This window comes from Miniopterus schreibersii, assembly GCF_964146895.1.
Source record: "Miniopterus schreibersii genome assembly, chromosome: 4".
NCBI classification, from domain to species: domain Eukaryota; kingdom Metazoa; phylum Chordata; class Mammalia; order Chiroptera; family Miniopteridae; genus Miniopterus; species Miniopterus schreibersii.
In genome coordinates, this window is record NC_138105.1 from 69,305,723 (window position 1) to 69,439,431 (window position 133,709).

At 48.4% G+C, this 133,709-nt stretch overlaps 7 protein-coding genes and 1 pseudogene across 22 annotated transcripts; 5 read left to right on the forward strand and 3 right to left on the reverse strand.

Annotated features, from left to right (window-relative positions):
• The first annotated feature begins 15,723 nt into the window (after positions 1-15,723).
• ATG4D (autophagy related 4D cysteine peptidase) lies at positions 15,724-22,427 on the forward strand. Of its 2 annotated transcripts, none has more exons than XM_081137269.1 (10): positions 15,724-16,409; positions 16,919-17,002; positions 17,083-17,256; positions 17,529-17,805; positions 17,879-17,943; positions 19,614-19,744; positions 20,622-20,700; positions 20,780-20,856; positions 20,939-21,058; positions 22,352-22,427. In XM_081137269.1, the coding sequence occupies exons 1-10, from the start codon at positions 16,178-16,180 to the stop codon at positions 22,403-22,405; spliced, it is 1,293 nt and encodes a 430-aa protein (XP_080993395.1). In that variant the 5' UTR covers positions 15,724-16,177; the 3' UTR covers positions 22,406-22,427. The 2 variants fall into 2 exon arrangements, with proteins under 2 accessions (XP_080993395.1, XP_080993394.1); XM_081137268.1 differs by lacking the exon at positions 22,352-22,427 and adding an exon at positions 21,651-22,215.
• On the reverse strand, positions 21,854-30,959 carry KRI1 (KRI1 homolog). Of its 2 annotated transcripts, none has more exons than XM_081137267.1 (19): positions 30,843-30,959; positions 30,658-30,731; positions 29,925-30,030; positions 29,459-29,564; positions 29,148-29,202; positions 29,023-29,069; positions 28,649-28,745; positions 28,481-28,558; positions 28,067-28,191; positions 27,620-27,746; positions 27,441-27,536; positions 27,180-27,350; positions 26,112-26,187; positions 25,921-26,009; positions 25,709-25,835; positions 25,494-25,624; positions 23,621-23,685; positions 23,417-23,515; positions 21,854-22,784 (listed from the first exon to the last, which is right to left on the reverse strand). In XM_081137267.1, exons 1-19 carry the CDS (start codon positions 30,934-30,936, stop codon positions 22,445-22,447), a joined length of 2,103 nt encoding a protein of 700 aa, XP_080993393.1. In that variant the 5' UTR covers positions 30,937-30,959; the 3' UTR covers positions 21,854-22,444. The 2 variants fall into 2 exon arrangements, with proteins under 2 accessions (XP_080993393.1, XP_080993392.1); XM_081137266.1 differs by having other exon boundaries at positions 29,023-29,072.
• A 446-nt stretch (positions 30,960-31,405) lies between these two features.
• CDKN2D (cyclin dependent kinase inhibitor 2D) lies at positions 31,406-34,018 on the reverse strand. The gene is made up of 3 exons (XM_081134726.1): positions 33,834-34,018; positions 33,426-33,581; positions 31,406-32,358 (listed from the first exon to the last, which is right to left on the reverse strand). The coding sequence occupies exons 2-3, from the start codon at positions 33,564-33,566 to the stop codon at positions 31,999-32,001; spliced, it is 501 nt and encodes a 166-aa protein (XP_080990852.1). The 5' UTR covers positions 33,567-33,581; positions 33,834-34,018; the 3' UTR covers positions 31,406-31,998.
• A 1,417-nt stretch (positions 34,019-35,435) lies between these two features.
• On the reverse strand, positions 35,436-45,577 carry AP1M2 (adaptor related protein complex 1 subunit mu 2). 2 transcript variants are annotated; one of them, XM_081134772.1, is made up of 12 exons: positions 45,198-45,577; positions 43,101-43,257; positions 42,805-42,872; positions 41,242-41,372; positions 40,991-41,138; positions 40,769-40,895; positions 39,919-40,061; positions 39,766-39,837; positions 37,477-37,635; positions 36,786-36,911; positions 36,210-36,285; positions 35,436-35,855 (listed from the first exon to the last, which is right to left on the reverse strand). In XM_081134772.1, the coding sequence occupies exons 1-12, from the start codon at positions 45,546-45,548 to the stop codon at positions 35,833-35,835; spliced, it is 1,581 nt and encodes a 526-aa protein (XP_080990898.1). In that variant the 5' UTR covers positions 45,549-45,577; the 3' UTR covers positions 35,436-35,832. The 2 variants fall into 2 exon arrangements, with proteins under 2 accessions (XP_080990898.1, XP_080990897.1); XM_081134771.1 differs by having other exon boundaries at positions 39,919-40,067; positions 45,198-45,343.
• Positions 45,578-51,425: 5,848 nt separating this feature from the next.
• Positions 51,426-76,339, forward strand: SLC44A2 (solute carrier family 44 member 2 (CTL2 blood group)). 4 transcript variants are annotated; one of them, XM_081136635.1, is made up of 22 exons: positions 51,426-51,544; positions 64,823-64,871; positions 66,361-66,434; positions 66,560-66,644; positions 67,229-67,313; positions 67,502-67,612; positions 67,684-67,744; positions 67,834-67,957; positions 68,075-68,158; positions 68,252-68,364; positions 69,928-70,059; positions 70,156-70,255; positions 70,332-70,424; positions 70,573-70,660; positions 71,219-71,481; positions 71,567-71,661; positions 72,274-72,377; positions 72,483-72,556; positions 72,645-72,715; positions 72,869-72,957; positions 74,133-74,217; positions 74,652-76,339. In XM_081136635.1, the coding sequence occupies exons 1-22, from the start codon at positions 51,514-51,516 to the stop codon at positions 74,771-74,773; spliced, it is 2,133 nt and encodes a 710-aa protein (XP_080992761.1). In that variant the 5' UTR covers positions 51,426-51,513; the 3' UTR covers positions 74,774-76,339. The 4 variants fall into 4 exon arrangements, with proteins under 4 accessions (XP_080992761.1, XP_080992763.1, XP_080992760.1 ...); XM_081136637.1 differs by having other exon boundaries at positions 75,048-76,339; XM_081136634.1 differs by lacking the exon at positions 51,426-51,544 and adding an exon at positions 64,188-64,320.
• Positions 76,340-83,726: 7,387 nt separating this feature from the next.
• ILF3 (interleukin enhancer binding factor 3) lies at positions 83,727-116,675 on the forward strand. 9 transcript variants are annotated; one of them, XM_081135653.1, is made up of 21 exons: positions 83,730-83,943; positions 96,518-96,614; positions 97,098-97,136; positions 97,507-97,736; positions 97,892-98,069; positions 101,417-101,564; positions 102,983-103,074; positions 103,466-103,561; positions 104,196-104,307; positions 104,730-104,827; positions 105,406-105,517; positions 105,609-105,719; positions 106,040-106,239; positions 106,608-106,775; positions 107,168-107,293; positions 107,401-107,577; positions 107,674-107,827; positions 107,962-108,015; positions 111,487-111,849; positions 112,459-112,584; positions 112,980-116,675. In XM_081135653.1, the coding sequence occupies exons 2-21, from the start codon at positions 96,612-96,614 to the stop codon at positions 113,114-113,116; spliced, it is 2,724 nt and encodes a 907-aa protein (XP_080991779.1). In that variant the 5' UTR covers positions 83,730-83,943; positions 96,518-96,611; the 3' UTR covers positions 113,117-116,675. The 9 variants fall into 9 exon arrangements, with proteins under 9 accessions (XP_080991780.1, XP_080991781.1, XP_080991786.1 ...); XM_081135652.1 differs by having other exon boundaries at positions 83,748-83,943; positions 107,156-107,293; XM_081135654.1 differs by lacking the exon at positions 97,098-97,136 and having other exon boundaries at positions 83,727-83,943; positions 107,156-107,293.
• Positions 116,676-121,579: 4,904 nt separating this feature from the next.
• On the forward strand, positions 121,580-122,666 carry LOC308556391 (inorganic pyrophosphatase pseudogene; annotated as a pseudogene). The gene has a single exon. The product of its transcript is annotated as an inorganic pyrophosphatase pseudogene (transcript).
• A 3,929-nt stretch (positions 122,667-126,595) lies between these two features.
• Positions 126,596-132,947, forward strand: QTRT1 (queuine tRNA-ribosyltransferase catalytic subunit 1). Its single transcript, XM_081137174.1, has 10 exons — positions 126,596-126,866; positions 127,108-127,176; positions 127,259-127,397; positions 130,166-130,244; positions 130,348-130,463; positions 131,655-131,793; positions 132,051-132,126; positions 132,246-132,355; positions 132,442-132,529; positions 132,617-132,947. The coding sequence occupies exons 1-10, from the start codon at positions 126,624-126,626 to the stop codon at positions 132,767-132,769; spliced, it is 1,212 nt and encodes a 403-aa protein (XP_080993300.1). The 5' UTR covers positions 126,596-126,623; the 3' UTR covers positions 132,770-132,947.
• Positions 132,948-133,709: the final 762 nt, after the last annotated feature.

A 133,709-nucleotide genomic window follows, 5' to 3' on the forward strand; every position in this document is an offset into this window, starting at 1 on the left:
GGAGGGACCCCGGCCAGGCGGGTTAGGAAGGGTCTTCCGCAGGGTCTGCGGTAGCCTCTCCCCTGCCCCCAGCGGGAGGGTCCGGGCTGTTCCCTCCGTCCTCGCTCTCACCCTGGGCTCGGGGCGACGAGGGGAGGGCAGGCGCAGGAAGGATTGTGATGAGTACCTCCGCCCCCGCCCCAGATAAGGACGACCTGGGTCGTGCGCCCCCTTGGCTACTCCATTCCTCCACGCTGTCGCACCCAAGAATGGGATTTACTTATCTATGGTTCGTCTGGGCTGAGTCCACACCAAACTGCCAGCCCCAGGGAGGCAGGGATTTGAATCTGTCGCGGGCACTGTCGGGACAAAGCTGGAGCCAGTCAGTATCCGCTGAGTGAGAGAGTGAATGTCTCCCACACTTTCTCTGTGCATCTCTCATCGCTTCTCTCTCAGTTTCCGTCTCTGTTTCTCCGTGCGCGCGGGTGCGCTTGCGTGTCTGTCTGTCTGTGTCGCTTTCCCATGCCTCTTCTAGGCCTCTGCTCCTCCAGCCGGCCAGTCCCAAGTGGCCCGGCATCCCCCAACCCCCAGTTTGCAGGAGCTCCCAGGCGGGGCCGAGCTCCCTCACCCTAAGACCAGAGGCCACAGCCCAGAAGGGGAGCTGGGCCTGGCTGCTGCGACCTTCCCCAGAACCGGCCCTTTGCCTCGGCTGCGGTGGCCTCTGCCTGTCGCTGGTAGGATGAGGGAGCCACGGGGGCAATGAACGTGGGAGTCCCGAGGGAGGGACTGAGAGGGACACCCAGGCCAAGTGGAGTCCCCAGGTAGTGCCTGGCAGACCCCCGAGGCTCCTGTCCCCGCTTTTCTTCGAGGAGACAGAAACACTCCTGCCTGCTCTGACGGATCAAAGCCGCCTGCGAGGCAGCACAGCCAGTGGGGCCCATGGAGGGTGCGGGTGACGCTGAGCATAGCGACTGCCCCACAGCTCTGAGAGGACCAAGCCAGCTGGAATGAACCTGGAAGAATCCCCAAAAGCGGCAGAACCACGCCCAGCACACAGCCGGTACTCCGTAAATGACCCCTCTCTGCAAGGGGAAGCCGCACCCCTGAGTGGGTGCACAGCAGCTTCACACCTCCCATGCAGCAGTATCACCTCCTATGGTGCCCTAAGCAGCAGAGGGAGGCTCTTCCTGCCTGGGTCCCGGCCCAGCACCTCCCACTCCAGCCTCCTCCAGGGGCCTCTTTCCCACCGGGACCCTAGGGACTAAGGCTCTGGAGACTGGGGCAGATGTCAGGAACCTCCTGGGGGACCCTGTGCTTCCATCCCTAACGACCATTCCACACTGCTGCCACAGTTCTTAAAACTCAGATCACACCCTTCTCCTGCTCCAAACTCTGCCATGGTTTCTTATGTCTCTGAGTAAACAGTCAAGTCCTCATGAGGGCCCACAAGGCCTGGCACCGTCTCTCCTCCTTACTTCTCTCCTCTCCCCTCGGCTTACTCCCTTCTAGCTCCTTGTTCCTCACATACTTCAAGACCTTGGCACTTGGGAATTAGTCTGCCTGAAACACCCTTCTTCCAGACCTTCCCAGCTGGTCACCTCCTTTAGAGAGGCCTTCCTTGATCTGTCCCCCCTCCCCAATCTCACATGACAGCACCATCTGAAATTACACTGATTATTTATTTATTCTTCTGGCCTATTGTATATTTGTGCCCTAGATCCCCAACCCCAGGAAGTCAGGGTCCTTGTTTGTCCCTCTGCCCAGCCCTTGTGTAAATGTTAAAAGGTGGGAATCTGGAGCCAGACTCAGCTGAATTAATGCCCCTCTGAGTCTCGGCGGCCTCATCTATAAAAGAAATAATAACAGTGCCCACTATACGGGATGTTGTTGAGGATGAAAGCAACAATTGGAACAGAGCTGGGACGTGCAGTGAGAGCCCAGTGTTAGCTTGGGTACTATTGGTCACCCCTGTATCCCTGCAGAAGCATTAGGAGGGGACTCAGCTCAGGCCCCATCAAGGGCTCCAGGCAACACCAGCTCCCCAACCTACACCCAGCCCAGGCACGCCTGGTCTCTTCTCAGGGGAAAGGCACCCCTGGCCTCTGAAATCCTGCCACAACCCACTTGTCTAATGCATGCCTGGGCCGGCACACCAGCCCTGCAGGTTCTGCCGCCAGGGCCCTTGCCTAGAGAGGCCAACTCACCCAGTCTTTGCCCACTCTCACCGAGCCGTGTCTGCACCTATGAAAGGGAAAATGCCTCTCACAGTTCCCTCAGACCCTACCCATCAAGTGAAGCAGAGGACTGCAGCAGAGGCTCCCATCCCCCTTCTCCACCCTCCACCAACCAGCCCTGAGGCCAGTGAATATGGCTGCACATGCGTGTGCACTGACAACTCTCATGGCCACCAACCAGAGCAGTCGTGAGGCTCCAGCTCACAACCACAGGTTTGTCTGGTTAGTTCAGAGGTTTCCTCTTCAAACCTCTGTCTAAATTATACAGAAACGCTGTATTGTACTACGGTTAGTAACTTTATTTTTCAGGGGATTCGGGCTAGCAATTCTGGATCTACTTATATGCCAGCATTGAACAATAAGTACACATGCGATAGACATTGACAGCCAGGTGTCATGCTGTTGGAGAAAGAAGTCGTTACAAATAAGCAATGTGGTACTAGACTGGGGTTATCAGTATGACATATTTTCAATAGATATGAAAATAAATATAGATATGCATGCATACATGGGTTAGGACACACACACGTATTTCCTAGCTCTGTCTGCCCTCAGAAGCAGTGACATCCAAGTAGCAATGAGTAAACTTAGCACCCAGATCTGGGTTTCTAGAACCAAGGCTCCTTAGAGAAATGGCTGATTCTAGGGTTGGGTCAGAGAAAATGCAAAATGATCTCAGAGGATCTTCCAATGCCAGAAAGTGCTTTAAAAAAAAAAAAAAAGCCAAAAGGACATAGGAGCCAGCCTAAAAGAACCCCCACTGGCCACAGCTGGAACAATTTGAACAACAAAATAAATAACAATAGTCTTGAATTATAACCCAAAGAATAAAATAAATGAGTGCAGTCTATACTGATTTAAAGACATTATTGAATCAATTTAAAAATGGAAGAGAAGTGCAAATTATCCTAAGATATGATTTCTAATTAATAAATGTAAAATTAATGATGAAAATAGAAAATTAACATCAAAGCACCACGGTAATAATCACTGCACACAGAATCTACCGATTAATGGAAAAGTTAATGCGCAAAACTGTAAGGAGAAACAGGACATTTGCATAGCATCAAAGTTTCTCCCCCAGAATATTATTAATCACCTTGGTGGCCTTAATCTTTGTCCACAAATTTTTGATACTCCTCCCTTTAAGGGATGGAGCTAAGCTCCCCTCTCCTGCAGAGGGGTTGGACTTGGTGCCTAGCTTCTAAGGAATAAATTATGGTCCACACAAAGCCCTGCACATGATGTGCTAGCAGCTTTATTCATAATTGCCAAAACTTGGAAGAAACCAAGATGTCCTTCAGCAGGTAAATGGATAATTAAATTCTGGTACATCCATCCAGACAATGGAATATTTATTTAGTCAGCACGAAATAAAAAAAAAAAATTAAAAACAAAAAAGAAAAAGAGCTTTGCCCTGACAGGGTAGCTCAGTTGGTTAGAGCGTTGTCCAGATACATCAAGGTTGTGGGTTCAATCCCCAGTTAGGGCACATACAAGAATCAACCGATGAATGCATAAATAAGTGCAACAGCAAATCAATCTCTCTAAAATCAATTTTTTAAAAATTAAATTAATAAATTAAAAAAGAACACTTTAAAAAGAAATGAGCTTTCAAGCCATGAAAAGACATGGAGAGACCTAGCTGGTTTGGATCAGTGGCTAGAGCGTCGGCCCATGTGGACTGAAGGGTCCCGGGTTCGATTCCGGCCAAGGGCACATGCCTCGGTTGCTGGCTCGATCCCAGTTAGGGCTCATTCGGCAAGCAACCAATCAATGTGTCTCTCTCACATTGATGTTTCCCTCTCTCTCTCTCTCTCCCTCCCTCTACCCCCTTCCACTCTCCCTGAAAAGACATGGAGGAAACTTAACCATATGATTCCAACTCGTGACATTCTGGAAATGGCAAACTTTGGAGACAGTAAAAAGATCAGGGGTTGGTGAGGTTGGGATGTGGAGAGGGATGAACAGGCAGAGCACATGGGATTTTTAAGGCAGGGAAACTACTCTGTGTGATACTGTGATGTTGGATACATGTCATTACACATTTGTCCAAAACCGCAGAATGTATAACACCAAGAGAGAACCCTAAGTGGACTATGGACTCTGGGTGATGATGATGTGCCAATGTAGGTTCATCAGTTGTACCAAATGCACCACCGTGACGTGGGATGTCCATAGAGGGGATAGTTGGGGGGACAGGTATATGGAAAATCTCTGTACCTTCCACTCAATTTTACTGAACCTAAAACTGCTCTAAAAATAAAGTTTATTAATTTTTTAAAAAAGGTAAAAATGTCTTCTTGAGAGGTCCTCAAGTGGGCAGATACTCCCAGGCCATGCCGCCTGGTAGCTTTGGACATTTGTATTGCCAGCCTGGCTCCTGAAGATTGAGTTTCAGACCCCTGGTCGAGATGCCGGGAGCATGGGTCCTCAAGCAGACAGATGGCAGGGCAAGTCAGTTTTCTAAACTGCCCTAAGCTTCAGTTTCCTTATCTGAAAATGGGAACACGTCTGTCCCCTGCCTATAAGTGGCTCACATTTTTGTGGGAGATAAAAGAAATCCATAGACAAGTTAAGAAGATAATTCCCTGGGCCTGGCTGGGTAGCTCAGTTGGTTAGAGTGTTGACCCGATATGTCAAGGTTGCAGGTTCAATCCCCAGTCAGGGCACATACAAGAATCAACCAATGGCCCTGGCTGGCTGATGTGGCTCAGTTGGTTAGGTATTGTCCCATGCACCAAAAGGTGGCCAGTTCAATTCCCAGTCAGGGCACATGCCTGGGTTGCGGTTGAGGGCTCGATTCCCAGTAGGGGGTGTGCAAGAGGCAGCCAATTTATGTTTCCCTCTCACATCGATGTTTCTCTCTTCTCCTTTCCTCTCTCTAAAAATCTTTTTTAAAAGCTAAAAAAAAAAAAAAATCAACCATAAGTAAGTGGAACAACAAATTGATGTTTCTCTCTCTCTCCCCCCCCTTCTCTCTCTCTCAAACCAATAAATAAAAAAAGAAGATAATTCCACATAGTGATGTGTGCTATAAACAAATAAAATATCATAATGTGATATGTCAGTGACTGAGGATTATTTTTGATCCAGGGAGGAAGGACGGCCTCTTTGAGAGGTGACTTGAGCTGAGATCAGAATAATAAGAAAGCTATAAGAAGGGTGTTCCTGGCAAAAGAATCAGCATGAGTAAAGGCCTGGTGTACTTCCCTTTATTTTAGTTTTTTGAATTGAGCTGATATTCATATAACAAAGTTAATTATTTTATTTTTTAAAATTTATTGATTGATTTGAGAGAGAGAGAAACATTGATTTACTGTTCTGCCTATTCATGCATTCGTTTGGTTGATTCTTGTATGTGTCCTGACCCGGAATCGAACCTGCAACCTTGGCGAATCAGGACAACCTCTAACCATCTGAGCTAACTGGCCAAAATTAATCATTTTAAAGGAACAATTCAGTGGCATTCAGTACATTCACAATGGTATGCAACCACTATCTCCATCTAGTTTCAAAACATTTTCATTTTCTCAAAAGGAAACCCCACATCCATTAAGCAGTCATTCCCCATCCCCCCTCCCTAGCCCCTGGCAACCTCCAATCTGCATTTGTCTCTAAGGATTTAACTATTCTGGGCACTTCATATAAATGGAATCATACAGTTTGTGGCCTTTTGTATCTGACTTCTTCCATTGAGCATGTTTTCGAAGTTCTTCCACATTGTAGGAGGCATCAGAACTTTATTTCTTTTTATGGCTGAAGGGCATTTCATTTTATTTGTGGACTTCTTATTAAAGGTTCTAAAAGACTCTAAGAAGAGATTATAAATTGGGAGGGGAAAGGGAGGAGAAGGCAGCTTGGTTGGGGAAGGGTCCCTTTGTCCTTAGGTTCTGGGCAGGCATTTGGCAGAACCAGCCTCTCTTCTCTCACCTGCTCACCCCAGGCCTGACAAACCCCCTAGGGGGGAAATCTGACCTACCCTCCCTCCAGTGTCCCCAGTTACACCTTGGGTTAAACCTAGGCCTAGGGCTCCAAATGCATGGGTCAAGGGCCAAATCCTCAGAAGGCAGGCCCTGATCTTCCCCTCAAGCAGCCCTCTAAGTGCCCCGCTCCTTGTACCCCTGACTTCCCAGGCCCTAGACTTGGCAACTTGGAGTGAGTGTCTCCTCTCTTGCCCCCTCACACATAGACATTCCTTTCACAGGTTACTTGGGGAGGGAAAAGAACAGCTGGACACAGACAGGTATTGGATCAGCACATGCAAAAAAGCCTGGAAGCTGGCCCTAGCCAGTTTGCTCAGTGGTTAGAGTCAGCCCTCAGACTAAAGGGTCCCAGGTTTGATTCCTGCCAAGGGCGCATACCTCTGTGCCTCTGGGCCCCGTGGAGGCACGTGCAGGAGGCAACCAATGGATGTGTCTCTCTCACATCCATGTTTTTCTCTCTCTCCTCCACCCCGCCCTCCTTCCACTCTCTCCAAAAAATCAACAGAAAAAATATCCTCGAGTGAGGATTAAAAAAGAAAAAAAAAAGCCTGGAGGCTGGAAAGAATGTATGTATAAAAGAAACAGAAATCAGGTCATTTGGGCAGGAGCTTGGCTTAGAGGAAGGAAAGTGGAGGGGGGGTGAAACTGGGGATGGGGAAAGGGTCAGGTCTGATGGGCCTCAAATGTCAGGCCTCTGGTGTCTGACCCCTGCCTCACTGTGTGTCTTGTTGAACCTCTCTGACCTCAGTCTCCCCACCTATAAAATTCAGTCATGAACGTCTTTTTCTTTTCCACAGCGATCTTGTCAGTATTAACGCAACCAGTGCCTGGCCCGGAGCTAACCACTCACTAAAAGTCAGGTATTATTTTTTAGCAGCTTTACAATTCACCCATTTAAAGTATACAATTCTATGGTTCTTAGTGTATTAACAGAGTTAGGTAACCATCGCCAAAATCAATTTTAGAACATTTCATACTCATTACCCCTTACCCATTGGCAATCACATTCATTTCTCCTCCCCTCAGATCCTACAAACCACTAATCTTTCTGTCTCTATGGATGTGCCTGTTCTGGACATTTCATATAAACGGAATCACACACAATGCAGCCTTTTGCGTCTGGCTTCTTTCACTCAGCATAACATTTTTACTGTTCATCCATGTCATAGCATGAATCAGTATGTTGTTATTCCTTTTTATGGCTGAATAATGTTTTATTGTATGAATTATACCATAATTTGCTTATCCATTCATTAGCTGAAGGACACTTGGCTTGTTTCTACTTTTTTGAATAGCTTTTTTTGAATAGAAATATGCTGCTGTGAACCTGTGTACAGGTTTTTGTGTGGGCATATGCTTTCATATCTATTGGGTAGATACCTAGGAGTGAAACTGCTGGGTCATATGGTAACTTTATGTTTAATATTTTGAGGAGCTGCCAGACTGTTTTCCAAAGAGATTGCACTATTTTACATTTCCACCAGCAATGTATAGCAGTTTGGATTTCCCCACGTCCTTGCTAACACTTTTTATTTTGCATTCTTTTCTATTATAGCCATCCTAGTGGCAGTGAAGTGGCATCTCATTGTGGTTTGAATAGTTACTACTTTTCATTACTATTTTTATTGATCCCACTGTCCACACAGCAATACGTTCTTCCTACTGTCTTCCCCCTGCTTACAACCCTCCATAATTCCTTGGTGTGTTTTGAAGCAAGTTCAAAGAGCTCTGGCCATTGGCATCTGGCTCTTGTTCCCTCTCCCCTCCCCCTCTCCCCATACCCTACCCCCTGCCTCTGAATCTCTAAATCTGGCAATTGCTCCCCACAGTCAAAGAGGGGCAGGTTATGGGGTCAGACAGATGTGGGTTGGAATCCTGGCTCTGATGATCTTAGGCAGATGGATTTAGCTCTGTGAGCTCCAGTTTCCTTATCAGTTAAGTAGAAATCAGCCTGGCTGGTGTGGCTCAGTGGTTGAGCATTGACCCATGCACCAAGAGGTCACTGGTTCGATTCCCACTTGGCACATGCCTGGGTTTTGGGCTTGATCCCCAGTGGGGGACATGCAGGAGGCAGCCTATTTCTCGTGGATGTTTCTCTGTCTTCTCTCTCTCCCCTGCTCTCTCTCTCAAAAAAATCAATAAAACATAAATTTAAATAGGAATCATAATTATTCCCTTTCTCATAGGATTCAATGAGACAGTTATGTCAACTCTTTAGTGCAATGCCTTTAATTGAGTGGGGGCTGTATTTATCAGGATTTGCTTAGTTGGAATTTTCACACAAAAAACAACTAAGTTTAACTAAAAAACTACTCAAACTGGTATGAGGGGAGAAAAAAGGAATGAATTGGCTCATGTAACTGAAAAGCTAGGTATCTAGAAGTTGGGTTGACTTCAGGCACAGCTGGATCAAGAAGCTCCAATGTCACCAGGAATCTAGCTCTGTCTCTTAGCTCGACTGGGCTTTCATCTCATCAAGCTCCCCTCTGAGTGGCAGAGATTCTGTGTGGCACTGTGGATTCATTATCCCCACTTAGCAGCCACTTGGAAAAAGACATCCAGCTACTCCAGAGTTTTAACAGAAGTCCCAGTACTGAATTTCATTGATCCAGCTCAGGTTACAGGTCATAACTAAACCGATCACTTGCCCTGGGGGATGGACTGCTTTGATTGGCCAGGTTGGAGAATGTGGGAGGGGGTCATCCCAAATTTAGCCTGAGCACCTTCATCTAAGCCATAGGGAGTCCCCAAACCATGATAGGTTTTGTTTCAGGCCTCTGAGACTTGAAAGCCGAAGAGCTACAGAAAAGTCAGTTCAATTTGGGAAGTTCAGTTTGGAGCACATTGGGTTTAAGATGCATCTCAGCCATCACATGGTGCCACTGAGTAATCAACTGGATATGAGACATGCATTCACCTGATGTCTTGACGGCTCATATTCTTTTTATTGTTTTTATGGAAATGTAATTTCATTTTTCTTTGAAGGATACAATTGAGAAGTATAATTATTATGATGTATAATTTCTCCACCTGGAGTTAATTGCCTTTTTTCTTTTCTTTACTTGTCTTTCTTAGAAGTTCTGACAGTGTGTCTCAATTCAACTTTCTAAATGATCAAATCTGCCAGATAATCTATATGTAGAATTCTGTTTTCCTGCTGGCTTCTTTCTGCTGAGGGATTCCTTCTCTCACCCTCCTGGGAATTCTCTTTGTATCTTATGTTGGGACCCATTTCCTCAATGTCATGTCTTTTTTCCCCCTTGCTACAACACCTTGTTTTAGTGGAGTGCATCCTGCAGTAACTTTCTGAGAATATAAGAGCATGGGACATAATATTTTTTAACTCTTCCATGTTTTAAAATGTCTTTACTTGCTCCTTACATTTGACCAGTATTTTGGCTGGAAATAGTGGTATGAATTGAAAGTCTTTTACTGTCTGAATTTTGAGTCCATAAACCCATTGTCTCTGCTTCCACTGTCTTTGAATGTGCTGTTCATTCTGCTAGGAATGCACTTTCATCCTCTCTTTTTTCTGGCTAATTTCTACTCATCTTTTAGATCCCATAATAGACATTTCTAGGGTAGAACAATATCTATTGAATGAAAAACTACATTGAATGAAGTGGCTCCCTTGACTAATTCCAGCCATTTGAATGTGAGTAGAGATGAGTATGTCACTCACTTCTGAGCAAAGGCATCAAAAAGCTTCCCCCCTGCCCACTTCTCCAGTTTCCCTTTTGTTCCTCTGTGGCAATTGAGGTGACGGTACAGCTACAAGATGGTGGGTGCCTTGTCGGCATAGACCCTGCGTGATAGTGTGGGGCTGGGTCCCTGCCAACCCATGTAGGATGAGTAAAATGAGGGGGAAATAAACTTTGGTTTTGTTAAACCACTGTACTTTGGACTTGCTTGTTACCACAGTGAAACTTTACCTATCCCAACTAATACAGAACCCATCTTAAATGTGGCTTCCTCAGAGAAATCCTCCTGGAACAAAGCCCCCAAACTGGATTACCTCCCCCCATTGTAAGCTTGTGTTTTCCTACATGACCCTTATTAAAACTATAACTATGTAATTATTTGTGTAATGAGTTCATCATCTATCTCCCACATTCCATCTCCAAGATCCCAAGAAGAGACAGCAGTGTGTGTCCCATCCGTTGCTGCGGTCCCAAATCCAGCACAGAATATGGCACATAGTCGATGCTTGGGATACATTCGCTGAATGAAAAAAATAGTTTTGCAAACTATCAGCCAAAAAGGCAGCAACGAACACAGTTCATTTCTAGAGCATTCTCTCACACAACTCTCAGTGCAATAGAGGCATGAGAGTCAGGACAGATGGCTCCAAGGAAATTGGTCAAGGAAAGGCTCATCTATCGTGAGAAAGCACCTATCTGCATATTTACGTTTTCTTTTAAAGGATGTAATTTATTCTAGCAACTGCTTAGCCTGGGAGGGATTTCTAGGCCTGATTTATTTCACTAAGGGGCATGGGGACTGGGTAGAGAGTCATGGAAACACCCTTAGAATTGCTGAGAGATCCATGATAAAATTCATGCACTGATGCCAAAATACAGTCACCAGAAAGCAATCCTACTTTATTGAGTTCCACTTCAGTGCAATTTTGCATTGGTGCCCCAATGCCACTACACTGATTTTTTTTTTTTCCCAATTTTAATGAGTTGTCACTAACCTACAATAATCTTCATGGACTCCAAATGTTTTAGTTCCTCTATATCCTCGCCAGTATTTGGTAAGGTCAGTCTTTTCATTTAGCTGTTCCAATGGGCTTGTAGTGGCATCTGATTACCATGCTATTTTGCACCTCCCTCGTGGCTAATGATGTTGAAAATGTTTTCATGTGCTGCTTGGCATCCAGTTATCTTCTTTTGTGAAGAGTCCGTTCAAATCTTTTGCCCGTGTTTTTATCGAGTTGCTTTTTGAGTTTTAAATGCATAGTGACTATGAAGATTACCACAAGGGAATAATAGTAGCTCCCCTACTGTATGAGCTCTATATCTGAGCCTCTGTTTCCTCACCTGCGAAATGGGGATCATATTTGTACCTACCCTATAGGGTTGTGCTGAGGATTAAATGACTTAAGACAGATAAAGCCAATAAAGCAAAGATTGAGGAAGCTGTTCTGGAGCCCTAGAGAAGTCAGCTGTGAAGACTCTCAGAAACAGCTGGGAGGAGGCTCTGAGGACAGCTAAGTTCTATAATCATTTACTTAGTCATTCAACAAACAGTTATTATGCATCTTGCGTGTTTCAACACAGGAGGCACTGGAGAGCAGGTGCCGCTTGTTTTCTCTCATTGTCATTGTTGGCCCTTGGTGTGTGTTGCAAGTGATTGATTATGGATGTTCTTGAAAGAATAATGGCCATAGGACAGTTATCACTCACCTTTGTGGGGCTTTGGTTCTCACAGGAGACACAGGAATTAACAAGCAATGACACAGGTGATTAGGAATTATTACACTTATGGTCAAGGGAAGCCTGAGAACACATAAAGGAGGCCGGGCCCAAGCTGGAGGTCAGGACCTCTCAGAGCAGGGCAAGCTGAGGCATGGATAACAGGAGGGGTCAACAGGCTGCATGGCTTTCCTGGGGCTGCTGTAATAAATCACCACAAACTGGGTGGCTTAAAACAGAAGTGGATTCTCACAGTTCTGGAAGCCAGAATTCCAAAATTAGGGTGTCATTGGGCCCATGCTCTCTCTGAAGGCTCCAGAGGAGAGGGGAGAACCCCTCTGTGCCTCTTACTAGCTTCTGGTGGTTATACTGGCATTCTTTGGTTCACCTGCAGCGACATAACCCCAAGCTCTGCCTCCATGGCCATGTGACCTTCTTCCTGTGAGTCTCTCTCTGTCTTCCCTTCTTTTATTTTTTTAAAATATGCTTTTATTGATTTTAGAGGAGGGGGAAGGGAGAGGGAGAGAGAGATAGAAACACTGATGAGAGAAAGATTGATTGACTGCCTCCTGCAAGCCCCCTACTGAGGATCAAGCCCGAAACCCAGGCATGTGCCCTGATCAGGAATCAAAACGGTGACCTTCTGGTTCACGGGTCAATGCTCAACCACTGAGCCACGCCAGCTGGGCTCTGTCTTCCCTTCTTTTTTCCTTTTTTAAATATGTTTTTATTCATTTTTAGAAAGAGAGGAAGGGAGAAGAAGAGAAACATCATCAATCAGCTGCCTCCTGCATGGCCCCCACTGGGGATCAAACCCAAAACCCTAGAATATGTCCTGACTGGGAATCGAACCGGTGACCCCTTGGTTCCCGGATCAACACTCAACCACTGAGCCACACTAGTCAGGCTGTCTTCCCTTCTTATAAGGGCATCAGTCATCTTGGATTCAGGGCCCACTCTAACCCAATATATCCTCATCTTAACTAATTATATTGACGAAGACCCTATTTCCAAATAAGGTCACAGCCACAGGTACCTGGGGTTAGGACTTCAATATGTCTTTTTGGAGGAGCTGAATAGACATTTTTCCAAACAAGATATGCAGACTGCCAACAGGTACATAAAAAATGCTGAACATCACTAATCATCGGGGAAATGCAAATTAAAACCACAATGAGATATCAACTCACACCTGTCAGAATGGCTATTGTCAAAAGAGCAGGAAATAATGAGTGTTGTCGAGGATGTAGAGAAAAAGGAAAACTCTTGCGCTCTTGGTGGGAATGTAAATTGGTGCAGCCACTACGGGAAACAGTATGGAGGTTCCTCAAAAAAATAAAAATAGAACTACCATATGATCCAGCAGTTCCACTACTGGGAATATATCTAGAGAAAATAAAACACTATCTCAAAAAAAATCTGCTCCCTCATATTCACAGCAGCATTATTTACAATAGCCAAGGTATGGAAACAGCCTAAATGTTCATCAGTGGATAAATAGATAAAGAAATACACATTCCAGCCCTGGCTGGCTGGCTTGGTTGGAGTGTTGTCCCATACGCCAAAAGGTTGTGGGTTCGGTCCCTGGTTGGGGGACATACTGGAGGCAACAGGTCAATGTTTCTCTCTCACATCGGTGTTTCTCTCTCTCTCTACTCCCCTTTCTCTCTCTCTAAAATCAATGAAAAAAAGCCATATCCTTAGTGAGGATTAAAAAAGAAATATACATTCTATTATATACATATAATGGAATATTATTCAGCCATAGAAAAGAAAGAAATCCTGTCACTTGTGGCAACATAGATGGAGCTTGAGGGCATTATGCTAAGTGCTAACACTTGTTATCTCTTGTCTTTTTGATGATAGTCATTCTGACAGGTATGAAGTGATATCTCAGACCTGGTAAGAAAGGCAATGGAGGCTGGGGATGGGCAAGGCCTGGGGGGAAAAGCCAGTGATGGTGAAATGCAGGATCAATTCAGGACACAGAGAACATTCCAGGGGCAACACAGGTGGTGGCTGGACTTTGGGCTGGGGATGGAGACGCAGATGAGAAGCTGATGTTGTGGCTCCACTCATGGAGGAGTGGGGAGGGACAAGGAATTCAGGGCCCTACAGTAAAACACCCTCCTCCTCAAGGGTGAACCAGCTGTGGCCACTGTGGGGGTCAGTCACCAGATCAAACAGGAGGGGGCTTATGGGCCCCACAACACATCTATCCCCTGTGAAGCAACAAGTTCTCTTTGCATTTCACAAGTTTTTTGTGGCACCTACTGTGTTGTTTGTTGAACACCTGTGACGAGCCAGGCCACAGACTGTGTGTTGAGGACCCAACAGTGACCAAGATGGAAAGAGGCCCCTGCCCTCAAGCTGTGGTGGAAACAGGTAATAAACATAGAAATTTTATATATGTGTGTGTGTATGTATATAAAGAAAATCAACATATACTGTATATATAAAATCAGTGCTGTGGCTCAGTTACTTGAGCGTCAGCCTTTGCACCAAAGGGTTGCAGGTTCAAGTCCCGGTCAATTCAGGGACTTGAATTGACCCAAGTGGCAGGCTTGATCCCCAGTGGGGGGCATGTGGGATGCAGCCGATCAATGTCATGCTCTCACATCGATGCTTCTCTTCCTTCCTCTCTCTCTAAATATCAAGAAGCTATTCTTAAATAAATAAATAAATAAATAAATAAATAAATAAATAAATAAAATCAGTGCTACTGTTTGAATGTTTGTGCCCACTCCGCAAAATTCATATGTTGAAGCCCTAACCCCCCGGTGTGATGGTATTTGGAGGAGGTTAGGGTTAGATGAGGTTATGAGGGTGGAGTCCCCATGATGGGAATAGTGACCTTATAAAAAGAGAAGAGGAAGAGACTCCAGATCTCAGTCTCTCTCTCTCTCTCTCTCTCTCTGCTAGGAGAGGCCGTGTGAGGACATAACTAGGAAGAGGCCTTCACGAACATCCCGGCTCTACTGACACCCTGATCTTGAACGTCTACCTTCCAGAACTGTGAGAAATAAATGTCTGTTGTTTAAGCCACCCAGTCTTTGGTGTTTGTTACATACAGCAGCCTGAGCTGACTTAATCAAGGCTGTGGTAATTGCGCTGGAAAAAATTATAGCAGGGAAGGAGGTAAGGAGCCCAGTGGTGGGCGTGGAGGAATTTTAAGGGGTGACATTTGAATAAAGTCCTGAAGGAGGTTCAGGGGGAGCAGTGCAGCTATCTCAGGGAAGAGCGAAAACAGCAAGTGCAAAGATCCTGAGGTGGGATAGTACCTCTTGAGTTTGAGAAAGGAGGCAGGTGTGACTGAAGGGAAGAGAGTGAAGCAAGAGCAAAGGGAAAGTCAGGAAGGTGATTGTCCTTTCCTTCTCCTTCACAGTCCAAATCCTCATCCAAATCCTCTTCTGGCTTTCTTAAACCGGCTGGGGACAGTGCCCCGGGGCTGGCCACTAGAGGCCACCCTCTCTGTGGTTCACAGGGTCACTACACTGTCATCTCGCCTTTCAGGTTGAGGCAGGGCCCTAACTGTACCTTCAAGGCCCTGCTAAGAGCTAAATACTGAGGAACTCAGCTCCTCCTTCTAACATTCCTCTGAGTTAGATGCATAGAAATTTTTTTACAGCTCTATTAAGGTATAATTGATATACAACAACCCACACAAATTTAAAGTGTACGCTCCGATGAGTTTTCACACCCTGGAAACTTTCACCACAATCCAGATACTAAACATATCCTCGACCCTATAAAGTACCCTGTGGCCCTTCTAAAATTCCTCTCTCGCGCCTCTCCCCACCCCTCCCCACCCCCAGGCGACCACTAACGGTGTCAGATTGCACTTCCTCGAGTTTGATATAAATGGGACTAGAGAGTAGTCTTTTCTTTTTTGTCTGGCTTCTTTCCCTTAGCAAAATTATTATGAATATTCATCTATGTCGTGACGTGTATTTGCGCCCCCTTTCGCTCATGGGAAACTGAGGCGCACAGAGGTGTGGTTGGGGGGGGTGAGAGGTAGGGTGCGGAGGGGTGTCACACACAGGTTTGGTCCCAGGCCCAGGAGTGCTCTGGTGCGCAACCCAAGGAGGGCGCTCCAGTCCCCGGGTCGATTCCCGCAGGTGCAGACGGCGCCGGGGCCCAGGCCAGGCGGCGGGTCCCCAGCGAGCGAGGGGCGGGGCGGGGCTTCCCGGTTCTGGGGCCTCCGATAAGGGCCTGCAGGGGCTCCGCCGCCTGGGCGCTGCGATAAGGCGGCTGGTGGGCGTAGGGGTCGTGGGGCGCCGCGGCGCCTGCCCTAGCGCGGCCACCGGGACGGGAACTGGAGACGAGGCTGGGGGCCGGGGCGGGGCGTCGGGCAGTGCCACGCCCGCCTTCCTCCCCGCCGGGGCCGCTAAAATGGCGGCGGCGGCGGTGACAGCGTCCAGCGCTGGGCCCGGGGGCCTGGTCGCTGCGTCGGGGACCGATTAGAGCCGGCCTGGGCCCTCGCATCCCAGCGGCGTCCTGGACCCTGAGGCACTGGCGCGGGGCCCCAACCGGGACCTTCGGCCCGCTCCCCGGCGCGCCCATGAACTCCGTGTCGCCGGTCGCCGCGCAGTACCGGAGCGGGAGCCCCGAGGACGCGCGCCGCCGCGAGGGCCGCAGGACGCGGGGCCCCCGCGTCCCGGACCCCAACGGCCTGGCGCCCTCCGGAGCCAGCGGCCCCGCTCTGGGCTCGTCCGGAGCCGCCCCTGGGGAGCCGGGCGAAGTGGACAAGTTTAAGGCGAAGTTCCTGACTGCTTGGAACAACGTCAAGTACGGTGAGGAGGGGGCGGGCCCGGGGGGGGGGGGTTCTGGGGTGCGAGCGGGCCCAGGGTTTGGCCAGGCAGGGGGCTTAGAGGTCGCTGGGAGTCTAGGAACCAGGCCCTGCCCTGTGTTCCGAGTATTCCACCGTACGTTCTCCTGTGAGTCACCTATAGGCGCCCCCTCCACCCCGCCCTGCCCTGCCCAGGGTGGATCTGTGGCAGGTCCAACAGGGAATGTGTTTTCAAATCCTACCCTTCCCTGTGTGACCTTGAGCAAGCTTTTTTACTTCCTTTCTGTAAAATGGGTACAATGATCAGAGCTGCCTTAATTCATCCTGAATTGATGGCAGACACTGGTGTGGCTGTTCATAGGGGCCCCACATCCATCTGTGAGGAATATGGCATGGATTCCCCATGGCCACTCTAAGAAATGGGAAGTAGGATGGTCCCCGTTATAGGGAGCACTGTTGCTGTCATAACTGTTATGTTGTTATCAGTCATCTTGCTGCTCCACGTCTCCACAGGTTGGACAGTCAAAAGCCGCACTAGCTTTAGCAAGATCTCCAGCGTCCACCTCTGTGGCCGCCGCTACTGTTTTGAGAGTGAGGGTGAGCTGGTGTCCCCAGGCCAGGGTTGGGGGAGGCCCCCAGGGGTGTTCCTGGTGGAGTTGACAAGCCTGCTCTTATAGGTGACATCCAGCGTTTCCAACAGGACTTCGTGTCCCGCCTGTGGCTCACATACCGCCGGGACTTCCCGCCCTTTGCTGGGGGCTGTCTGACTTCAGACTGTGGCTGGGGCTGCATGTTACGAAGTGGGCAGATGATGCTGGCACAAGGCCTCCTGCTGCATTTCCTGCCCAGAGGTGAGGGGTGGAAGGGGAAGGGCACACCAGGAGTATGAGCCAACCACATAGGTCAGCAGTGTTAGAATTGTTTGTAACTAAAATTTAAAGTCATGTTAGAATTGTGTATAAAGTAAGTTTTGTGAGGGAGTTAGAGTTGTTTATAAGTTTCAGGAATGTGAAAATTGTTAAGCATGGAGTCCGAAGAGCAGAATTGTGTGTAAAGCATGAGTCAATGGGAACTGTGCCCACACACACCAGCACTGGTTGACTATGTACTCCTTCCCCACCAGACTGGACATGGGCCGAGGGTGCAGGCCTGGGCCCCCCTGAACGGTCAGGGTTGTCCTCTCCCAATCGACACCATGGGCCTGCCCACCGGAAGCCCTCACGCTGGGCCCAGGGCACCCCTGAGCTGGAGCAGGAACGCAGGCATCGGCAGATTGTGTCCTGGTTCGCCGACCACCCCCAGGCCCCCTTCGGCCTGCACCAGCTAGTGGAGCTCGGACAGAGCTCGGGCAAGAAGGCAGGTGACTGGTATGGGCCATCTCTTGTGGCACATATACTCAGGTGAGGGCCACAGCAGGGGACATGGGAGTCACTGGGTACCCCAAGGAACTCAAGCCTTTCTTCTCGCCCCCAGGAAAGCTGTGGAGAGCTGCTCAGAGGTCACCCGCCTGGTGGTGTATGTTTCTCAGGATTGCACAGGTAAGGGGCTGCTAACCAGTGTCACTGGGTTCTCATCCTGAGTCAGTCACTACTTCAGCTTCCTCTTAGGACCCACCTTTCTCAGAGGCTGAAACAAGTTCTGGGTCAAAGAGATCCTTCAAAAGGATTCAAGGCCTACTCAGGGAGATGCTCAGGATTCGTCTACTCCCTCTAGATCCAGGAGAGGAAACTTCAGAGGCTTCTCCCCAAGTGATAAAGGACATAAGGACTTATTTCTCTCAGACCCAATTAACTCTTACTCTGTAAATAGTTCTGACATGTACAAAAGTCTGGTCTCCTCTGCCTTGTAGGGTTGTCATAAGAATTAAGTGAGTCAATAATACAAGTTAAACCTGTAGAGCAGTGCTTGTCACATAGCAAATGTTCACTAAATATTAGCAATTACTATTATTATCCCCTACCACCCTCCAAGTCTGCCTATGTCTTAATTAAAAGGAGCCTCCATGGATTGGTATCAGGGAATCTACAAAAACTAAATTTTTATGCAAAATTGTAGGGGTTTGGGACAAGCCTGGATTTTCACAGAGCACTATTGTCTTAGTCTTTTTGGGCTGCTATAACAAAAATAGCACAGACCAGGTGGCTTATAAACAATAGGAATTTATTTTTTATAATTCTGGAGGCTGGGATATCCAAGATCAAGGTGCAGGCAGATTCGGTGTCTGGTGGGAGCCCACTCCCTGGCTTGCTTTGCTGTGTCCTCACATGTCAGAATGGGCAAGAAAGCTCTCTGGGGTCCCATCTTTGCTTTTTTTCCTTTCAGGTATAATCAACCTATAACAATATATCAGTTTCATGTATACAATATCATGATTTGATATTTGTATAGAGGATGTGGCAAAAGCAGGCTTACAGTTTTTCATATGGAAAATAATACAATAATTAATAAATAATAAAAGAGTAAATTCCTTTTCGCGTACACATGACTATAAACCTACTCTTGCCTGACCCTGTACATTGTGAAATGATTACCACAAGAAATCTAGTTAACATCTATCACTATACATAGTTTTAAAAAATTGGGGGGTACCTCTTTTATAAGGGCACTAATCCCACTCTTGAGGGGCCCACCCTCAATGACCTAATCACCTCCCAAAAGCCCCATTCCTTTATGCTATTACCTTGGGGTTAGGATTTCAACATATGAATTTTTGGGGGACTCAAGTATTCAGATCATAGCAGCTGTGTCTCCAGAAAGGGTTGAATCCACTTCTCTGGGCACCAGCAAGGGAAGAGGGGGAGAATGAACAGCAGCAGATTGGACTTGAGGAGGAGGAACACATAGGGACATTTGGTTGAGGACTGCTCCGTGCTCCCATTTTCATATTGGCAAACCCAGATGCCGAGTCAAATGAGGACCAGTCAAGCCTCAGATCGGGGATAGGATCTAGGCTTTGGGGAAGGCTTCACCTCCTCCTGGCTGTATGTTCTTCATTCAACTCTCAGGGTGTTGGTTGCTCCCTGTAAAAGGGGGCCCCTGGGATTGTCTAGGGGAGTTTGGGGCTCTGGAAAGACTTCCTTCTCCACTGTCAATGGGAGTGTCACCCCCCAAGGGGTTGCTTGGGAAAGGTTGAGCCCCTGTGGATGGAGGGCCACACTCTGAAGCTTGAAGGGTGGCAAGAAGATGACCTTCTGCCCTATCCTTCCAGTGTACAAGGCAGATGTGGCACGCCTGGTGGCTAGGCCAGACTGCGCAGCTGAGTGGAAGTCTGTTGTCATCCTGGTGCCGGTACGGCTAGGTGGCGAGACTCTCAACCCCGTGTACGTGCCCTGCGTGAAGGTAAGTTCAGCCAGAGTCACCATGCCTCCTCCCCAAGGAGCCCTCCAGGTTTTTTCAGCTTGGGTTAAGTATATGTCCTTTCTTCATTCCTTTATCTGTTATCCAATAGTTATAGGGCATCTATTATGTGCCAAGCACTCTCCCAACTTCTGAGGATTCAGAAGTGAACAGGCAAACATTTGTGCCTTCTGGGAGTGAACATTCTAATGGCAGGCAGTGGATCTGGAACCAAATAGACAGCTTTGGCATTACAACTCAGACTGTAAAGGAACGAAAACTAGTCATGAAGGGTAGATGGGGGTGGCTGCACAACCTAGGAAAGCCCCTCTCTTGCCAGGGCACATGAAGAGCCAGAGGAGGAGTGTTCCAGGCAAAGGGAACAGCAAGGCTGGAAAGACCCTGGTGTGTTTACACTCAGAATAAAGGCCAGAGATCTTCCCACAGTCCATGGGTCCCTGTCCCTTCCTTCACCTCATCTGCTCCCACTCTCCTCACTTGCTCTGCTGCACCCACACAGGCCTCCTTACTGTTCTCAGAACACACCTGCCTCAGGGACTTTGCACTTGCTATTTCCCAAGATGCTGAAATGTCATCTTGCTGAAACATCACCTCCCAGTGAGGCCTTTCCTGACTCCCATTTATAATTTCAAAGCCCCCCTCCGCCTTTATTCTTTTCCCAGTGTAATCACCTTCCAACACATAACTCACTCATCTTGTTCCTTGTTTGTCTAATACATGTCAGCTCCATAAGACAGCACCTCTCTTGGTCACTGCTGCTCCCCAGGGTCCACATTGGGTGTTTGCTAAGTATTTATTGAGGATCTGTCTCACAGCACCTGCCATGAGTCCTCACCTTTGCCCACTCTCTTCCCTATAGGAGCTCCTGCGTTCAGAGCTGTGCCTAGGCATTATGGGGGGCAAGCCGCGGCACTCACTGTATTTCATCGGCTACCAGGGTAGGCCTGCTCCATCTCATTCCATCCTACCTCACCTTCTTCCCCACTCCCACCCCCACTTACACTTCCTCCCTTGCAGATGACTCCCTGCTCTACCTGGACCCCCACTACTGCCAGCCCACTGTGGATGTCAGCCAGGCTGACTTCCCCCTGGAGGTGAGCTGGGACCACCAGGGTGGGGTTGGGGGCATGTGGAGGAAGTTGGGGCCCCTGAGCTCCCCTCCTTTGTCTACCTCAGTCCTTCCATTGCACCTCACCCCGCAAGATGGCCTTCGCCAAGATGGACCCAAGCTGTACTGTGGGGTTCTATGCTGGAGACAGGAAGGAGTTTGAGACACTGTGCTCAGAGCTGACCAGGGTGAGCAAGAGGAATGGTGGAGGGTGGGAAAAGAGTCAGGGCTGGAGTGGGAGAACAGAGGCCTTGAGGCCAGCAGACCTGGGGAGGTTGCTTCCAAGCTGTTGTTGAGATTATCATCCAAGTTACAAAAACCCAACTCTGAATAGGCCCAAAAAGGGTGCATAATATGAAAACTTAGGGGCTTTGCTGCCTTGGAGGACAGCTGCACTTAGAAACTCAAGTGGCAGGACCCTCCCTCTCTCTTGGCTCTACTGTAGCATCAGGGCTTTACCCTCGTGGTGGCAAGAGTTGGCCGTCAGCCTCTCTGGGCACCGACCTCCCAGTTCAGTGGAAAGGGAGCCCCACTTTCTCAGCACACAGTAAAATCCCAGGGCTGCCTTTCATTGTCTGCACTGGGTTACATGCTTATCACTGAGTCAATCATGGTCCTGGGGAATAGAAGGTACTGATTGGTTGGCCTGAGTCATTGCCCTGGAGGGATGGGAGTTCAGGAAGCACCTTTTAAATATACCTGTTAGGATAACTATGTCTATAGGATAAGTAACTGTGGCTACTGCTTTTGGGGCTGAGCTGCTCTCCCTCCTTCCACCAGGTTCTCAGCTCCTCCTCAGCCACACTGCGGTACCCCATGTTCACTCTGGCTGAGGGCCATGCTCAGGACCACAACCTAGACCTCTGCTCCCAGCTCTCCCAGCCAACTCTGCAGCTCCCTCGCACTGGGCGGCTCCTCAAGGCCAAGCGCCCAAGCTCTGAGGACTTTGTGTTTTTATAAAGGGATGGGATGGGGGACAAGATAGGACAAACACTATTTATTTTTTTATTTATGTCACACTGGATGTGGGAGCTTGAACTCTGGTGGTGATGGTACTTTCGATAAGCGCAGCTGAGACCAGCCCAGGAAACCTCCAGGCTGGGGCCATTAAGCCAGAGACAGAGCCCACAGGCCTGCCTCCTGCCACTTGGGCCCTCCTCACAAGGCAGGGAGGGATGGCAGGCAGGCTCCCAGGCACCCACTCAGGGCCTGACTTAAGTACTGTAGTTTGCACTGGACTGCCCACACCCCTTACTGGTCTCTAAGCCCCTGTCCTGCCAAGGGCTGGTGGTGGTGTGGGAACTGTGGCTGCTGGGGGCCAATAAAGCCATCTGACTTGACCTCAGCAATGACTAGACCTAGCACTTGAGAGATGGGAGTCAGGGTATATTGCAAAATGAGGTGTCCAAGTCTCTTAGGGAGCTTGTTAAGTAGTCCTCAGCTTCTCCATCTGAAAAATGGGAATTCTCCTTTGCCCACAGAGAGACATGTGGGTCTATACAGTCAACAAGGGATGCATTCAGTGGCCTGATTGAAGGGAAGGAACCTGGGGGCCCATGCCTTTTCCATAGAGCTCAGGGGCAGCTCTTGGGCCCCTGCTGCTTTCTCCGTTTCCGGCCCAGCAGACGGAAGTGCAGCCTTTTTGGATTGAGGCCGAAGGCCTGCAGTCTCTGGCGGCTGAATTCCTGTCCTCCAAGCGTCACTGTGGGGCCCAGGAGACGAGCCTTCTTGCCCCTCCTCCGCCTCTGGGGGGCTGGCTTCTCAGTGGGTGACACAGGGGCCAACTCTTTCTGTGCTGTGGGGCTCTCAGGCTGGGGCTGCTTCCCGCAGGTCCCATTGGATGCCAGGAGCTGTCCCTGTGGGTCGGCTTTGTCTCTCTGTGGCTTCCCTGTGGCTTCTGTGGGTGTCTCTGTCCTGGGGGAGGAAAGTCAGCGCTCAGCCTAAGCCAGCACGATTAGGCCCCTTCCCAGGTACACATCCCCCATTTTACAGATGAGGAAAGGAGAGACTCAAAGAGATGACAATACAGTAATTCAGGTGCCTGCCTAGAATTCACACTGGGGTCTGACACCAAAACCAGGGTTTTTCTACTGAACCCTGAGGCTGGACTGTGTTGCTGATAATTCTGGTATTTGAGCCTGGGCTTACATCACATAAATTAACTCATTTCATCTTTAAATCAACTCTGGGAATTACTATCACCCCAGTTTTATAGACCAGGAAATAACATGGTAACAATAGTTAAAATCTATACAGCACTTCCTATGTTTCAAGCACTTCACATGCACTTATTCACTTAATCCTCAAAAAAACCCAACACGAAATGAGCCATCTTTACCCCCATTTTATAAATGAGGAAACAGGCTCTGAGAGGGGAAGTGACTTGCCCAAGGTCACAGCTATAGCCCAGCCAAGATTTGAACCCAGCTCTCAGAGAGGGGGAGGGCCCAATCCCAAAGTCATGAAACAAATGGCTGACAGAACGAGACTCAAATCCTGGCCTGGTGGACTCCCCAGCCCGCCCTCCCCTGGCAAGCAACACTCACTCCTCTGGGCAGAGTGATTTGAAGATCTGCCTCTTTTTCCATGAGTTCTGGGCCTTCTGGCTGTATGCCTTCTTGTCCTGCAGCTCCTCCTGTTCTGACCTTTGGGTGCCCAGTGGACACGCCTGTCATTTGGTGCTCTGGGAGATGCCCATGCATGCTTGCTGCCCCTCCTCCCAAACACCTGGCCCAGCCCCACCCCGTCACCTATACATGCAGGTTTTCTTCAGGGAGCACCACCGGTTCAGCTCCTTGTCATCAGCAGCAAGGATCTGCAGGGGAAGGGAAAGAGGTCCTGCTGCATGAACCCTGGGGTGGGGGGCAGGGCTCTGACTCAGCCTTAGTCACCTCATCAGCCAAAGCAGGGTAATGTCATAGTATCACCCAGCAAGGATGTCATGATGGTGGGAGAGAACCGATGTCTTGTGGAGGCAAATCCATGTTTCATCAGAGGGGGGAACGGGTTCAGAAAGAGGTTCCTTGCCCCAAGCCCAGGAAGTGGCTTATTTCAGATTCCAGGGCCTGTAGCCCTTACCCATGCACCACGGTCCTAGCAGCCTCAGAGCAAGGGTCTCTATGCCAATCACTGTATTTGCTAATTATAGATGAAGCCCAGGTTCTCAACCTCCAGGCTCCTGCCTCCAGGCTTCAGTTTCCTCATTTATGAGGTGGGCATCCCCTCAGAACCTATTGGAAGGTCGTCAAGAAGACTGAGTAAAATGCAGGTAGTATAAGCTCAATAAACATCAGCTATTTTTACTGACCATGAATAGTCAAGCACCCATAGCCATCATGGACAGCTAAGGAACAGGTGTCATCTAAAGAGCCATACATCGTTTCAGCTCTACAGCCATGAGGTGGAGGCTATTAGGCCTATTTCATAGATGGGAAACTGAGGCACAGAGCTAAGTTCAACGTCACATAGCTTGTGAGCTAAGGCAGGGTTTGAACCCAGGCCATCTGGTTCCAGAGCCCACCTAGTCTTTTTTTGTTAACGCTCACCTGGGGATATTTTTTCCATTGATTTTTAGGGAGAGAAGGGAGGTGGGAAGAGAGAAAGAGATATCATTGATGTGAGAGAGACACATTGATTGGTTGCCTCCCACATGTGCCCCCACCAGGGCTGGGGACTGAACCTGCAATCCAGGTATGTGCTCTTGACCTCCTGGGAACTGAACCTGCGACCCCTCTGTGCACAGGCCAACACTCTACCAATGAGCCACACCAGCCAGGGCCAGAGCCCACCTAGTCTTAGTGGCCACCCTGCTGCACATATATAGTAACAGAATAAAGGTACAGTTGACCCCTGAACAACATGGGTTTGAACTGCATGGAACCATTTGTGTGTGGAGTTTTTCAATAAATACAATATTTTCCTTATAATTTTTTAACATTTCTTCCGTTTATTGTAAGAATATAGTAAATAATATGTATAATATACAAAATATATATTAATCAACTGTTTATGGTATCAGTAAGGCTACCAATCAACAACAGTCAGCCTTCCGCATCTGCAGAGGTTGAATCCACAAATGCAAAACCCACAGCTACCAAGGGCCAACTATTAGTTGAGTTTTTGGGGAATAAAAAATTATATGCAGGCCCGGCCAGCGTGGTTCAGTGGTTGAGCACTGACCTATGATCCAGGAGATCACGATTTGATTCCCAGTCACAGCACATGCCCAGGTTTCGGGCTCCATCCCCAGTGAGGGGCTTGCAGAAGGCAACCAATCAATGACTCTCTCTCATCATTGATGTTTCTCTCTCTCCGCCTCTCTCTGAAATCAATAAAGATATATTTTTCAAAAATTATATGTGGATTTTTGACCACACAGGGGTCAGCGACCCTAACCCCCACATTGTTCAAGGGTCAATGTAATATTATTTACAAAGGGCTATTTGAATCCCCACCCACCTCATAGAAACCCTTTGAGGCAGGAAATATCAGTACTGTCATTAGCACTATTTTTCCTGTCATTTTTGATACGAGAAAACAGGTCATGTGGGAGCAATCACTGGCTCAGTGCTCCCACTTGCCTCTTGGGTGCCTCCCAGTGTCCCACGCCCAACCAGGCCCTACCTCTTCCGTGCTGAGTCCAAAGTCGCAGGGCACCACAGTGCGGTACTTGAAGCGACAGGGTAGGTCATCAATGATGTCCTCATAGTCTAGCCGGTAATACTCATCCAGATATTCCTCAAATGTCTTGTCTCCTGTGTGGTTAGAGAACTAGGCTGCTGCAGTGTGCTGGCCCAGCAGAGCCCCTCCTTGCCCACCGCATGCCCACTGGGCCTCACTGGGGTTGAACACAGGCTTCTCCTGCCCCACAGCCACAGCAAAGGGCGACTTGCGCTTCTTCTTGCCCATTAAGGGGGCCTCACGCTGCTTCTTCGGTGGCTGGCTGGGGTCATAGTCAGCATCCATCTGCCAATACATGCAGGTCAGGCCAGCCCTCGCAGTCCTTGGGACTTTCCAAGCCAGCCCCCAGCCCCCTGCCCATGGCACCTACATTGAAGTCTGGGTCCTCACAGTGCAGCTCCTGCTGGCTCCAGTCTCCACCCTGCTCCAGCCCAGTCCACATGTCCCAGTTCCAGTGGTCTGGTTCCAGAGGACAGACAGAGGACAGGTAGGGATAGGCCCGGAGGGCTCAGGATGGGACCTTAGGCTTTAGGCCTAGCACTTCTACCCCAGTGACCTCACCTTCAAACCCTTCCTCTTCCTCAAATTGTGGCTTCTCCTCCTCCATCGTGCCGTAATACTCGTCCCCGAAGCATTTCTGCAGGGCCAGGAACCAGGAGGGTGAGCAGGGCCCAATCCCTCCGAGACAGCTTTCCTCCTGCACTTTACATGGCTCCCTAGCACCCTCACAAGACCCAGCTCCTGAAGTAGGCCTGACAAAGCTGGTCAAAGGACTCTTCTAAGACCCCCACCTCCCCCTGCATGTCTCTATCACCACTCAAAACCCTGCAGATTGTGACCATAAAGTTAAATGCCTGCCATTAGACTGGAGGCTCTGAGAGGGCAGGGACCTCTATGCTGCCTGGTGCTTGGCATACAGTGGATGATCAATGAATGTTAGACTGGTTCTCACCACTCCATGAGCTCCAAGAGGGCTGAAACCCCAGTACCCAATTCAGGGCCTGACAGATAAAGGCAGATATTGCTAAACATTTATTGAGCACCTACTATATCCCCAATACTGGCTACATCTCACATTTGCACAAGCACCCCAAGACAGAAAGGAGCTCCAGTCTATGGAGAAACTGAAGCTCAAGACTGAGAAGCTTTGAGAAAGTGAAGGCTAAATGGCAATTATATAACACTCCCACTCTGGTTTTCAACTGGACTACCTATACATCCTCAGTCCCCTTCCCTGACTTCCCAGGCTTGGTTAGGGGCCTCTTTGGGGCCCCCGTGGTCCCCACTGCTCCCCACATAGCCCTCATCACATTTCTATGGCCTGGTGTTATATTCCTACAAATATAACAATAAACATTAATGGCACAATAAAGGGGTTTAAAGGAAATACAGCAACCTACTGTTCCTTGAGCACTTACCAACTAAACTTTTATGTGAATTCCTCTCAAACTATCCTTACAACAGCTCTGAGGTAGATGCTATGGTTAGACCCACTTTACAGACAGGGACAAAGGCTAAGAGAGGTCAAATCACTTCTCTGAAGCCACACAGCCAAGAAATGATGACTGATTCCAGAGCCATGCTCTTGAGATTTGGCAGCATGGATGGGCCTGGGTGTGAGTGCCACACCTGCATAAGCTGGTCATGCCGGGTGGGATCAAAGTCATCCTCGAGGTCCCGTTCCTCAAAGCCCACTGTCTCATTGCCTGTGACCTGCCGCAGCTTCTCCAGCTTGGCTAGAATCTCCTTCCTCTTTAGGTTCTTCAGCTGCTTGAGTTCCTCCTGCTTTTTCGCTTTCTCCTGTGGGTGGCAGGCAAGAGGGAGAGTGAGGGTATGGGCTCTCCCCACAGGTTAGGGGCCCTCCTGAACCCACCGCCCCCTCACACTCACCCTTCTCTTTCGCTCCCTAATCTCCTCCCTCTTCTCCTTCCTGCGCTCGTCCTTGCGGCGCACAGAGGACGCAATGCTCCGAGGATAGGTCTTGACCTGTGGGCCAAAGAGATAATTCTAGGCTCTCTGGGCCTGGGCCCTGTGGGCCAGCTCCTCCCAAACCCCAGCCCTAGCCCCACCAAGGCCGAGTCGGGCTCCTCAAAGCGGAAATTGTACTTGTGCTCAAAATCTTCCTGCTTCTTCAGAAACAGCTCCCCCTCGTCTGAGGAGTCATCTACAGACAGCTGGACCGGGGGGCCTGGGACCCTGAGGGAAAAGACAGAGCAAGGCTGTGGTCAGCCAAGCTCCTGTGTACCAGCCATATTAACACATTCAATCCTCCCAAGAACCCTACAGTAGGGTGCCACTGTTACCCCAACTGTACAGATGGGGAAACCAAGGCACAGAAATCTAGCAGCAGGATCTGGATTTGAACTAGTACCACCTGACTCCAGAGCCCACACTCCATGGCTCTTCCTCATAGACGACTAACTCCACTACCGTCTGTGTGAAAAAGTAAACACCGGTGCCCTTTGCTTTCTGGCCAGTGTTGGCTCCAGGCCCCTTGTGAGAACATGGCTGCTCACCCTTCCTCCTCCTCCTCCTCCTCCTCCTCTCCCTCTTCCTCATAACGTTTGTTGAGGATATAATCGCGCAGGAACTGCTCCCCTTCGTCCAGCTCTGGGTTGTTCCAATATTCCCTGAGGTGAGTCTGGGAGTGAAGGGGTAACAGGGCCCAGGTTAGGCACTCAGAAGCAGCGAAGGAGGGCGGACATGGACACCAAATGAATTCAAGTAACTGAACCTCAGAACCAGTCTACGAAATAGATGGGGGGCATTGTTCCCATTTCAGAGATGTAGAAACTGAGGCCCAGAGAGGGGCACACCATCTTCAGAGTATGTGCTCTTTGCTACCCCTTCATGGGGTAGTTTCTGGAAGAAGGTTGGATGAAGGCAGGACAAGGAATATAGACCCTCAGCAACTACGCATGGGAACTTACCAGTTCTCTCAGGGTCTCAGGGTTCTGAATCTCCTTCTGCCCCTTCAGCCATTCAATGTAATCAGCATCCTCCTGGGCCTGGGAGAAGGCCAGCACTGAGGGTCTGTGGGAGCCCCAGTGCCCCCTCCCTGCCACCAGCCCCGGTCCAGTGGGGTCCCCAGAACCCACCTTCTCCTCTTTGGTTTTAGTGCGTTTCTGCAGCAACCCGGAGCCACCTTCCCCGGCGCTATCTTCATCTTCACTATCCTCCACGAATGCTCGGAAGCTGCCCACACGAGAGAACAAGTCTCGGAACAGCCAGGCTAGCCCCTGTCCACTGCCCCAAGATTAACCCTGTTCACTAAGCCCTGAGTTCTCCCTGACAAGTTCAGAGTGGTGCTGAGACAGAGAGAGCATTATCAACCCCATTTAACAGATCAAGAAACTAAGGCATGGAGAGAACAAGTAATGTATCTAAGGACATACAGCCATTAGTGACATAGCTGCATTTGAACCCAGACCCTCAACTCCTATCCATTTGGCCACTTGCTGTCCCAGCTTACCTTTCTTTGAGCTGCTGCTGTTCTTCCATATAACTTTTTGACGAAACCTGCTAAAGAGAGGGTGCTGTGGGCCTCAGGCCCAGCCCTAAACCCCTCTGCCCCAACCTGGTCTCCACCCTACCCACCTGGAGTCTCTGATTGGAGGTCTCCCCGTCTGAATTCTCCTCATCAACATATTTCCTGTGCAAGGAAGGATTGGGGCTTCAAATTAGACTCCCCACAGTTTGTCTGTCCCAGTGAGGTGGGGGGCAGTTACGAATAGCAGGTCAGGGAGCCGATGGGGGTGCAGGCTGTCACAGAGAAGCCTGCTCTCTGGCATTCCCTCAATTCTGGTGAGTCACTGGCTTCTTCCCACCTCTGCCCCTAAGACCCCCAAGCATCCACCTGCTCTGGGAAGGCAGGGCAGGGGATGGTATGTGTCAGGCCTTCTCCTCACCCTTCTTTCTCCAAGATAACCTTCCTCTGGTAGTCCTTCAGGTACATGGCTTGCACCTTCTTTTGCTTCTTAGCTGCCAGCTCCTCCTTGATTTCTGAGGGTGTTGCTGGGGAGTCACCGTAAGACACCTGCCATTACCCACAACCACAACTCTCTTCCTTCCCCAGAAAGAGAACCCCACTGGGCTGGGCCAGGGCCAGGGCCACGGCCAGGGTCAGATGAAGACTTCAAATCCCTAAGCCACCAGTTCCCAGCTGTACAACAGTTATCACACTAACTAGCACCTGGCAGTACCTGCCAATCACTGAGTAACTCATGCTCTGAATAGTAAAAGCACATGATTGTTATTAACATCAACAGGTAATAAACTAAGATACTCTAAGCACTTTTGACATGAAATTATTCATTAAATAGTCACAACAGACGATAAGGCCATGAGGAACCTTGGAGAGGAGCAGCCACAGACCTGTTCTCTGGTAGAAGGTGGCATCTTCCTGATAAATGCAGGGATCCTTTTTCTTCAACAAGGAGAGTGTCCTGTAAAAGTCTCGCTCCTGCTGGGGATCGAATTCCTAGGGCAAGAAAAGGATTGGGGACAGACTTCAGAAGGGAGATGGTGAGAGCAATGGAGGCAGTAAGCAACCAGGGTAGGTGGGCTGAGAGGGTGTGGGAATTAGGGTGGAGGAACAGGCATACATTAGATGGAATGAAAGGGGATCCCACTGGGAGAGGCAGGTGCGGTGGGAGTGTCAATCGGAGAGAAGGGAGGGCGGGCCACACAAAAGTTAAGGATCTGAGACAGAGGAGGGTATCAGGCAAAGGAACGACACTTCCTGGGCACATGGGGCAGGCAGCAGGGAGGGCACATGGCGGCCAGCAGTAGGGACTGGGCTGCACAGTGAGGTGGGAAGATTATGTGGCTGATGTGGGGAGAAGCTGGATGCCCCCTGTGGCAGAGATGTTCCACTTCGGGAACAGAGTGGTCACATCAAACACATCAGGATGGGCAGGTGGATCCGTAGCGGGGGGCTGGGAGGGGTGATTTGCCACCGCCTGGGAATGGGGAGGACGCTCTGTCCCTCACGGGATGGGGGCGGGGGTTGGACACTCCGGTACAGCGCTAAGGGGTTGCGGGATCAGGATGTGGTGGAGGGCTTGAATGCCTCCCGCACGTCCGGGACCGGGATGACGAAGCTCACCACGCTCCCGTCGCTGGAGTCAGACTCGGAGCTGGAGTCCTCTCCGCTGTCTCGATCCCGGTAGCGATCTTTCACTGCGTGACACGGAAGGGAGCCCCCAGATCAGCCTGGGGGGACCAGACCAACTACCACTTCCCGATAGCCCTGCAGCGCCGGCGCCCCGCAAGCATGCGCCCCGCACTCACGCCGCTGCAGCTCCTCACGTTCCCGGTAGCGGCTGTATCGCGCCGCAAATGCCGCGTTCACTCGTAAGGGAGACGACCCGCGCGGTTCCGGCATGGCGGCTGTGTGTCCCTCTGCGCACGCGTACGTACGGCGAGGGCCCCCTCCCAGGAGGCGGGGCTGCTGTCGGTCCCGCCCGACGCGGCCTTTAAATGAGGCGGAGCCTCCGGGGCCGCGCCCAACCCCACCTCCGTCTTTTCCGGGCTTTTCCACCACGTGACCTCAGCCCCCGCCCACGGTCACGCCTCTGCGGGGAAGGCTGCAGCCACCGCCCACCCCACCCCCGGGGCTACCCGCACCCAGCTGACATCTGGGGGCCCTTTCTCCACTCGCGGTTTCCTGCCTCCCTTCCGTTCCGACAGAGCAAACCGCTGCCCCACCCAGCTCACTCACCCCTGGCGCCCTGGGAATTGCCACTCTCTCCCTCCCCCGAAGCATCCATGATCAGAGACCCCCGTGCCCACCCCCAAGAACATCCTGGACGCTTGACTCTCCATCGCAGACTCAAAAATCAGAAGCCACCAGCACTGTGATCATTCACAAGAATTAATTTAATGGGTAAAAACATTAAATTATCACACAACTTTTTTCCATAAAGCTTAATAAATAGAATCTTCTAACGCTGTACAAGAGATTAGAAAACAAGTTTCCAACAAAATATGAGTGAACTCATACTACCCTTTTATTCATTTGGAATTCCCCCCTCCCCCCATCTCAAAAGCAGTGTGCACACTTGAGGTCTCTCTCTGGGTACAGTCAGCCAAAGTTGCCAGGTTTCGGGAGCCCTGGAAGCCATGACCTCACTATGGGGCTGAGGCTTTAAACGTTCTGCCCTTGGGATTCATCTGCAGCCCCAGCAGTCTGGGGCATGAAGTAAACTGAACCGTTTATGTGGCTGTTGCCTACAGGAACCCTTCTCACCAAACACACAAAAGGGAAAAACAAAATAAGAAATGCCCCTTAAACACACACACCCCAGAAATCAATACCAACAAGCCACAAACTGGTGCTCCTCCACTTTTGGCAGTGGGGCTGCAGGAGCAAAAAGAGAGTGTTTCTTTCCTCCTCTTCTGAGATAGAACCCAGCTGGGTCCTGTGGCTGGAGTGGATGGTCCCAGGTCACAGTGGTGCCACCATGTGCCCCTGCAGTATGTCCATGAGATCCTGAGCCCCTCTTCCCTGTGCCAGCTCCAGAGGTGTGAGCCCCCTGGTATCCCTGTGATGAAGATCAGACTCAGCAGCTAGGAAGCTGACCACAGCTGTGTGGCCCTCTCGCACAGCCAGATGGATAGGGAGCGCCCCGGTGACATCAGGCGCATTGACATCAGCACCATGCTCTACCAAAACCTTCAGTGTGTCGAGGAATCCAGTGCGGGCTGCATCATGGGCTGGAGTAATGCCAGAGGCATCCTGGACATTAGGGCTGGCACCCTGCTTCAGGAGCTCCAGGGCGATAGTGGGGCTGCCAAACATCATGACCTGTGTAGAGGCAGAATTCAGGGTGGTCCTCAAGGGAAGAGTTCCAGGAAAAGGCATCACTGGAGAGAGGGATCACTCAGAAATAGGGAATACCAGAGAAGAAGTCCTCTGGAGAATGCAAAAAGCCCAGGGAACACGCCCCCAGGCAGCTGTTTGAGACGCAAGAGAATAAGGTCTCCTAGGAATAGGGCCCCCCGCCAAGAAACTGGTCACACACCCCTCCCAGGAATAGTGCTCATTCTAATAGCCGTTAAGGGAACCTAAGACCCTCCCCAAGGAACCAGAGAACACCCCCTCCTCCCCGCTCAGATGTGGGAAATCACCAGGAAATATAAACCTCCCTCCAGGAAGCTGGTCTCATAAAATGAGAACTGCCCCCAAAAGAACTTGACAGCCCTCTCAAGGGAAAGGAGATGCCCAGTGAATCTGAAATTCCTTCTCCAATGAATAGCCCCTCCCATATAATCAGAATGCTCCCCAGAGCACCTGAATCATCCCTCAAGAAATGGCGATCCCCTCTAAAATGACTTCCAGGGAACAGGGACTACCATGCAATCTGTAACTGTTCCCTCAGAGGGACCCCCAATAATATATCAAGAACCTGAAAAAAAAACAAGAACAGAGCTCACCTCCCGCCCCCAAGAAACTGGATACCTCTCGGAGAACCCCCTAGACAATAAGGACGCCCTGGAGACCTGAATCCCTCTTTCCAGTGATCGGATACCCCCATAGAAGCCCAAAGAAACCAGAGCCGTCCCCATAAAACCAGTATCCAAAGAAGCTGAACTCTCACTCATGGAAAAATGACCTCCCCAGGGAAACTGAATCCCCAGCATCCAAAGAACAAGGAATCCTCCAGAGATGGAAAGACTTCCTTTCCCCCATCCTAGCCCCATCCACCACCCACCTACGAAAGGAGACATCAGGGAGTAACGTCAGTCCAGAAATGTTGGACCGGATCCCAGTCGGCCACTACTGGGGCCGGGCGACTTTATGGGAGGGGTCTGGGTCTCAGTTCTCTCCCGGATCTGCAGCCCCGGCCTTGCTGCCGGACGGACCGGCCTCACCTGCAGCGCCGTCTTGCCGAAGCGGTTCAGGGCGTCGGGGTGCACCAGCTCGCGGTGTAGAAGGCGGCGCACCTCCGGTACGTCGCCCCGGGCCGCGGCCCCGCTTAGCCGGTCGCCGGCACGGACCTCCTCCAGCAGCATGTCGACACTGGCGGCCTGAGAAGCCCCCCGCCCCACCCCGGCACGGTCAGGGCGGGGGAAACCACCGATGCCGGCCTGAACAGCCCTCCCGCGGAGCTCCCAGCCTACGCAAGGCTCCGGGCTCGGCTCGCCGGTCCCGGCTCCGACGCGACCCCCACCACCAACCGGCGGGACTCCTCCCCTCTGTCAGCCCGCAGGTCGCGAGGGGCTGGGAACCAGGCCCAACCCTCGACAACACGCAGGGGGCCCGGTCTCCGCCCAACTCACCCTCCCTCCTCCTCTACGGGCGGGGTCTCCTCTGAGCTGACGCCGGGGACGCGGCGGAGGAGCTGTCGGCCCGGAGACGGTCTGCGCGCTCTAGGCTCCGCCCCCGAACGCGGCAGATTTGTTTTCTTATGAACTTGCTACTAGGTAGCCCAGCTGCGTCGCCCAGCGCTCGACCCTGCGACGCCCCACCCACACATTCAGGGCAGCCAATGGCTACGCGTTGCTGGGGAGGGTTTGAGCGCTAGTGGGGGCGGTGCCGCTCCTGATAGGCCGAGCGGTGGCGATTGGCGGCCGACCGGCAATGGCGGGGTTTTCGGTTTTTCAAATGTGCCTGGCGGGCGGGAGAGAGGGCCGGCTTAACTGACCCGGGAGAGAAAGGTCAGGAGTAGGGTAACGCGCCCTGCTCCGGGACCTCGGCACCTCCGAGGGGGAAGGGAGGCAGGGCTGGGGCCGCCTAGTCCGGGGTTCCACCATTCATCTACAAGATAAGCTTTTCGTCCTTACAGGGATATGTTTCCTTCATTCACAGCGTGCAGGAACCGTTCACCACCGCACATTCAAGCACCTAATTAATTTAAGATAGCGTTAAGCACCGTGAACAAAATAAAACGGGGAAATGAGGGTAGGTGAGGAAGAAATCTCGTTCTGGCTCAGATTGAGCCAACCCGTAGCACAGCAAGTGCAAGGGCGAGGAGGAACATTCACGCCGCAGCTGCCACGTGGTAGAGCCTAGGAGGTGGCTCTTACAGAGGCCTTCATTCAGACATTTACTAATTCAGTGGTTAGAGCGCGGGCCTGTGGACCAAATGGTCTCGGGTTCGATTCCGGTAAAGGGCAGGTACCTGGGTTGCAGGTTCTCCCCGTCCATCAATGTTTCTCTCTCCCTCCCTCCTTTCCCCCCTCTCTCTCTCTGAAAAATAATGAAAAAATATATATCCTCGGGTGAGGAATAAGTGTAACAAACACTTACTGAACACCTACTGTATACTAGGCACCCAACTGGAGCGAGAGCCACAGTTTGGGGCAGGAGAGGACAATAATTAAATCTTTTCAGAGTGGTAAACGCTAAGGGAGCTGATAAAACGGGATAAGTAATTCTCTACTGGGAAAGGAAGACCGTTGAAATAGAGAGGTCAGGGAGGACCACCCTGAGTTGGTGACATTGATTTGAGACCTGAAGGTACTGGAGGGAGCCGTGTGGATTTCTAATCATGCCAGGTCAAGGGCACTGCAGGTGCAAAGACCCTGAGGTGGGAGCATGCTCGGTGCATCCAGGAAGAGCGAGGTGTAGAGGGGGAGGAGGTGAGGGCAGGTAGGTGACGGGATGGGTAGCGCAGCTCAGGCTAGTTCAAGATGGAAGGGTTGAGTGGAGTCAGGATCTGACTTAGAAATTAACAGCGCCCTCTGGTGGCTATGAGGGGAACTGACTATGGTCGGTGAGGAAAGTCCCCAGTTAGGGGACCGAGGTGGAGGTAGATGGGCTGGCCCAGATAAGCTGTGACCAGGGCTGAGGAATGAATATGTTTTGCCCACTCCCATCCTCGCAATTCAGGGATGTCCCTGCATCTCCAGTCACCAGCCAAGAAGCACATACACAGTGGCTAAATTCATCTTCTTTAATTCATCCTAAAACGCAGAGGAGTGAGCCAGAGGGGCCTCTGGGCTAGCAGCTGTGAAGGAGGAGGGGGACCCAACCCCCCTAAGGCAGGTCACTGCAAGAAGGCACTTCTGAATGGGTTTTCAAGCCCCTCCTCTCTTTCTTCATATAAAAGTGGAAGTGGAAGAGCTGGGAGGCAGAGGGAGGCAGAGAGACCATTCCTCCCAGGCTATGGGTAGAGGACAAGACTGGGAGGGGGCAAGTGCTGGGAGCAGGAAGCAAGAAACTAAGTCAACTGGGGCCTGCTCACACCTTCCCCACCTTCCTTCCCTCTCTCTGAAGTCCGAAGTCAGGGCCTAGGGAGAGGGAGGCCCATGTTCAAGGCCCTACCTCATCTCCCTTCTAGCTGGTACGAAGTTGATAATCTGCAAGGAAACAATGAGCAGGGACCATCTCAGAACTGGACAAAGGGCATAGAGGGACAGCCTCCCCCAGTCCTTCCCCAGCCCCAGTGCTCATGATCAACCCTGCCAGAAAGTTACAAGGTTAAGGATGGGCCAAACACAGAGACTGCACCCATAGTAACAAGCAGGCAGCAGATGAAACTGACAACTGACCCCATTTTAAAGATGGTCTAACCAAGGCGGCATGGTGACAAACACAGGATAGGCCTGTTGAGTTTTGGAGCCCTCCGAGTGAGAGTGAGAATGTATTGAAACTCCAAGACCATCCCCACCATCTCTTTGACCCCACTGTCCCAGGGAGCCGGGATAACTTACCACCACTCTGGGTGATGTAGCGGACCCAGGGCAGGGCCTGGTAACCACTTTTCTCGATGATCTTCATGTATCGAACCTGAAAGGAAATGAAAGGAGGTGGCCCAGGCTCGGGGGAGAGGGCTTGCTGGGACCAGGGGAATATATATGACACAACTTGGGGCAATAAGATGGCACAGGCTGGGAGTAATGACATGGCATGGCTTGGGGCAACGATGTGGCATGGACAGTGGGAGTGGAGGAAAGGAAGGTGGTCCAGGACAGTGGTCCAGAAGAGAAGGCACAGTGCAAGGAAATAGACACAACACAACTTGGGGGGGATAAGGTGCCATAGGCCAAGGGAATGGTGACCAGCCTGTGGGTGGGAGAGGGACAAAGTTACAAGGCAGTGAGGAATAAGGTGGCACAGAGCAAAGTGAGAGGCAGAGGGAGAGGAGACCCAGGCTGAGGGCAGAAGAGGTAACACTGTTCTGAAAAGACAAGGCTGATTACAGAAGAGAGGTGACCTGAGAAAAGAGATGGGAGACAGGGGGACCTACTGAGGTTAAAGAAAAGAGCCACCCTGCCCACTTCCCTTACCTGAATCCCGGAGACAGTGAAATAGGGGATCTCAAACTTGACCCCAATGGGAGGCCGGCCCTCCTCCTCCTCCTTCTCCACACTGGGGAGGCCAAAGTGGGCACGCATCAGGTACTCTTTGCCCCCCTAAAGGCACATGGGGACATCAGACACACTGAGGGGTGCCTAAACACCACAGACCATCCTCACAACAGCCCCTGGAGCAGTCTCAGCTCTCAGCCCATTTCACAGACAAGAAAGGCTCCTGACTAGGACTCACAGCTGAAGCTTCTGACTGCATAGCCTGGTTGGATGGTGGATTGGGGCTTCTAATGACCATTCCCATTTTTCAGGCCCTGATGAACACCCCAGATTCCAGGGACAGATCAATTCCTCCATGGGCCCAAGGATGTGGGTAACATAACCCTGCCTATTTCAGACAGGCAAACTGAGGCTCCATGTGGGGAAGAAGGCTTCCTAAGGCCATCCAGCTCAGAGAGGCAAGAGTGGTGGGAATCTGAACCCAAGGCTGGTTTTCTCCAGACCTGGTGAGGAAGCTTAACCACCTTGCTGGCCTGATGTCCAGCTTCATTACCACCCCTCCCAATGAAAACCATGTGCAGGCAGATGTGGGTCTCTGATTGGTTCTCCGCCTGGCCCTCAAGGAGTTGGAGTGGGTCCCCACAGACCCCCACCCTTCTCCAGTGCTCACCGGGAAAGACTTAATACTCCAAATCACGATGTTCTTCTCAGGCACATACTTGGCACTGCCCACACTGGTCTTGAAGCGTGGGGAGTCGGCATCACTAGGTACTGGCACAGATATCTCCACACCATTGGCCACCGACTGCTTCTTAAATTGTCCCTTGGCCTGTTGTGGGAAAGAATGTGCAGCAGGAAGAATTTTCTCATGGATTCTGCAACCATTCACCAAACCCTTTCTTTCTTTCCTTTTTTTTTCTTTTTAATCCTCGCCGGAGGATATTTTTTCCATTGCTTTTGGGTGGGGGGCGGAGAGAGGGAGAGAGAGGGAAAAAAACAGCCTGCTGGGGATCAAGCCTGCAACCAAGGTGCATGACTACCTGACCTTAGCTGGAATCAAACCTGGGACCCTTCAGTCCCTAGGCCAACTGATCCAAACTGGCTAGGGCACCAAGCCCTTTCCATGTGCCATCTCATTGACAGCCTCCATAACCCTGAAGTGGGAACCACTGTCCTGCCCACTTTACAGATGAGGAAAACAGAGGCACAGAGAAGTTAAGGCATTTGCCTGGAGACACAGAGACAACAAGTGACAGAGCCAGGATCCCTACCCATGAGAGACTCCAGAGGCCCTACCCTTGGTGCCTTCCATTTGGAAAATGTCATACACCTTTGCCTGGCCCAAAATGGCTCCCCTGAGACCATCATAGAGGGGTTTTCATTTGATAGGTGGCACTTACTGAGCCCCTGCCGCACTCTAGGCCCTGTGCCAAGCACTTAGTCCTCTCACTGATTCTCTAAAGTATGACCCATTCCTAAGGTCCATTTTCCAGGAGACTGAGGCACAGAGAGAAAGAGTACTTTACCCAAGTCACATAGCTGGTAACTTGCATAGTAGGGATTCAAACTGAACCTGTGTCCTCAACCATTACATGTCCTCCTTACAGATAAATGAAGAAGTTACAACACTGTAATTACACCTAGAGCTGTGTGACACAGGACAAGCTTTTAACATAAGGAATCTAAGCATTCCATGTCTGGTAGCTATCATTGTGATTACTGCTATTATCTATTCACTTGGGGAGGAATATTTGAGAGGTGGGATCTGGGGCAGAGGACCTGAAGGTAAATGGTGAGGGGGGGTATATTTTTTCTGGAAGGCACCAGCTTTAATAGCCCATTTCCCTTTCCTGCCTGCAGAGGTGGGGACACTGAGGAGCATCAAGACCCTCCCTGGTGACCATCTGCTGTGCAACCCAGCTCCCCTGAGACCCCAAGACCAGGGAACAAGGTCACATCTAAGAACACAGACTCCTGAGTCAGGCAGGCCCAAGTTCAGCATGGGGGAGTCCCCTTTCTAGATGAGTGACATCTTAATCCCCTGGACCTCAGTTTCCCCATCTAAAAGTGGGCTATACTATACAATCTGGAGAATTCCTGCTTGTAGCTCCAGAACAGGTCACTGGGAACTGGAATAGCCAAGACCTGAAAACAATCCATTTGAGAAAATGGAAAGATATAGAAGATTTCCATGGTGGAATATTCTACAGCTATAGAAATGGATGCACTAAGCTATGATACCCAGAATTCATCTTAAAATCAATGTTACATGAACAAAGTAAGTTATATACAAAATTATACAGCTTGAGTCCACTGATATGAGGGTCAACTACATAATAAAAATTTGTGGTTACACATGTGGGTGGCAAGATTATAAAGAAAAGCAAAGAAGTCATTTACATAAAATTCAAGATTGTGATTACCTCTGGGCGAGGGGAGAGCAGGAATTGGGAGAGGGACATGTGGGAATTCAGAGGCACTTGTCAAGTACATCTGAATAAGCTGGGTAGTTCATTATTCTTTAAATCATATAAATATACTATATATATTTAGTAAGAAAGTAAAGTAAATATGTAAGTGAAACAGATCATAAATGGTAATAAGTAATAGGAGAAAAAATAGGGCAAAGAAGGGAGGTGGAAAATGCTGGGGGCAGGTACAATTCTCAATAGGTGAATCAGGGAAGGCCTCTTTGAGGAGGTAACATTTAAGCAAAGAATTTAAGGAGATAAGAAAAGGAGTCATATGTATACCTGGGTGAGTGGGAGCAGAGCGATCCAGGGAAAGGGAATAGCCAGTGCAAAGGCCCTGCAGGGTTGGGGGCACCCAAGCCTGGCATTTTTGGGAACCAGCCAGGGGCCCAGTGTGGCTGCAGGGAAATGAACCACCAGGGAGGTAGGAGATGAAGTTAGACTGGTGAGGGGGTGGGAGGGGCAGATCAAGCACTGTAACTGTTCACCTTGACCATGATCTCTACGCGGCTGTGGGAGAACTTCTCAATGACAGACTCAATCCAGATCAGCGGCTTGACCTGCAGACAGAGGAAGCGGGAGTTCTGGGAGGCTCTGGGGTCAACTCTCTTCCCCTGCCATGGGGCTTGATCCTGCCTCACCTGGGTGCTGAGGCGATAGGACATGAGCTCGAAGTCGCCATCAGGTGGGATAAAGGAAATGGTGCGGTCATTGTCAAAACGAGAGAGTCGCACACACTGGTGAAATTTCACATCCTCCAGTTCCACAGACTTGTTCTTGTTCCCTGAAACTCAGAGCCAAGCATGCAGGATGACCCTGGGGGCCAGGGCAGGGTCCCCATCCTTACCTTAATTGTCTACTGCTATCATCATCCCCATTTTACAGATAAGGAAACTGAGGTCCAGAGTGGATGAGTAACTTGTCCAGTCACCCAGCTAGCCAGGGGTAGAGCTAGTATCTGAACCCAGGGAATCTGATTCTCACTGTCAGGCTTTTAAGTACAATGCTATTCTGTCTCCTGGGATAGTCTAGAATGTCAGCTCTGTGCAAGCCAGTATTTGTCTTTTTTTTTTTTTTAATGTTTTTTACTTATTTCAGAGAGAAGAAGGGAAAGGGAGATAGAGATAGAAACATCAATGATGAGAAAGAATCATTGATTGGCTGCCTCCTGCAGGCCGCCTACTAGGGATCGAGCCTGAAAACTGGGCATGTGCCCTGACCGGGAATCGAACCATGACCTCTTGGTTCATGGGTCGACGCTCAACCAAGCCATGCTGGCAGGGCAACCAGGATTTGTCTTTTTCTTCACTGCCCTGTCTTTGCACCTAGCACTAAATAAAGAAGCTTGCTCAAAGAACCAGCAACTGTAATATTGGCCATGACCAGAGAGGGGGCACGAGTGCTTATTTCAGAACTGATTGCAATGCTCTGGGGCCCCAGATGCAGAGGAGTCTCCATCTCCTCCATGAGCCCCGCCCTCCAGACACCTACGGCCAGTGAGCTCGAAGAGCACGCGGTCGTTGAGGCCAAGCCGCAGCTCTGGCATTCCCGACAGAAACACCTTGAGCTTGATGGTGCCCACGATTTCGCTGAGCAGGACGCTGCCATTGGCATTGACCTAAGGATGCACACATGGGCATGGGAGGTCAGCAGGCAGAGTCCCCTCTCCTGCCCCCAGACCGTAGCAGGGGCGGGTGGAGGTATGGGCCTCACCAGCAGGTTGACAGACTCTATGACATCGATGAAGACCTCATTCTTCTTGTACTTGATGCCCTCAGAGCGCCAGGACACAGCATTGGTGACAGTGGGCGGCACCCGCGACTTGCCTGTCTCCAGCTTGTTGCCCTGCTGTGTGATGTACCTGGCAGGGAGCATGAACAGGTGGATCTAGGGACACTTCCCTGGCCCTCCTCAACTTGCTTCCACTGTGACCTGCCCTGTAGCTGCTCCCATGATCCACTCACTCCTGCAAAATCTTGCTGTCAGTGGTCTGGGGGAAGCCGAAGTCCATGAGCTCATCCAGCAGCTCGTAGACGATGACAAAGTTGTCCCTGATGCTCTCCTCCTCCAGTTCCTTGAAGTATTCAGAAAATACCTGGGGGTGCGGGAAACAGACACCCACAGAGGTGTAGCTGGTCTAGCCACAGGCTGGGTCCCCACTGATCCAGTCATCCATCCAACAAGCAATTACTGTGCCCCTACTTTATACCAGTGCCAGGACATTAACGGTGAACAAAACCCACAGGGTCCCTACACTCAGGGAAAAGTCTATGGGGGAAATGGACTGGTAAGAGAACCAATATAATCCAACATGCTGGGTGCAATGATGTGGAAAACACAAGGAAAGTAGGAGCCCAGAGGTGGGGAGGTCTGGGAGGAATTAGAACCGTTTTTGTTTGTTTGTTTGTTTGTTTTTTCTTGGACATGGATCCCTGTATATTTGGTGATGTTTATGGATCCGCCTCAGAATAAGGTTTGTAAATGCATAAAATAAAATACACAGGATGGCAAAGGAAACTTGTTATACAGAAATATGACTAAGACCATGGTTTTTCTGGATTCTATTCATAGACCTTGGAAGTTTGGGGAACCAAGTTAAGAGCCCCTGGGAATTAGCAGGCATAACCATGGAAGAGAACCTGTCAGTCATCAATATCTGAACCACTCTCCACTTGACATTCTGCTCCAACCTCATTGGCCTTTCTATTCCTACCCCAGGACTTTTGCATAGGCTGTCCCCTCTGTCTGAAACACTCTTCCTTCAGCTTGTCTCACAGAGGGCTGCTTGTCATTCAGACCTCAGCTCAAATATCACCTCCTCAGTGAAGCTGCTCCCGCCATGAGTATCATGTTATGGTGAGACTAGCATCCCAGTTGTTGATTTAATCTCCTTTTATTTAATCTCCTTTATGTCCTTTACCTCCTCAGGACAGACAGGGACCTGTCTAATAAATAGCCGTGTTTTCTCTTTCACTGGCAGAGAGGAGACAAATCCATGAATATTTCTTGTTTGTTGAAAAGTAATGACTGAGCACTTTCTCAGTCATTGAGAATGGCATATAGTAAGAGCTCAATAAGTTATGATATGATTTTATAACATTAGTGATAATATTAACAATAATATCAAGCCTTTATTGAGCACTTAGTGTATACTGAGCACTGTTTTAGGCACTTTAGAAGTATGAATTTTATTAACTTGTACAACAACACCAAGGTAGGACTTGTTGTAATCCCCAGTTTAGAGGCACAGAAAGAAGTGACTTGCTCAAGATCACACAGCCAGGAAGCAGGGAAAGCTGGGATTGGAAACAAGTTCACTCTGGCTCAGGTTTGAGCAGTTACACCCTCTCGGAGACACCCTTGGTCCCTGCCTATAGGGAGAGATGATCCCATAGCAGTCAGTGAGAACACAAAGTGATGGGGCTTTGATGGGGGCACCCCCAGGGAGGTCAGGCAGAGCCTCTTAGAGGAGTGGGCAAGACAGGTGGACAAACAGACCAGCTGGCCAATGGGAGGCCATGACCTACCTCCACTGTCTTGTAGAGGAAGGAGTACACAAGCGATGCATTGGCGTTCTTCAGCGTGGTGGCCACCACTGTGGGCAGCGAGGTTAAGGAAAAGGTGCCATTTTGGAAGGGCTCAAATGGAGCACAGACTCTGAACACCCACCCCATCCCCCACTACTGCCCCCATCTCTGTCCACCCCCACCTCCCCAGCCCAAGCCCTCACTTGTGCTGTACAACTCCTATCCTCAGGCCACCCTCTCTGGGCCTGAGATGCCACCATCCCAGTTCCCTAGGGGCCCCACCCGTGGCTGGATACAGTAGAGGTTGCTGTGTTTGATCCACAGGAAGTGGACCCTGCCGTGGCTCAGCAGTGGGGTCAGAGCGCCCTCTTCCTCCCGCTGCATGAGCAGAGGCATAAAGTGCTCTATCTCGCTCATGGCCACATCGCCCTTGTAGTTGCGACTGATCAGGGGCTAAGGGTGGGCAGAGAAGGCCCGGTCACCACTGGGATCTAGGGGCCCTCCACCCAGGAGCATTCCACTGAGAGTGCCTGGTTCTGACCCTACTTCTTGTCCCAGGGGCCTAAGCAAGGCTCTGCCTCTGCACCTCAGTTTCCTCCTCTGTGAAATGGGCACATGATAATAACAGCTAACATGTCTAGACCCTTCACTAAGGTCCAGGCCATGTTCTACTAAAGACTGGATGTTTGGCACTCTCACCTACACCTTTCTTCCTTCTCAAGCATGCATCTCCTGATCTCTAAGGGTCCCCACAAGACTTGCAACCAGGGGAGCAATGAGCAGCTGCAGCTCCTCCTGTGCTAACCTCCAAACCTGTCTTGAAGGCCCCCTTCTCTCTGACTTCTCAGTGAGCCAAAGCAGCCGGCCTAGGCTCATTTCTTTCCTATAACATTTCTAGAGAGCCAAAGTAGTTCTTCCTAGGCTCTCTCCTGTTGCTTCTTCTATCCTAAACCCTTCCTTGTTTCACTGTCCCAGCTTTAATAAATATACTCTCAAAAAAAAAAAAAAAAAAAAGTAGATGTTTGCTTGCTGACTTAGTTCTCACCACAACCCTGTGAGGTAGTGTCATTGTCACCTCCATTTTACAGATGTGGAAACTGAGGTAGGAACCAAGTTCATAGTAAGTGGGAAATCGAGAATTGGACCAAGTGTCCTGATTCCAGAAGTCCTGCTGTTGCCCAGGGCTTCATATGCACCAAATTGGCAAGGTGAGATGAAAGGTAAGAAGGAAGGATGGAAGGAAGATAGGTTATAGAAAGAGGAAGGAGGAAGGAAGGAAGGAAGGAAGGAGGGAAGGGAAGGGAAGGGAAGGGAAGGGAAGGGAAGGGAAGGGAAGGGAAGGGAAGGGAAGGGAAGGGAAGGGAAGGGAAGGGAAGGGAAGGGAAGGGAAGGGAAGGGAAGGGAAGGGAAGGGAAGAAAATCATGCCAAGAAAGAAAGGAAGAAAGAAAAGAAAAAAGAAAGATTATGCCAGCAGGGCCAGCATGGCTCAGGGGTTGAGCGTGGACCCATGAACCAGGAAGTCACAGCTCCATTCCCCGTCAGGGCACATGACCGGCGGGGGGCTGGACCCCCAGCAGGGGGCGTGCAGGAGGCAGCTGATCAATGACTCTCCCATCATTGAGGTTTCTCTCTCCCTCTTCCAGAGAGAGAGAGAGAGAGAGGGAGGGGGGGACAGAGGGAGAGAGGGAGAGAGGGAGAGAAAGAGATGATGCCAAAAGAGAAGAAAGAAAGAAGCGTACGCCCACACATCCCTCCGCGCGCAGCGCTGCCTGGCAGGAGGTACGCGGTCAGCGACAGCAGCGCCTACTTGGTCGGGTTGTTCGCCTGGTGCTGAGAACGGGGAGGGCGCACAGCAGGTCCTCAGTCACCTTAGCTCTCACTATTATCAGAAATATTACTTTCCTCGTGACTCTTATTATTGCTCCTGAACGACAAGACGAACGAGAGGGGGCTCCAGAAAGGGACAAGGCAGCCCCAAAGGGGAATTAGGGTCCCCGGCCCCTGCTGCCTTCCCCAAATATTAATGCTGTGGATGAAGATGGTGATAGAACAATTTCAATTGATCGGCCGCCTAATGTTTTCAGCGGGGCTACTGTGCTAAGTGCTTTACCACCGGCTTTGGGGTGTATTCATTGTTACGGGGTGCAGGCCTCTGTTACTCCCATCTTTACGGACAGGGAGACTAAGGCTCGGAGAGGCGAAGCCCCCTGCCCCAGGGACGCGGCTGGCGAACGGTGGCGGCGGGGCTGGACCCGGGCTCCTCGGTTGGGGGAGGGGCGTTCCCACGCCCTCCGGGACACTGGGACTTCCTCGCCGGCAAGGGGGGGCCGCCCATAGGTCCGGGGGAGTGCAACCCCACCTGTCGGGCCCCCACCCCCGCCCCCAGCTTCACCTTGCCCTTGACGTCGAGGATGAAGACGGCCGAGGCAGACATGGTGGCGGCCGGTGGGCCCGGGAGGCCGGGAGGGACGGCTGGAGACGACGGCGGCGCCGCTTCCTTCTTCCTGCGGAAGCGCCCGCGCGCAGGTGAGCGCCCAGGTGAGCGCGTCTTAAAGGGGAGGCCGCCAGGTGAGCCGCGCGCTCCGCGGGGCGGGGCGCTGGGGGCGTGGAAGGGGCGGGGCCTCGCACCCCACGGCCACCCCGCCTCACTTTCCCATCGCTCCCAGGAGGGCTGACGGGTGGAGACCCCTGACCGCCATCCATCCGTCTGTCCATCCACCCATTCTGTCTCTCCCACCCGCATGTCAGACCCAACAGGGCAGGGACTTTGTCTTGTTCATGTTTGTGTCTCCAGTGCCCAGCACTGGATGCTCAAAAATATTTGTCCAAATTATTAATTCCCTTCCTCGTTTGTACAATAAATATTTATGAATGATTCTTTCACTCAAATATTTACTCACTAGTAAACTGAGTGCCCGGAACTGTAGGTTGCGCTCTCAATACGGCGAATGTAGCTGCTTTTATCATTATTGCTAATGTTACTCTTATGCATTCAAGAAACATTTATAAGAAGTGCTCACTTCAGCAGCACATATACCAAAAATATTTATAAGCTCCTACTATGTGGCATTAAGATGTTAATAGAATGTTTAAAACATAAGTGGTTATTATTATGACTATAATTATATTATTCATTTAACAGACATTTATTGAGCATCTACAGTGTGCTAGACTGGACATATGGAAGTTGCTTTCGTTATAGTGGTGGTGATGATGATGATGATGATGATGCTGTTGATGATTCACTCAGTGAGTGAGTACTGAGCACCCTCTGGGGTGCTCTGGAAGGCAACATAGACAAAGCCATTCCACTGCTCTCATTCTAGGGAGGGCAAGAGGCACACAATAAAAAACAAGATGATCCTTGGAGGGGGTGGGAGTAATGGAGGTGTGAGTTGGGGAATAAATGGGGGGCAAGGAGATCAGAAAAGGAGCTGACATTTGAAAAATTTCCACCACAACCTAATGAATGGGGACAACCCAAGAGAAAGAATACCAGTGCAGAGCCTGGCACAAAATTGGTACTGGTATTATTTTTATTGTTGTTTATGTGTGCTTGTTGAGCACGTGGGTTCTGGAGACAGCTGCTTGGACTCAAGTGCTGGATGTGCCCCCGGCCAGCTGGGTGGCCTTGGGCACCTGGCCTTTCCTCCCTGAATCTTTGCATATTCATGAAATGTTGACTGCACATTCCTAATTAAGTTATAGTCAGATTGCGTGAGTTCTTACACACAACACAGTGCTTGGGATAGTGCTTGGATTGTAGCCAATGCTTAATAATGTTATTATTTGCTATTATTATTTTTAGAATAAAGCAAGTTTTACTGAAGTAGAGAAAAAGAAAGAGGCCAGGTCGTAGTGGATGTGAGCCAACTGGAGAGTGAATTGTGCCTTATTATTATTTACCACATGGCAGTTAAGAGCACAGGTGCTGGGTTTGAATTCTTTTTTTTTTTTAATATATCTTTATTGATTTCAGAGAGAGGAAAGGAGAGGGAGAGAGAGATAGAAACATCAATGATAAGAGAGTCATTGATCGAGCCCACAACCTGGGCATGTTCCCTGACCGGGAATCGCCTGGATCCCAGGTTGACGCTCAACCGCTGAGCCACGCCCGGCCGGGCAGTGCTGGATTTGAATTCTGACTGCACTGTTGGCTGTGTGGCTTTAGGTTAGTGATTGTACCTCTGTGCTTCAGTCTCCCCTTCTGTTAAATGGGCATAACAGCCATGCCCTGGTGCTGTTTCCACAAGGCTGTGCTCACTGACTTTCTGGGCATAACTCACGCCTGGCATAGCGCCTATGCTCCCTGCCTATCAACTACTTTGGACCAGGGTTCCACCCCATGACTGTATGTGATCTGAGCTGCAAGGAAGTTTGGGGGAGGAGGGAAAAAAAGGGAAATTTATTTTCAGCCTGGCTGGGACTGATCCTGCTCCACAGAAGGAGGGAGAGTCCTGCAGGCCTCCAGGGAGACACTCAGCTCTCTCAGGCTTCATCTGTCATTCCCCAAACCCAGCCCCAGAACTTTATCAGCCCCACGGGCTGGAGTGGGCGTCTCTGTAGGGGACTTGAGGGACAGAAGAGAAAGGGAAGCAATATCAGAACCACCCACTCCCCCTTCACTGGCATCTAACACAATCATGACCAGTAGTGCACATTTGTTGGGCACTTACATTCCAACACTTCATGTCTTTTTTTTTTTAAGATTGTTATTTTTTGCTGTGTTTGACTCTGGTCTTCCCAACTACAATTTTCCTGATAATTCAGAATCCAAGGGGAAGACCTTCTTGTCTTCTTACACTGGAAGAAGCACAGGTAGAGAGAGGTGAGGCCACCAGTCCAAGTCGAGTCAGAATTGGAGACAGTCAAGTCAGAATTGGAATTGGAGTCTTAGCAAGCCCAGTCCCAGCCTTCACCCAACTGCTCTGCTGCATTGTGGGATAAGAGTATTACTATTACTAACAATAGCTCGTGCCTATACAGTGCTCACTATACCCAAGTGCTGCCCTAACCTTCTCCCACGCAGGAATCCCCCATGAAACACTTTGAATTAGGGAAGCCTATCATCTCTGTTTGACAGATAGGAAAACTGAAGCTCAGAGAGTGAGTGGTTCATACAAAGTCACCTGCCAGCAGTGGCAGAGCTGGAATTCCAGTCCTGCAAATGCCAAGGTTTTATGCTGCCTCATTCTTAAATAGGGCCGTCCTCCACGATCCTACCAGCCCCCCTGCTCAAAAGGTGACCCGGGGGGATTGGTGAACTGTGCCAGTCCCTCACCCCAGCCCACATATCACTGAACTTTGTCAAGGGCCCTTTTCTGGGGCCCTGACATGTTTTCAGGCAGTAAATAGAACCCAAAAGCCTGGGCCAGGTGTCCTGAAATCTGAAACTCAAGTCCTGTTTGCCTGAAAAATTCATGAGCCCCAAAGCTTTACTAGGGTCAGAGAACAGAACATCTCTGTGTGAACAGCTGCCCCACCTCAGCTGTAACTTCCCCTGTCCCAGGACCTCTGGCCTTGCCCCAGTTCCTTCTAGGTGCCTACAGCCTGCCCAGCTTCCCCAGAGGGACCTTAACTCTGGGCACCCCATTCAACCCCTTCTCCACTAAAGGGATCTCTCTGAACCTCACAGCTCCTACTGCCATCCCTCACTCTCACATCCCCCATGGCTCTCCATTGCCCTGGGCTGCCCTACCTGGCACAGCAGACCCCTGCTGACCTCTCCCACGATGCACAACTTGAACCCGCTGCCCAGACACACTGACTTCCCTAATTTCAGTTCCTCTCTCTCTGTCTCTCTGTCTCTCTCTCCTCTGGCACCTGACTGGCTCAGTGAACGCCTGCCCCTTTTTGCTTTCTCCACCTCATTTTCATTCAGCTCCCTGGCCTCCTCTTCAGGAAGTCCTCTCTGACCTCCTAAACCATGTCTAGATCATATGCCTCCCATGGGCTTCTCCAAGTGTCTCCCATCACAGCTGTGTTGCACCATATTTTAAAAAATCTATTAAAAAATTTTTTATTATGGTAAAATATGCATAACATAAAATTTACCATTTTATTCATTTTAGGTGAACACTGCAGTGGCATTAAGTACATCTACATTGTTGTGTAACCATCACCACCACTCATCTCCAAAACTTTTCATCTTCCCAAACTGAAACTCTGTTCGTATTAAACACTAACTCCCCACTCCCATCCCCCAGCCCCTAGCACCCAGCACTCTTCTTTCTGCATCTATGAATCTGACTTCTCTAGGGACCTCCTATAAGTGGAATCATACAGTGTTTGTCCTTTAGTGACTAGTTTGTTTAAATCTATTTTTTGAAATAGAGTTTTAATTACCCAAGAAACATATAAATACTTTCTGCTTTTAAAAAAGAAAGAGAGAGAGAGCATAGATCAGGAAAACTTGTCCCCTTTGCCAGCCCCACTCCATCCTGGTATCCTGGTCCCTCTAACAAGCACTGGAGTGTTCAGATCTTTTTTTGTTTAGTTTCATGCAGACATATGTATGTGTACCTTTGTGTGTAACATTCTCTCTCTCTCTCTCTCTCTCTCTCTCTCTCTCACCATGCATGACTAAACACTGAACACAACTTGCTATTTTTACTCCCCAGTAGGACCTAAAAGCTTAGTTGGGCTACACTGTCAGGGTTGTGGCTAAGGGGTGTGGAGCATGTGTGGGTTTTGAAGTCATGCTCATGAGTCCAAATCTTTGTACAGCCGCAGGCTCACTGTGACTGAGTAAATTAACTCCTTTGTATCACTTGCCCCAACTGAAAAATGGTTGCAAGGATTTAATGCAAAGCACTTAATAAATTGCTTAACCTCTCTGTGTCACTTTTCCCAACAAGAAAATCATTATAAAGATTTAATATAAAGCACTTAATACCTTGCCTGATGCTGAGTAAGCTCCCTACATTCACTCTTGTTACAACCTGCAGGGCCATCTCTTTCTTTCTTAAACTATATTTTAAAGTTCCATTTAAAAAATGTAATGTATATCAAGTAACTGTTGCAAACTGAACCCACCTGTGTAACCACAGTACTGTTTCCAGTCCCCTGGAAGCCAGGCTATGGTCCCACCAGTCACTGCCTCCTGCAAAGGCAACCCCTATCTAAGTTCTGTTATCATAGGTTGATTAGCTATGCCTGTTCTAGAACTTCATACAAAAGTGTCTGGCATTTTTCACTTCGCATAATGCTTTTTAAAAAATTATTATTGATTTTTAGAGAGAAAGAGGAAGGAAGAGAGAGAGGGAGAGAAACATCCCATTCATTTGTTGATTTTTGTATGTGCCCTGACCCGTCCACAACCTTGGCATATTGGGAGGACACTCTAACCAACTGAGCTACCCAGCCGGGGCTGGCATAATGCTTTTAAAAAATATATTTATTCATTCTGTTGCACTTACCAATAGTATTTTGTTTTGTATTGTTTTGTGTGTGTCTGTTTTTTATCACCAAGGAGTATCCCATGGAATGAATGGACCACAGTTTGTTGAACCTCTCACCCATTGATGGACATTTGGGTTGCTTTCAATGTCCCAAATTTTGGCCGTTATGAATAAAGCTGCTGTGAACATTTGTCTACATGTTTTGTGGTGTTTTTTTCTTTTCAATCAGTTTTATTTTTCTTGGGTAAATACCTAGTAGTACAATGGCTGGGTCATACAGTGGGTACCCATTTAGTTTTATAAGGCCTTTTCTCCAAGTGACTGTGTCATTTCACGTTCCCACCAGCAGTGGAGGACAGTCCCATTTGCTCACCAACACTTGCTGCTGTCTGCCCTTTTAGTTTTAGCTCTTCTGGTGAGTGGGTAGTTGTATTTCATTGCTTTATTGTGCACTTCCCTGATGACTTCATTCTTTTATTTTTTAATATATCTTTGATTTCAGAGAGAGGAAAGGAGAGGGAGAGATTTATAGAAACATCAATGATGAGAGAGTCATTGATCGGGTGCCTCCTGCAGGCCCCGGACTGGGGACCAAGTCGGCAACCCCGGCATGTGCCCTGACCGGGAATAGAACGGTGACCTCTTGGTTCAGGGGTGATGTACAACCACTGTGCAACACCAGCCAGCCTCTATCCCCGTGTTTTTACACTAACTACCAAAGCCGCAGGTAACACCCTTTGTTTGTACTCCCCATGCGCACGTGCCTGCAGGGGCAGAGAGGAATCGCACAGGGTGAACACGGTTTGGATTTAATCTTTCTGCAGCATCTGCTCACCCGGTTTGATGTTAACAAACACAAATTCTTGCCAATCTGATGAATGAAAAATGGCATCATTTTGTCTGTTCACTGGCACGCAGTCAGCGAGAGCTTATCTATTTGACGTCTGAACGGATGGATGGATGGATGGATGGATGGATGGATGGATGGATGGATGGATGGATGGATGGATGGATGGATGGATGGATGGATGGATGGATGGATGACGACTGCTCCTTGGGCACAAAACACAACAGAAGGGCCTCGCAGGACTCCAGATGAGAAACAAAGGTTGAGGCCCGGGACTCGGGAGCCCGGCCCGCCTCCGGCCCCGCCCCAGCGCGAGCGGGGCTCCGATTGGAGAGGGCGCGCGGGGAGGCCGGCGGGTGGGCGGAGCCGCGCCGGGGCGGGGCGCTGCAGCCCGCGGAGCCTCCCGCCCGCCCGGGCTGGGGTCGCGCCGGCTCGGACTCCCCTCCCCGCCCGCCGTGGCCATGGAGGACGAGAGGAAGGACGGAGCCTACGGTAGGAGCCACCTATGACCCGCGGCCACCTTTGCTGAGTTGGGGGAGGACTGGGGAAGGGGGATGTTCGCGATCTTGAACACCCGCGTTGCAGCTGAGGCCTCATCCTGCGTCCAGGGCCTGCATCCCTTTCGGCGCCGAGCCCTCTCCCCCTCTAACCGCCAGGTCGCCCCGCATCCTCTCCCCGGAGCCCCTGCTCTCCCTCTGGCCGGCGGGCCGCCCGGCGCATGCTCCGCCCGAGGAGGTCCCGTTATCTGGGCGGCTCAGATGCCAAGTGGGGGAGGGGAGGCGCGGAGACCAAGGCTTCGAAAAGATACAGGGCCCCAACCCCCCCAAGTACCCCTCCTCTTCCAGTCCCCTTTGACCACTTCTGACTCCTGCCCACATCTCCCTGGAAGTCGCCGTCGCGGGCTTTTGGCTCAGTGAGGAAACTGAGGCAAGACTTTGCAGACTGAGTGCAAGGGTGGGAGCCCATTAGGTCTCGCCTTGCGCCCGGGAAGGGAGGAAACCAGGGCGCCTCCGGTGAGGGGGCAGATAGGAAGCCAGAAACAATTGGCTAACTTTCCCTACCCTGTGCAAAGGGTTGGGGGTGCCCCCTCCCACGAACCTCTTGGGGCCCAGGGAATGGAGCCAAGATGAGGCCCCTCCACAACCACACCCTACTGTGCTTCTCTTCCCGGGGTTCCCACGGCGGGGATTAAGGGTAATGGTGCTCAGTTTCTCCTTTCTCTTCTCCATTTTGGGTCCCCAGGGCTGAGCTGTTCACACGCCCCACTATTCACTGCTTTGGGGCAAAGGGGCCCTCTCACCCCTCCTTGTGTGACAGAAACTTCCTGGAAACTGTGAGGCTGAATGGCTTTGGGGAAGGGGCCGGAAACCACTCAAAAATAAAGAAAAACAAACCTACCAGAACTGTGCCTCCCTCCCTCCCTTCTGCCTCTGCCGGCCCTCCAGGGACTTGGCCTCTGGAGGATGCAGAGACACATTTGGGGGAGGCTGGGACCCTCCCTGCCCAGCCCAGTGAAGACGGAGATAGGGGGACCTAGCCACCACCCAGTCACTTGCCTCCTTGCTTGAACTTGCCTGTCTCTTAAGGGGCTCCCTTGTTCTTGGTTTTGGCTCAAGCCCCAGATCCTGCAGCTGCCCATGCTGTGTAGCCCTTGGGTGTGGCCAGCTATCTCTGATCTGTGAATTTTAGCCTGGGATCTGGGCCTGACCCTGCCTGCCTGTGGGCAGCACTTGAGAAATCTTTGGGTTTCAAGAGGTCAGGCTGGGGAAAGGATGTGGGGACAGAGCGGACAATGATATAATTCACCCAGCCTTGAATTTGGCCAAAGGGAGCTTTCCATGGATGGGTCTGAGCAAACCCTCCCAGGCCCTGACAGGCTCACACCCGAGACAGGGGACCTTTGTGCCTAGGAGACCTTATGCTGGGCACTGGGACCACATTCCACGTACAAATATTTATTGAGCATTTATTATAGACAGGGTCTGGACACTGAGAACACAACAGTGAATAAAGCAGAATCTTTGACTGTGGAGAGTGGACAGGGAATAAATATGTAATTCTAGGTTGTTGTAAGTGCTGTGAAGCCAAGAACAGGGTACCATGTACGTGGGGAAAATCATCTGGGATTATTTTTAGGTGACCAAGGGCTGGAGTTTGAGCCAATGGCTGTGGGAAAATTTGGAAGAAGTGTGTTTCAGGCAGAGGGAACAGTAAACAAACCTCACAGTTATTTAATTATTTCTCTCTATGAGGCTCAGAGGTGCCAAGGTGGAGGCTTTAGCAGGGTCTTGCAGCCAGACCCTCACCTCCTCCAGGGGGGCCACATGGCTTGACTCCTCCAAGTGGGGAAGGGTCTCATTTAGCTTGTAAAAAGTCTAATCTCATCAGAACCAAAAACTTGGGGCCCTTGGGATGCCCTGTGAAGCCACTCTGCCAGATAATGAGGACCTTTCCTTTGGGAACAGCATGCAAGAGTGGCTCACATATCCTTCCCTTCAACCTCAATGCTTTCTGTGAATTCAGAGGGTAGCATCAGATAGACACAGGCTCAGATTCTGACTCTAACATGAACTGTGGTACTGAGCAAGTTGGTGATCTCTCTAAAACTCTGTCCTCACCTATAGGGCTGCCATGGTGGGAACCATTTTGCCCAGTTCCTGGCAAGCTCTGTGTGCTCAGGATGCCTCTGGGGCTGTTGATTCTGGGGACATGGATTTTCCATGAGCTGATAGAGAAGCAGACCTCTCTGTCAGGACATTGACTTGGGCTGACCTGGGCAGGGCAGGAAGCTGTCTTCTCAGCAGACACCCTGTCTAGAGGAATGCAGTGTCTCCAAGAAGGAAATGACTCCCAGCCTCAACGGATATCAGCAATGAATCAGCCCACCCTTAGCATGAGCAGCATGGAGTAAGATTCTAGAATCTAAAACAATAGACTGATGGGGTGGGGGTAGAGGGTGGGAAAAAGGAGTGGTGCTTGTTAAATTAAAGCAGATTCCATGGCTCAATTTTCTAAAATCCAGCTCAGCCAGCAGCGGGGTCCTGACACCTGATTTGAAAATAAAACAAAACATTGTTGGGAGAGGGTACTTACTTCATCATTGCAGCTTTTTAAAAAAAGAGATAATATATAATATATTCACATGCTTCAAAATACAAATGATACAAAAGACTTTAGAGCTTTATTATGAAAGTCTCCTTGTTTCCTCTCCCAGCCCCATACTCCCTTTTCGGAGTGCATTAGTATTAAAACAGCTTATGTTGTCTTTCAAATGGAGTCTAGACCTTAGAGCTTCCCACGCAAATATATACATATTATTCATAGTGTGGCTGTGGTTTTTTCTTTTACAAAAATGTCAGCAAATCCCTAAAGTGCTAGCTTCATGATACAGGAATGCATGTCTGTTTGGTCTGAAGGTGTATCGCCGACAGTGCCTGACACATAGTAGATGCTCAACAAATATTTGTTAAATGAAAGGTGTTTGTTTCACATGTTGCTTTTTGTTGTTTTTTTTTAAATATATGTTGGAGATGACCTCTTATGTCAGTGCCTGGAAAGCTTCCAAAATCTTTTTTTTTTTTTTTAATGTATCTTTATTGATTTCAGAGAGAGGAAAGGAGAAGGAGAGAGAGAGAGAGAGACAGAAACATCAATGATGAGAGAGTCATTGATCGGCTGCAGCCCGCAACCTGGGCATGTGCCCTGACCGGGACTCGAACCCTGATCGCCTGGATCCCAGGTCAACTCTCAACCGCTGAGCCACGCCCGGCCGGGCCCAAAATCATTTTTGACAGTTGCATCAAGTAGTGCATTTGTGGGTGAACAATCTTATGTTTAACCAATCAAAGGAAACATTTTAAAATTTTAAAAAAAGATTTTTTATTGATTTTTAGACCGATGAGAAGGGAGAGGGGTAGAAAGAGAAACTTTGATGTGAGAATGAAACAGCAATTGGCTACCACCTGTGCGCCCCTACTGGGGATCGAGCTCACAACCCGAACATGTGCCCTGACTGGGGATTGAACTGGGAACCTTTTGGTGCAGGGGATGGAGCCACACCAGCCAGGGCTGAACTTTTTATTGAAGCAGAAAATTCATACATAAAGGGTTTGGATCCTAAATTTATGAGGCTCCAGGAGTTTTCACACCCATGTAACCAGCACCCAGTTCAGTAAAAAATATTACCAGCACCTCAGAAGCCTCTCATGTCCAAGTAGGGTCTATCAGTATTATTATTATTTTATGTTTTTTTTTTGTGTTAAAAAAATCATAACACAAAATTTACTATCTTAACTGTTTTTAAGTGTATATAAAAACAAAAAAGAATATACAACAGAGGCGATATGTGAACCACAAAGCTTAAAATCTTTAATATCTGGACTCCAACAGAAAAGAATGGCAGACCTCTGGTAAAGCCTTCCCCATCACCCCGGAAAGTTCTCTTATGTCCTTGCCCTGTCAATCCTCAAAGGGAGGGTTATTTTAAAATAAATTTTTAAGCTCTTATATAAAGAAAATTAACATATTCTCTGTGGGGACTGAAAATTAAAAATAAGCCCTCAACCACACAGAAGATTTTAGCCTTCCACCTGAAAGAACCCTTCAGAAACACTCAGCCAGCTGTTCTCATCCCAGAGGTAACATGGCCTAGAAGTCTCCAGAGCTTAGTCTACTAATTTCTGTGTGTGCGGCATTTGTATCTTTTTATAGTTCCTCAGGCTAAATCATACCATTCCCAGAGTAGGATACTATGTTGCCTTGTAAAAAGATGAAGTAGGTTTAACTTCTCTGATGGGGAACAGTGTCCGATTATGTTAGCATGTGTGACAAAACACAGGGATAAATGACTAGAAATCTGCTTAGGTATGTGAACTGTAGACTGAAAGAGGAAAGGGAAATCAGTGAGAGGAGCTGCCCCCAGGGAGAGGAAGCGAGGGCTCAGGGCCTGGGGTAAGAGGCAGAGTGATTTCTCTTAGTCTGAAGTCTTGTTCTAGTCTACGTTTTTATCTTGATAAGCATACCGGTTACTTAATCTAAACAAGTTCATTCATAACTCCCTTCAGCAAACATTGTGCAGGTACTGTGTGCCAGGTTCTGTTCTAGATGGTGGAGACACAGCAGGCTCTGTGGAGCTGACATTCTAGAAATGAAACCAGACAAGAAATTAGATGAAAGAGGAAAATTTTTAGAATGTCAGAGAAGGGCTCTGGAGAAAAATAAAGCAGGATAGAGGGGGTGGGAGTGATTTATAGGGCCTGGAGGTAAAGTTAAATTTTTTTTTTAAATTTTTAAGATTTATCTTTATTGTTGAAAGTATTACAAATGTCCCCGTTTCCCACATAGATCCCCTCCCCTCTCCCCCCAGGCCTTCACCCCACTATTGTCTGTGTCCATGGGTTATGCATATATGCATATAAATTCTTTAAAATGTTAAATAGAAGGATCAGAGAAAGCCATCCTGAGGTGACCAGAGGAGTGAGGGAGGGAGCGGTGTAGTATGTTTCAGGCAGAGGGCACTGCCTGTGCAAAGGAGCAGTGAGCAGACCTGTGCAGCTGGAGCACAGGGATCCAGGAGTAGAATGGGAGGAGGTGAGGGCAGGAAGGGGATGGAAGCAGGATTTGGAATTTTGTTCTAAAAGATGGAAGCCATTGCGAGTTCTGAGCAGAGGAGGAGCCTGGTCTGACTCAGGTGTTCACAGACTCCCCCTGGCCTCTAGGGACTGCAATGGCAGAAACCAGACCAGAACAGAGGAGATAACGCTAGTTGAACACTTAAATCACCCACTACCAATGTGCTAAATGAACACATCTACAAAAAAAGCTAACCACAGAGTTCTGACTCTCAGCCAGGTTCCGGAACCCAGCATTGGCTCTGTTCCAGTCCCAGTTCCATTCTTCCTAGTTCTGTACCATCTTTACCTTTCATATCCCTGAACCTTTTGTATCTGTACCTTTCATATACCTGAGCCTCAGTTTCTCTATCCATAAAATGAGGTTAACAACAGTATCAGCTCCCTCTATCTCCAGAGCTCAGTGAACTGATGCAGGTACAGCACTTAGCCCAGAGATTGGTCCATGGCAAATGCTCAGTTAGAGTTATTCATTAAGCACAGAGTTCAAGAATATGGTGTCAGGAGCAGAGTTCAAATCCTAGCTCCTGCTGGCTGTGTGATTTGGAGCAAGTAATTAAACATTTCTGTGCCTCAGTTTCTTTTTTTATTTTTTTAAATATATTTTTATTGATTTCACAGAGAGGAAAGGAGAGGGGGAGAGAGAAAGAGAAACATCAATGATGAGAGAGTCATTGACTGGCTGCAGCCCACAACTCGGGCATGTGCCCTGACCGGGAATCGAACCCTGATCGCCTGGATCATAGGTCGATGCTCAACCGCTGAGCCACGCCAGGCCGGGCATGTGCCTCAGTTTCTATATTGCACCATCTGCCCTCAGAGCCTTGTGAGGATGACATGAATTTCTAGAAGTAAATGCCTGGCACACAGCAGGCACTCTGTGTTTCATTCTTAGCATTATGACTAGTAGAATCACTTTCAGCTTTCCCACCCACATGCTGTCCCCAAACCTTCTGTCAAAGGATCTCATCTGGGTGACTAGGATGACCATTCCTCAGGCACAGACTTCTGGGAAGGTGGGGGTGAGCCAGACTGGCTGCAAGGGTGAGGCCTTGAGCTGCTGTAGGCTTTGGGGACTTGGCTGGTATCTGGAAGCCGTGGGGGCTGGGTGGCACTTGATGTCCTGGCACCAGCATCGTAATCAGGCAGCCCATGTTGGTTCTCTTATCTCCTACGCCCAATGCTCAGGGTAGGCTGGCCATTGTGCCCAGCAAAGCCAGGACTCAAGGGCTGTCTCCACACCCCACCCCCACCCCTAGCCTGGCCTAATGGCCCAGCTTTCCCATGCCTTCTCCCAAACCATTGTCATATCTTTAGCTCTGTCCCTCCCAGTATCTGCCAAAGAAAAGGTCTGGGTTGTAGCCAGAGGGATCTCGGTTTGTTTTGCGGCTCCATCACTCACCAGCTATGGGGTCTAAGCCAGTGACCCCAGTTTGCCCCCTCTGTCAAATGGTACCAAGCTCCTGGTTAATGTTTGCTGCAGCCTTGTACCCCAGACCTGTGCTAAGTGCTTTTTGAGCACCCAGTCCTGTCAGTACTTATGAAGCAAATGCAAGTATTAGTCTCATTCTCCAGACAGGAAAACAGCAGCCTGGAGAGGAAAAGAACTTGTCGGTTTCCTGACCTGTATTGCAGGGGAGTAAATGACATGGCTTACCACCTCCACTTGTTACCAGGAGAGCACGTGAAACACGCTGGACTCGGGCTCAGCATGTTGGTTGATGGCCTAGGGACCAGGACATGGCAAATTCTGTAAAAGTTGAGAGAACAGCCCTGGCCAGTGTGGCTTAGCTGGTTGGAGGATCGTCCTGTACACCAAAAGGTGGTGGGTTCGATTACCAGTCAGGGCACATACCCAGGTTGTGGGTTCGATCCCCAGTCAGCGTGTGTGCAGGAAGCAGCCTACCAGTTTCTCACATTGATTATTTTTTCTTTCTCTCTCTCTCTTTCTCTCTCTAAAAAAAAAGTTGAGAGAATAAAAATTTTCAGCTTTGCGGGCCACATACAGTCTCTGTCTCTGCTACTCAATTCTGCCAGTGTGAAAGCAGCCAGACAGTATGAAAATGACCATGGCTGTGTGCCATGAAAACTGAATTGATGACCACTGACATTTGAATTTCACATAATTTTCACATGATGAAATAGTCTCCCCCCCCTTTTTTTTGTTGTTGATGCTCACCCGAGGATATTTTTTCCATTGATTTTTAGAGAGAGTAGGAGGGAGGAAGGAAAGGAAGAGAAAGAGAGAGAGAAACATCCATGTGAAAGAGACATATTGATTGGTTGCCTTCACCTCGACCAGGGCCAGGGATCAAGCCTGCAGCTGAGGTATGTACCCTTGGCTGGAATCAAACCCGGGACCCTTCAGTCCTCAGGCCGATGCTCTAACCACTGAGCCAAACCAGCTTGGGCTGTGTAATGTTTTAGAAGAGTGCCTGGCTCATGGCAAACAAGTCAGTAAATGGAGGCATTGGGGCATTTGTACTTTTCTTATTATTACCTTGCAGCATTGTTGCAAAGATTCAGCAAGTTCCCAACCTGCAGGGTTTGGATCAGGCTCATTATCAGAAACCATCAGTATTTGCCTCGCCCTTCCTTCCTTCCCCATCCACTAGTGTTAGTGAGAGCTAGTGGAAGCCATCAGGTAACAGTACCAACGTTCCTTCTTGTATTTACTGAGTGCCCGCCCACCAGGCCAGGCCCTGAGCCAAGCCTAAGCCTCTCTCTGCATCCTTAGTTCCATCTTACACAGCAATAACTCAGGTTTACACAGCTCAGCTGTCCCATAGACAGCCATTAATTTCCCTAAGTGTCTTTCCTTCCCCAGCCTGTCCTGGTTATGCTCCTGCCCAAACACCCTTAGTGGCTCCCACTCAGCCATCACACCTGGTATAGGGACCCACCACTTGTTGCTAGGCCATTGAACAAGCTGCTTTCCCTCCCTGAGCCTTGATTTCCTCTGCTGTAACATGGGTTGATGATAGGACCTCCAATGTGGTGAAGAGCAGAGAGCCAGTGTCTGAAAGGCCCTCCTTTGTTAGCACCAGTTGTTAAGTGGCTGCTCCCACTCTTCCAGTCTGGCTGCCATTTGGCTGCCACAAGAAACTTTTGGTGCTCCTGTATTTCTTCTCCACCCTCCTTACCAGTCTCACCTCCTTTCAGATGGAAGAAATATGCTCCTGTATTTTCCCTTCATACTTGTAATCATTTTGAGTTTTTATGTATTTGCATGACTAATCCATGTAGAATTGTTTTGCTATGTATAGGGGGTGGAATTAACTTTATTTTCTTCCAAATGCAGTCAATCCTACTAACTTATTCTTTCTCTACCAACTGGAAATCCCACATTTGTCATGTATTAAATTCTTTTATGTATAAAATTCACAAATTAATTTTTAAAACATTTGTTTATTGATTCCAAAGAGAGGAAGGGGGAGAGAGAGAGAGAGAGAAGGGGAGAGAGACAGAGAGACAGACAGAGAGAGAAAAACATCGATTAGTTGCTTCCTGTACTCACCCTGACCAGGGATTGACCAGGGATGGAACCCGCCACCTTTTGGTGTACTCGATGATGTTCCAACCGACTGAGCCACACCAGCCAGGGTATATATTAATTTTTAAAATAGGCACACCTGGAAAACTCTAAGCTACATTTTGTTTTCAGTCTTAACTATACATTTGACCCTTAAACAACATGGGGGTTAGGGGTGCCGACACCCCACACAGTAGAAAATCTTTGTGTAACCTCTGACTCCCCCAGAACTTAACTAGTAATAGCCTACTGTTGACCAGAAGCCTTACTGATAACAGTCAATTAACATATATTTTGTATGTTATATGTATTATATAGTATATTCTTATAATAAAATAAGCTAGAGAAAGAAAAATGTTATTAAGAAAATCATAAGGAGTCCGGGCCTCTGTGGCTCATTTGGTTGGGTGTGGTCCCATGCACTGAAAGGTCGCTGGTTCTATTCTCGGTCAGGGCACATGCCTGGGTTTCAGGCTCAATCCCTGGTAGGGGGTGTGCAGGAGGCAGCTGATGGATGTTTCTCTCACATTGATGTTTCTCTCTTTCTCTCTCCCTCTCCCTTCCTCTGTCTCTAAAAATCAATTTAAAAATCTTTAAAAAAAACAAAAATCATAAGGAAGAGAAAAATATATTTACAGTACTATATATATTTATTGAAAAATATCCACATGTAAGTGGATCTGTAAAGTTCAAACCCATGTTCAGGGGTCAACTGTATATACATGGATTATTATATATTATGGTTATTAATTAAACGTTTGTTTTCAACAAACGTTTCTTGAGTGCCTGTTCTATGCCTGTTCAATGCTGGGCACTGGGGACACTGCCACAAACAAAACAAATATAAATCCCTGCCTTTGGGCTTGGGGGCAGACAGCAAACAATGCATAAATGTGTGACATATCAGGTGGCGGTAAGAAACAAAATAAAATAAGGTGATTTTTAAAAAATGTTTTCAATGATTTCAGAGAGAGGAAGGGAGAGGGAGAGAGAGATAGAAACATCAATGATCAGAGTCATTGATCGGCTGCCTCCTGCATGCCCAGCACTGGGGATCGAGCCTGCAACCTGGGCATGTGCCCTGACCAGGAATCAAACCGTGACCTCCTGGTTCATAGGTAGACACTCACCAACTGAGCCACGCTGGCTGAGCAAATAGGGTGATTTTAGTGGAGGAGAGCCCAGCCAGCGTGGCTCAGTGGTTGAGCATCCACCTATGATCTAGGAGATCGCAGTTTGATTCCCAGTCAGGGCACATGCCTGGGTTGCCGGCTCAATCCCTGGTGCGGGTCATGCAGGAGGCAGACAATCAATGACTCTCTCATCATTGATGTTTCTATCTCTCTTAGTTCTTCTCTCTGAAATCAATACAGACATAAAAAAAAAATAATGGAGGAAAAGGGTGCTGTTTTAGGTAGGATGGTCAGAGAAAGCTGCTCTGAGGAGGTGCTGTTGAGCAGAGGCCTGAAGGAGGTGGAGCCACATGGACAGTTCAGGGAAGAACTTGCCAGGTGGAGGGAACAAGTGCAAAGGTCCTGAGTCAAGGCCATGCCTGATGAGTTTTCAGTGTAACCAGGAGGCCAGTAAGGCTGGAATGGAGTGAGCAAAGGAGAGAGAGGGGAGGACATGAGGGCAGTGAGGGGTCAGGGCCTTGTGATCCTAAGTGTCCTCTGGCTCAGTGAGGGAGAAAGAACATTTGAACATTTGAAGAGTTGGGCTTCTCCTCTGAATGAGGTGAGGGCCATGGAGGTTCCGGGCAGAGGAAGGATATGCCCTGACTCAGGTGTTTACAGGCTCCTCTGTCTGCATTGGGAGGAACACAGTGGAGGATAAGAGTGGGAGCTGGGAGACCAGGGTGGAGACACCTACAGTGGTCCAGGCAAGAGATGACCGCTATGTGACAAGGGTTCAGGCCAAGGAGAGAGTGAGAAATGGTTGGATACCGGGTAGATTCTGAAGGTAGAGCTGATGTTAAGGAGAGAGACATCCCAGGTTTCTAGCCTGAGCGCTCTGGAAGACAGAGCTGCCATTTCTGAGTCCTGGCAGGTTGGGGGACGACTGAGAGGGAATCGGATGTGGTAGTGCTGAGTGTGAGATGCCTATGAGAACCCCATGTGGGGCACCGGGAGACAGGTGTCTCAGGGATATGCAGCTTGGGGGTCAGGCCCTCCCTAGGGACTGACATTTGGGAATCATCAGGATGGAGTTGCTTGAAGTCCTGAATTTACAGGAATGACCCCAAGAGACCTAGTGTATCTGGGAAGAGAAGAGACTGCACCACTCAGACTGTGTAGGGTGGGACTCGCTGGCAGGGACCTCTGGAACCACAGGATTTCTTTAGGAGGCCTGGTCATCCAAGGGCATGGCTTGAAGCCTTGAGCCTCGCCCATTTGCTGAAGTCTGTGGGCCAGGGGTCAGGTAGGGCCTCCAAAGCTATAGGCCACTGTGGAGAGGTTGCCTTTCTCTAGGAATGCTGAGTTAGCGATCAGAGTGGGACAGTGGTGGGGGTGGACTCTGAAGCAGTAGCTGTAATTACTGAGCACCAACTGTATGTGAACACACTGTATAATCCCATGCTAACTGTGTACCCCACACTGAATATATATTCCTACCGACTATACCCCCATGCCGGTTGTATATAGTTAACTGTACTATAAAGTATACAACTGGCCCCAATGGCTTTTGGCAGATGCAGCGAGACTGAGGGAGTATACTGTTTATATGGGGGTGGATGGTTGGTGTGGGGGGTACAGCCAGTTGAGTTTGCACTCTCTGCCAGTTATATACTCCCACAGTAGCTGTACAACTTCATGCTGATTGTATACCTCCCACTAGCTGTATACCTCCACCCTTACTGTATATCTCACACGGATTAAACTCCCCTATGGCAATTGTCTACCTCCATGTCAGCTGTATGACTCCATACTGACTATATAATGCCACTCTAACTGTGCCCCCTGCAGTATCCCCATACCTACTGTGTACTCCCACATTGTTCGAGCACCCCTACACTGACAGTACAGTACATCCATTCCAACTGTAAACCCCATGCCAACTGTATACCTCCTGGCATCCCAGACCTGGTCTTTGACCAGTTTTGGTTTTTAACTTTAGCCCCATTTCACAGTTAAGGAAACTGAGGCTCAGAGTAGGCAAGGCATTGGCCTAAGTGTCTTCTGGCTCAGTGAGGAAGAAAGAACATTTGAATCCAGGGCCATCCAGTAGGATGCTGGCTCCACAAGACACACAAGTTTGGGTCTCTCTGATTTGCCACTGTACCTGATGTCCAGCCCGGGGGCTGCTCCCAGTAGGGGCTCAATAAATCCCTGTTCTACAAAACAATGGCTCCTGGAGTCACAATTGTGAGAGTGTGCAGGGATGATGAACCTCAAGTGTGTAGCTTTGGGGGCCACAAAGGGACCATCTGAGGGCCGTGCCAGACAGGAATGTGGCATGGGGCTGCGGGTCCCATTCGCCAGTTTTCAAGAAACTGGCCATGTGGAATTTTATATGGACTCTCCCAATGTTTAACTGTTGCCATTTAATTTTTTTTTTTCTTTCTGAATGCAGCTCCAAATAAAATATATGCACTGATTTGAGAATTTTCAGCTCAAATACTTTACAGCTGGGAGTTTGGGGTCAGCCATCTGCCGGTTTTGTGGCGCCCAGCTAGAAATTGACCTACTTGCCCCTCAGTTTCCATACCTAGAGAATGGGTGAATCCTAGGCGCCCTTTCGGCGTTGGGAGGTGTGCTGGGCGGTGTGGCCTGATGATGGGGCGGGCGAGCCCAGGGGCTAGGGCGAAGCCCAGGGGTTCTCGGGGTGGGGGCGGGGCGGGCTAAATGCGGAGGGCGGCTGACTGGCGGGAGCAGCTGCGGCCCCACCCGGCCTGTCCCCGCCCTCCTCGGTCAGTCCCCTGGCGGCGGCTCCTTCGGGGCCGGTCGGACTGGTTCCGCCCGCCCCGCCCACCTCCTCGCTGGGAGGAGCCGCCGCCGGTCGGTCTGACGGTCCCTCCCTCGGGACTCCCACAAGGCCAGACCCCCGGGCCGAGGGGCTGGCTGCCGCAGGGATGGGGGGCGAGCGGCAGCATTACTACGGAAAGCACGGTAGGCAGCCCCCCTTCTGCACCGGGCCCGGCCCCTGGGAAGGGGGCAGAGGGAAAGCCGATCTCTGCCTGGAGCGCGCCCCCACACACACTTCACCCGCCAGCACCCCTCACCCCACTCTTCCCCGGGAGAGCCTCTTCAGAGTTCCCTCCAAATCCCTTCACCCGAAGGGCCCATCCTTGAAGCCCCCTCTCCAGTCCTCCTGTGGGGTTCCCACTTCGGACCCTCCCCTCTCCACCTAGCTCCCAGGTGGCCCCCATTCCAGCCCCCTTCCCAGTGTGTGGCCTCCAGCTGGTAAATCCGATTAGCAGCTTCTCCCCCAACCCTGGCCTGCTCTCCTGGGGGCTTGGGCATGTCCTCTCCTGGAGGCTGAGTGAGGCAGAAAATCTGCGGGGTCTCTGAAATTTATTCGGGGGGCCAAAGGTACCCCTAGGAGCACCTGGGAGAGGGTGGTCTCCCAGCCCCTTCTTGACCCCACCAGCTCTATCTTGCTGATTTTCAGGAACTCCACAGAAGTATGACCCCACCTTCAAAGGACCCATTTACAATAGGTAAGGGCTCTGGGTTCCTGTGGGGGGCCTGGGGGTGTCTGCTAATACTGTCCCACCCCTGTTTCTTTACACTCCCCCATCTGTTCTCCAACAAACAGGTGATAAATATTTGCAACTTGACGATAAAAGGACTAATTACCTTAATATAAAGATATAAAGAGTCCTTACAAATGAATGGAAAAAAAACACCTCGGGCAAAAGACTGGAACAAAAAATACTGCAGACAATGTAGTTATGGAAAAATGCTCAAACTCACTGGAAAGCTAAGGAATGTAACTTAAAACAATAACCAATAACCAAATAGAATTTCCTATCACAGATTAGCAAAGATTAAGTAGATTAACACACAGGTTCTGCTCTGAAAATAATTGTTGCAGTTTTTTTCGAGGAAATTTGGAAATATGAACATTTTAAATGTAGCTTTTTGTTCCAAAGATTAAAATTATAGGGAAAAATTTTTTCATAAACCTTGCACACATGGACAAAAATGTATGAAATAGCTTCCTTTTTTAAAATGGCAAAAATCCAACCATCTGAATGTTCATCAACTAGTTAGCTGGATCCTTAGGTTAATATTACACAGCTGTTAAAATGTACAAGAGTCCTGCCTTGGCTGGTGTGGCTCAGTGGTTAGAGCATCGGCCCAAGCACCAAAGGGTTTTGGATTCAATTTCACATCGATGTTTCTATCTCTCCTCCCCCACTCTCTCTAAAAATCAATGGAAAAATATCCTTGATGAGGATTACAACAAAAAATGTACAAGAGTCCTAAGTGATGATATGGATCCCCTAATATATTAAGCAAAAAAGCAAGACACAGAACAGTAGGTGTATCATATCACACTTGAGTTAAGAAAAAAAAATTTTTTTTATACCTAATAACCCAAAGGACTCACAAGAAATCATTAACAGGTTACTTAGAGGCAGGAGTGTGTGTGTGGGTGGGGGGAGACTTCTTTATTATATACATTCCCATTTTGTGGTTTTATATTTTTAAAAACTTTTATTGATTTTGTAGAGAGAAAGAGAGGAAACATCAATTTATTGTTCCACTTATTTATGAATTCATTGGTTGATTCTTGTATGTGCCCTGACTGGGGATGGAACCTGCAACCTTGGCATGTGGGGATGATGCTCTAACCAACTGTTACCTGGCCAGGTCTCATCTATTTTTTTACCAAAATCATATTTAATCTTATAAAAATAGTTTAAATTAAAAAAACACAAAACACATTAATATGTAATGCTGGTAAAGATGTGGGGAAATGGACATGCTCAATCAAAAGAGAGCTGCACATTGCTGCAACCTGCTTTGAGGACAGTGTACCATTATATATTATAATTTAAAATGCACATGCCCTCTGGTATAGCATTTGCATAACTAAGCAACATGTGTCCAAATAACACGTGAGTGTGTGTGCAGGGTACAATGGGTCTGTAATACTCGGGGCACCAAGGCTCCCACCCTGACACTGTTCCTTGCTCCTAGGGGCTGCACAGACATCATTTGCTGTGTGTTCCTCCTCCTGGCCATCGTGGGCTATGTGGCTGTAGGGATCATAGGTGAGTGGAGGAGGGGACAGGACTTGGGATTCCAGGGTGCGAGTGCAAGCCACAGCCTCGGGGCCGGAGTGGGGCTGGTGCTGAAGAGTGGCAGGCAGTGCCTCAGCATCTGGATTCCTCCACAGCTTGGACCCATGGAGACCCCCGAAAGGTGATCTACCCTACTGATAGCCGAGGCGAGTTCTGCGGGCAGAAGGGCACGAAAAATGCGTAAGTTTGGCTCCTTATTGCCTGGTGGGTCTGGGGAAGAGTGGGCAGAAGGGCTTCATGAGCTCTGAGGAGAAGGTTCTGGGCATCTCCCACCTCCATCCATCCATTAGTCTAGTCAACAAATATTTATAAAATTCCCACCATCCTGAGCCGCTGTTCTAGGCCTTGGGGACACCACATTAAATGAGACATTAAGAGTCTTGTTCTCTGGAGGACCACGTTTTAGGGGAGAGACAGAGAGGAGATGTTATTGGATATGATGTCAGGTGGTGATGAACAGCTGAGGTAAAAGAGGGAGTTCCTTTACCTGTAAAAGTGAGGGCTGTGTCACTCCCTGGCTGTGTCACCACCTAGGGCAAGTTTCTCAACCTCTCTGGGCCTTATTTTTCTCATCTCCAAAATGTGGGTTATAATAGTCCCACTCTAATAGGGCTGTTGTGATGGTTAGATGAGCCTATATGTGTGCAAAGCTTAGCATGGCACCTGGCATGTTGCTGCTGTAGTTATTGTTGTTTTCATTAAGATATTTTATATAGGGTGGTTGAGAAGTCTTGACAGTTTTCATCTCCCTCCCCCAACCCCAGGAACAAACCCTACCTGTTTTATTTCAACATTGTGAAGTGTGCCAGCCCCCTGGTCCTCCTGGAATTCCAGTGTCCCACCCCCCAGGTAACTTGTCCCCTCCCCATCCCCTTCTCTGTCCCCCATTTCCATCACCAGGTCCTTTTCCCCCTGTAGTGATGGCTTCTCACCTAGCTTTTTCTTTTTCTGTGGTGAATGGGAGGTGGAACTTGTGTTTTGAGTGGGGATCAGGTGTCTGACCCCACCCAACTCTGCCTCCTGCCCCCCCCCCCAAGATCTGCGTGGAGAAGTGCCCCAATCGATACCTCACCTATCTGAATGCTCGCAGTTCCCAGGACTTTGAGTACTACAAGCAGTTCTGCGTGTCCGGCTTCCAGAACAACAAGGTGAGGGGAGCCTAGGCAGGGCCATGTGGAGAGTGCTGGTATGGGGGATTAACTGTCCCCTCTCTCGACAGGGTGTGGCTCAGGTGCTTCGGGATGGCGACTGCCCCCCTGTCCTCATTCCTAGCACACCCCGTGAGTCTGGGGTCCTGTGAGCTTAGGTAGGGTGTGGGGAGGTGTCAGGGACTCAGCTTGACTCCTGTCCCATCCCCTGCTCCATGCAGTCGCCCGACGATGCTTCCCAGCCATCCATGCCCACAAGGGGGTCCTCATGGTGGGCAACGAGACGACCTATGAGGATGGGGACGGCGTTCGGAAAAACATCACTGAGCTGGTTGAGGGTGCCAAGTGAGGACTGCTGCCCACCATACTGGCATTGCGCTTTCCTGGGTGGGACAGAGCATCCCCTTGGGGCTGGACCAATCAGGGAGGGGTCTGACACTACCCTTGTATGCCTTGTCCCAGGAAGGCCAATGGAGTCCTGGAGGCTCGGCAGCTGGCCATGAGGATATTTGAAGATTATACTGTCTCCTGGTACTGGATTGTCATGTAAGATGAGAGGGATGGTGGCCTTTTCTGGGCTGGGCAGTCTGAAGCTGGTAGGAGGGTGGGGACCACTCCTGTGCCCATTTTATCCCCCAGAGGCCTGGTCATCGCCATGGTGATGAGCCTCCTGTTCATCGTGCTGCTCCGCTTCCTGGCTGGCATTATGGTCTGGGTGATGATCGTCATGGTGATCCTGGTACTGGGCTACGGTGCGTCTCCCCCCTCCTTTCCTACTCCCCTCCCCATAGTCTACAAAATGCTCCTGCCCTTTGACCTGGCACTGGCCCATCAAGAATCTTCTAAACCATCAGACGTCCTCTACCTTTTACTTGGCGTATTTGTGAAGATATTAATCTTATTGTTGTTTATGACAGCAGATGCTGGAAAACAACCAGCATCTGGCTAAACCATAGTCTTCCAAACTGGGGCCTGGATCTGTATTTTATCAACACCAAAAGGCATTCATTCGCAAGTAGACTACTTAGGACAGTGGCTAAGGATACATGCTCTGGCACCAGAAAGCTGGGGGTTCAAATGTCAGTTCTGCCAACTCCTCACTCTGTGACCTTGAACAAGTGAGTCAACTTCCCTGTGCTTCAATTTCTTCTTCTATAAAATGGGGATAATTAATATTTACTAGTTAGGAAGCTTAATGAGAAGAAGACAGTATGTGGAGGAGATGGGAGAACTGAGGCCTAAGGAACCCAGAGGCCAAGCTCAAAACCCAGTGCTTTATATTCTAATTATTCTTTTTTATAGGGGCTTTTCTCTTTTTAAAAAATTTTTTTTATTGGTTTGAGAGAGAGAGGAAGGGATAGGGGGAGACAGAGAGAGAGACATTGATGTGAGAGAGAAACATTGATTGGTTGCCTCCTGTACTGAACCCACAACCTGGGCATGTGCCCTGACCAGGAATTGAACTGGCGACCTTTTGGTGCTCAACCAACTAAGCCACACTGACCAGGGCCTGATTACTCTTTTAAACTTCCCAGTTGGAAAGATGGCCTGATATACAATCCAATCTGAGGACACGGATATTAAAATATTCATGTTAATAGTGTTTTCTAGCTGGATGCTAGCATGTTGGGCAACTAGACTTTTTTTTTTTGACTTTGTATTTTACAATTTTCTTCTACAAAGCGCTAAGAGGAATGCTGAAAATCCCTAATGCTACCCCACTGGATGTTGACACCCATGTCCTCCCTTACTACCCATGAATCATTGTTACAGAGTCTCAAGGGGGTCAGAGGAAAGCGCAGGCCACACAGCATCCTGACACCATTCATTCATTCATTCATTCATTCATTCATCAAACATGTACAGAGTACCTACTGTGTCCTAGGCAGTTTTCTAGGTGCTGAGATTATAGCAATGAATAAAACAGGACAAATCCTTGCTCCTGTGGAGCTTATATTCCTGGGGGTATGGAGCAGATGGACAAGAAGCAAACCAGAAAATCCTCTAGGATGTCAAAGCAGAGAAGGGGGATAAGAAGTTGGAGTGTGAGAGGGTAAGATTCTAAAAAGGGGAAAGGTTTCTGGAAGGTCTCATGAAAAAGTGACATTTCAGCGCCAGAGGATGTGAAGGATCTGTTGGGGAGAGAATGTACCAGGAAGCGGGAAGAGCTAGTGCAAAGACCCTGAGGCAGGAGCAAACAATGGCAGCCCCTCTCAACCTCCATTTTTGCTTCTGTTAAATCGGGGTGGTTGTGCCTGCTTTGCTACATTGGAGGAGCAGTCGGAGGGCTGTAGCATGGCGATTCCTCTGTGCAGGTATATTTCACTGCTACATGGAGTACGCCCGACTGCGTGGTGAAGCCGGCTCCGACATCTCCCTGGTGGACCTTGGCTTTCAGACAGACCTCCGTGTGTACCTGCACTTGCGGCAGACCTGGATGGCCTTCAGTGAGTCCCAACCCCCCATTCTTGCCCTCAGTTAGGCGTGGGAGGGAGTGGGTGCTCAGGCAACTGGCAGACTTGGTTACCCTCTGCCCCCTACAGTGATAATTCTGAGCATACTTGAGGTTATTATCATCTTGTTGCTCATCTTTCTACGGAAGAGGATTCTCATCGCCATTGCACTCATCAAAGAAGCCAGCAGGTGGGTGTGAGGGTGTGAGGGGGGGTGATCTCAGGGCTGCTCCGTCCCTGATGCCCATCTCTCTGTTCCTCCCCAGGGCTGTGGGATATGTGATGTGCTCCATGCTGTACCCACTGGTCACCTTCTTCCTGCTGTGCCTTTGCATCGCCTACTGGGCCAGCACTGCTGTGTATCCATTGTCAGACCCCAATTCCCGGGGATGGCTAAAGACCAAACTTGCCTGGAAGTGACCTGCAGCTTGGTAGGGGAAGGGATTCTTTCCCACAAGCCCCTGGGGTCCCTAATCTTAGACCTCAATTTCCTTAACAAGCTTCCAGCTTCCTGTCCACTTCCAACGAAGCCATTTATAAAATCTTTGATGATATCACCACCTGCCCAGTTATTGGGAAAACCTGTAACCCTGAGGTGGGTTTCCAGAGGTGGGGGCAGCTATTTCCCAGCAGCCCATAGAGGATCTGAAACCTCTCATCCCAACTTTGGGGCCATTCAACAGACAGTGCCTGCCGTCTGCCCTGTGCTGGATATGGGGGGCATGGAGGGGAAGAGATCCAACTTGGGAGCTCCCACAACCCTCTCTTAACCCAGTGATGGCCATTTCTTGCTTCTAGAACTCCTTCCTTGCCTTCCACAAGCCCCTATCCTGACTTCTGTGGTCTTCATGATGATCTCTGCCACTCTTGTCCTGTCCATGTGGCCACTCCACTGACACATGACCCCACCCTGATCCCCAAAATAACCTATGCTGCCTCACTGACACCCATTGAGTCTGTTCCATGATCCCTAGTCTTGCTTCTAGAACCTTCTTTGTAAGTCCCAATCCTGAACCCCCAACCCCTTGGCTTAACTCTGATTCCCATGACTCCTGTCCCACCCCATGGTATAGCTGACCCAGACCTGATGCCAAGAGCCCACTCTGCACCCCGGGTCTGTGTGTTGTGACTGGGCTCTGCATCCCTCCCACAGACCTTCCCCTCCTCCAATGAGTCCCGCCTATGCCCTGGAGCCTACTGCCAGTTCGCCTTCTATGGTGGTGAGTCGGCTTACCACCGGGCCCTGCTGGGCCTGCAGATATTCAATGCATTCATGTTCTTCTGGCTGGCCAACTTCGTGCTGGCTCTGGGCCAGGTCACACTAGCTGGGGCCTTCGCTTCCTACTACTGGGCCCTGCACAAGCCAGATGACTTGCCTGCCTTTCCACTCTTCTCCGCCTTCAGCCGGGCCCTCAGGTGGGAACCCCGGTGGTCTGGGGATGGGGGTGAGATGGGGTGGAGGAGGCCTGGCACAGCCACTGACCATGCCCTTGGCCTGCAGGTACCACACAGGCTCCTTGGCCTTTGGTGCCCTCATTCTGGCTATTGTGCAGATCATCCGAGTGGTGCTGGAGTACTTGGATCAGCGCCTGAAAGGTGAGGCCCAAATGCTGTGGGCTTTGGCCTTAAATTGGGGAAGCGGGACTGGGGCAGATCGGAATTGGTTCTTGCTTGAGGGCGAGGTTTGTGTGGGACAGTGATTGGTTTCTAACTAAGGGTGGGGTGGAGCTAAAGGGCTTGGGTGATTGGTTCCCGCTGTGGAGGTGCTGCTGAGAGCCCACTGGGTGGAATTCTTACCCCTGAGGAGGCTGGGCCTATAGGCCACTATTGGTTCCTGAAGGGAGAGTTGGGCTGGGGTTTGTTTGCACCGAGGAGGGCGGGGCTAAGACTGCTTTCTTTGTCAGAGAGGGGCTGTTGGGGCTGGGATTGGTTGTACCATGGAAGTCTGTAAGATTAGTGTCAGCGTGGGAGGCGGGGCCAGAGCAGTGGTGTGGGTTGTGATTGGTTCCTGTCTTGGAGGTTGGATTGAAAAGCTTCAGGCTTGGGTCCCTCACTGGGAACATGCCCCCCAAGGATCCTGAATCAAGGAGGCTCCTCTCCTTGTCTCTTTGAGAAGGTGGGCTCTGGGAGTCCTGCACTGTGGCAAGTGTGTGTAATGAGGAGGTAGGGGGTATCCCCTCCCCTTCACATCCCTCCATTCTCACCCAGCTGCGGACAACAAGTTTGCCAAGTTCCTCATGACCTGTCTCAAATGCTGCTTCTGGTGCCTGGAGAAATTCATCAAATTCCTCAACAGGAATGCCTACATCATGGTGAGTAGGCCTCGGACCCATAACCAGCCCACCAGCTTCTACTGGGTGGGAGGAGCCCACATTCCCACCTAGGGGACATGATTCTTCCCGTCTACCTCCCTCCAGATTGCCATCTATGGTACCAACTTCTGCACCTCAGCCAAGAACGCCTTCTTCCTGCTGATGAGAAACATCATCAGGTCTGGGAAAACACCATCCTCTTGCCACCTCCCTCCACCCCTGGTCCCTGAGCCAACGTTCACACCTGCTCCTCACTCTCCCTTGCAGAGTGGCTGTCCTGGACAAAGTTACTGACTTCCTCTTCCTGTTGGGCAAACTTCTGGTTGTGGGTAGCGTGGGTGAGTGCTGCTCATCCAGCCTGTCTAACTGTGGGAGCCTTTTGGTCTGTGGGCTCCCCATGTCTTCTGTAGTGGTTGGGTGTTCGGGGGGGGGGGGGGGCTACTGCCCTTAGCCAAAACCCTCAACCATCTCCATTTTCTCCCCCTCTCCAGGAATCCTGGCTTTCTTCTTCTTCACCCACCGTATTAGGATCATACAAGACACAGCACCCCCTCTCAATTATTACTGGGTCCCTATACTGGTATGGAACTTTGGGGATGGGCGGGTGTCAGGGGACAAGGAGGTGTTGGGACTCACCTGCCCCCCTCTGACTGGACTGATACGGGTGGGGGTCAGAAGTAGGAGATTGGTTATTTATTCCTACAAACATTTATTAAGCACCTACTGTGTACCACGCACAGAAGGAGGAAGGGCTTCCTTCTAGAGGACTTATAGTTTAAAGGCAAATAGACATTAATCAATAATGATATGGGTGGATACGAGATTGCAAACTGGTACGTGCCACAGGGCAGAATTCTAGGGAACTTTTGGAGCCTGTGGTGGAAGATTTTTGCAGGTCTGGGAGTCCAGGCAGTTTCGCTGTGGAAGTGATGTCAGATCTAAGATCTGAAGGAGATACAGGCAATAACCAGGCATGGGGAACAAGGACAGAGGCTCTGAGGTAGGACCATACCAGAGCAGTGAAGAAATAGCTGTGACTGGTATGGAGGAAGTGAAGAAGGGAGGATGTGGAGGGAGGTCAGGGCGGGGAGGTAACAGGCCCTGAAGGGGTTAGGTCATCACCCCTAAGAAGCACAAAATCTGAGTGCAGGCCTTGGAGCCCTGTGACCTAGATTTTTATTTTAGTCTTCTTTGCTAGTTCTAGGATGTGTAACTTTGGGCAAGTTATTTAATCTCTCTAAGGTCCACTCACTTCAGTCAATAAATGTTTATCAGGTACCTACCAAGGCCTTGTGAGTCACCAAAATAATCAAGACAGATACAGTCTAGTGAGAATGTGGGCAGTAAACCTGTAATGTCCTAAACATGCATAAAATTGCAGCCAGATGAAGATCTCAGAGGAGGGGTGCTCAGTACTAGGAGAGTATAAAACAGGGTCTAGATGTCAGAGGTGGCTCCTTGGAGGAGGTGGTACCTGAGGACTTGATGTTTGAACTTAAAGCGGAATAATGAGGAAGCATAATAAATACTTCTGAGTCAGGGCTACAGCATGTGAAAAGGCCCTGGGGTTGAAGAGAGCAAAGAATGTGCTGTGGATGATAGGGCTCTGCCCACAGGAGTAAGGAGTTAGGTTGTTATTCTAAGGAGGGCTTATTAGCATAGAAGTGAAGTGGTCCCTGCCTGGGAGGGACTGGGTGGGTCGGAATTACCCTGGGCTGGAGTTGGGATAGAAACAGCTCCTGTCCCCTCACCCAGACTGTGATCATTGGCTCCTACCTGATTGCCCATGGATTCTTCAGCGTCTATGGCATGTGTGTGGACACATTGTTCCTCTGCTTCTGTGAGTGACCCCTCACCCCTACCCTTGCTGGGCCCTGACTCCCTTCCCCCCTCTGGGTAGAACATCTTCCCATAGAGCTACACATTTACCTGCTGGATGCCCCCAGCTTCCCAGGGACTAGGTGTCCCTTACCTAGGGCCCTGGCATGCCCTCTCAGCTTCCTCCCTGCTCTCAGAGCTGCTCCATCCTATTGTCCCCTGGTTCAGGCTGCAGCTGGAACGCTCTGCCCCTGGGCCCTTGGCTTCAGCTTTGTTGGGGGGTAATATGGCTGCCACTAACTCTGGTCTCTCAATCTGTCTGTTTTTGTTTTTGTTTTCTCTTTTCTCTTCCTCTCCTCCATGCCTGCTGGCTTCCCTGTTCTTCCCTGCCTCCCTCTTTCCTTCCCTTCCTGACCACCCCATTTTTTCCCCTGCCGGTTCCTGGGGGGAGCCCAGGTGAGGACCTGGAAAGGAATGACGGCTCTCAGGAGCGACCCTACTTCATGTCGCCTGAGCTGAGAGACATCCTGTTGAAGGGGAGTGCGGAGGAGGGGAAGCAGGCAGAAGTCGAGGAGTAGGAGGAGTAGAGAAGGAGGGAGGCCAGCTTGTGGCCTGGCAGGCCTCCTCATTTCCTCCCTGTAGACCGGGGATGCATGCGGGGCTTCCTTGCCTGGGAGTGTGGGGAACGCGTGTGTGTCCCATTCCTGAGCCCACTATAGTCTGCCCCTCTCCAGTCCCAGTGTGTCTTGCTTCCTAACCCTCTGAGGCTTCTGTGGCCCCTGCCTGCTTTGTCCCCAGAGGCCCCTGCCTGAGCTCCCCTCATACCACCTGCTTTGGGGTCTCTCTCCACAGTGGAGGACCTGGAGAGGAATGATGGCTCGGCCGAGAGGCCTTACTTCATGTCTTCCAATCTCAAGAAGCTTTTGAACAAGACCAACAAGAAGCCGGCAGAGTCTTAAAGTCCCCACCTTCCCCCACCTTCCTGTAAAGTCTCACACTGGGTGCTCGGCAGCTGGGTCAGAACCCCCAGCCCATTGGGCTGACCTGAAGTCCTGTCACTGCCACCCCCCATCATCCAGTTACCACCAGTTTCCAGGGACCTGGAGGACTTGTGGCATCTCCTCCCTATGCCAAGGGGCAGTCAGACTTTTCATGGTGGCCCCCACAAGACTGCTCAACGAATCACTCCAGCCCTCACCGGCCTGGATGGGAAGAAGTCCTTTGAGGGCTCCTGATGTGTCTGGCACGGGATGGGGCCCAACCTCTGTGGGCTGCCTCAAGTTTTCTGTTCCTTCTTATGGTGGGATGGCCACAGTAAGCTCCAGCTCCTAAAGGCCTCGTTCACTTGTATCTGCTCAAGCCAGGACTGAGTCCCTTCTCCATAGCTGAACAATTGGCTCACAGGCCGCCACATGTGTTTCTTTACTATTTTTTTAAACCTGGCTATGCATTAAAGGGTCTATTAGCTTTTTCTGTCTGTCTCAACAGCTGAGATTGGGGCCAGTGAGGAGTGCCTTCTGTTATCTGGTATGGCTGCAGTTGGGTATGGTATGCGTGCCCAGGTGGGGGTGTCTCCACGGGGTGGGGGGAGAGCAATGCACCCTGTTTGTTGATGGAAGATGAGGGAGTGAGGCTATTCTGGGAGGCTGCTTTGAGCAGGAGGGAGGAGACCACTAATAGCTGCCTAATAGAAACCTGCTGGCTGGCTGGCTGGCTGGCTGGCTGGCTGGAGGAGCTGAGCTGAGTTTCTCCCCTTCCTCTGCCAGTTATTGACACAGCTCTCTTTGTAAGAGAGAAAAGAAACTGAATCCACCCAAGGGACAATTTCAGGGAAGGGGTGCAGGGCAGATGCCATGTGCACACCGGGCCCCCCCTGCCCAGCCACCTCATCTTGAGGATTCTTTTGCCAAATCTGTTGAACTCAGGACCTGGTCTCCTGGTTTCCTCTTTGCCATATCCTAAGGCCCCGGACTTCATGTCTTTGTTCATCAGCACCGTTTCAGGATCCCGGAGAGGGAGAAATTCCTGCTCGGGGTCTCCATGTCTTGTCCCTGTTGCCAGTCCTCCTCCCTCCCCTGTTCTGTCCACACACCCCTGCGTGTAACTGCATTCCAACCACAAATAAAGTGCCTATTGTAACAGTGCCTGAGCCTGTAGTGTTTGTGGGGGCAGTGGGAGGCTGGTAAGGAGAACCCCAGCTCTTACAGCCCTAGGATTTTCTGAGCTGGGGTGACTGTATTTAGGGGAAGGGCCAGGAAGCCCTGTCTGCTGGCCCCTGCCTCCGCTTGAATTCCACCGTGCAAGCAGCTCAGGTTTCTCCTGAACAAATGTCCCTTATTAGGTTCTGGTGCCTAGACTCCAGAAGGCGGCCATGGGCTGTCCACCTCTGGCCCCCCCTCCTCAGTCACATGGCCTGGACACGTGGCCCCAGACTTGCTCTGTCCCCTGGCCCAGGCACCCCAGGCGCCACAGTTTGGTGTAGCTCATTTGGACCTGGAAAGCTGCACCCTGCCTGGCTGTCTGGAGGCTCGCTGCTGCCCCCTGCTGCCAGCAGTCACCGTGACCTCTGAGCCAAGTGCCCCGCCATGTTAACTGCCTTTTTTCCTCCTATATCCCCTTGGAATTTTTTCTTAAATACCCCCCTTTTTTTTTAATACTTCCTATCTACATACCATCCATTACTTGTACTTCTCTCCCCATTAATTAAGGTGGAGAGGTTGTGACGTGTAAACGTTACGCAGCCAGCAGGAAAGGGGCCAAGAAAGCATTTGAACCCAGGTTTCCTTGACCCCAAAACCCCCACCCACTAACCTATACTAATGTTCTCTGTTCACCTCCAGCCTTCGAGTATGCTTTTTTCCTTACCCCAGCTCCTGTTAGCCCCACCTTCAAAATATTTTGTAAACCTGCCCACTTCCCATCTTTAGCCTCCAGCCCCCATTATTACTCACCTGGACCAGAATAGTCCTCACCCTGGTCCCTAGCTCCTGTCATGGTGCCCCTGCCTCCACTATTTCCCCCACAGGTGCAGAAAGGGACCTGTGAACAACTGGGTTCATATCTCTTTTCTGCTTGAGAACCCTCCACGGCTCCCACCTTACTCAGTGCAAGCCAAACAAGGCCCTGTACCATCTGCCCCTTGCTGGTTCATCCAGCTACTCTGACCCAGGGCTTGTGCCTGAAATGCTCTCCACCTGGCTCTTTGCATGGCTAGCTCATCTTTCTACTTTCAGCTTTGGGATCACCTCCTCCAGAAAGCCTTCCCTGCTGATCTAAAGTTGGCCTGTCTTAGTGACAACCATGTCACAGTTTATTTTCTTCATAACACTTGTCACAATCTGCAATTATTTATGTTTTCACTTACAGCCTTCTCACCCAGAATGTCAGCTCAAAGGGGATCCAGGTCTTGTCTCTTCTTTACTACCTATCCCAGGGCAGGGTAGAGTGCCTGGTACACAGCAGGCACTCAGTATACAGGCATGGAACAACTGAGTGAAGGTAAAGGGCTTCCCACAGTGCCCACCCTGGGGGAAAGTGCACAGTGTTAGCAACTATTAGCATTTAAGTTCCCTGTCTCTTTGTTTTTGTTAATCCTCAACGAGGATATTTTTCCATTGATTTTCAGAGAGAGTGGTAGGGAGGGAGGGAGGGAAAGGAGAGAGAGACATTGATTGGTTGCATCCCCCACACAGGTGCAGGATCAAACCTACAACCCAGGTACATGCCCTTGACCAGGAATCAAACCCAAGACCCTTCGGTGCACGGCGGACACTATAACCACTGAGCCATACCAGCCAAGACCAAAGTTCTCTGTCTTTTATGCATGCTCAAAGCCTTCTGGCTGCTGGCATGTAAAGATGATGATGCTAAGGTGGTTAGGGTCCCACACATGGCCCAAATGACAGCATCACTGTGTCTGGCTATGTGTATTTTTACCCCACAAGTGTCAACATCCTGGGGCTCAAATGATGTGGCCACAACTTAGCTTCACTTTCACTCCATTTTTAATTTTAATTTTAAAAATTGTCATAAAATACACATAAAACTTACAACCTTAACCATTTTTTCCTTCCTTTTTTTTTTCTCTACCTAAACCATTTTTGAGTATACAGTTCAGTGGTATTAAGTACATTCACATTGTTGTACAATCATCACCACCATCCAGCTCCAGGACTCTTTTCATCTCCCCCAGCTGAAACTCTGTCTCCACTAAACAATTTCTCATTCCCCCTCCCCCAGAACCCACCATTCTTTCTGTCTCTGTGAATTTGACTCCTTTGTGACTGGCTTATTTCGCTTAGCATAATGCCTTCAAGGTTTATCCATGTTGTAACATGTGTCAGGATTTCCTTCCTTTTTAAGGCTAAATAATACTCCACTGTATGAATATACACTGTTTATCCATTCGTCCATTGATGGACACTTGGATTGCTTCCATTTTTTGGCTACTGTGAATAATGCTGTGAACATGGGTGTGCAAGCAATCTCTTTCAATTGCTAGATCATATGGTAATTCTATGTTTAAGTTTTTGAGGAAACACAATACTGTTTCTCCTATCTTTTGGCTCAGCTTTCTTCTGGGTTGGTTTCATTCTCTGTCAAGTTCTTTCATTAAGATACACTCCCAATTCCCTAGCCACACTTTGTATTTCCCTGGCTTCAAGATCAGAGAAATGAAGGCTTCTCTTGCTCCAAAGTCCCAAGACCTGGCGCTCACTGGCTCTGACTGGTCCAATTTTGTCACCTACTACTAAGCTTATTACTGTGGCTAGGTTGTGGGTCTAGTTTTGGAGTCAGGCGGCGCGAATCTGCTAATGAACTACAGATTGAGCTAGGTAGAGGGGTAGTTCCCCATAGCACTGTGGTCAACCCATGTCCACTCTACTCAGACAGTGGGAAGGCAGCTGGTGTGGTTCAAAAAAGCTTTCAAGGAGAGTTCTTGGGTATAATCAAGGGAGTTGGTGGGAAAAATCTATGAAGATGAGGAAGACAAGTGGATGATGTTCATAAGAACAATAAAGAGCTGAGGATGGCAGAACCCGTCTAGAGGGAGTACAAGAGGATGGGGACAGACCTTAATCTTCAACAATGAAGGGAAGGGTGTAATGGGTAGAAGAGAGGTATAGCCGGATGACGGGGGTGTCAGTTAAAGCAAGGAAAGGAGAGAATGGTTGTGCATATAGAGATTGTTAACTATGTTGTAGTGGAAAGGCAAAGGTAAGAGACTGGGTTAGGGTGGAGATATAGGGATGAGAGAGAGCAGATGGCTTCTGGGGTCTCCATCTTGTATGGTAACCAAGGAGAGACCACAGACAAGGAGCATGATAAATGTAGCACGTCAGAAGTTGGACTGAAAACCTCTTATCTGGCAGCTCCTGGTGGGTAGGGTAGGTGTGGGCCCAGATAGACTAACACTTTTTAAAAACTATATTTTATTTATTAACTTCAGATAGAGGGGAGAAACATCAATGATAAGACAGAGTCATTGATTTGCTGCCCCTTGCAAGCCCTCACTGGGAATCGAGTGGGCAACTAGGGCATGTGCCCTAACGGGAATCAAAGCCTGACCTCCTGGTTCATAGGTCAATGCTCAACCACTAAGCCACACCAGCCAGGTTTTTTTGTTTGTTTGTTTTTTTGTCCTCACCCGAGGATATTTTTTCCATTACTTTTCAGAGAGTGGAAGGGGGAGAGAGACACACACACACATTGACAGGTTGCCTCCTGATCATGCACCGACCAAGGCTGGGGATCGAGCCTGCAACTGAGGTACATGCCCTTGGCCCGAATCAAACCTGGGACCCTTCAGTCGCAGGCCGAAGCTCTAACCACTGAGCAAAACTGGCTAGGGCTAGACTACACTTTTAAGGGAGTTTTGCTTTCCTCCACACTTTCACTGCAGCCCATTGGATCTTCTCAATTAAAAAACACCAGGTCAGCCTGGCCAGGCATTGCTCAGCAGTTGAGCATCGACCTATGATCCAGGAGATCATGGTTTGATTCCTGGTCAGGGTACATGCCTGGGTTGCGGGCTCGATCCCCAGTCGGGGGGGGGGGGTGCAGGAGGCAGCCGATCAATGACTCATCATTGATGTTTCTCTCTCTCTCTCTCTCTCTCTCCCCTTCTCCCTTCCTCTCTCTGAAATCAATATACATTTAAAAAACAAACAAACAAACAAAAACACCAGTTCAGATGGTGCACAAATCGAGTAGTTAACAATCACAACCATTAACTGTTTCTCCAGCACCCATCCCAGGCTGGTTACTCCAGCAACCACTTAAGGTTGAAAAACTCTCCAGATCTGTCCAGAAATCATCCAGGGAGGTTAAAAGTCAGGATCCTACCTGTCCCTTACTTTGCTTGGGGCCCTTCGATAGTGGCTGCTTTAGAGGACTAAAGCAGTTCTTTAAAAATATAACCTTGGGCCCAACCAGGCATGGCTCATTGGTTGAGGATTGAACTAGGATCCAGGAGATCGCAGTTCGATTCCTGGTCAGGGCACATGCCCGGGTTGCAGGCCAATGCGAGCCAATCCCCAGTTGAGGACATGCAGGAGGCAGCCAATCAATGATGACTCTCTCATCATTGATGTTTCTGTCTCTCTCCCTCTTCTTTCCTCTCTCTGAAATCAACAAAGATATATTTTTAAAAAAATAAAAATAAAAATATAACCTTGGGCCCCTCCCAAGAAAGGTCTACAGCAGCAATTTTCAACCTTTTTCATCTCACGGCACACATAAACTAATTACTAAAATTCTGTGACACACCAAAAAGTATATTTTCTGGCCTGGCTTGTAGTGGCTCAGAGGTTGAGTGTTGGCCTAGGATCCAGGAGGTCGAGGTTAGATTCCTGGTCAGGGCACATGTCTGGGTTGCAGGTTCGGTCCCTGGTCGGGGGCATGTGGGAGGCAGCCTATCGATGCCTCTCATCATTGATGTTTCTCTCTCTCTCCTTCTACCTTCCTCTCTCTGAAATCAATAAAGATATATATATATATTTTTAAAGTATATTTTCTGACAAAAAAAATAAGCAAAATTTTGATTCAGTCACATTGGATGGCTATTGTTGTCATTTTTTATTTATTTGAGAGGAAGTGAGAAAGAGAAACATCTGTATGAGAGAGGAACATTGGTCAGTTGCCTCCTGCATGCACCCAGACTGGGATGGAATCCCAAACCTGGGTATGTACCCTGACCAGGAATCAAACCCATCACCCTTCGGAGTATGGGGCCATGGTGTGACCGAGTCACACCAGCCAGGGCTGCTGTCATTTTTTTATTTGACAGTCTAAGGGGAAAAAGGTCAGTGCCCCTGACAAACAGTCAGGTATTGCATGTTTTAAAAATTCTTGAGGCATACCGGCTGAAAATCGCTGGCCTGCAGACTTGGAGTCAGAAAACTAGAAACCTTCCCTGTTCTACCACTTGGTAGCGCTGTTAGCTTAGCCAAATTGCCCTGCTTCTGAGCCTGTTCACTTGTGTCAAAAGAGACATTGCTGATCTCTAACTTTAAAGCCAGTTAGTGTTAAAGCCAGTTATCACCTTTATTATGACATGCAACAATCTAAAAATTATCTGAATACACATGCCATTAATTTTACCAAACTTTTCGTTAATCTCAAGCTCTATTTCTTCAGGAAAGTTCTTCAGCCCTGGCTGGGTAGCACAGTTGTTTAGATTGTGGTTTGATCCCCAGTCAGGGCCCATACAAGAATCAACCAATGAATGAGTAAATAAGTGGAACAGTAAATTGATGTTTCTCTCTCTCTCTCAAAAATCAATTAAAAATTTTTTTAAAGAAAGAAAGATCTTCAAGTCCAGGGGGAGGAAGATGCAGAATGTCTATCATTTATGTGAAAAACAGCAATAGAAATCTCTGAGTAAAATATCTTTGTAGAGACACACAAAAAACTTTACAACAGCTGCCAAGGAGGAGGGTATCTGGGGAAGATTGACTTTGTCCTCTCACACCCTTTTGCACATTTGACATTTTATATATTATGTGTTAATAAAAAAGCAGTAGGTACAGCATGCACCCATTTCTGTAATCATATTTTTACACCTTATGGTTTTTGCTAAATCCTCACCCGCAGATTTTTTTTTTTTATTGATTTTAGAGAGAGAGGAAGAGTATGGGGGGGGGGAGAGAGAGACATGTATGTGAGAAACATGGATGGGTTGCCTCCCTCAGACACCTAAACCGGGACTGAACTGGAAAACTAGGTATGTGCCCTGACCCGGAATCGAACCTGATACCTCTTGGTGTATGGGAGGATGCTTCAATTAACTGAGCCACCCCGCTAGGGCCACCTTACCTTTTTAATAATAGCTATAATTTTGGGGCATTTGCTCTGCACACAAAATTGTGCCAAGTGCTTTTTTATTATTACTATTTTGTAGATAAGGAAACGGAGATTCATTCAGTCCTTGGTTATTACAGGGGGCCTCAAACCCAGGGCAGGCACTGGACATTGTATCCTTGATAAATTAGCTGCACCGTCCCTACGTTTTTGCAAGGAGGACCCGCTACTAGGCTATAAGTCTTGAACAACTTCTCATCTCCGTCAGGAAGGATACCTTTTCAACAACTTCGTGTTGCGGATCTCCGCAGCGTCTGAACTCCAGCCTCGCACCTGTCAAATCTGTCTGGGAACGATACCTGTCGAGAGCCAGCCTAATCCTTACAGTGGAGAGGAGAGGAACTTAAGTTTAGATACAGATTGTACATCAGGGATCTCACAAGGCGCCAGAATTCCCCGACAGGAGGCTTGTAAAGAAAAGGTGCTCGGTCCCCCGGGCCTTTATGAGACACAAGCTGGTAGCCTAACGTCTGAGTCGCAGCACCCGTGAACGGATCGTGAATCCTCAAGTCAGGTCTTTTCTTGCATGGCCTCAGTTTCTCCATCTGTGCAAGACGCGCTGAACGACGTAACCAGCTCAGCTCTGCACTTCGGCGAATTCACGCACAGCCGTCTCGCACACGCACCTCGGGTCTTCTCCGCCTCCTGCGGAGATGTGGAGAGTGGGCTGGAAGCTGGCTCTCGGGAGGCCTACTTTCGAAGCAGCACCTCCTCAACAGAGATCCTGTTACCATGAGAACGCTACCCAGCCAGACTCCGAGAGGTGTTTCCGCCAACGTACACGTGGAGACGGGTTTAAGGTGGTGGCTGCGCAGGCGCGTCAACTAGAGGCTCCAGTGAGGATCCGCCTCTTGTCCTGCATCACGTGTAGAGGCAGCTCAAAACGGACAGTAAAAAGAAAAAAAAAAAGAAAAAAAAAGGACGCTGACGTTGTCACATGATGCAGGCCTACCAATACAACAAAGAGAAAGCGAAAGTCCTTGTCACATGGCCAACGTGGAGCACGAATTTACACTGTCACATGACAAAGAAAAAAAAAATGTCAAAAGGGGAGGAAACTTCCGACGCCACGTGATAAGCACTCATCAGCTACGCCTTTGTCACGTGACTAGATCCCGCCTCCTCGCTTTTCGTCCCTCCCTCCCTCAAGCTGGGCCTGCGTCGAACGGCGACGCCGCGCCGAGGGGGCGGGGCTCCGGGTGGTCACGTGGTTCCGCACCTCCCCGACGCGCGCCCGCCAGCCCGCTCGCCCCCGGCTCCTCCTCTTCTCGCCATTGCAGTTGGACTCAGCAGCCCGGTGCGCACCGCGTGGCTTTTGGGGGAGACCCCGGAGGGTTGTGGCAGGAGGTTGGCAGCGGTTGCGGTCGGGGAAGGGAACGCCGACAAGGTAAGCTCCAATGTGGCGGCGGTCAGGCCCGCTCCCGCCTCTGCCCCTCCCCCCGCCCGTCCACCCACTCAGCGCGAGCCCGGCTGAAGATTTGCGGTGACAAGGCCAGAGTCGCCCCGTGCTTCCCGCCTCCGCCCTGTCCCGGCGCCTGGCTCATTTTCTCCTTCGCCAGTCGTGCTCCCACGTTTGGCCGTTACTCTCCCCCATTGTGCCGAGGAAACAAAATGGCGGCGGCGGCGGCGGCGGCGAGGGCCCCGTGCGCGCGCATCCGTCCTCCCCCCCTCACGGCCCCTCGTTCGGCGGCAGCGCCTCGCGCGGGGGTGCGCGCGCACCGGTCTCCGGGCCGCAGCCTCCCCCGGGCTGGGCTTTTGTCTGTTGCAGCGCTCCGCGTGCGCGCGCGCACGTGCTGGAAAGCACACACCCCCCTCCGGCCCGGAGCATCTTGGCTCTCGCGGCGGGGGTGACCCACCTTCTCACCTCCATCCTTGACTCTTCCTCCCCTTTGTCCCACTCCCGCCTCGGGTTCCAGGAGGGTCCTGCATTCCAGAGGCGGGAAACGTGGTCGTCTTTGTCTTTACATGGCGCGGAGGGGCGGACTCCCTCCCCGGAACCTCGTCTATACGTGGATTACTGAGGAGGCTTTTGTAGGTTCATGGAGTTCCCAAATCCCTGGTCAGCCAGGCCTCCTGCAGATCAGCATCCAAACTTGGGAAAGGCTTTAAGATTCCTATTCTTTAGTCCAGATGTTTCATTGATGTTGAATTTTTTCCAGATTGTTTAGGGTTTGCATCCTCCCCTCAAACGGTGACCTGGCGCGATGTTTGGATGCACTGTAATCTGCAAGCTTTGTACCCCAAAACCCTTCCTACCTTATTTCAAGTAGTAGAATGACTGGAATTCTTGGGGTTGCTCTTGATACTCTGCTCGGGTTAATTCTCCACTTGGATGAATTACTTGGAGTGTACAATGATCAGCATAGTCTCCACCCACACAGTGCCTAAACTTGGGGAGAGTAAGCCATTTCGTCTAAATAATTTCAAAATTGATTGAAAGTTGTTTGGGATTCTGCTTAGGGGACATGATGGATCAGCAAGGGGCATCAATTTCTGTGATAAGCCTCCCTTCTCTGAATTCAGGTATTTCAGATTGTGAATCTGTGTTTCTGATGGCTTAGGATTCTTCCCTTTTTACAGTGAGTGGTCCACGGGGAAATACAAGGTGCCACCCAAAGTTAGGACTCAGATTTAGGACTTTAGGCTCTCCTCAGGTGTCTGTGGTTGGGAGTCTCCAATGGATTACTCACAGTGGTGCCACTGTGCTTTTGTATGTGATGCTTTGTATGTGGGCTGTGTGGAATGTAGTGACAGCAGCAGCTCAGGCTGTGAATGAAGTGTGGGAACCAGAGGCTCATTCACAGCTGGAAAAGGGGAGGAAAAGATCTAGGACACTAACAGTTGTTACTATCCCTAGTCTTGGGGTTTTGCCCCTGAGCTGTTTCTTGGCTATGTGGCCAGCTCCTGGTCCCTGTGGCTTCCGAATAGAATATGTGCAGGCCTTAGTATTCTCTGTAGCTTTTTGGAGGCTGGCAATTACTGCCAGGCTTGTCCTTCCCAGCACTGGACACTTGATTTATCAGAGTCTCTCTACTCTCCAGGAGCGAATCTCCTTCTGGAGTGGAGTGGAGTGATACCTAATTGTTGGCAGTTTTATTTGTTTTTCTCATTTTGAACTCTTTTCGTGCCTACAGGCAAAAAAATCCTTTGGTTCCTTCTAGTATGCTTAAGAAATTTTTTTTTTTTTAATCCTCACTTGAGGATATTTTTTCCATTGATTTTTTTTTTTTTTTTAAGAGAGAACAGAGCGGGGAGGGGAAAGGAGGAGGGAGAAAGAGGGGAACATCTGTGTGACAGAGAGACATGGATTGGTTGCCTAGTTCTGGCTGGAACCCGAAACTTTTCAGTGCATGCACTGTAGGATTCCCAACCAACTGAACTACTCCAGCCAGGGCAAACCTTGTGCAGTTTTGAAAGATCTGTAAATGTCACCATCTGGTATTAGCATATATGGCCCACAAAGTGGTTACATTTTTATTCAAATCATGCTTTGAACCTTCTCAGGAATTAGGATTTTCTAGGTTTTCTATATCTGGTGCTTTTTATTTTAGCAAAGTCCTTGGAGAGGAAGATTTTATTTTTGTTTCCTGGGTAAGGGTTTGGAATTAGAGGCAGATGGTGGTTTGACAGCAGTCTACACACAGTTTGTTAGTGAAGTGAGTCGGGGCCCTGAAGGGGTGAGGTTGATTTCAGTTTTCTTGCTGCAGCCTTTGACAATTTTGTCTGAAACAACTATTCCCTCTTTGCTTTGTTAGGGTAAGTTGATGCTGCCTCTTACACAGGTAGTTGGTACTACCTGTGTGGACAGGTGTTTGTTAAGGAGCCTTGTCAGTGTACTGATTTTTAAAAATTATTTCTTGCCATATTGATGCTCTGTTACTCTGTGAGATTTTTTCCAAGGCAGCACTTTTATAGGTGATTTCATTAGAAATGGCAATTGGCCCAGCCTGTGTGGCTCAGCGGTTGAGCATCCACCCATGAACCAGGAGGTCACAGTTGGATTCCCAGTCGGGCACATGTCAGGGTTGTGGGCTCTATCCCCAGTAGGGGGCATGCAGGAGGCAGCCGATTGATGATTCTCTCATCATTGATGAAATCTCTCTCCCTTCCTCTCTGAAATCAATAAAAACATATTTAAAGAAAAAAGGAATTGCAATTGGAAATTCTGACAGACTTTTTTTTTTTAAATCTTCTCTCGAGGATATGTTTTATTGATTTTACAGAGGAATGAAGGGAGAGAGATACATCGATATGAGAGGAACATTGATCAGTTGCCTCCCGAACATGCCCCAACAGGGACTGAACCTGACACCTAGGTATGTGCCCTGATTGGAAATCAGCCTGCAGCCTTTTGATGTATGGGATGATGCTCTAGTCAACTGAGCCACCCGGCCAGTGCCAGACAAACTTTTGATATCTGCTGTTTTTCAGATGTCTTGAGAAAGCGATGTCCAATTGAAATTTATTTTCTCTTATTGAATGTCCATGTAATGAAGAAATTGAAAATGTAGCCACCAGCTTTAACAGGAAAATGAGTTTATTGTCTAAGGGCCTTTTGTTTTTGTGGGCTATATATGATCACCAAAGATCATTTAGTCAAAAGTTGAATGGATGCCCTGGCTGATCTGGCTCAGTTGGAGCGTTTGTCTGGTACACTGAAAGGTCACAGTTAAGTACCCGGTCAGGGTGCCTATGGGAGGCCACTGATCCATGTTTCTCTCTCAGATCATTGTTTCTCTCTCTTAAATCAATAAAAACATATCCTCCTGTGAGGATTTAAAAAAAGTTGAATGTGCATCCTTTTATTAGAATATGTAAATTGGCTCTATTATTTTCATACTCTTAGGTGATTAGTGAGAAGTGGTGCTATTGGCAATTTGCGATTCATGATAATTTTTATTGAACATTCCAAACAGCCTTCCTTCTTTTCTTGTATTTATTTTAGAGAGAGAGAGAAACATCTATTTGTTCCACTTATTTATGCAATTCATTGGTTGATTCCTGTATGTGCCCTGACCAGAGATCAAACCTGAAACCTTAGTGTGTTGGGATGGCACTTTAACCAACTGAGCTACCCAGGCAGGGCAGCCTTCTTTCTTTTTAAAGATTTCTTAAATTGATTTTTAGAGGGGGAGGGAGGGAGAGAGAGAAACATCTATGAGCGCAAAACATAGATCAACTACCTCCTGCATTCCCCCTACTAGGGATGGAGCCAGAAGTCCTGACAGGGAATGGAACCAGCAACCTTTCAGTGCACAGGACCGAACTGAGCCATACTGCCAGGGCCAGCCTTCCTTCTTACATTCAGTAGGATTGTGGTTCAAAGTCAAGGGTGAAGTTTTATTAGGATAATCTTCCGGGCCACTTGTTTTTCTGCTGCTTGCCTTTCAACTACTTTTTTACTCTTGGCGGGGGCAGGCACTGTGTGTGCGCGTGTGTGTGTGTGTGTGTGTTTAAATAATGAAATTTTGCAAGTTGAGTTATAGTTTCTCAGTAGTACATGTAGACTTTTTGCAGGTTGATAATCCTTTGCATTCATAATTTTAAAAAAAACAACAGTCTAAATGTCAACAATATGAAAATAACCAGCCCAGCCCCATGGCTCATAATGGCACCTAATAGATATTTGTCCTGTGGGTTACCTGTGCAGAATGCTTGCAGAAGGGGGAAATAGCTGCCCAGTAAACAAGGAGAATTGTGGGCTGCCTAGTGAGAGCTCACCAGTGACCACAGCTTCACAGAGCGGATGTGTGAACTAACAGGAGTGGAGAAAAGGTGAATTGAGTCAATTTTGGTTAAGTTACTTGAGTTTGTTTTTTAAAGTGTAAGACTTCAGCTCTGGAAAAACACTTTGGCAGTTTTTCACAAAGCTAACAGGCAACTTACCACATGACCCAGCAGTTTGACTCTTGTGCATTTGTCCCAGAGAAATGAACATATACGTTTACATAAAAGCTAATACGCAAGTGTTCTTAGCTTTATTTGTAATAGCCAAGAATTAGAAACCAGATGTCCTTCAGCTGCTGAATGGTTAAACAAACCAAGGTATATCCATACCAGGGAATACTACTTAGTAATAAAAAAGAGCCAACTGTTGATACATACACAACCTGGATGAATCTTGAGGCAGTTATGCAGCATGAGACAAGCCAATTCTGAAAGGTTGCAATTCTGTTTATTTATAACATTCTTGGAATGCCAAAATTAAAGAAATGGTAAATGAATTAGTGGTTGTTAGGGGTTAGGCATGGGGGGCAATTGGAAGGTGAATGTGACTACAGGGCAACAGGAGGGATCCTTATGACAGAAGTGGTCTGTATCTGACTTTCAGTATGGGTATTGTGATTATGGTATTGTACTATTGTTTGCAAAATGTTATAATTGGAGGAAACTGGGGAAAGAATACACTTGATCTCTCTGTTATTTGTTACATTGCAGGTGAAGCTACAGTTACCTGAAAATGAACCGTTTCATTTAAAAAAAAAAAAAAAAAAAGTACCCCTTGCCCTGGCTGGTTCGTTCAGTGGTTAGCGCGTTGGCCCTCCGACTGAAGGATCTGTGGTTGGGTTCCTGCCAAGGGCACATACCTCGGTTGCAGGCTCCATCCTCAGCCCTGGTCGGGGTTTGTGCTGGAGGCAACCAGTCAGTGTGGTCTCTCACATCCGTGTTTTTCTCTCTCTTCCTTCCACTCTTCTGTGAAAATCAATGGAAACAATAGACTCTGGTGAGGGGTTAAAAAAAAAAGTACCCTTGCCCACTAAAATAATTCATATTTCAGTGTTAATGTCCTTTGAGAGGCAATCCTTTTAAAAGTATTTTTCTTCTTTACTAGGAAGAAAAACGCTTTTGGGAGAAGTCAAGAAATTAAGTTGCATGCTACATAAATCCTCCCCACCTGTGTGGCTCAGTGGTTGAGTGTCAACCCATGAACCAGGAGGTCACGGTTCAATTCCCAGTCAGGGCACATGCCGGGGTTGCACAGGAGGCAGCGGATCAATGACTCTCCCATCATTGATGTTTCTCTCTCCCTCTCCCTTCCTCTCTCTGAAATAAATTTTTGTGTGTATATATATATATATATTTTATTGATTTCAGAGAGAGGAAAGGAGAGGGGGGGAGAGAGATAGAAACATCAGTAATGAAAGAGTCATTGATCAGCTGCCTAGCCCACAACCCGGGCATGTGCCCTGACCAGGAATCGAACCCTGATGGCCTGGATCCTAGGTCGACACACAACCACTGAGCCACACCCAGCCAGGCTGAAATAAATTTTTTAAATCCTCACGGCTTCCCCATAGGGATAGGTGTGTCGTTGAATTGGCCCCCCACCAGGTGTGGAAGATTTCCTAAGCTGGCTTCTCACACCCTTGCTGCTTGGAACGTGTTGGAAAGAGGGTTTGATAATTCTCACTTGGAGTCTTGTTAAACCTGCTCTGCCCAGCCAGATGTGGCTCAGTGGTTGAGCATCCAGCTAGGATCTGGGATATTGCAGTTTGATTCCCAGTCAGGGCACATACCCAGGTTGCCAGCTTCATCCCCAGTTGAGGGTATGCAGAAGACAGCTGTTCATTGATGTTTCTGTCTCTTTCTCTCCTCCCTTCCTTTCTCTGAAATCAATAAAGATATGTTTTTTTAAAAAAAAACAAAAACCTTCTACTGTGATATTACATCCTCAGGCAGATTTTAAAACATTTCTATTGGTTTGTCCAAGAACAGTTGAAATTACTCCCATAATACATTGCTTTTGTAGTTTTACAGTTTAAAAGGAATTTTCCCACATTGTAATCTTTAATTCTTATTATTTGCAACTCTGAGGCAAGTGATTTTCTGGAGGTCCCATAGCTGCCAGGTTGGAGAAGTAAGGTGGATGCGAACCTGGGGTTTCTGTTCCTAAGACTCGTGGACCTCTACACTATGTCAGTGGGCCTGGAGTCCTGCTTCTCATAGACCAGTTGGAATTCCGGAAACATTTTAAGGAACAACCTGTACTTTCCAACTTTTTCTTTTGTCAATAAAAGTGCCTTTTTAACCAGTTACTACACATCTCCATCTTTTTGTAAGAAAAAAGGATGTTTTAACACTGAAAATATAGGAAGAGAGTTAAGCTTAAAGAATAGCCCTTTACATGGAAAATATTTGTGAAAGTCTTTGTTCCTGACTTTATACCACTCTATGAACCAATAAAAACCAAGAGCTTGCTTGGGTCCTTGTACATTTCAGAATCTAATTCAGTCTCTAGGACTAATATCCAATAAAAACACTATTGCAGACAGAACTCGGACCTGTTGCACGAGACTTAAGACTTGTTGGACTTAATTTCTCAGAGTGGTGTCCATGGCCACATTTTAGATTGGTATCTTCTGTCTGGGTTGCTTTGTTTATTTATTGAATTTATTGGGGTGACATTGGTTAATAAAATTACAGGTTTCAGGTATAGAATTTATAATATATAACCTATATATTGTATTGTGTGCTCACTACCCCAAATAAAATTATTTTCTATTGTCTTTGATAGGACTGTAAATGTTTAAGGAGTTACTAATGGGTAGCACTTGTGTATTATTTCACTTCACACCCCAGGGATAGGATAGCTTCAGCGATTAGGAAAACCAGGAGCTTGCTTGGGTCCTTGTACATTTCAGAATCTAATTCAGTCTCTAGGACCAGCATCCAATTCAGGTCAATTCCCCAGAATCCCTAGGATACCTATAAGGTTTTGTGAAATAGCTTGGAGGTGGGGTTGTGGGTCCACCCTGGAAGAATGATGGGGGCCATACTTGTTAGGTTGTTGCCATTACACCTGCTCATTCCACAAACATTTGTTGATCTGCCCTGGCCAGTGTCCCTCAACGGTTAGAGTGTTGGCCCACTCACCAGAGGGTTGCAGGTTTGATCCCTGGCCCCAGTCATGGCTGGTACTGGAGGCAGCCAGTTGGTCTTTCTCTCACACATAGATGTTTCTCTCCCTTCCTCCTTCTTCCCCCCCAAACCCTTCTACTCTCTCTAGATATCCTCAGGTGAGGATTAACAACAACAAAAAATTTGTTGATTGACACATTTATTTCCCAGCACCAAGTGCCATGAACGTCATATTCTAATTAGTGAGAGGTCAGAAAGATGGTCATCACACTGTAAGCATAATGTTTTATGATTTAAACTTCTGTAACTGCATGCCATAGGTGGTCTGGTTTCAAGAACAAAAGAAAGAAACCGATGTGTTAAAACATCCCAGAGCACACACAGGTCATGTTTTAAATCCTGATTCTTGCCCTGGTCAGTGTGGTTCAGTTGGTTGTAGTGTCATCCCATATACCAAAAGATGGCAGGTTCGGTTCCTGATCAGAGCACGTACCCAGGTTGCTGGTTCAGTCCCCAGTTGGGGTGTGTATGGCAGGCAACTGATCGATGTTTACCCCACACACACACCACCCCCAATAAAAAACCAAAAACCTGGTTCTTCACTCTTTCCTTCCTTTGGTTTCTTTTTCAGAGAGGCTGAACTGGTAAAAATTAGGCTTCACTTGTGCCCAGATTTGAATCATAAGTGATGTTGCAGGAGCAGCTTTGTGCAGACTTTCATGGGTTTTGTTAAAGTCAGATTGGTAGGGGGCAATGGAGTATTGCATGTAAGTGGGTGTTGTGGTCTTCTTGGTAGCAGTGTTCCTCAAAATTTTTGAAAAGGTTTCTGCTCATCCAGAAGACCCTTGTGCTCATTAATGAGATGGATTCCTTGGTATTCAAAACCAGAGCAGCTGGCTTCTGAGAGGCTGGGTTAGGTGACAGATATGGGCTCATATTGAGAGAAGCAAGGCCAGCCCCCTGCCACCTACCTACACCTTGCAAGGGAGTGTTGACTCCAGAATTTAAATGTTTATTTCAGTTCAGATAATTATTACTGTTACTCGCTTTGTCCATCTGAATAGGGAGATATCACCACCAAGGCCTAGTCTGGGAGGAGGGCCCAGGATGAGTGGACTGCAGATGGGCCAAGCTTGGTGGTCTGGGCCTGCCTTTCGGAGCAGAGGAGGATCAAGTGAGACAGCCTTTCGGAGCAGAGGCACACCCGGGTTCCTGAGTTTTAAACAGTGAGGTGAATACAGCAGATGGGAACCTACCTGTAGGCCATTTGCTGAGGAGATGTGCATTTGGGGGCATGTGGGTGTCCCGAGGCACTTACCATGGCTGATATTTTGACACAGTATCTTGTTTCCCAGTGAGAGAAGGGGAGTTTTAGGCTACTTACCCTCTATTTGTCGCAGGACATTGTTAGTATCTGTTTGTAAACAATTTTCAGAGTATGGAGGAGTTGTAATGTAGACATCTCCAGTGGTGGCAAAATATTATTGTTTTAAATATATTTATTGAGTTTTAGAGAGAGAGGAAGGGGGGAGAGAGGGAAACATTGATATGAGAGTGAAACATGGATTGACTGCCTCCTGCATGCTCCCTACCGGGGATTGAGCTCAACCTGGGCATGTGCCCTGAGCAGGAATGGAACCTGTAACCTTTTGGTGCACAGGATGCTACCCAACCAACTAAACCACACTGGCTAGGGCACTTTTTTTGTTTGTTTTTTGTTTGTTTTTTGTTTAATCCTCACCCAGGGATATTTTTTCCATTGATTTTCAGAGAAAGTGGAAGGGGGGAGGGAGGAATGGAAGGGGGAGACAGACACATCAATCGAAGAGAGACACATCGCTTGGTTGCCTCCCACAGGTGCCACGAGCGAGGCTGGGAATAGAACCCTCCACCCTTCAGTATGAGAGCAGACGCTCTAACTACTGAACCACACAGGCCAGGGTTGTTGTTATTTTTTAAGTATCATTATACATTCATGGATTTGTATAAATGCAATTGCTCAGTGAATCTTAGTTACATATTTGAAACATTTTATTATGAAAAATTTAAACATACACAAAAGGTGACACAATTTTACAGTGAATACATGCCTGTATACACACCCTAGATTAACTAATGTTTCACACATCTGTCCATCTATTCTGTTCATCTTTCAGTCTACTTTATTTTTATGACGCATTTCAAAGTAAGCAGAAAGTTGAAGTCTTCTCTCATAATATTAACTAGAAGCCAGTATTTAATGTACAGTTCTTTTTTTCTTTTGAAGTAATGCACACGGGTCTTGAGTATACCATTCAGTGAATTTTGACCACTGCATACACTCAACCCCTACCAAGATGTAGACTGTGACCAACAACCCAGAAAAGCCCTTGGGCCCCTTTCTAGGTGTTCCCTGCCACCATTCCCCAGAGGCAAAAGCTGCTCTGAATTTTTTCTCATTAGTTTTGCCTGTTTGAGAACTTATGTAGGTGGAAGCATTATTTACTTATTTATTGACACTCAGCTGCCCCAAATGTAGCCAGTGGGAGCCCTCGCAAGTCAGCTCCTTGTCTTTTGGACAAGCCTGCACAGTCTTTGAGTGCTTTCTTTCTGACACTGCAGTGTGACCTAGGCCCACCCAGTACAATTCCTGTATCAGATGCTGAATCAACCACTTCTCCCAGGAGCTCCTTTTAATAGGTTTTATACTATATCAATCCTACAAAGCCCTGGATAAAAAGGTCTGAGCCACCTGGAACCTTGGTTAAAAAGCTGTTATTTTTAAAGTCTCTACATTTGCTAATTGTGGTGGAGGAGGAATGTGAGATGAATAGGTGGTAGGTGTACAGTGAAGTATTTGCTCCTGTGCCTCGTCGGGCTTAGTGGGAAAGAGTTTGTCCTTCAGGGTGTGCTAGCTGGCCAGGTTCAAGGGAACAGGACCTGTGGGCCGTGTCCATCACCGACCCAGCAGCTAGCCAGCCCATAGCCTGGCACGGAGGAAGTGCACACTGAATACGTGTTGAATAAATATACTTTTAAACATCAGCCTTCGTTATCAGATTGATGAGGTTTCAGCATAGATATGGTCAGGACTGTTGACTGTTTTACATGGGTCCTCACCATTAAGCTATGATTTCTGATGCCCTGCTTGTCAGTATAGAACTGGTTTTCTGAGCTTTGATTTGATTTTTTTGATTTTTATTTTTAATTTTTATTGATTTTGGAGAGAGAGGAGAAGGAGGGGAGAGAGAGAAAATTGATTTGTTCCACTTATTTATGTGTTCATTGGTTGCTTCTTGTATGCACCCTGACCTGGGATCAAACCCACAACCTTGGCATATCAGGATGATGTTCTAACCAATTGAGCAACCTGGCCAGGGCTGGTTTGATTTTTAGATTACCTGCCATGGGTGCACTTTTGTAAGACTACTTAAGTTTACTATGCATTAAAAAAAAAAAAAGAAAGAAATTTTCACATATGTATGAATGAATTCCAGTTACCCATCCCCTAGCTTTAACAGCTATCAACATTTTGCAGTCTTCTTTCATACTTCTCTACTCCCTGCCTCACTGGAGTATTTAAGAACAAATATCAGGCATGTACTTCCAATCGTAAAATTTTCTTAAACGTGTATCTAGCTGGTAGACATTCTTTTCAAACAACCACAATATCACTTGTCCCTAACTGAATAGTGATAATTCTTTACTAAAGGGTGCAATTTTGCATGCTTGTCTCTCAGTACTAAGCCTCCGCAGCAGCCTGCTGATGTAGATCCAGCTTCACGCTTTCCTTAGGTTGACTTACTCACTTTTCACAATCTTCCTGCAGAGGGAGAGGGGCTGCTTCTATGTTGCAGGTATAGAAGGAAACTCCAAAGAAACTTCCAGACCACACAGGTAGTGGCTGAGTAGGCAGGGTTTCAGGCCCAAGTCTGTGCAGAAGCTCCCACTTGGTGATGAAAGAGTGGCTTATCAAGGGCCCATGCACAGCCGGCAGCTGAGCCCAGAGAATGGTCCTCTACTCTTTCCTTCCCTGTTTGTCCCTACCCATGAAGCCTGTGACCCCACCTGTTGTCTTCCTGGCGCTGCAGGGGCATTGCCTCCCATTCTATCCTTAGATTTTCAAGTTCTTCGGAACCTTAAAAAATTTTTTTTACATAGTATCAAGTTTGGATTGTATCCCTTTTTTTTATTATTGATTTTAGAGGGAAAGGAAATGGGGACATCAGTCTCTCGCCTCCCATACCCCCCAACCTAGGTATGTGCCCTGACTGGAAATCAAACCCACAACCCTTGGGTGCATGGGATGATGCTCCAACTGAGACACACCGGCCAGGGTAGAACCTTTACATTTTCAGTTCAATTGCTGAGTAGTTGTGGGAATTCTTGTTTTGGCCAGTCATGTCAACGTTTATCCTAAAAGTGGATGCCTTTCTAGGATGAACCTGCTGCCCAGTCTGGTGACTGGCTTAGATTGACGAAGCTGTTAGGTGATTGCATGCACTGGGTGTATTCATCTATTCCATATTGTACTGAAGGGTTTTTTGTTGTTGTTGCTTACTCATTTGGGAGATTTCAATGTGGACCAGACTGTTTACACGGAGTGGAAGTTGAGTCCAAAATTGTAATTATAGCTGTGTTTGTCCTGAAGACTTCTGTTGTGTGTTTCAGTTGTCTCAGCCTCTCCGAGGATGAACCCACATGTCTGTCCATGTGGTGCAGTGATCACATCTATCTGATGTTTCAGAAGGTCCTTGTCTTTCCAGTTTATAGGAACCTTTTGGAATCGTGTCTCCTTTTTCATCTCTTCATTACCCCTAAGGACCAAAGTCCCTCTTTTCCTTTATATTTGTAAAAATTGACATACTTTATATAAGAAATAATGAAAGATGATAGAAAAAGTAAAACTCATCTGAGTGAGGCCTGAAGTGAGATTTGGCTTCTAGAAACCAGCTGTTTTCATTTTTAGGGAACTTTGTAATTAGTTGTACCTTGGCTTAACAGTGGTTACTTGGAAATAAAGATGTGTCCTGCTCTGTTAATGGGGCTTCTTAATGAGGCCGAACTGCTAAAATTCATACATCTATGAAATTTGAAACTAAAAAGATTTTCTGGTCTTATAGATAGCTGAAGTATTGATAACACCAAGGAAATCTGTCACAATTTGAAAAGATAAGCAAAATTTGATTTCCAGACACTACAGAAAAAGAAGTAAAAATGGTAAGACACTTTTTCTTTAATCATAGCTACTGTTTTCATTTGTGTACAGATAAGTTTGTAGTATTGCCTCAAAATACTTGATTCTATTATTTTTCATTAGACTTCTTGAATTATATTTTATAGTATAACAATTCAAGTAATATTGAAATGTATAAAGTGTCGTTTTCCCCCATCGTCTAGAGAAAGAACAACTGTTATGTTTAGTTGTCCTTTTCCACGTGTTCATATACAGGGGTGGGCAAACGTAGGTTTACAGTTGTATGTGAAACAGTTTGTTTTTTTATTAATGTATCTTGTATTATTATTAATTATCGTATTACAACTAAACCTATTTTTGCCCACCCCTGTACAGTGGTCCCCCCCATCCGTGGCTTTGCTTTCCGCGGTTTTAGTTACCCCTTGTCAACCGCAGTCCAAAAATATTATATAAAAAATTCCAGAAATAAACAATTCAAATTCACCTCACTTCATCTCATCACGTAGGCATTGTGTCATCATCACATCACAAGAAGACGAGGAAGGGTGAGTACAGTGCAATGAGACATTTTGAGAGAGAGAAATACCACATTTACATAACTTTTATTATAGCATATTGTTATAATTATTCTATTTTATTAGTTAATCTCTTACTGTGCCAAGTTTTTAAATTAAACTTTTTCATAGGTATGGATGCACAGGAAAGAAAACAGTATATAGAGAGTTCACTATTATCCGCGGTTTCAGACATCCACTTGGGGTCTTAGAATGTATCCTCTGCAGATACGGGGGGACTACTGTAGTCTTATTTTCACACAAATGATAAAGCATAGTTATTAGTTGTGCAGCCCAAAAGATAAGCGGTGGGTTGCTTGGTCTCTTCATATTGTTTTTAACTGAGTTTTCACATTTCCAGCGTCCATTGCGAATTTTTGTGAATGATGATCGCCACGTGATGGCAAAGCATTCTTCCGTTTATCCAACGCAAGAGGAACTGGAGGCAGTCCAGAACATGGTGTCCCACACAGAACGGGCTCTCAAAGCTGTGTCTGACTGGATTGATGAGCAGGAGAAAGGCAGCAGCGAACATGCCGAGTCCGAGAACTTGGATATGCCCCCAGAGGATGAGACCAAAGAAGGGGCTGGGTAAGTTTGAGGTTTTGTGGGGAGTTTTTTCTTTTTTTTTTCTTGCTAGGGAGACTGACTAGAGCTGAGCATTCCCTTTTCTGAAGAAACTCTAGCCTTTCTGGGTTCTAGCCAGACTGAATCCCTTATATAGCATGTGTTGATCTGTCCTTCAGGGAACAGAAGACAGAGCATATGACCAGAACCCTGCGAGGCGTGATGCGCGTTGGCCTTGTGGCGAAGGGCCTGCTGCTCAAGGGGGACTTGGACCTGGAGCTGGTGCTGCTATGCAAGGAGAAACCCACGACTGCCCTCCTGGACAAGGTGGCTGACAACCTGGCCATCCAGCTCACTGTGAGTGTGACTGCCTCCACTGAGTGGGGCTGGGGGTGTTTTTGAGGACCCTCATGAGGCAGAGAAAGAGATGCCCAACTATGCTGTGTTTCAGAAGACACTCTAAACCCACCCTTGTACCTCCTGTACTTAACACCTCAGTAGGTAATGGACAGGGTGCTGCAGAGCCACTGAGGGTCTGTGGACAATGGCTGGGTGATTGCAGTGGTGCCCAGACACTCTGGTTTCAAGGAAGGACCCAGTACCTACCATGGACTAGGCTGAAGTATTCTAGGGCTTCACTAGACTTGAAATTCACATCCAGACTCCATTGGATAGGTGAATAGATAGTATAATTAACTCTTCTCTGATCTCAACCTGGACATCACTAAAAACTTTTTAAAAACCAGTTTATTTGTCTTGTTATAAAAGTATTACACAAATAATAACCTGTGGCATTTCTTGAGCACTGACTGCACTAGATCCTCGGCCAGATGAGTTTTTCCCCCTTTAATCCTGACCTGAGGGCATGTTTTTATTGATTTTTAAGAAGGGAGAGACAGAGATCAATTGGTGGTCTCCCATATGCGTCCCAACAGGGGGATGGAACTCACAACCTTTTGGTGTACAGGGTGATGCTCCAACCAACAGAGCCACCCAGCCAAGGTCGGGCATGCTTTTTACATGTATTATTTCATCTTCACAATGCTCCTTGTAGATAGGAATTTATCATCTTGGTATTTGGGAAGAGTAACTGACACCAGCACTCCCAGCTGGTGAGTTCTGGGGCTTCAGAACTTCCACACATCACTGCAACTTGCTGCCTCCTGGATTTAATGACAGGAAGAGTAAAAACAAAAGTAAAAAAATCTCATTCCTTAGAAACACCATTCACTTTTTTAAAAATCCTCAACCTCTAGGATATGCTTATTGATTTTAGAGAGAGGAAGGCGGGGATATCGATATGATGCCTTCCTTTCACACCCCGACTGGGGATTGAACCTGCAACCTTTCGGTATACAGGACAACTCTCCAACCAAATCACACTGGCCAGGCCGCCATTCACTTTCATTTGTAAACTTGCATTCTGTCTTGTGTGACTGACAATTTGGGATTCAGGATAAAGGTCAGAATTGAAATGTGGAGCCTAATGCATTATAGTAGATAATTCTGAGGAACTATTCAAGATGAAGCCCTGCCTTTTCTGTTTTAGTAGTAATTTTACATTCATTTTATCCTTGTCTATAAAAAGCATATTAAAATAAAATCAAGCTGATGAAAGTGTTACGAAAGGAAGGACAATTTTTTTTAAGATTTCTTAGAGCGATCAATGTGAAAGTGAAACACTGATGTGAGATCGGCTGCCTCCTGCATTTCCCACAGTTGGGAATCAAGCCCGCAACCCAGACATGTGCCTTAACCAGGAATGGAACCACCAACCCTTAAGTGCATGGAATGATGCCCAACCAGCTGAGCCATACTGGCCAGGGCTGGACAATTTTATAAAGAGCGGGTTTTTAGAGAAAGATGCAAATAACTATATCACTACTGATTTAGATTAGTGGGTTGTGGTGTTTTGTTCTGTTCTTTTGCTTGAAACAACACAGATTTATTATCTTTTAGTTCTGGAGATCAGAAGTCTTATATAGGTCTCTATGGACCAGAATCAGACTGTAGAGGAGTATCTGTTTCCTGTTCATTCAGGTTGTTGACAGAATTCAGTTCCTTTGAGTAGAGTCACTTTCATGCTTCAAATCTGTACTCCTCCTCCTGTCTCATCTCTAGATGATTGTTTTTTGAGTAGGGCAAATTTTCATACACACGCACACACACAACAGTTTATGGGGACAGTTTTGGTTGTGTCAGGGTGAAGAGTAGAACTACTAGCATCTATTGGGTGGAGGCTGGGGATAAGCTGCTCATCACCTTACAATGCACAGGAGAGCCCTACTCTCCAGAATGATCCAGCCCCAGAGGCCTGTACTGTGGAGGAGTAGAAACCTCAGTTTAGATATTTGAAAGTACAGTTGTCTTCCGTGCATGTGATATTTACTTTGTTTCCCTTTAAAAAAAAAATCATAAAAGTTTGACTATCCTTAATCAAGGCATATAAACTGGTATAAAAAAGAAAACAGAAGTCAGACTGGTGTCACTGACTTTTTTTTTAATCTTCCCCTGAGGGTTTTTTTGTTGTTGTTTGTTTTTTTGTGTGTTTTTTTTTTTTATTGCTTTGCAGAGAGAGTGAAATGGGAGGGAGAGAGAGAAACATCAATGTGAGAGAGACATATTGATTTGTTGCCTCCTGCGCTAACCCTGGTCTGGAACTTGCAGTCAAGGTACGTGTCCTTGGCTGCAGCCTAACCCAGGACCCTTCAGCCTTAGGGCCAACACTCTAACCACTGAGCCAAACCGGCTATGGCCATTGTGACTGTTCTGATAGACACATGCATTTGCAGTGAGTACGTGCTTTAATATGTACCACATGACACAAACTATTTTATTACACACTGTTTTCATGCCACATACTGATGGCTGCTCCTCCTGGTGTGGAAATAGTGGCTAGATGCCCACTTAGCCTGGGTGCTGTGCTTTCCATGCAGGGTCAAGTTTAAGCTTGCGGCAGCCTTGTGGTGTAAGTCATGTCATTAAGTCCATTTTACAAATTAGAAACCTTTTTTTTCTTTTTTTAAGATTTTTTTTTATATATATAGAGAGAGAAAGAGAAACATCAATGTGCCCTGACTGGGAATTGAATCGGCAACCTTTTGGTGCATGAGATGACACCCAACCAACTGAGCCATACGGGCCAGGGCTAGAAATCACAGTCTTAATGAGATTAAGTGATTTGTACCGAGGCACACAGCTACCACATGACAAAATGAGGATTCACACCCTTCTCTCCTCCCTTACCCTAAATTCTTGCATGTTGCATTATGAAGGTTCCTCTGAAAATTACTTCTTTCTCTATGAAGTACCAGAAAATAGTCACAGACCTTACCAGCAAGAGGGAGGTCCTGATCCCCTAGATCAGGGGCGAGGAATGTCTGGCCCGTGGGCGGTATACAGTCTTGAAATCCTTTGGTCTGGCCATGCCAAGGTAACCGCAGGTGGAACTCGAAATTCAGTAAATCTAGGGGCTTATTTTATAGCTCATTTTTAAGTTGATAATTTTGTATGGCCCACGAATGATATAAGTATCCAAGTGGCCCTTGGCAAAAAAAAGGTTCCCCACCCCTGCCCTAGATGGGGGAACTGCTGTCCTGTCACACTCCAAGAAGTTGGCCTATCTGCTGCAGTAACCAGTGGGGTGAAATAGAAGTATTGATTCTGTTGAGAAAGTGTTTTGAAAGTTGCATTTTCTTTTTTAGGCTGTTACAGAAGACAAGTACGAAATACTCCAATCTGTCGATGATGCTGCGATAGTGATAAAAAACACAAAAGAGCCTCCATTGTCCCTGACCATCCACCTGACATCCCCTGTTGTCCGAGAAGAAATGGAGAAAGTATTAGCTGGAGGTAGGGAGGCTGCGAAGGCCAGCAGGACTTTGGAAACCTGATGTTCCCTCACTATTCAAATGTGCTATTCAGTTTTAGACTGCGTTGATAAAAGGATATTGGTGTAACTTTGCCCACTTTTACTCTGAGATCACATCTCCTGTTTCGTTTTGGTACCAGGGCGTTTGACCAAACAGTTGCACTAAAAGTGAGTAGCAAAAACAAAAAGTGAGTAGCGTTTTTCAGAGGCTTGCACCAAAATGGTGCTGTCATCAGTGTCTCACTTGGTTTTTCCATTGAGCCATTCTCTTCTCTGGCCTTGGAAAAGTATATCTTGGGTGATGTTAAGGTTTTTTTAAAGTATAGAAGACAACCAGATAGTTTCTGCATGAACATCACCTTGGAGTTGTGCAAACAGCTTGTGGTGCAGCAGAACTGAGTGAGGTCTTCTTCCTTTGTCATCCTTCCATTGGCTGCTTTGATCAGCTGAGTGATTGAAACCCAAATAGCTGATACAGAGTTAAACAGTTGTGTGATTTCTCGAAACAAAAGCTCAGACACTAATAATGGTTTCATAACTCAGAATCCTCCCAGGGCCCCTTGTGCTTTTCTTCAGTGTGAATGTTTTTAATCACAAACCTTGCACCACTAAGTAAGGGGAACAGGCCTTATCTAAATCCCTGATACAAACACACCGCCGAAACAACAAACACATGGCAGAAACAACAAACGGTGGTTTTGCTGCAGCATGGGCTCACACTTAGCACCCTTGTTGCTATTCTTTGATTACCTTTGGTTCTGATACCTGATTCCAACTACCAAAGCCCTTGGAGTTTATCAATTTAGGGACGCTGGACCTTTGACCAACAGGACTCTCTCTGTCAAGGGCTGGGGCTAGGGCAGTCCTTGCCTGGTGGGCGGAGGTGGTCCCCTTTGCTGCAGATGCCTTGGGATGGCTGTTGTGGGAAGCAGAGAGGGAGTTCATTTCCACTCTCCCCACCATTTTTTTGTTTTTGTTTTTTGTAGGTTTTGTTTTGTTTTTTCTATTGAAATTTTTAGCACAGCTAATTTATTGGGAGATAACGGGGAGGAAGCATGGTAACAGTCTATTAGAAGATAGGATTCACCTATCTATCCCCTCCCCTATGGGATTATTCCTTGTAGAGTAACTTCCCACCCCTCCCCAATGGGATTATTCCTTGTAGAGTAACTTCCCACTTGTGTTTTCATTTTTGTTTTTTTGGAGGGGCCTCCAATTTTTACAATTTCCTCTCTGGACAGAGTTAATGTACTCTGGCTTCTTCCCTGGTCCAGGGTAGAGATGACTTGAGATTCTGGGAGCCTCCACTGCCCTTTAGGAAGCTGCCACATCCCCTTTCCACCTGACAGAAACCCCTTGGTCAAACTGTGCCTTGTCTTCTTATTCCATCCATGAATAGAAACGCTATCAGTCAACGACCCCCCGGACGTCCTGGACAGGCAGAAATGCCTTGCTGCCTTGGCGTCCCTCCGACACGCCAAGTGGTTCCAGGTTTGCATTTTGTTCTTCTATTTGTCTTTTGGTAGAGAATTCCTAAGTTTTTACTTGGCTAACTTGCACCGTAAAGTTTCAGTAATGTTGAACAGCACAGTGCCGAGCTTAGCACCTGCAGGCGTGCAGTTGCTAATGTAGCACGCATAAACAAATTCAACACCCCCCCCAAGGAGGCTTGTGACTGAGTAGGTGGGTTGCTGCTGCTTTGTGCCAAGAGTAACATTATTATCATCCACACAGTGGCATCACTGCCAACCACAGACTTGATGGTTGTGAATGTTCACCCTTTACCCTGGACAAAGTAGCACCCTGAGACTTGTGTTGTTCATGTTTGCCTTGTGTTCTGGGAGGTGCCTTGGTGTAAATAGCCTGTGCTTTGTTCTTCTAGGCCAGAGCCAATGGGCTGAAGTCTTGTGTTATTGTCATCCGGGTCCTGAGGGACCTGTGCACCCGTGTGCCCACCTGGGGTCCTCTAAGAGGATGGGTAAGGCACCTTCTACCTATGGCCACCTGGGGATTGTATGCTCAGAGACCTTCTTCCATAGGTCAGGAATATCTTCTGATAACGGGCTAGAGTGTCCCTTTGGGGTGTGGCGGATGTGTCGCCATCATAGCTGCTTATTGAGCGACTGCTGTGTGCCACACCCTGGGTGGAAGGTGAAAATGAGGCCAGGACCAACCCCCCCTCCGCCATGGCAGGTACATAGCTCAGCCTAGAGAGGGGAGCACACGTACTGTGACATGCTCCACTCCATGATGAAGCCTTTGTAGCTACTCTTGGCCAGCAGTTAGCAAGTAGACCAACAAGCCAATTCTGGCCAGCTGCCTGTTTTCCTACAGCACATAGTTAAGAATGGTTTTTGTATTAAATATAAGCACCTACACGATAGCTTCAACTTGGCCTCCTGGCCAATGTGTCCAAAAAGAGTAAATGACTCTTAAGAAAAAGGTGTGAGCCCAGCTCTAGGGGACCTATTTTGGCTTAGCCCTGACTTGTGAACTTGGATGGCTGTATCTTTCCATGCCATCCCGACTCTTTACCACATACACAGTGATAGCTCCTAAGCATCGGCTAAACACGTCCTGGACATAGGCTAACTGTTCTTCTTGCCTTTCAGCCCCTTGAGCTTCTGTGTGAGAAGTCCATCGGCACAGCCAACAGACCCATGGGTGCTGGCGAGGCGCTGCGGAGAGTGCTGGAGTGCCTGGCGTCAGGCATCGTGATGCCAGGTTGGGGCCTTGTGCTTTGCAAGTTGCAGGGAAAGGACAGGGATCAAGGCCCTGAGGCTACTTTCTGGCGGGTCCCCTGACCGGGTTAGGGCAGCAGCAGCCCCATGTCCCCCTAGGGCTAAAGCATGTGACTACCCTCTTGCACCATCATATCCAGCCCTGTGCCGGCTCCGCAGCTGTGACTCAGGGCGGATCCGGGGCAGTGGTGACCCACTCCCACGTGAGCTCCTTGCTCTGAGACACATGTGGATTATTTCTCTCATGGGCTGGATGCTGAGTGGGTCACCGAGCTCGGCGTGTTTTCCAGAGCTGGGTGTGGATGGGGCGCGGGGGGTAACGCATCTGGTTCCCTCAGCCAGTACAACTCTTCCGAGATGCTAAAAGATAATCCTCTGCATATCTTCCTTGTTTCCTGCCTTCAGATGGTTCTGGCATTTATGACCCTTGTGAAAAAGAAGCCACTGATGCTATTGGGCATCTAGACAGACAGCAACGGGAAGATATCACACAGAGTGCGCAGGTATAGTCATCGCCATTGCCACCGTGAGCCCTTACCCAGTCTGTAATCACTGGCTTCTAGTTCCATTACTGGGTATTCTCAGGGTCGCCACTGGACTCATAGGCTCAGGTCGGGGACTGAAGGCTAAGAAGGGATTGTGCCTGATACAGGGTGCCTCAATCTGGGCTGCTTCTTTCCCCTGGCGCCACGCGTGGTTGTAGCCTGCCCCTCGACCTGCTCGAGTGTTGTTTTCAGACACCGAGTACAGCGGGGAGGTCTATTTGCTGTTTAGATTGTTCCAGGGGTCCTTCCCTTGCAGGCCCACCACGTGGCTCCGTGTGGCAACCAGTCCCCAGGTTGGGGTCTCCTGTATTCCTCTTGAGGCGGGTGGTCACAGGCTGGCCTTCCCCCACAGCAAGGCTGGGTCCTGGCAGTCAGGCCTTCCCCTGGCTGTTGGGGGAACCCTTCCTGTTGTAGGGGAGACCATTAGCAACCCCCTCAGCTCCTACCCCTTCCAGAAGGCATTAGCAAGCGTACACATCTTGGCCAGGAGCACAGGGCGGCTGAGTCAGGTTCCTATTCCTCTTCCCCTTTTCCAGCATGCTCTGCGACTTGCTGCATTTGGTCAGCTGCATAAAGTCCTGGGTATGGACCCTCTGCCTTCTAAGATGCCCAAAAAACCAAAGAATGAAAACCCAGTAGACTACACCGGTAAGTACACCAGGGGTTCCAGGCTGGGCAGCGGACTCCCCACGGAGCACCAGACTGGACTCGTAGCCACTTCTGTCCTGATCTCTTTTAGTTCAAATCCCCCCCAGTACCACCTACGCCATTACGCCAATGAAACGCCCGATGGAGGAGGATGGAGAGGAAAAGTCCCCCAGCAAAAAGAAGAAGAAGATTCAGAAGAAAGGTACAGGCATTCACTCCTGGGCCTTTTTGTCCTCCAGCTCCGGTTAACTTCAAAGTAGGGAGACACCTTACTTTTTTCAGACATATTTAAGTCATTTTTAGAACGATTATATAATAGAGGTACAGAACACAAGTGAGGTGGGTGTGCCCCAGCTGGAGACTCCAGTGGTGGCGTGTACGTGGGAGCAGCAATAGGCAAGGCCTTGGAATGTGCGGCTGCCCAGTCCATCTTGTACCGTGACAAAAGGCCATCAGAAGAGACCCCTTCCCTGGTTCAGAATTGACTGATGTTCCAGAGTGATGTTGGTGGTCTTTCTCTAGAGGAGAAGGCAGAGCCTCCCCAGGCTATGAATGCCCTGATGAGGCTGAACCAGCTGAAGCCCGGGCTGCAGTATAAACTGGTTTCCCAGGCGGGGCCGGTCCACGCCCCCATCTTCACCATGTCTGTGGAAGTAGATGGCAGTTCATTCGAGGCCTCCGGACCATCCAAAAAGACTGCCAAGCTACATGTGGCTGTTAAGGTAGGGTAGCTGGTGGCATTGTCCAGCCCATGCTTTTCCTTCAGACAGCAAAAGCACTTTCTTCATCTGGGGCTTCTTCAGAGCTGTCGGCTCCTATTTAAGTGCTAGGTGCAAATACCCATGTGGCTTAGGGAGGGTGTGCAGACACTGAAATGGTTAGATTTTGGAATGTTTGTCAAATCATGTGGCAAAAATGCCTTTGTCATCATGGCTGACAAGCAAAGGGTGTACACACATGGCTGAGGGTTTGGAGAGCTAAAGAAAACAATACTCCAGATTGCTGGACGCCACTCTAGGAGCTTCTGATTTAGGATGAGCTAGTGCTGAGCCTCTTCCCTCACTGGGGGTTGTGTGGGTCTCCCTCCCAGGTGTTACAGGACATGGGCTTGCCTACGGGTGCTGAAGGCAGAGACTCCAGTAAGGGGGAGGACTCAGCTGAGGAGACGGAGGCCAAGCCAGCAGTCGTGGCCCCTCCACCTGTGGTAGAAACCGCTTCGACCCCCAGTGCTGCCTTTACTTCAGATCCCACTGCCGAGGTGAGCCCATGGTGGGCACTGGAGGGCCCAAAAGGGTGGAGCAGTCAGCCTTGTGTCCTGTGAGCCTGGATCGTTGCTGGTCCTAGTCATTTCCCCCCAAAGAAATCACCTTCCAGTTTGGGAGCTTACAGCCCCTACACCTTCCAGGTGTGAGCCTTTGAGCCACTGCTAAGAAGGCTTTTCGGATGTTGAGCCATAACTCAGGGATGTACTAGGGTGGCCTCAGTCAGTGTCTGGCCATTTCCCAGAGAAAGAGGGTGCAGGTGGAGGTCATCATATTGCTGGGAGGCTCACAGATGACTTTCAGAGTGGCTGTCCTCCACCTGTTGGACAGCCCTTAGCTGAGAGTGTTGGTTTTTTTTTCTTCTGTTTTCCCTGAGAACGTAAAACAGCAGGGGCCGATCCTGACCAAACATGGCAAGAACCCTGTCATGGAGCTTAATGAGAAGAGGCGTGGCCTCAAGTATGAGCTCATCTCAGAGACTGGTGGCAGCCATGACAAGCGCTTTGTCATGGAGGTGAGTGATCCTGGAGCGGTTCTTGTGGAGGCCTGGAGTCTTTGGAGAGCCCCCCTGACCTGGTGGGAGGCTTTGGATCACCCCCCACATGTGTCTGTTCTTCCCAGGTCGAGGTAGATGGACAGAAGTTTCAAGGTGCTGGCTCAAACAAAAAGGTAGCAAAAGCATATGCTGCCCTTGCTGCACTAGAAAAACTGTTCCCTGATGCCCCTCTTGCCCTTGAAGCCAATAAGAAGAAGAGAACGCCTGTGCCTGTCAGAGGGGGACCGAAATTTGCTGCTAAGGTAACTGTTTACCCCTGAGATCCTTTGAGCTCGACATGAATTCTTCTGCGATTGAAGCATGAGTCAAAAGTAACTTGTCTGTTCTCTCCTGTCCAGCCTCATAACCCTGGCTTTGGCATGGGAGGCCCCATGCACAACGAAGTGCCCCCGCCCCCAAACCTTCGAGGGCGGGGAAGAGGAGGGAACATCCGTGGTCGAGGGAGAGGGAGAGGATTTGGTGGCGCCAACCATGGAGGCTACATGAATGCTGGTGAGGAACCTTGTCCTATTGCCATGGGCTCTCTGGGGTGTGTAGGGCCCCTGGGGTTGAGCTGAGGTGCTGGGAGAGGCAGATGCAGGGGAGACCCACCCCCAGCCCTGATAACCTTGTTGGTTCCCTTCCAGGCGCTGGGTATGGCAGCTATGGGTACGGAGGCAACTCGGCTACAGCTGGCTACAGTAAGTGTGTATTTCTCTTGGCCTGAGTTTGGGAAGAAGCTGCAGTGTAGCTCCTATGCCTGAGTTAGAGCAGGGTGGCCCGCCAGCAGCAGCCTCCCTGAGACTTCAGAGTTGCCCACACCTGTTCTCAGTGATTAGATTAGGCCATCCTCAAGGCCCCCACCCTCCCCATCCTGCAAAAGTGTGATTTTCTCTGTAAATGTTAACACACACATTGTGTGACTTAAAAGTACCTTAAAAGTAAAAATTTTAAATTTCTCTGCTTTAAGCCATGTGAATGAAGCACCAATTTTGTGAATATGCTTTTCCTGACAGTGCACAGCTCTTGTCTTGAGAAGGAGCCTTCACTGGGGGGTTACAGGAGCAGAGAAATCTAAAACATGAATTTCAAATGTGGCGCTCTGTGCCATTTTTCAAAAGAATTCTAATTTTTTTTCTCTGCTCTGTCTCCCCCTTTTGTAGGTGACTTTTTCACAGACTGCTACGGCTATCATGATTTTGGGTCTTCCTAGAGCATCTAAAAGTATTGCACACAAAATCAACTTTTTACTCCAATTTTCTCGAACTCCAAAACCCAAAGTGTCCGTGCTGTGCCCCTGTGCTTCACTGGGTTTCTCAACCGTGGCTTGTCACCGCAGCTTGTCTGAAACTCTTAGCCTGCAGAATTTAAGACAATGGCAGTTTTTATCGTGATTTGCCTTTGAACTTGGTCATATTGAAGTTCACAATAAGTGGAAAACAATTTTCAGAGAATGCTTTTTTTTGTGCAGAATTGCACAGAATTCTAGAGCCAGCGTTGGTCAGCATCAAGGCAAAAGCCCACCTTTGCTTTTTATGGAAAGCATTACTTTATTTAAGAGACAGATAAATGATTTTAATCTACCTTTGTCTTAATTTACAGCAGGTTTTGTATGAATTTTTAACCTTTTAACAAAATCCCAAATCTGGTTGATGCCTTTGACAGTGATGAAAACTATTTCACCACATCCGAATCCAGAGCAACTGGCTTTTTTTTTTTTCTCTCTCTCTCTCCCTCCCTCTCTCTCCCTCCCTCTCTCTCCCTCCCTCTCTCTCTCTCCCCCCCCTCTTTTTTTTTTAATAAGCTTGTAAAACGTTGGGGACATTGGGGAATTGTATATTGTGCTAAGTTAACCTTTCCTGCCTCTTGTAAATGCTCTGGTGGGTTTGTGTTTGGGGATGCAACATTCTGTGGCTGGTTTAGCTAGAGGTGAACTCTCAAAGGTATCAAAACTGTGCTTCCATCATTTAGTGCAAAAAATAGACAGGCTTATGGGAGCTATAATGCAGAATTTTGCAAGTCCTAATTACAGTTGCAAATGCATGGAATTCTAGAATTTCTAAAGTGAGGCTTTAAAAATAGTCAAGCAGAAAGAGCCTAATATGTAGCTCAATTCTCCAGTGAATAACTTGCGTCAGTAGGGCCTGTATTCATGGGTGCACAGCTGCAGCAGATTTCAGAAGCCCTAGAAACCTCCACCCTCTCACTTTAGGGTACAGGCTTGAGGTTGTGGCTTCTCCCTGTGTGTAGAGGCACACAGAGGCGATTAGGCTCTTTACTCAGGCCTCCCGTTTCCTGTGGAAGTCCCTGGAAACAAGTCTGGTTTTCACTCTGGTCAGCAGTTACTTCTGCAGCAAAGCCTGCCTCTGTGTTGACTTGCAAGATTTTGCGTTTATTCAGGCAAAAACTGGTCAAAACAGTTACTGCATAATTTGTTCCCAGAGGTTTGAAACATTCAGTGAAACTTTTTAAAACTTTGATTGCATGATGTATTTTTTTTTTTTTTTTTTTTTTTTTAGAAAGTTATTGTTTGAGAATAATGTCTTTTTATACCAGGAAATAGTTATCCTGAATGACGTTGAAAACTTCCCCTCCCCTTTATTTTTTTTTAATCAATACATGTTAAAGTAACAAGCCGTAACTACTTGGCGTCTTCATTCATTCCTGTGCTTGTGGAGGGGTGAGGAGGCAGGCACTCAGTGTAGGCCGAAAGTCAACCAGTGTGGCAAGAGTTTTAAGAGGGGATCTGAAGAAGACCACCTGTCCTGGCCTCCTCGTGTTTACTCTCTTGCATTGTGGGACACATCCTTGTCCTTGGATTTGTGATGGGGGGGTTGGTGTAGGGTGGAGGCTGCCCGCCTGAAGAAAATAAACCCATGGCGGAGTTCAGTTCTATCCAAATTACTATTCAAACAGCCCAAGGCACACCACTGGGGTGCACATCTTCAGTGGGTGGAAGGCTTGTGAGGATTCCCAAATTTACCCAAAAGGTGAAGGACCCTTGGATCTAAACATGGAAAGGAAGTGACAGGCTGTGTGGGAGCATCTCCTCCCTCTCCTACCCACGCGGTATATCCAGGCTGACCAGGCAGCAGCCTCAACCATCTGTGGACAAAGGCACAGCTAACCAGCAAAGGCATGCTAGGCCTACCTGCTTTAGGAGCCCAGGAGCTCCACTGCCCCTGCTGGAGCACTGGAAACTGCCCAGCCTGGATGGACAGCCACCCACAGGACCCATCCTCCCTCTCCCCCCTCGCCTTAGTTGATCCGTCTCCCAAAGGTCCACCTGAGTGTCTGGTGGGGAGCAGTGTCTTGACAAACCAATGTTCTGGGGGTCTTTACCTAAGGACCAGAAGGTGGGGGGAGCTCTCCGTGACATTCTCAGCCCTAGAGCCTGAGAATGTGGCGGCTTGCTGCACGCTTGTCACACCTGCTGCTCAGTCCTGCCTGAGCCCAGCAGCTGTGCTGGGAACAAGGAGGTGCCCTCTGGGGGACCACCTGGACCTTCTGATCCCAGCCTTAAGTCTTCTTTTCCCAGGAGGCTGTGGAATTGCTCCTTAAGGCATGTGTTTGCATAAATCCCATCAGGGAGCAGTCCCAGGTCATTTGGCTTAAGTCTCTGTTTCTGGTTCTCCAAGAACCAGGTCAGACCAGTGGATCATCCAGGAATGACACCAATGTCAGGGACCTTGTTAAAGAGCATTTCCTAGGGTCACCCAAGCCTGTAACTGCCAAGCCTCTTCCCAGCACAGCGGGGGAGGGCTGGCTGCTTCTCTGGGGCTTTGCTTTTCCTGTCATCGTTGGGGACATCTGGGTAGCAGTCAGCTAGTTGTGAATGTCATCCTGCACTCGGAGCCCATCTCATTGTAACGTTGACATCCGCTGCAAAAGCTGCTCTCGGCGTGCTGCCGTGCCGCTGCTTGGCAAAGATCCATTGTTGTCATCAGCTAATGGGTGAGTGGAGCTGAAGGCTGGGCCAGCCCAGACCAGGCTGCTTTAGGGACTGGAGCTGCTGCTCCTTGCTCTCCTACCTTTCACTCTGCCCCTGCCTGGGCCGTGGGCTCACGGGTCAGCCTTCAGGACCCACAGCTTCGACCTTCCCTCCCTTCCCCCCTCCCCACCCCGACTCCGTCTCCCTGAGCCTCCACCTGACTGGATGCCTTCCTGTTTAGGTCAGTTCTACAGCAATGGAGGGCATTCTGGGAATGCTGGCGGTGGCGGCGGCGGGGGCGGTGGTGGCTCCTCTGGCTACGGCTCCTACTACCAAGGCGACAACTACAACTCCCCAGTGCCCCCGAAACATGCCGGGAAGAAACAGCCACATGGGGGCCAGCAGAAGCCCTCCTACGGCTCAGGCTACCAGTCCCACCCAGGCCAGCAGCAGTCCTACAACCAGAGCCAGTACAGCAACTATGGCCCCCCACAGGGCAAGCAGAAAGGCTATAGCCACGGCCAAGGCAACTACTCCTACTCCAACTCCTACAGCTCCCCCGGGGGCGGGGGCGGCTCCGACTACAGCTACGAGAGCAAATTCAGTGAGTTGGCGTCCAATCCCCCAGAAGCTCAACACTGTCCCACCTCTGGCTGAGGGACTGGAAGTTGGGGGCAGAGGCCTCCAGGATAAGGTCTTGAGGCTGGGGCACAAAGGTAGAGTCTGAATCTGGGCCAGCCACTTTGAGGTGACCTCTTGAGTCCAGGTTGCATCCAGCCCCTAAAAGAGCCTGAATTGCTCCCTGCTCCATTTCTCCCTCTACCTCATGCATAGAACTGGTGGGCTGCATTGTGCCAGTGGCCCAACTGGGAGAGGGTAGGAATACAGTGGTTCGTGATGGGACACTCAGTAGCAGGAGCCGGGACTTGGGTTAATTTTGCAATTCCTGAAATGCTGGGAAGCTTAGGTTGGAGAAGCAGGTGGGAAGGTGGAATGGAACTTCAGAATGTGGTGATAAGGGCAATCCAGGGCGTGGGGACCTTGTAGGACTCTAGCCAGCCCCTGGCAATTTATGGTGGGACTGACCTGTGCCAAATTCAGGCAGTCAAGACGGAAATTTGCAAAGGTCCAGGGTCTTGGCCAAGGGTCTGCCACATCGAGGGCTGTAGCACAAGGCCTCTTAACCAACCACACTGTGTTCTCTTTCCCCCAGACTACAGTGGTAGTGGAGGCCGAAGCAGCGGAAACAGCTACGGCTCAGGCGGGTCATCCTACAACCCAGGGTCACATGGGGGCTACGGAGGAGGTTCTGGGGGCAGCTCCTACCAAGGCAAACAAGGTGGGCCTGGAGCAGCAGGTGGCACAGCATTGGTGTTGGGGGGGCATAGCCACACTGAGGCTGTGAAGAGGGGTGTGGCCTGGCTTGGGCAGATAGCCTGGGCAGGACCACAGTGGCAGTTGCCTCTTGGATTCTGTGTGGGGCAAGAACAGGAAGCAGGAGATGAGGGCGCATGAGGCCTTGTGCAAGCACCGACTTAGGCATACCTCTAGTTTCTCGGCTTTTTAGAAGCCAGAGATGCAGAAATTGCCCTACTCTAAATGTTGGTACCTACATGAAGAAATGCGGACAATACTAAGAGCCAAATAGAGCCTGGTGCTCAGACAGCCCCAGTTAGAGTTCGCATTGCTGACATCTCTGTGACTGGACTTATCCCCACCCCCTCTTTCCCTCAGGAGGCTACTCGTCACAGTCGAACTACAACTCCCCGGGGTCCAGCCAGAATTACAGCGGCCCTCCCAGCTCTTATCAGTCATCACAGGGAGGCTACGGCAGGAACGCAGACCACAGCATGAACTACCAGTACAGATAAAGCCCTGAGGGTGAAGATTTGTACCTTCTGCACTTACCCCTCCTCGTTGTAAGAATTCAGTTTTATGCATCACAGTTAACATGTCTGCGGCCCCTCTGGGCCCTCTTGCCCTACCCCGTCCACGTTGCTGTGTTGTGAGGTGCAGCTGGTCACTCTGTGACCCGTTCTGTGACCCATATTTAGCCGTGTTTGGGACTCCACGTCTTCAGTGGTTTGTTAGTTGCCATTACAACTCTGTCCGAGTAGAGTTTTCTGAGTTCTTACAGTTCAGTATCCCTCTGTCTATTTACAATTGGTGTTAGTGTTAACTCAGTTTGTCTTGAAATAGTTACAGAAGGGATACCTCATCTGTTAATGCTTTTGTGAAGTGAGTTAAACGAGCTTTCTGTATTTTAATGCTTTAGTGTTTCAGTTTTATAAGTGAAGATTTTATTTTAAAAAACCGTGGGAAAGAGTGGGGGTTTTTTGTATGTCTGGATCATTCAGGCAGTACATTTGAATTCAGCTGAATGTAGACAAATAAAGAAAAAGAAAGAAAACTGCGCCGTCGTAGGCCTGGGTGTCTGACCCTCCAGGAGCGCAATGGGCAGTTTCCTCCACTCTGTTCCCAGCACCAGAAAGTGGGACATGGGTGACAGGATGGTCCCTGTTTACCGGAGAGGGTCCAGGGTCCAGCTCCAGGCTTATAAAGGTCTTGAAGTTGGCCAGGGCCAGCAACCAGTTACCTGGAATCTTGTAGCCTCTATTGCCCAGCGAGCTCCACAGCCCCTAGTGTCTACATAGCAGCCTAGTGGCCCATGCTGCTGTTTGGGTTTTGCGTCTACAATTCAGCATGTTTTGTTTTATGCTCCATGATTTCTGGGTGTAGTGTAAGTGCGATTTGAAGTTACCTCGGGTTACATTTGGTATGTAGAACCTAATTTGAAAAAGCCTGATTGAAATCTGGCTGAGGCATCCCAAGATGTGTGAATCTCCAGCCGTGGAACCATCTATGCTGGGTTGGGTCTCTGTGGCAGCTGCAACCACAGCCTTTGTCCCTGGTGCCTCCTCTATCCAGAACTTCACAGAGTGCCCAGGTGAGCTTCTTCACAGCAGGTTTCTCAGGAGCACCGTTTCTCAATCCCAGGCAGTTTTTTAGTGCTTGGGAGACGTATGTCACTTACTGGGTAGGAGCCAAAGATGCTGTAGAACATTCTACACTTATACATCGCAGTATGGAGGTGGAGGAACTCTCCCCTGAGCAGCCATTCTCAAAGCTGACCCTGCCCCAGGGTGTGGCCTGCTTGGGAAGAACCCTATGGGCACGCAAGGCCTGGGCTGCCCCTCTGCAGGGACCCCTGTTAACTTGCCGGGCAAGTTCATACCAGGCACTGTTCACAGCCTAAGCCCCAGGTAGCCCTTTGGCCTCCTGTGCTGGTTAACCATGGCTACTGAGAGAAGTGCAAACCATCTTTTTTTTTTTTTTAAATATCTGTTGATTTCAGAGAGAGGAAGGGAGAGCGAGAGAGATAGAAACATCAATGATGAGAGAGTCATTGATTGGCTGCCTCCTACAGGCCGTCTACTGGGGTTTGAGCTGACAGCCTGGGCATGTGCCCTGACCGGGAATCAACCTGCAATCTCCTGGGTCATAGGTCGATGCTCAATGGCTGAGCCATGCCAGTCGGACTGCAAACTATTCTTGATGCAGGATCACTCAGCTGAGGCAGAAACACCAGTGTGCCTTCAAAGGATGAAGACTTGCTTTCTTTGAAAGGTAAAAGAAAGGTTTTCTGCACTGAAAAATAAAACATTGGGAACTTTTTGCTTTCTGCTGCAGCAGAGGAGGTCCTAGCTACCAAGCGGTCCAGCCTAAGGAGAGGGGCCCTGTGAAGTTCATTCAAGAGGTGGCCCACAGTGCAACCATTTGGGTCAGCCTGAAGTGCCTTGGGATTCCTCAAGTATCTGCACAAGTGGAGAGAGGAGACTGACCTGAGGAATGGGTATCCACCCCAGCTCCTCTCCGAGACATGTACAGGGGCTGGGAAAAACCATGCAACATTATTGGGACCTTGTGTTTGTGATGATATGATACAGGCGTTGGACAGTCTGCGTCACTCAGAAATCCTCAGGGAGGAGCCCTCTGGCTGCGCCTGCCAAATGCTTTAAAATCTGGATCTGCCTTGTCAACACAGGTCTCTCCTCATCGTCTGTTTCCCATACAGCAAACACTACCACATTCAAATTCCTGATTATGAGTCTTACGTCTCAAATCATCATCATCTTATAAAGACATGAATCATTGGAATTAGGGCCCACCCTAATCTAGGATGAGTTCATTTCGAGATCCTTAATTACATCTACAGAGACTGTACAAGTACAGTCAGTCACAGGCATCAGCAGTTAGGATGTGGACATACCATTTTGGGAGACTGTTTCGCCCATTACAGGGTTGGATGAAGATTTCATGCACTGGGCTGCTGGCACAGCCCTGGGAGTTTCAGCCGTAGCCAAGATCATCATGGTCAGGTCTGGACAACACAGAGCCAGCAGCATCTTTGCAGCACAGTGGGTATCCTGAGGGGACAGCTGATGAACACAGATCCCTTGGCACCTTAATGCTGTTTGGGGAACCTCATTGGTGCTGATGGCCTGGTGATGCAGCTGACCAACTGCAATATCCCAACCCTCAGGACCTGCTACTCCAGGAAGCTGGGTTCAGGAAGATGTGGCTGCCACTTAGAGCATGATGGAGAAGCCCTTGTTGCTGGTGCATCACCCATTTAAAGCTGACCATGGCATTTCCAGGCCTGTTGCCCTCCAAGTCCAGGAAGACAGCCTGGAGTAGGGCCTCACTGAGCTGCTGCTTCACCTCCGATGCTTTGGCCCATATGTTGCTCGAGGACAGTGTCATGCATCGTTCAGTCAGCAGAAATCACCAGGAGCATGAGCAGGAAGGACCAGCAACCCACATGGTTACTCAGCAAGTTGATCACGATAGGATGCTTGGTGGATAGGCTTGGGGTGGGGGTGGTGATGATCCAGTACTGGACATTACACTCCAGAGGGCTCAGGATGCCTTTAGAGGGAAGGGAAGGAGACCAAACCATTGACAAGACAGCTGGACCTGGGCATGGTGGGCCAAGGTGACTTATGAGGGAGGGACAGGGCCTTTCCAGAAATTTAGACTGATGGGGGTGGGGGTTGTTGGGATTGGTGCCTTGGGACCAAAGGAGACCTCTGAGCAGTAATGGATCTAGGATTTCCACCTCTAGATTGGCAGAGTCACTGGGGCTTGTGTCCCTCTGGACTGTGGTCCAGTCCTGGAAGTTACCACCTAGCTGCCCAACTACCCTGGCAGAGCATTCACTTTCTCTTGAACCATTGACCATTCTTGTGCAGTCAGCACCTGCCGTGCCCCTGAGGCCTGACACTGCATCTGGGCTGTCAGCTGAGGATTCAGTCTCCGGGTGTGAGCCCCATGCTGGCTGTGCGCTCTTAGCAGCAAGCCTTTTTGGCCCAGATGCTCGTTCTAACCCATTCTGGAATAAATGGAAACTTCTGTGTTCATTGTTTCATTCACTCAACATGTGTTTATTGGGTGTTGGTTTATATATCACTCCTGTACTGAGTGCTGGAACTTCGAAGTGGACTTGGTCCCTGCCCTCTTGGAGCTTCTAGGCACCAAGGGGGCCCTGTTTCATCGGGGCAGGGAATATCAGGGAAGGCTTTCTGTGTTTCAAATGAGACAGGGTGCTTGAACTGAGACCAGGGGTATATTAGAGAGGGTAAGAGAAGGGTATGCCATACAGAGGCAGCAACATGCACAAAAATTCAACTGGTGGGTAGGAATAAAGAAACTATACTCAGGTGGGTAAAGCTTTTTGTTTGCAAAAAGAAGTATTGATGTGTCAGCAAGGGGCACCCAGTGCAATCCCTTGACAGCCAGCCAGAGGGATTCTGAACTGGGAAGACCCCAGGCTGAGGAGTGCTTCAGAACAGTTCTTTTGGGTAGAGAATAGAGGTGTGGGAGAGGTGAGAATGAGGGCAACAGACCAGCAACGAGGCTTGAGTTCTGGAACATCCAAGCTGTGAGATTCAGGGGTACTTAGGTGACAGAGTCCACTGGGCTTGGTAAGGGAAGAGCTCACAGACCCAAGATCGGTAAAAACAAATGTCCCAGACCAGAAGATTGGCCCGGCAAGGGTTGTTGCCTTGCCTCAGGATATAGAAAGGAGAGTGCTCCAGGCTCAGGAGACCACCTCTCTGCGGTGGGGAGACAAACAGGAATGGCTAGGGAGTGGCCACGGAGTGCATAACCCAGAGGTCGCCGTCCTGTCTGCCCTTTCCAACGTTCCAAGAATTGACACCTAAACTCGGCCTCTTGGCAGCTGGGCTGGGGAGAAGGTTGGGCAAAAATATCACAGGAGTCCCTCCCACCCCCAGATGGATAAACCAAAGAATCCCTCCAGGCTCCCGGGACCCCTATTTCAAAGTTTGAGGTATTTGAAACGCCCACCTCTCCAGAGGTCGGGGATTCCCCATTCCATGGCCAGAAGTCTAACTCCTGCCCTTCTCAGTCCGGGGACATCAAATACCGGCTCCTTAAGGCGAACTACCTAGTACCCAATTTGAGGGACTTCTCTGGGCAACTGCAGCAATCTCGGAACCTGCCGTGGCCCTGCTTCTGCAAATGCCGCCCTTTCCAACCGCTTCAGTTCGCCCCTAGACCCCTATATACAGTGCCAGCCTTTTCCACGCCCCATCAACAGGCCCTACTACAAATAGAAGCTTTTCACAGGCTCCGCCCAGTGACTTCACCCTCTACATCATTGCGTCCTAGAAAACGGTTCTGATAGGATCCTATTGTAGGCTCTGCCTGCCACAGTCGCATAGGGTGCACACAGTGCACCGCTCTTGTTTTTTGAACTGTCATTTCCTAAAATGTTACAGATTAGTTAGAGCAAACAGAACGGTGACCTCTAGGAAAACTCACTCTGGGCTCCTTTTTGACCACATCAGCTATGTGGAAGCAGCTGCTGCTTCAATAAGGCCGATGAGCTCTGCTTCTAATTGGCCGCCTTCGCAGGCTCCACCCCTGGAGCAACGTGCGGACGCTGTCCAGCGTGCTGAATGCGCCTTCCCAGCGCCGCCTCAAGGGGAGACCTTGGTGCCCCCAGCCCTCCCTACTGAGCGGCGCAGAAACCTCCACGCCACTGAACCTCGGCTGCACCCCACTTCTGTCCCCTACTTTACCTCTTGGTGATAGAAGAGATCGCCTTGATCCACGCTGCCCCCCAACCCTTCCATCTAGCTCAGATGAAAGTCAAAGTTCTCACCAAAAACTAGAGGACTTGGGGGACCTCATATTTGACCTCCAGCCCTCATCTTTCTCTCCTTCCCTCACTCCCTCCCGCCACACTGACCTAACTGCTGCGCCACAAACGATCCAGGCACATTCCCACCTCAGGGACTTTGCTCTCATTGTTGCCACTGCGTGAACTCAGTTCCCATCATGATTCCTCATGTCTTTCAGGCTTTAACTCAAATGTCACCTTCTCAGTGAGTCTGATCCTGACCACCTTACTTAAAATAGCCACCTTCCAATTCCTTTTCCTTCTCTGCCCTCTTTATTCTTGAGCACTCCTGATCACCTGAGATATGATACACATTACTAATTTTTCTTGTTCGTCCCTCCAGGGCATGGCTCTTTCTCTGCTTGTTCACTGCTATGTTGCCAGCAGTGAGAACAGTGTTATGACATAGAGTGGTTGCTCCGTAATGTCTATTGCATGTATATTCATGTGTGTATTTGGGCAGATGCTGTGTGCCAAGCCCTGCTTACTTCATAGTGACCCTCTGCCCCCTTTTAAAGACTAAGAAATTGAGACTCAGAGAGTGGTGATCACCAGACTAAAGTCCCCTGGCTTCTGAGTGTCAGAGCCTGAATCCTCCCTCACAGGTTTTCCTGGCTGCAACCTTTCCACCCCTTCTCTGTGCTGCAATCCCTAATACTGCCTTCTCCATCAGGAAAAGAAGTTGTATAAGATGAAGACTTAACAAGTTTCACACAGGATTAGATTTCAGTTCCCATTTCTTGATTATTAGCCATGTGACCATGAGCAAGCCAGTAAATGACTCTGCCTCATTTTCTTCATTCATAAAATGGGGATGAAAATAATACCCACCTCATTGTACTGAGGTCAAATGATGTGATGGCATTGTAGAGCTTACCAGACACCAGGCACACACTGGCTCCTGCTCCATTAGTTAATGTTGGCTGTTCATCATCATCATCATATTATTATTATTATTATTTGTATGAACTATAAAAAAAACTTTCAGAAATTGGGAGAATGAGGCCAGAAAAGCTATAGGAAGACAGGTTTTCAAGAAGGTGAGAGTGGCCCTGATAGTGTTGCTCAGTGGGTTGGGTGTCATCCCGTGTGCCAAAAGGTTGCCAGTTCCATTCCTGGTCAGGGCACATGGCCGGGTTTTGGGATTGATTCACAGTACAGGGCGTTCAGGAAGCAGCTGATCTCACATCAATGTCTCTCTCATTCTCTCCCTCTCCCTCTCTCTCTAAAAGTCAATTTAAAATTCTTAAAAAGAAGAAGGTGGGAGTGAAGAAGAGATGCCAAACCTCACTGGGAATAAGAGAAATGCACATGAACAACGATAGGAAGTTACCATGGTTCTTATGTCAAGCAAGCAGGTGAAATTGTGTTGGAGAGGCTGTGGGAAAATAGGCGCTTCCATCTACTACTAGCTGGTGCAGGTGCAAATGTCAGAACCTGATAGAGGGCATTTGGTAGGATCTTATGTTATAATCTTTGACCCAGGCATCCAGCTGATGGAAATTTTTCCTAAAAATATAATTGCTGAAACTACTTAAATATAGGGTTATTAATTGCAGCCTTGTTTAGAGAAGCAAAAGATTACCCATAATTCAAGTGAGAATCAACAGGAGACCCTTTAAGTGAGTGATGGTCTGCCCATACTTTGGGATAGGAGGCAACTGTTAAGAGCAAGGAGACTATGTACTGACAGGATGGTCTCCAAAGTATAGACAAAAAGCAAGGTGCAACCTACCAGTGTAATTAGCAAGCCTTTTGTGTAAAATAGAGATAAATATAAGTATTTAGCTTTGTATTTGCTTCTGTTTGCATGAAGAAATGCTGTAAAGACAGGAATATAATAAAACATGTTGCCCTAGCCAGTTTGGCTCAGTGATTAGAGCATCAGCCTGCGGGCTGAAGGGTCCCAGGTTCAATTTCAGCCAAGGTCATGTACCTCGGTTGCAGACTCGATCCCCAGCTCTGGTTGGGGTGCATCGGGGAAGCAACCAGTTGATACGTCTCACATTGATACATCAGTGTTTTTCTCTCTCTCCCTTCCACTCTCTGAAAAAGCAATGGAAAAAATATCCGTAGGTGAGGATTTATAAATAAATAATAAATAAATAAATAAGTAAATAAATAAATAAAACATGTTACTAGGAAAGGCTAAGATGGAAAGTGGGTGGGTGTGAAATGAGGTGAGAGTTTCTTTGCCTTTTGCACTTTCTGAATTTTTAATACATTTGAAACTTTGAAATATTACACATGAAGAGAAATGCCTAAAACACAAAAGCACAGTTCAATGAAGACTCTAGTAGTTACAATCTCCGAAGACCATCATTTTGTATTTTTGTTTCATGTGGAAGAGATACATATGTGTAAGCATATATACAGAAAACACTAAATTAAAAATGAAGAGTTTACTCCTGGCCAGTGTGGCTAAGTTGGATGGGTGTCATCCTGTGCACTGAAAGGTTGCTGGTTCAGTTCCCAGTCAGGGCACATGCCAGGTTGTGGGCTCAATCCCTGGAAGGAGGCATGCCAGGGGGCAGACAATCAATGTTCCAATCTCACTTAGATGTTTCTCTTTCTCTCCCTCTCTCTCTAAAAATCAATAATATATAATATATACATATATACACACATAAAGAAGTGCTCAGCAGGTTGGCCAGGTTGAATTCTGCCAAATCACCTAAGCTGAGTAGTGAAAGATGTTAGTTAATGGCTTCAACATCTGAAAAGATGTTCAATCTCAGTAGGAATCATGGAAATGCAAATTAAAACCCTAATGAGATTTCATTTCATACAAACCTGATTGGCAAAATTTAAGTTTCTGGCTCTGGCCTGGTAGCTCAGTTGGTTAGAGTATTGTCCCCTATCTGTCAAAGGACAGCCCTAGTGGGTTTGACTTGGTGGTTAGAGAGTTGACCTGTGGACTGAAGGGTCCCGGGTTCACTTCTGGTCAAAGGCACATACTTTGGTTGCAGGCTCAATCCCTGACCTGGTGGGGCTCTCTCACATTGAGATTTCTCTCCCTCCCTCCCTCCCTCCCTCCCTCCCTCCCTCCCTCCCTCCCTTTTCCCTTCCACCTTCTCTGAAAATGGAAAAAATACCCTCAGGTGAGGATTTAAAAAAAAAGGAAAAGGACAATATCTATCTCCATTTCATGATATTCTAATTTATGCAGATAAGGATATGTTCCACATGGTAGTTCAAGTACCACACTGGTCTAATCCAAAAATGGAGTTTGCTACAAAAGACCCTTTAAACCCAATTAAACAAGGTATGAAAAAAGGAAAACTCAGTTATGTTTGCAAATTTGTTCCCTTATAAAGGATATATCTGGAATTATGGTGCCATCCCTCAGACTTAGGAAGAAACAGGACACAATGACAAACATACTGGTGGTTGTGGCAACAATGACCCAATTGATATCTGTGAAATTGGAAGCAAGGTATGTGCAAGAGGTGAAATAATCAAGGTGAAAGTTCTGGGCTATTGGCTATGACTGATGAAGGGGAAACCAACTGGAAAGTGATTGCCACTAATGTGGATGATCCTGCTGCATCCAATTATAATGATATTCATGATGTTAAGGGGCTGAAACCTGGCTACCTAGAAGCTACTGTGGACTGGTTTAGAAGGTACAAGTTTCCTGATGGAAGACCAGAGAACCAGTTTTCTTTCAATGCAGAATTTAAAGATATGGAGTTTGCAACTGATAGTATTAAAAGCCCTTGTGTCCATTGGAGAGCATTACTGGCAAAATTGATGAAAAGTGAATTAGTTGCATGAACATCACAGTGTCTGAGACTCCCTTGAGTGTGATCCTGATGCTGCCAAAGCCGTCATGGATGCTTTCCCATCCCCATGTGAATCTACTTGCACAGCACCAGCATATAAGTGGTTCCATCACTTATATTAAACTAAAGAAATTTCTCTAGAATACAAGCTGACGTTGCTGCATCTTACTCATCTGGAGGTATTAATGCAAAAGTAGTGGCTTTTTAAAACTTTAAATTTACAGAACTAATCTAACTAACAAAGCAAATTCTGCCATGACCAATCTAATATATGTAGTGTGTTATCCATATAAAAGCATTTTTCATATCTCGACTAAGACAACTTTTAGTACCTGCTTAAATATCAGAGCAGTTATTGGAATTTGGAAGTCATTTATGAATAAATGTGCAAGATATTGGATATATATGTTTACTATGTGCTAGGAAATAAAAATTATTTTGCTGGAAAAAACCTTTAAATAAATCTACTTATTTAAAATCGAATCATAAGTAAAGCTTATTAAACTCCTGTGTTTTCAAATTTTTCTTTGTATTTGATTTTTTGTTAGTGTACATGTATATATATTACTATATATATTTATTCATATATATATATTACTATAGTAAGAACATATAAATAAAAATTTCATCCTTTAACCTTTTTTCATATTACTAAGAGATTTCTCTCCCCCCATCTTTATTGCAATATGATTGACATGTAATATTGTATTAGTTTTAGGTGTACAACATAATGATTTGATATGTGTATATATTGTGAATGTATTTTATATTTTCAATGTGAAATAACACCCATAAGTATTAACAGGTGCTTTGGCTGTTGAGTGGCTCAGTTGGTTGGCGCATCCTCCCATGCACCAAAGGGTTTCAGGTTGGAATCCTGGTCAGGGCACATACCTAGGTTGTGGGTTCAATATACAGTGGGGGTGCATATGAGGGAAACCAATTGATGCTTGCTTCTTTCTCTTTTCCTCTCTCTAAAAATCAATAAACATATCCTTGGGTGAGGATTAAAATAAATAAATAAGGAAATAGTCCTAAGGCCATACAGCCAATTAGGAAACATCTATTCAAGAAAATCTATGAGAAAATTTTGTTAGAACAGTGAGTGTCTGTGGTATTTGGTATCTTCTACCTTCCTTCTACCAGTTCAGCAAGATGGAAACTCCACTGCAGACTGGTGCAATAGGGTTTGCTCTTCCCTAGTCCCCAATCCAAGGGTTGTCTTCTCAGGAGGGGCAGCAAGTCAGCATTTCTCATCTTGCCCTCAGCTATGTGTGCTGAGGCTAAGTTGCAGGCAAGTGCAGCACTTCAAAGAGAAAATAGCAGAATTTTCCAAAATTATGGAAAGACTCCAATCATCAGATCCAAGAAGTTCAGGGAATCCCAAACAGGATAAAAGGAATCCACAATTAGACACATCCTGTGAAATTGCAAACTGGCAAAGAAAAAAGAATGATTTTTAAAAGAAACTAGAAAAACAAAAGCAGATCACAAGAAACTGAACTTAGATTGAGATTCTATTTCTTAATAGTGATAATGGAAGCCACAAGTGGAATATGTTCTATGTGCCAAGAGAAAATAATTATCAGCCTAGGATTGTATACCCAATGAAACTATCTGTCAAGAACCAGGGCAGCCCTGGCAGGGTAGCTCAGTTGGTTAGAGCGTTGTCATAAGCCAGTGTTGCTGGTTCGATCCCTGGTTGGGGTACATAAAAGAAGCAACCAATGAGTGCATAAATAAATGGAACAACAAATAAATCTCTCTCTCTCTGTCTCTAATACCAATAAAGGAGAAAAAAAAAAAAAAGAAACTGAAATCAGCAGTTGAAATATTCCTACGTGGACACAGACAATAATGCGGTGAAGGGCTGGGGAGGGGGTAGGAGTGGGGTAGAGGGAGTCAATGGGGGAAAAAGGGGACATCTGTAATATTTTCAATAATAAAGATAAATTAAAAAAAAAATACTCCTACAAGGAAAACAGCATAACCAAGTAGATTTATAAGTAAGGTCAGTAGCCCAGCTGGGCATGGCTCAGTGGTTGAGTGTCGACCTAGGATCCAGATCCCGGTTTGATTCCCCATCAGGGCACATGCCTGGGTTGCGCGCTTGATCCCCAGTTGGGGGCCTGCAGGAGGCAGCCGATCAATAAATCTCCCATCATTGATGTTTCTGTCTCTCTCCCTCTCCCTTCCTCTGTATGAAATCAATAAAGATATATATTTTTAAAAAAATAAGATCAATAAAACATTCAAGAAACAGGTAATTCCAGTGTTGCACAATTTCTTCCTGAAAATAGTAAGAGTAGGAAAACTCCTTAACTTATTTTATGAAGTTAGCATAATTTGAACACCAGACTCAGGCAAGACAGTACTATAAGCAAGGAAAATTATAGACCAATATAATTTATAACTGAGATGCAGAAATTCTAAGTAAAAAAGAATAAAAATATTAATAAAATGCCACAATCTAAAAAATACCATGAACAAGGTAGGTTTATCTCAGGAATGGAAATAAAATTTATTAATACATTAGAAAAGAAAATTTGTTATTGGGCATTTTAAATTAAATGATACAAATTATATGGTTATCTCAAAAGATATAGAAAAAGTGTACGATAAACTTTTATTTATAATAAAAATCTGCGAGTGAACTAGGAATTGAAAGGACCTTTCTTTACTTAATATGCTGCATTTTCAAAAAACCTACAACAAGCAACTGACATAATGGTGAAATGTTGAAATCATTTGTTTGAAAATGCCTTCAGGTATATAGCATAAGGAGTCAATGCAGAAACCGAAACAGTGAGGAGAGGACTGCAATAATCCGGTCTGGACCAGGATGAGAGCTATTTATGGAGGAGGGGAGTATGAAGTGATTGATTCTGGCTAGATTTTGAAAGCAGAGCAGCCAGGATTTGCTGATAAATCAGATTGGGAATGAGAGCTATTGAGAGCTCGAGGACCATCCCTAAGTTTCTATCGGAGCTCCTGGAAGATTTGAGCTGCTGTTGCTGACGATGAAAGGGGGGAGGCTAGCTTGGGTGGGGCTACAATCAGGAGCTCTGCTTTGGAAATGTGGAGTTTGGATGCCTATAGATACCCAGTGGAGATGTCAAGGAGGCATCTGTTAAGAGGAGATGCAAACCTAGCAGGTGGTTGAGCATCGACCTATGACCCAGGAGATTGCGGTTCAATTCCCGGTCAGGGCACATGCCTGGATTGTGGGCTCTATCCCCAGTAGGGAGCTTGTGGGAGGCAGCCGATCAATGACTCTCTCTCATCAGTGATGTTTTTATCTCTCTCTCTCCCTTCCTCTCTCTGAGGAATAGACATATTTAAAAAAGAGAGAGAGATGTGAATTCAGGAGACAGGAATAAAAATTGGGGTATTGTCAATGTATCGAGTTTTTAAAAAGCATAATATGAGTTACAGGCCATGTCACATAGAGTCTTGGGGGTGGAGGGTTCTTAAGATTGGAGGAGTTAGGAGCAACAGACTGAAAATATGAGTAAGCCATGGAAAACCAGAAGAGTGTTGCAGACAATGGCAAAAGCAAAGGCCCCAAGGTGGACCTCCTGGGTGGGTGTTTCCCAGATGTGGCCTCTGTGAGGACTCTCCCCCACCCTGAGAAACTGTTATCATTAGCCCCAGGCTCCTAGAGGATCAGGTTTTTGCTTCCATCAGCCCAGTTAGGCCCACGGTCATGAGGAAGGATTCTGGTGTAATATTGCCCTCTGGTGGCCAGGAAGGATATCAGCTCCGTTTCCAATAACAATAACGGTCATTGATATATATAGTATTTTATATTGCTATTATTATTAGTGGAACACAGCCAGTGCCTAATAAGTCCGTGACCCAGCCTCTTTCATTCCTGTGCAGAATGGAGGCTGGCACAAGTGGGGATGTATATGTAGGTGTAGAATGAATGAATGAATGAATGAATGAATAGGTTTGGTCAGGTTCTGGATCTCAGGCTCCCCTTCTGTAATCTGGGATTCCATCTTTCACTGAATAAACTAATGTTGATTAAGCACGTACTACGTGCTAGGTACTATTTTAAGCTCTTGGGACAAAGCAATGAACAGAACACCCTGCAAAGTTCTATACCCATCTCTCCTCATTCGATCTTCACAATGTCCTTATTGCGATATGCTATTATTCACCCCAATTAGTTGACACAATATTATGTTAGTTTCAGGTGTACAACAACGCGCTGCGGTTGAAGCGAACCCAACGCCCTGAGAGGACTTGACGGTCGGTGTCCGTTGCCATGGTCCCCCTGATGCTCTCCCAGGGCTTCCGGGGTCCTTACGCCTCACGTGACACAAGCCAATATGGCGCGGTCCAGGGTGTTTCACCGCCCATGTGGTTCCTGCGGGCAAGATGGCGGCGGCAGCCAACCCGACTTCCCTGGAGTCGGCACCTCGGATCTTGCGCCTGGTCGCCGAGTGCAGCCGCTCCAGGGCCCGGGCAGGCGAGCTGCGGCTGCCGCACGGGTCGGTGGCCACTCCAGTATTCATGCCAGTGGGAACGCAGGCCACCATGAAGGGCATCACGGCGGAGCAGTTGGACGCGCTAGGCTGCCGCATTTGCCTTGGCAACACCTACCATCTGGGTCTGAGGCCGGTGGGTGGGCTCTGCCCATACTGGGTGGTGGCGGAGCTTGGGGAGCCCTGGGGCATCCCCTAGGCATGGGCATGCCTCCAAAAGTTAATCAACAAACGCCCATGGAGCGCCCCGGGTGGCCCAGGCCTTGTGCTGTGCTTCAGGGAGCGGCAGGGACCCAATTTAGCCATCCCTGGCCCCCCAAATGAGCTCCCAGCACTCATCCCTAACATGACTCTCGCTCCCTTGCCCCTTGCCCCAGGGCCCCGAGCTGATCCAGAAGGCCCACGGTCTCCACGGCTTCATGAATTGGCCCCACAATCTGCTGACGGTGAGGTGGGGTCGGGGCGGGAAGCGAGGACGCTCCTCGCCCGTGAATCTCGCCTGACGGTCCTGCGATGGTTTTCCCTCAGGACAGCGGCGGCTTCCAGATGGTGTCCCTGGTGTCCCTGTCCGAGGTGACGGAGGAGGGCGTCCGCTTCCGCTCCCCATATGATGGGGACGAGACCCTTCTGAGCCCGGAGAGGTCCGTGGAGATCCAGAACGCGCTGGGTGAGCAGATCCGGGGAGCGGCCCCTTCCCCTGCCTTTCGAGGGTAGAGGTGAGGCGGGCGGGCTCTTTATATGTTGTGTGGCTTTGGGCAAGTCACTCTCCCCTTCCCTGAGCTTCAGTTGAACTGACCCATGCGGATAGTTCACAAGATTCACGACGTAATGTTGGTAAATCTCTTAGCACAGTGCCTGTCATGTAGTATCTTTTATTATTGTTATTGCTGTTGTTACTCTTAAATTGTAAATTAATTGGGCAGATATGTTGAAATAATGGAGGCAACAACAGGGGATTGGGGAAGGTTTAGGCCCCTACCATCTATATCAATATCCCCCATTCCTTGATGAGGACAATGAGCATTTTCTCAATCTTGTAAAGTACTACCAAAACACAGGTTCAGACCTTCCAATCTTCCAACCAGGTGGTGCTTTCAAGTGCTTCCATATATAGAGGTTCTTTAGCTTCTACTCATAATCATGAACCTGCCACAACCTTGGCATATTGGGACCACGCTTTAACCAAGTGCACTACCTGGCCAGGGCTCTTGCATTAAAAAAAATTTTTTGATAGTTGCAATTTTACATATCCTATTTATTATTTAATTAAAAAAAATTTTTTTGCCCTGGACTCATAGCTTGGTTAGAATGTCGTCACGCTATGCCAAGGCTGCGGCTGGTTCAATCCCCCATCAGGGCACATACAAGAATCAACCAATGAATGCATATATAAGTGCAACAACAAATCAATATTTCTCTCTCTCTCTCTCCCCTCCCCCCTCGCTACCTTTCTCTCTCAAATTAATCTTTTAAAAATTAAAAAAAATTTTCGGCTTTGTTCCTTTTTCTAGCTTTCTAATCTCCTTAGATCATCTGTAATATATCAAACCAAATCCTAGACATTCTATCATTTCATCTGTATTTTAATTTGTATCTCTAAAACACCTCTTCTGACCTTGGTACCGAGGGGCCAGTACTTGAAACAGCTTTGGGATGAAGTCTTTCTCTTGAGAGCCAGAAGTTAGCCATGCACATGGCTTGTTCCTAAGTGTCTCCCAGCTTCCTACAGTTGATGAGCTTTTGAGCATAGCCCCTCATTTCTTCCACATGTGCCTACCTGGATGCGTTAGTGTTGCACCAGTCTTGTAAGCAAGTTCCACAACAGGTGGATGCAGGATTTGGGACCAAGGCCCAGATGGGGCAATGCAGCTATGGGAGCAGGCTCCAGTGACACACCGCTGCCTATGCCTTGCTTCTCCCAGCCCCTGTGAGGCTGCAACTCCCATCTTAACCATTTTTTTTTTCTCTTTTTAATCCTCACCCAAGGATATTTTTTCCATTGCTTTTCAGAGAGAGTGGAAGGGGGGGAGAGGGAAAGAAACAGAGAGAAACATTGATATGGGAGAGACACATTGATTGGTTGCCTCCCCCATGAGCCCCTACCAGGGCCAGGGATCAAGCCTGCAACTGAGGTACGTGCCCTTTGCTGGAATCAGACCCGGGACCCTTCAGTCCGAGGGCTGATGCTCTAACCACTGAGTCAAACTGGCTAGGGCTCCATTGATTTTTTTAGAGAGAGGGGAAGGGAGATGGGAGTATTAGAGAGGGAGAGAGAGAGGAGAAACATCGATTGGTTGCCTTCCACACATGCCCCGACCGGGGGTGGGGATCGAACCTACAACCCCGGTACTCACCCTTGACTGGGAATTGAACCTGCAGCGGACAATCTAACCACTGAGCCACACTGGCCAGGGCTTAACCATTTTTAAGTTTCCAGTTCTGTGTCATTAAGTACATTCACATTGTTGTGCAACCATCCCCACCATCCAGCTTCAGAATTCTTTTCATCTTGCAAAACCGAGATCCTGTCTCCATTAAACAATAACTCTGCATTATTCTTTCTCCCTGCCTCTGGCATCTACCCTTCTACTCTTAAGAATTTGACTACTCTAGGGACCTCATATGAGTGGACACATACAGTATTTATCTTTTTGTGATTAGCTTATTTCACTTAGCATAATATCCTCAAGGTTCATACATGTTGTTGTAGGATGTGTCAGAATTTCCTTTTCAAGGCTGCATAATATTCCATTGTATGTCTGTATCACATTTTGTTTATCTGTTCATCTGTCGATAAACACTTGGATTGCTTTCACCTTTTGGCTCTTGTGAATAATGCTGTGAACATGGCTGTACAAATTTCTCTTCAAGATCCTTTTAATTCTTGTGCGTTTATAACCAGAATGGAATTGCTATATCATGTGGTATACACTTCACTTTTATTGGATTAACTCTTCATGAATTTTTATACTAAATTGGATTTTTGAAAGGATTATAACCATCTTGGATTTTGCTACCAAATGAGTGTGCCATAAAAAGCCTTTGATTTTAAGAAGTGTCTGGATTTTGGAATGGTGGGGAAGGCACGTTCTGTTAAGGGCTGGTCCCTGGTGATGGACACTTGGGTTCCCATCTTGCTGTTGTTCGCCACACATCACTTTGTTTGCACAATGTTTTGTTCTTGAAGGGTAAATTTGCAGAAGTGAGATTTTATCTACATGCCAGGGAATGGATAAGCTGGGGAGGGCTGGGGTTAGCTCGGGGAAACAAAAGCAGGTAAGGCATTTTGAAAGCTCCTTCTAGCTGCCGTATAAACAGATTAGGGTGTTAAGTGGGAGTCAGCAAGACCCAAAGAGGAACTTTTGGTGTCCAGTTTTCCCTCAACAGGTGGGGGCTTTTCTAGTGACAGTACCCCACTTTTCACTCTTCCCCAAGGTTCGGACATCATCATGCAGCTAGATGACGTGGTCAGCAGCACAGTCACGGGGCCACGTGTGGAGGAGGCCATGTACAGGTGTGTGTGCCTGCCCCTGCATGCACATCAGGGCGATCTTGTTCCTGCAGCCCTGTCTCCCTACCCTTCGCCAGGCCCACATGGCTGATTGGTCCTGTTGCAGATCAATCCGCTGGCTAGACCGGTGCATTGCAGCCCATCGGCGGCCGGACAAGCAGAATCTCTTTGCTATCATCCAAGGTGGGCTGGACGCTGATCTCCGGAACACCTGCCTCGAAGGTAGAGCCCTATTCAGCAGGACTAGGGTTTGTCACATCGCTGAGGACCCCACATGGGCCTGGCATGCTCAGGCAGAGGTTAATGGGTGAAAAGGTTCTCCAGGTGGAAGGAACAGCCCGGGCAAAGGCAGAGGCCCAGAAGCAGGCTGGAGTAGAACATTTGCACAATAATAGTAATTCTAATAGCCATCAATTTTTTGGGTGTTCACCAGACACTATGCCAAGTGCTGGCTACAGACTGACCCATTGAGTTTTTTGTTGTTAATCTTCACCCGAGGATATTTTTTCCATTGATTTTTAGAAGGGAGGGAGGGGGAGAGAGAGAAAGAGAAATATCAATGTGAAAGAGACACACATCAATTGGTTGTTTTTCGCACGTGCCCCAACCAGAGCCAGGGATGAACCTGCAACCCAGGTATGTGCCCTTGACTGGGGATTGAACCGGTGACTCTCTGGTGTGCTGGTGGATGCTCTAACTGCTGGGAAACACTGGCCAGGGCAACCCATTGAGTTTTCATAACCATCCTGTAAGGTGGGAACTACGGGTTCCTGAGGTTGCAGAAGGGAAAACTAAGGCAGAGAACTGTTAAGTCACTTACCCCGAGTCAGACAGTTTGGATGTTACAGAGCTGGGATTTGGACCCAGGTCTTGAGTTCTAGACCTGATAGCATTAATTGATACAAGATACTGGGGAGTCATGGAGGGATGTTGAGTGGGAGGGTTACAAGAACCAATGGGGAGCCATAGAAAAATCCTGTAGGGCCCAGCTAGGTGTGGCTCAGTGGTTGAGCATTGACCTATGATCCAGGAGATTGCGGTTTGATTCCTGGTCAGGGCACATGCAGGGTTGCGGGCTCCATCCCCAGTTGGGGGCGTGCAGGAGGCAGCCGATCAATGACTCTCTCATCACTGATGTTTCTATCTTTCTCTCTCCCTCTTCCTTCCTCTCTCTGAAATCAATAAAGATATATTTGGAAAAAAAAAGAAGAAAGTCCTGGTAGGACAGGAAGCAGAGCCCATGAGGAAGCTGGACCCAGGGAAAGAGTGACTGAAGCCTAAAACCAAGGCTGTGGCCAAGGAGATGAAGGGGAGGAAGAAATGAGGGCAGAGAGGATGAGGGGGAGGAGGAAGAAGAGGAGAAACAGCATTTCCTTTTGCCTGGTCACCCCTCACCTTGTCCTGTACCCCCAGAGATGACCAAGAGGGACGTGCCTGGCTTTGCCATTGGGGGACTGAGTGGGGGTGAGAGCAAGGACCAGTTCTGGAGGATGGTGGCACTGAGCACTTCGAGGCTGCCTAAGGACAAGCCCCGATACCTGATGGGGGTCGGGTATGTCCAAAAGTGGGGAGATAGCCATACCTATGGGATGGCGGATTCCTGGGAACCCTCTGACCCCCCTCCCCTGTGTGTGTCACAGGAAATGATACGGCCCTGCCTGGGAGGGGACTAAGGAGGACATGGCCCTCCCCTGGGGACGGTTGTGAGGGTCCCAGTTTAGGAGGAGTCTGAGGGCCCAGAAGGGGGTCTGGTTGTGTGACCAGGGCTTGAGGTACTCTGCTCCCCTCCCCCCATGGCCCCACCCCCAGCTATGCCACTGATCTGGTGGTCTGCGTGGCTCTTGGATGCGACATGTTCGACTGCGTTTTCCCCACGAGGACAGCGGTGAGGCCTTGGGCAGGGGGCAGTAGGGGTGGCCAGTTGGTGGGCCAAGGTGGGGTTGGGGCCAGAGAAGGTGAAGACCTGGTGGTTGACCTGACTTCCCCACCCCTTTCTTCTCTCAGCGCTTTGGCTCTGCCCTGGTGCCTACAGGGAACCTGCAGCTGAAGAAGAAGCAGTTCCAGAAGGACTTCCGCCCCATAGATTCTAAGTGTGCCTGTTCTACCTGCCAGAAGTAGGGAAGGATAGAGCTGGAGGCTGGGGGAAGGAGTGGAGGGGGGCAGGACCCTACACTGCTGAGCTTTGACCTCCTGTCCCCAGGCACAGCCGGGCCTTCCTGCATGCACTACTCCACAGTGACAACACTGCAGCCCTGCACCACCTCACTGTCCACAACATCGCCTACCAGGTGGGCCTGTGGCCTGGGTGGGCAAACCAGGGGTGGGGATAGGGGTCTCCCGGGTGTGGATGGCTGACACATACCTCCACCCCATAGCTGCAGCTGATGGGTGCTGTGCGCACCAGCATCGTGGAGAAACGCTTTCCTGACTTTGTGCGGGACTTCATGGGCACCATGTATGGGGACCCCACCCTCTATCCCACCTGGGCCACTGAAGCCCTGGCCTCTGTGGGAATCACATTGAGTTGACCCAGCTTGGGGGAGGGGGGGGATGAGAGATATTGAAGGGTTTGGATTTTTATTATAACAGAGTGCGTGTGTTCTTTTTCGGGGAGGTGGCCTCTCTTGGTCCCCTTCTTTGTCTGAGTGTCCCTGTGGTCAGTGTCTCTTGCCTTGCATTGATAGTAATAAACTAGTAACCATAGCAACATCTGGTCTCTGGAAACCACCTCTCACAGCCCAGCATGTAGGAAGTACCCCAGAGGGGGAGCTGCATTCCTTTTCCTGTGGCCCAGGCCTCCCAACCACTCCAGGGTTTAGCACTCTTTTCCTCCCCGTTTTTATAGGTGAGAAAACAGGTCCAGAGCGGGGAAGTAGCTTACCCGAGGTCACCACTAAGGAAGTAGCAGCATGGCTCCAGAGTTCATGCCCTTAGCCTTCACTCTGCAAACATGTGGCATAATCTTGCTGTCAGTAAACACAGAGATAATAATAGGTGTGATCCAGCAGGTGCACCTGGACCTGTTCTAAATGGTTGTTACGTGCATTTAATTCTTAAAACTTTATGATGAATCCCCATTTTACAGTTGAGGAAACTGAGTTTCAGGGGAATGAAGTCCCTTGGTCACCCAGCAAATAAACAGGCCCGGGATCTAACCCAGGTATGGGCAATTACAGAGCTGGTGCTCTTAGAAGATAAGGGAATTTAAATTGAAAAAGTAATCCATGTGTAGGACCCACCATTCAAATAGCATTAAAATGCAACTATTTTTATCAGTTTATGTATTTTTCCAAAAACTTCCCATGTGTACATATTTTTCACAAATGTCAATGCCCTTTACACAGTTATGTACCTTGCTTTTTTTCTTTCTCAGTATATTTCAAATTGTTTACATGTCAAAATATGAAGACTTCCTTATCTTTTTTATACCTTCTGCATAGTATTTATATAGCTCCACAGAAACACCCT

What these genes read in the sequence shown, in the direction of transcription:
- ATG4D (XM_081137268.1), top strand. Translation starts at nt 16,178, where the DNA reads ATGAACTCCGTGTCGCCGGTCGCCGCGCAGTACCGGAGCGGGAGCCCC. An exon ending in CTTGTGGCACATATACTCAG is followed by an intron (nt 17,806 to 17,878) that starts GTGAGGGCCACA and finishes TCTCGCCCCCAG; the next exon opens with GAAAGCTGTGGAGAGCTGCT. An exon ending in AGGCTGACTTCCCCCTGGAG is followed by an intron (nt 20,857 to 20,938) that starts GTGAGCTGGGAC and finishes TGTCTACCTCAG; the next exon opens with TCCTTCCATTGCACCTCACC.
- KRI1 (XM_081137266.1), bottom strand. Translation starts at nt 30,936, where the DNA reads ATGCCGGAACCGCGCGGGTCGTCTCCCTTACGAGTGAACGCGGCATTT. An exon ending in GAGGAGGAGGAGGAGGAAGG is followed by an intron (nt 27,747 to 28,066) that starts GTGAGCAGCCAT and finishes CTTTTCCCTCAG; the next exon opens with GGTCCCAGGCCCCCCGGTCC. An exon ending in TTAGGGAGCGAAAGAGAAGG is followed by an intron (nt 27,351 to 27,440) that starts GTGAGTGTGAGG and finishes TGCCACCCACAG; the next exon opens with GAGAAAGCGAAAAAGCAGGA.
- CDKN2D (XM_081134726.1), bottom strand. Translation starts at nt 33,566, where the DNA reads ATGCTGCTGGAGGAGGTCCGTGCCGGCGACCGGCTAAGCGGGGCCGCG. An exon ending in TCGGCAAGACGGCGCTGCAG is followed by an intron (nt 32,359 to 33,425) that starts GTGAGGCCGGTC and finishes GCCTCTACACAG; the next exon opens with GTCATGATGTTTGGCAGCCC.
- AP1M2 (XM_081134772.1), bottom strand. Translation starts at nt 45,548, where the DNA reads ATGCGGGTGGGAGAGACAGAATGGGTGGATGGACAGACGGATGGATGG. An exon ending in TCCTCTACAAGACAGTGGAG is followed by an intron (nt 41,373 to 42,804) that starts GTAGGTCATGGC and finishes CCGCACCCCCAG; the next exon opens with GTATTTTCTGAATACTTCAA. An exon ending in CCTATCGCCTCAGCACCCAG is followed by an intron (nt 39,838 to 39,918) that starts GTGAGGCAGGAT and finishes CTCTGTCTGCAG; the next exon opens with GTCAAGCCGCTGATCTGGAT.
- SLC44A2 (XM_081136634.1), top strand. Translation starts at nt 64,284, where the DNA reads ATGGGGGGCGAGCGGCAGCATTACTACGGAAAGCACG. An exon ending in GAGCTGGTTGAGGGTGCCAA is followed by an intron (nt 67,958 to 68,074) that starts GTGAGGACTGCT and finishes GCCTTGTCCCAG; the next exon opens with GAAGGCCAATGGAGTCCTGG. An exon ending in ACAGGAATGCCTACATCATG is followed by an intron (nt 72,378 to 72,482) that starts GTGAGTAGGCCT and finishes ACCTCCCTCCAG; the next exon opens with ATTGCCATCTATGGTACCAA.
- ILF3 (XM_081135652.1), top strand. An exon ending in CTTCAGATCCCACTGCCGAG is followed by an intron (nt 106,776 to 107,155) that starts GTGAGCCCATGG and finishes GTTTTCCCTGAG; the next exon opens with AACGTAAAACAGCAGGGGCC. An exon ending in ACAAGCGCTTTGTCATGGAG is followed by an intron (nt 107,294 to 107,400) that starts GTGAGTGATCCT and finishes TGTTCTTCCCAG; the next exon opens with GTCGAGGTAGATGGACAGAA.
- QTRT1 (XM_081137174.1), top strand. Translation starts at nt 126,624, where the DNA reads ATGGCGGCGGCAGCCAACCCGACTTCCCTGGAGTCGGCACCTCGGATC. An exon ending in GGAGATCCAGAACGCGCTGG is followed by an intron (nt 127,398 to 130,165) that starts GTGAGCAGATCC and finishes CTCTTCCCCAAG; the next exon opens with GTTCGGACATCATCATGCAG. An exon ending in CCGGAACACCTGCCTCGAAG is followed by an intron (nt 130,464 to 131,654) that starts GTAGAGCCCTAT and finishes CTGTACCCCCAG; the next exon opens with AGATGACCAAGAGGGACGTG.